The following is a 134,238-nucleotide window of genomic DNA, read 5'->3' on the forward strand; positions in this document are numbered from 1 at the left end:
TAAATTTTGACAATTCTAGACCTTCCAAGTTCGCTACAATCTAAATCAAAGATTTGTAGATATTTCTGTGTCTCGGGATGCCATTCGTCGGTATGTCAATATCCAGTAGAATAATCCACTTGACATATAGAAATTCTATGAGAGGTTTTAGTGTGTAGTTTTTTATTCTAGCAATTTAAAAATAACTATAAATTTTGGTTAACTTAAAATATCTCAAAAACCAAAAACGCTAGAAAATTTCAATTCAATTCGGTTTCAACCGTAAATAAAACACACATACAATATTTGTTTTCATGATATTTCTTTATCATTATAAAGTTTGAAAGTTGGCATTTTGTGTGCAACACTACATCATTTAAATAACCACCACGCAAATTGTAGCAAGCTTTGACTCTTTTGGGGTAATTTTCGACCACTTTTTGACACATATTGGGCGGTTATCACTAACTTGACAAATGTTGGTTTTTAAGTGCTTAAGAGTTAAAGGTTTAGCTCCATAAAAAAAAGTGCAGCGGTGTCAAATTCCAGTTGATATCGCCAGGACGAGAAATTAAGCTGCCACGAAATTGCCTTGCAGTAAAACTAAATTTGTAGGAGTTGTGGGGAATGTGGCATCGTCTTCTTGAAATCATGTTCATAAGAATTCCATTTTCATAAATGTCAGGCTTTCAAGTGAAAAAAAATTTGTTCAACAACATAGTTTGACAGATATCGATTTCCAACCCTTTACTTTTGAATACAAAAATTGATAACACGTTAATTTCGAAGAGTAAAGTTAAACACATATCCTTAATTTTAAAATATTTTCAACTCCGTAAACAAATTATTTTATCAAATGTCTTACAATCGTACGAACTTAAAACTTACAAAATTACCAGAAACATAATTCTAAGGCGAAATTTAAAGCTGGCAGATGTCGTTGTTTATGATTTCTGACAAAACACTGATATTGCCTAGCCACTTACAAAATACAACTCTCGTTTATTCTTCCTCAGGGATGAGGGGGACCTCCGGATTTATATGTAAAGTGGTAAAAATATATTTTAATTCTCCAAAAGAAGAAATACACGTGAAAAAAAACTTTTAGGTAGCACTGGCAACGATTGAACCCAGATCCCTACCATGACAATCGTTTGCTGAGCATTTAAGTGGTGGCTACTTCTTCTAAACTGATTTATGACCCTTGTAGGCCTTTACTATAAGAGTAAGGTTTGAGTAATTTCAGCTCTCTAGCTAAATTGTAGCTGTTTAAGTATAGCTTTTCGATCGTTATTACTATTATAACGTTAACATGTTAAAATAAATTTCCCACATGTCCTTTCTATCTTCAAAATTAACATAGGGAATTGGGATTTTACTATATCCCTAAATCAAATTCTTGCAAACATATTTTGTTGTTTTGCTGTGATGCTTGATGTGCTTTTATTTATAGGATCTATTCTAGTACCTACGTCTATGAAATGTCCCCCACCCACCCACAAAAGATTCGAATCTTTCAGCATCATTGGTCACTTTTGTTATGAAAATTAATGGAAAAATTGTGTGTCTAGGCAAGAACTTGACTTGATGAAACAAGATGCACGTTAGCAATATAATCATTTGGATTCACATAAATTGCTTTAACTCTATGCGAAATCAAAGAAACAGTAGCCGAGTGATGAGAGAAGGGGCTAGAGGAAGAAGAAGTCAGGACAATATAATTTCCCTAGATCCCAAAACAAATCAAAAAATATATACTAGGTTCTTTTTTTGCTCATCTAAAATTGCGTCTTATTCCTTTCCTATACTTCATTTGTTTGCCTTTGAAAAGATGAAGAGGAAAAAAAATATCTTAGAGATACAAAAATACACCTTTTGCAATATCAGTTCATTAAGTGAACTCGAAGAACTCAGCCTAGCCTACAAGCAAATATCGATTGCTTTCCTTTGATCTCAAAAGAAATTATTATCCATTTCTCTATCCCGAAGTCAACTTTCTTTTATATATATTTATACGTAAAAAGAAATGAAGAAGAAATCAAGAAGAACACAAAAATCAAGCCAAAAAAAATATGTCCCTTAATTATTCTGACAGGACTGTCATCCTGTATCCATAGGCGGAAGATGATGTTGAATCAAAATCACCATTGTGAGTGTTTAAAGTTTTAAAGAAACAACCTCTTCTTCATTTTCCTTCAGATGGTTCTGGTTGTTCTGAGTGAATGTGATTTATTTCGGTAGCTCTGGTCTGGAACACACACAATACCCATCCAGAGATTCCAGACGCCCAGACTCAAGGGACGATAGTAATTAAAATAAAATTACAAGGAATACCAAGGGCAAATATTCATAGAACCTAAGAAAAAAAAAGAACATAACCAAGGGAATTCTTCCAGACCGTGTCGCGGTCGATCGTCCTGCACCTTCTCCTCCTCCACATCCGCGCATAAGGAGAGCACTCGCACAGATTTTAATGGTTAATTGGAAACAAGATTTTTTCTGAAACTTCGGTATTTTATTGCAGTGAATCTGTGAAATATTCCCGTGTGCGCGTTTCTTCGACTTTGCGCCATATGTTCACACTTTGTTGCGTTTGATGTTTTCGTTGTCGGAATTAAAATACGAAATCTTCATCAGCTTCTTCATCATGTGTCTTCGTTTTCTTCGTCGTCGGAGTTGGTCGGCGGCTAAGTAGTTGAGTTGAGTCATTGGTCTGGGCGGACGGACTTGATATTTTCTGCTTCTACTTCTGCTGATGATGATGATGGATCAGGGTGTGAGAAAAATTTTGGGACAAGGCGTCGAGTAATGATTATGCTTTGTGTCTGAGACTGAGCTACATATATTTGTATAAAGATGGCGCAGAGTAATTGGAGGGAAAAAAGGTGTTAATAGATTTCATTTCCTTGTCGGGTCATTTGATTTTAAATTTGTGCTTCGTTATTCTGAATCTTTTGTGGATATGACTTTATGAGAGGCTAATGTAATCAAGCACATCCGGTTGAATTGTTATTGTTTTAGAGGCTAAAGGGTGTGTTATTATTACGACCAGTTATTTATTGCATTTATAATTAGATGAAAGATTGATTTGGATGGCGTAAGGTCAATGTTTCTAGGCCTCGTACTCGTTTGGAAGAATTAACGAGCCCCAATTCGGTATTGGTTATAAAAGTTGGTTCCTAATTGTCCACCGAAAACAATATTCAATTTTTGAATTAATTTATCCAATTTGCGGAAACCCCTTATTTATGCAGCTTAATAATTCTGGTTAACTTAAAAGCTGTATGTTCAAATATGTATTCGATATTATAAGATACAGTGTATAGTTGCAAATATGGTTTCAAAGATAAAGGTTGAAAAATTAAAAGGTTGAATTAATTTCTTAGTAGGGGTCATGAACCTCCCCTGGGAGATAATTTGTTTGTATTTTCGTAGGAATTTCTTTCAATTCAAAACTACTTGTATTGCGTTAATGGATACGACCTCCATCATATTTAGAATTATTTATTTCAAATCAAATGGGGTGGCGCAACAGTCCGTTGTGAACCAGGGCCTAGTGACTTACAACTCTCAACCATTCCTGTGTGCGAGTACTGTTGTCAGGAATGGAAGGGACCTACAATTTAAGGCCGAATCCGAACGGCTAGTTTGAGAAAGCACTTTTTCATGACAAGAATCACTTTTTCATGACAAGAATTACTCTTGAAGGAATTGTCAATTCCTCGCAAGAGGCAGTACCCGCGAAAATTATTTTTTTAAATTATGGTGGCACAGGCAGGGATTGAACCCAAGACCTCTTGCATGACAGTCCAACGCACTAACCATCATGCTACGGAATTATTTATTTGTTTTATATAAAAACAAAATTTTTAAAAACATAATATGAATCGAAAATTAAGCCCTTTTCCACAAATTCAGCACAAATCCATCAACTTTTGACCAATGGACGATCCAGGGAGGGCGTCATATGAGCCATAAAGCTAATAAAGTTAAGTTGTATAAGTTAACATTTCATCTAAAGATTTGTTAGTAATTTAGAATTTGGAAATACTTTAGTAATGCTTGAGATTCGTTTCATAAAATTTGTTTCTCAGAAAAAGAGCAAATATTCAGGTTCTTAAAAAGAAACCTTTTTGACGCACTAAATAGTGAACATTATAGTGATTTTTGCTTGCAACATATAGAAACTCGAAAAAGGGTAGTAGCAAAGTCGAAAAAAGTTGGTCCCTCGATTGAAAAAATGGTTTGAGCTGATTAGTGTAAGGCGCTTTTTTAATTTGTTCAATACGAAAATTACAAAATGTTTGCTTTAATATCGAAAATTCAATTTTCAAAAATGAACCGATTGATGTTTTAAAGACTTTCTCTAAATTTATTGTTCCTAATTTAGCTTCTTTTTTATGGATAAAATATTTTGGTATTGCTCCAGAAGGGTGCTTTTCATAAAACCGTTGTTTTATTTTTAAGATTTCTGTAGAACTAATGAACCGTTTTTAATAATCTTGTCTTTCTGTGGAAGCTCTTCTCGGTAAGTCAAATCATCAAATTGATCTTTAAAATATAAGTTAATCTAGGTCTTTTCATAATAGCAATACATTTTTTGAGAAAAACTTATTTTGCAGGTACATTTTCACATCTTAAAATATATTTAATAATTTGAAACCGACTTTTTTTAAGAAATTAGTAAGTTCTAGCAAACCAGTCGTGCATTTTATTTCTTTCAAAATGGATGTTCTGTTGAAAACAAACACTTTTCAAATCTTAAAAAATTAAAGAAATCTAATTTTTAAAGTGCATTTGCATGTTCTAGGACTGTGATTTAAACACGAATTTCAAGAATATAAATGTCCCAAAAACAGCAAAAGTGACACTTTTGTTAAACTAATGACTAATTGAAAAATAGGTGAAATTAACTGAAGTGATTGCAATTTGTGAGAGCCACACACCTTTCCGGATAAATATGTGTTCCAATTCCAAATCGAATTAGCTTAACTCTTGTAGCCGAAAAGGGTGTCAGAATCACTAAAAAAATGATAGCTTTTTTGTTGAAAATTTTAGGTATGAGCGTTATTTTGAATATTGTTTTTGGAAAGGTGAACACGTATAAAAATTATTAGTGGTTGTGTGCTCTAAATTTCATGATGATACATATTATTATGAAGAATGGGTTCTTGTGTGGTATGGATCAAAACATTTTGGATAAATTGGGATCTTACACTTCTTGCAACAAAAAATTGTTTGACTGGAACAATTTTGACATCGAAGACGCCTTTCCATTTTTATTATTGTATGTTTTTTGTCATCAAATCGAACCATTTCGCTGGGATTTCCTTCCCTTTGATGTCTTGGCGAGATATTTGATGTTCGCAGTAAGGAGCCTACAACATACATATGTCCTCAATTCAAGTTGTGACATTGGTGTTTCCTTTGAAAACTTTTTGAAAATGCCATGCATTAGCCAATGCTGCATCTAATGCCTTTGATAAAAGTAGTCAGTACCACTTCTTTCTTCGAATCATTATGCGGTAATTGCTGATAGCATTATCAAACAAGTCCAATCTTCCCATCATGGAATTATATTCATGGATTGCATTGGGCATGGGAATGCTGACGTGTTTCCTTTTTCTCGATCAAACTATTTTGCTTAGGTGATTGGTTGGTCTATCAAATGATTTGAAAGAACTGTTCCAACAAACAGCGGCAATTCCATTTTCCTTGACGAATGCAAAATCCATAGTTCCTCTATTTTGTTTCTTCATTTGTTTGGGTTCTTTCAACTTTGCTTTATCAGTTCTTTTTTCCCGAACAATGCCTGTAGATTTGTATATAAGAAATTAATGGGTTAGTATAAATAAATGGTATGTTAAAATACCTGTTGCGAAGTAACCCAATTCTGAGAGACGGCAAATCAGTTAGTGTGAAAAAAATTGTCAAAAGAAACTATGTGTTGGTCTGGAACATTGATATTAGAAAGAAGTCTCAGAACAACATTTTCCTCTAAGCCAAATCTACGGGAATTAACAGCACTTACACCACCATACGGAATATATTGATAAAATATCCATCGTGAGAACACAGGTCCCAATATTTGTATCCAAAACGAATTGGCTTCCCTCTAATAAAAATTTTTGCAGAATGACGTCCATAGTAGGGTATTATTTGTTATCTATTGAAATGTGATGGGGAAATACTCCGAACTGCATAAAATTCTTATTGAGCATGTTGTTTAGAGTTGAGACTTTAGCAAACTTTGATCAATTTTACTGCTATAACAGGCATGTAAGAACGATTTGATAAGTTTGAAGCGATCTCAGCTCATGGCTTCTTTTATTATATTCGAGCAAAAGACTGGTTGATTGGTTCAATATAAATCCAACTGTGGAACTGTATGTAATCCAGAAAAATATTATTCCAATAAATGAAATTTTTCTTTAAGTTAAATTATTTCTATCCGCATTGGTGCTTTGAACAATGAAATTGATAATCTCATTATCAAGAAATAATTCGAATATTTGAAAAGGATTGAAACTGCTTACAAGAAAGAAGGATTGGATTCAACTTAGGAAGTTCTGAGTGATTTTTATTTTAAACTTACTTATTTTGTTATAGATCGCTTGAATCTTTTCACTTGATACGTCTTTTGAAGTATTTGAAAAGCCAACTTGGTGGCTCTTTGATCACTTTGGTAAATTATATTGAAAAGACGTCGATTACCTTTTAGAAGTTGAAGCAGTATTTTGTAATGTTGATACATTTTCTGAATCATTTGGCTCACATTGTAGATCGTCTAATATGCATTCCAGCTCTAATTCACCGACTAGTTCATTTGGCAATATGTTCACTTCTTCCAATAATTGGATGTTATCATCACTTTCTTCATGGTCACTCAAAGCATCATTTTTTGGAGGCATAATAATCACCTTTGCTTCAATAGCTTTATCTAATTTCTGGTTCAATTAATCATCTTCGTCTGAACTAGGATTCATTAACAAATCTTCTAGTTCTTTAGCCGACAAGAACCTCTGGAGATACATAATAGTTGTTTTTAAACTTTAAAACACAGATATTTTTATAAAAGCACTTGTTTGCACAACTGACGATTTTTACGTAATAAGTGAAATTTAGAACGAGTCACACGTACTTATATACCCGAAATATTTATTTTCAAAATTATGTATTTTTTAATATGTAGCCCGTTTTTATACCTGGTAATAATGTAAATAGAAAAGTGTGCTAAATCTAAGGAAATGGGAAAAGGGTTTTCCGATAAATATACCTGGAATTGTTGAAAGATTGTTTTTAGATAAAAATGCACACTACATCTTAAAAAAAGGAATCACTTTTTACTACTCTATATTCATTTCTAAGAATTATCTCGCGCGGATGGGTTAAACGGTTTTTCCATAGGGTTTACCTATTTGGTGAATGAAATTTTGTATGGCACTAACATGTATGTGATTGCTTTACACACACACCAATTTTTAATATTATAAAAAAAATCATTTTGGCTATCTAATAATATCAAAAAAATATATATTATTTCTTTGCTTTGTACTTTTGCTACTGCATTTGACTAATGTTGCGAAAACGCAACGCAGAGGTTTAATCTCACCTGCGAGGCAAATTACCAATACAAATTAATTCAATTTTATTTTAGAATATAATTTCAACATTTGTTAAATGGTTGTAAAGTTTTTTTTTTAATTTTTAAAAAAAAAATTTAAGTTTGAAAATATTACCTTAAAATTTTCAAAATTGCAAGCTCCAGAGATATTTTTTTTAAATCCAAAAACAAATCGATTAGATAATTAAATTAACGTCCAATATTAGTTTTAAAACGTTATACAAAATGTACCAATAAAGTCCCTGGAGACCAAACTTGAGACGTTGAGTTTTCGCAACATTAGCCGGAAATGCGATGAGACCAAAATATTTTCTAGCATCAGCTATAATCTACGAGTAAGCAGACTGATTGCGATAGTAATAATGAACTCAAGAAAATTGGATCCGAAAAAAAACTGAGTCAAAAAAGCGAGAAAATTCTTGATGTCAGATTTTTTCTCGTTTTTACATTTCTGCGTGAAAACAACAAACATCCTCTAAACTATTATGTTTTAGCTCTTAAACATGGCATATTTAGAAAACTGTTGGAATTTGGGAATGCTTTCATATGTAAGGAGTCGTTTAAATTAAAAGTAAGACTAAAAGTAAGTTCAAAAATATTTATTATATTTTAAGATTTAAAAATGTGCATGCAATAAAAGTTTTTTATTGAAAAACTTAAATGCCATTTAAAATCTCAAATAAGAAAAATTTGTTTTTCAAAATTTTCTATTCACAGATTTATATACGTTATTAAGTAAAGGTTAAAGAACCTAAGTCCATCAGGGCAATGCCTTTAGTCCAGTAGATATTATGTATGTATTTTAATAGATTCACAAAATTATGATGGCGCCACTTTTAACCTATTTTAAAAATTAATTCAACTCATCAAAATGTATAATCTAAGTCTAAACATATTATTCCACCATCATGGTTTTCTAAAATAAATGTTCCATTTATTATATAGACTAATTTTGTAATTGAGTTAATGAAAAAAGAAGACAGGTTCAAGTCCAAAACAATAGGGGAACTTTATAAACTAATTTCTTAAACATACATACATTTTTCAAGTTTCCTCTTAGAGTCTAGACCGCAATTGTATACCTACGCGCCATTTGCAGTCGTGCGTTTTCGACGGTACCCTACACATTACCATAATTGCCAATTATGTCATAATTAGTCCGCATTCCTATCTAGAGTGCATTGTGCATGCATACTATTTATTTATATTAAAAAAACAAGAAGGGTTGTCGCAGTGCAATAGGAAAACTTATCAAGAGTGTCATCATTTCCTTTTTGAAGACATCATCATCAGAGTGCTAGTACTACTTGAAATAAGAGTTGTGTCTTGTCTCCCTATACGTATTTATTTTATCCAGCACCTGCGGTCTTATCGTTCCCCAGAAGTGATCATAATATGCTCATAGTATAAAACGTCGATGCGTTGCGTCGCCTACGAAGTCAAAATATTGATCAACTTTACAGCCAGAAGTATGAATGCGTATAAGTATCTCCGAACCTATACCATCCTTAATTATTCCTCCCCTAACACAACTCTATTCAAATTCAATTGCAATGCATTTTCGTCTCCAAGTCGTCGTCTTCGTTGTCGTTGTCGCAAAAGAAGACTAATTGAACTATCATCATATCCTCCCTTTAACTGAGTTGCACAATTGACTGATGATGGTGTGCTCCTCTCCGTTTATCTGTCTCTTATAGACTCTTACCGGTCTTCCTTGGTAGAGCTCTGATGATATCCGAGGAAAACAATTGAAATCGCTTCTCTGAATAACTGCATGTCTGTCCTTAAGTGACACTACTCATAAATTTCATCGTCCCCGATTTCTGTTCGTACGCGGACGCCTTGTCCCGTATCTTTTCCCCGACTCTGGGCATCTTTTTTTTTAAGATCTGATGGGCTAATCTCATCGATCGATCGCGTTTAATGTTTTCAAAACATTTCTCAATTTAGTCCTAAAGGTATACCGTATACGAAACCAGCAGAAGCGGCAGCAGGACGCTCCTTGTCACACATTTTGTCAGCTTAGGACAATTGTGTGCACTTGACAAACAGAGTTTTCTTCCCAGACACAAATATTTATCGATTGCATCACCCAGCAGAAGGATCAGTGGAAGTAGAGAGAGGATCACTGATCGCAATCTTGCACTTGGCTCCTATAAAACGATCAAACTGCAGAAACAAATATACCAATCGTTCTTCCTCGCTGCGCTGCCTCTGAGCTGTCGTCATCAAGGGAGGAAAAGGAGAAGCTGGAGGTCAAGATAGAGAGAAATAAAATTTATGATCCTCTCGATCCCGATCTGTGATCTTGATCATCATCATCATCATCATCATCGCCATCGACATCATGCGATCGTTGAGTCTCCAAGTGCATGCCGTGGCCGTGTGTCTCTTGATTTTCATAGGAATCAATTTAATTGGATTCGTTTATGGCTGCTGGAGTAGTTGATTACCTACACTCTCCTCTTGACCTTTCTCTCTTTGTATCTTGATATGATTTCGGGAATTTCTTTTACCAGGACTTCTTGAAGGAACATAAAACTACTTCATCGTCAGTGTCCTTCGCATATCAAGATTCAATATAGAGACAGACTGACAAGATACAATGGAGAGAGAATGAGAGAGAGAGAGAGTTAACAGTTCGAACGGACTTTTGACGCAGAATGACATTTGATTAGACATCTCTGTGTGGATATTTTTCGTGGAAAACATTCTTGACATTGACATTCGAATGGCGCGACACAACACATTTAGAATACACAATCATTACCTTCTATCTCATCATCATCATCGACATCAGAAATAGAAGGAGTCGTTGGTATAATATTTATAGCCCAACAATGGATAATTTATTGGGAATTTGACGTTTTGGGCTAAGATCACATCAGTGACCCACATCTTATGTCATTTTACTTGTCTTTTTTTGTGTGTTATTCTCGCTTGTTTTCATAGGAAGAAGTGACCTTTATTTTTATGGTTCTCTTCTTTTTATGGAAGTACATATCAAAGGGCCAATTAGATAGAGTGTTCTTCTTAATTCAGTTTTTTCTTCTTCTCGTTCTTCCTTTTTTTATTTTGTTGATTGGTTGGCATCACACGTTAATTGCTGACGATGACAGAGAGGAACAGAAATTATAAAAAATAAAAAAAAAACAACGACAAAAACTCAAATGAAAAATAAACGATGAAGAAGTGCAAATTAAAGTTAATTGAGACATTTGCTTAATTTGCGCTAAAAAGTTCTGAGAAGGACGGCAAATAACACCACCATTTCATTTTTATTATATATGAGTGTTGGTATATGTAAATGTATTCGCTCTGATGGTTGATATAATTTGTCATATGTTTATATGTATGCTTTTGACATAATGACAAGAGTTTTTCTTTAATTATTGGATATGATTTTCTTCTTCGTTTTATTTTTGCAACGAAAAATTAAATGAGGCAATATTATTTGTGACTTCTGGCAATGTCATCTCGCTTCTCTTCTTTCGAACTCGAAGACAACAATTTAAAATGACAAATGAGTTTTGACAGTTTCCGTTTGGCGGCATTTAACTTTGAATTGATTTTAATGATGCATATTATGCATGTATGTAGATACATTTGGGGACATAAGTTCATATTTTTGGGGGACATCATGCCCCTTAACGTAATGTTAAAGATAAAATTGGAAACATTAATATTTTGATTTCTTTGATGACCAAAATGATGAATAGCAGTAGAATGTTAATTGAGAAATAAGATTAGGTTTTCAATCAATCATTTTGTTCAACTTTAAAGTGCAGGATACAAGATGCCAAATTATAATATTTTAAGGATTAGGGTAAACTTTACCCTTATATTTAACTAGAATAATTCATAGACAGTGGTAAACACACATTACAGACTGGGGATATTATTTTGTATAACGCAGTGGTTTTATTATTTGAACATTAAAAAAGAGTCAGTAAAGCGACCTTGATCAACAATCCGATTGATGCCTTTACAATTTTTAAAACCGAAGCTGTTTAAGCTATTTTTTGTCGAAATTTCGATACGTAAAACCAATTTTGTAGCATTTTCGATATGACTTTCATTTTTTTAGAAAAATCTGTCAATTAGAGTTGATAAGAGGTTTCCGTATTCTCAGAAATATAAACAAAAATTTTATCATGCAAATTTCTTACTTTTACTGCAAAAATCTGAGAATGGAATTTTAATCATTTAATTTCTCAAGAATTCTCCCTCGCACAATTCAAAAAGAAAAAAAGAAATGCAAAGCCAATTCAATTTGATTTCTAGGTGAGAATGAATAGTGGATTGTGTTTATATTTGATTCTTCTGCTTTGTCAATTTCGTCTGAGAAAATTCCAAGAAATTTTTGAAGTAAAAATTGGATAAAAATCTTTATTTGTTCTGAAGATATTTGAGTTGAAAATTTCCAGAAGAAATGTATTATTTTTTGAGATTCTGAGGAAAACTGTCAAACTGGTAGAAATGAAGTTGTGTTAAAGACAAAAAACTGTCTTTATTGGTTTTCAAGATATTCAAGACAACAAATATTTTTACAATTTTTCATAAACAACTTTTATACATTTAACAGGATTTTATACTGTAAAATGGGATATTTTGGTTTCACCTAACGTTTTTAAAGTAAACAAGCTTTTAAACACCTTTTAAAACTAAATGCCTATTTTTGGATCATACAATTTTAAAGGTCTCATTAAACAACGAATTTGACAGATTCACAGCTCATGTTTTGTTTTGTAAAATTTGTATTCTCAATATTTGGAGATACCGAATGAATAGGTAAACAAAGTCAACATTGCACTACTATTTTAATTCTTAATTAAAATATAAGATTGGTCATCTTCATAGTGACGAAGAAAAACAACATAAATTTGTTCGCCGTTCAAAAGTATTCCACGTTTTCAAGAATCCATTTTCAGACTATGCTGATATTGACTTCAAAATCAGGTTTCCACTTTCAAAAGGATCTACAGATCAGTTGTTGAGTTTATTTGGTCATCATTTGCAGCAGAACCAACATTCTCATCAGGTAGATAGCCAAACGGAATTTAAATCAATAAGCTCCTATTCCATCAACTCTAAATGGAAATGCTTAAGCAGACTAATAATAAGCAGGGCAATAAGAATAAAGCCTCACTTCATTTGATTATGGGGCACCTAGCATTTAAAGGTAGTGAAGAAGCAGATTCCTAACAGGTGCAATGGTGCCTTTGACTGGAACCCAATATGGTAAAGGATAATATGTAACCAAAAGTGGAGGGGATAACCTAATCTTCTATGTATCATTCTAATTTTAGTATAGAATTACTAAGAGATAGAGAGCCATATGAGGCCAGTAAGTTATGGGCTAGTTTAATGAATGTTTGTCTAGCTTTGAGATAGTTTTAAAAATGATTAATAAAAAAGGATTTAAGGAACAACGCAATCAAAATCAAAATAAAATCCAAAGCGGAGGTGATATTGACAAAACTTTGAAAACTCACAAGACTAAAAACTACTCACTGGGAACTTACGATTTGTAGCTTGTATCACTGTTAGGAGAAATAATCTAAGACTTATAATATGTCTCTGCAATCTGAAATGAAACCACAGCTTCTAAGGATCACAAAGGGATGCTATCTGTAAAGATTTTACAATAAGTAAGAAGTGAGACCGGGCTATATGAAGCGCGTATTTTTAGAGATATAGCACTCTAAAACATTTTGGAATAATGTGAGAGAATTAGAAGGGTGTAAACATACTCCTTTAAATAATAATGCTCTCGGAGTTGAGGTTTTGGTAGATTGCTTCAAAGGATTGTTATCAGCAGATGAGTCACTGTTATCGTTTAGTTCCGCCATGCCAAACAACCATATTCCTGAACTTGATGAACCTATATCCTTTATTGAACTAGAAAGTGTTTTGAAAACAATGAAGAACAACAAAGCACCGGATGCTGATGGAATCCCAAAGGAGTTTTACAAATATTCTACTGATGCTTACTTCAAAAAATACTTAGTGGACTGGCTCAACCAACTTTATAATGGTGATTGCATACTCATTTGCTTTAACACAGCCATTAATTACGCTATTTTCAAGAGAGGTGAAAGGAGTCTTGCAGAAAACTATAGAGGCATATCTATTTTCAACTCTTTAAAGCAAATCTTGAATTCTTTTTTTTTAAAGGGAGACTTACGAGATAGATAGAGACAAACAATCGCTTAAGTATCTTCCAAGCTGGGTTTCGATCCGATGTCTCAACGGTAGACCAACATTTTTGCACTAACAAGCATAGCAAGACAACATTTGGAATAAATAAAAAAGCGTTACAGCTGCTTCATTGACTTCAAAGCTGTAGTGATTTACAAACTATCTTCTCGAAAAAATGTTTACTTTTTTTTCAGTTCAACGAAAGCCTCAGTATGGGATGGCAACAACTTATCCGAAAGTTTTGAGACAGCGGAGGGAGTTCCCCAAGGATGTATTCTAAGTCCCATTTTGTTTGCACTTTATATTGATGCGGTTTGTGAAATCCTACCAGAAGGTGAAATATTTGGCATATCTTTGATTAAAGTTTTTTTTCGGATAACCCATTTTCTTTACAACTGCAAACCAATAGACTTAAAGAATATTGCGAAACTTGGGGCTTACGGATCAATTCTAGAAAAACCAAGGTTATGATATTTGAATCTAGGCGGCATGCACGACGTGTTGAAGAATTATGGAACATCAACAACGAGCGTATTGAAATTGTGAGTGAGTTTAAATATCTAAGAGTATTGCTGACCTATAACCTAAACATGCGAAACAGAAAACCAGGGAGGCCAAACTGGCCCTAAACCTGATGTATCCCAATTTTTTAGCAAGCAACCTATTGAACTCTCATCAAAATACAGAGTCTTCAATGCAACAATAAATACTTGATAATGTTAAGGTGTCAAACCCTTAGGATACGCTCAAATAGAGGAATTTGAGACTTTAAAAAGAAACTTTTTTAAAAGACTTTCTAAACTGCCTAACGCTATATTTCCAAGAGAGTTCTTTGGCTATGGACCAACTTATTGACATTCTTAACGGGCTGAGATCTGTTTAAATTTTGGAAACATGTTTAGCTTAAAGAAGTAGCTTTTAAGCGGTCATGTATCATGTTATGGCGATTGAGAATTTAGTAATTTGTTGTGTTTCAAATCACGGCAAAATTTAACTTGTTTTAATCTTTTTTTTGTTTTTAAAACGGGAAAGTTTATTTTAAAGATTTTGTGTTTCAATTCACGGCAAAATTGATGTTTTGAAGTCTCGAATCACTGAGAATGTAAAAAGAAAAAAAAAGAAAAAAAGGAGTACAATTTGTGTACATATCTTTAAGGATTATGAAATCATTCAAAATTGTTTTATTTATCTTCTTTTTTATAAATATTCAAGTCGATAAATTATTCATCTGTTATATTTGTAAAATTGTTAAGAAAAATTACTAAAAAATATAGCTTTTATTTTCTTATACAAAAAAAGAAAAACAAAAAAAAAACTTTCGTAGTGTTAAACTATTTTTAACTGAAATATCTATCACGCAGACGGCAACAACGCCATGTCCTTATACTCTTAGCTTTAAATTAATTTATTTTTATTATCGAAATAAAGTATTTAATCTAATCTGTAGAACTTTGAAATGGAATAAAACAAAGATGATTTTTTGTTTAAATTAACATGAAATTCACTTTTTTCGAAAGATAGTTTCTGACATTACATATTAAAAAAAAATTCAGGATAATGACAGAAAGACCTAGGTTGGGCATAGTCTACTCGGGAGGTCAATTTTTCAGCAATAACACTTTGAATGTCTTACTCCAAGAAACCAATCTTTTCAGGCTTTTTGGGTCTCAATAGTTACTTCACGCACCCCCACAAAAAATAGCCGAGAGGCGTCAAACCTCACGGTCTTGTAGGCCAGCTCATGAGTCCGTAACATGAAACTATATGCGGTTACCAAACATGTCCTTTAATAATTAAATTGTGGTACAGGCTGTGCAATATGTTGTGCCGCGCCAAAACAAAAAACAAGATGGCTTCCAATCAAAATAGTGTTGATAGCTTCAAGTAAACAAAATCCCAGACATCCGACGAGTTAATTTCGGATGCATACTGTTGAATAAGTATTATCATCCAAACCCTTAGAAACGACACAAGACATTTCTAGTTCTCAGTGCATCACTAAGCTATTAATTATTTTCATTCATTCTCAATAATTTCCCGAGAGAAACAGGTACGTTAGTTAAAATAAGACTTTAAGTGAAATATGTTTTGTAGCTCAAATAGAAATTCATCTTAAAGCTCAAGCTCAATTAAAACACCACGTTTTTTATAAGTGATAAAGTTAAAAAAAAACTATTGCGAATTTTATGCTTTACATTTTTAAAGGTTCTCTCAGACTGATAACTGACTTAAATTACAGTTTTCACTCCAGATTTAATCAAATCAAAGTTCGAAATATTTCTTAACTCTTTCTCTCATATACAAAGAGATTCCAAGCTTATAGCGTTCGATATAAAATATATCATGTGTTTTGGCCTTCAAGAAGGTTCGTATTTTAAAGTCTATATGTGACCCAAACAATGAACAATCAGTCGAAAGAAATAACAAATTGCTCCAAATACTTCAAATATTCAATTTGTTCCATGAAAAATTTTGTTCAAATATAGAAAAACACTACTACTACAGTTTTCTTGACAGCAAATATATGATGCAATGAACCGCTAATAAATCTCTTTATCAATATTGTTAGAACTATCACGCTAAAGCCTTTGTAATTGGATTAAATGATAACCGAGTCATTCCCCCATTTATTCGAAAACATTTCTACACAAACACATAAAGTAGCGAGTTCAGATACGACGATAAAACTTTCTACCTTTTTTTTCATCCGATTATAACTTGTATATATAGCGCACAGAGATTCAAAGATAAAATGAGGCCACGTCAAAGTATAGTACGGTTAGCCTTACTGCTTCACCTCACTTCGCGTTATGTTCGATTTATTGTTTACACTTCTTCTGCAATACCCTTGACGATGGATAAGAGCTGCTTCAATACCAACTTATTTGCCCCTTTAGTCCCCCTGTCCCTCCTTATATTTTGTCTTGTTAACCCTCTCTGAAAAAATATTCAGTAGCACAATTGACAGTTATCCATGTTGAAGCAGCAGGGCTAATGCTTAAGTCAATAATAAAAATTATTATTATTAGATTTCATTGCAGCATTATCATCGTCAGACTAATGCCCCCCCCCCCACCCCCTCACTCACTTTTTCACTATATCTCCAGTAGAGACGAGTGAGGAAAAAGATTGTTGAATATTCAATTTGTTGACGTCTATTCTCGATGACATTTACATTTTGTGCCACGAAAGCGACAGCCCACCCTGAGCTTGAGGCAGGCAAAACAAAAAACTGTTGCCGCCACTACTCGTATAACGTCATCGAATCGAACCGAGCAATCAAATTCATGTCAAAACTGTCATTCCAGAGTATGGTAATCGTGATGGTGGAGCATGGAATTAGACACCGCCGCCGACGCCGCGCCGCACCGATTGAATATACATATATTTTTGTGTTTGGAAAAGGGGCTGATGGGTAATTCCAGTAAAAAGGATTGTTTTGAATTGTGGGTAGTTTATGTAGGTTTGTATATTTTGTATACCTTTATGAATATGACAAAATAAAAAATATCCTAACGGTAGCTTAATATGGTAGCTGATTGTTGTACCTAATACCTAAAACGTTATGTTGTTATGTCAAAAATGACATGAAATATCCGGTGTTAGAATTTGTTTGTTTTTGTTTATTGAGGATGAGGAGTGATTGGCTTATTTTTGTGACTTCTCTAAGCCTTCGAATTGGTCAAAAAGTTGAGGCAAACAAAATTGAAGCTGTCAAAAAAATTAACATAAATCTATCTAAGCCTGTATAGAAAATATTGGACATTGGTACTGAAGTAGGTTTTAAATTTTATCCGAATCTTAATTTTTTAGCAGAATATTATGAATTGAAAGAAAACTAATTCGAATCAGATTGTACGATGCTGATATCTGTTTTCGAGTTTGAAAAGGTTTTAAACTTTTGCAACCTTTTATGTAAGATTTCATTAATACTTGATTTAACCTTGGATTAAAATAAAAGAGTCGAAGCACTTATGTTCTCTTTTAGCCACATCAAACGAACTCTACTTACTACTAACATTTCATAACACGTTTTAGTAACGCCCTGCATACGTCAAATATTTTCTTTTGTGCGAGTATTTTTTGGTGTCAGTAATGGATGGGACCTACAGTTTCAAGCCGAATTTGAATGACTAATTTCAGAACTTTTCATGGTCAGAATTACTCTTGGAGAACTTGTCAATTTCTCGCAAGAGGCAGTACAGGATTGAATCCAAGACCTTTGGCATGACAGCCCAACGCAACTAACCACCACGTCGCGGGTACAACTCATTTAGAAAGTGTGCTGAGCTATATTATTAATTGGCAAGTTTTTTCTAAGTTTATTTCAAAAACATTTATTTCAAACTGGAATATTTATCCTTCATTGTCATTGGACTGCTTTATTGAAATCATTTGAATTAAAGCAACCATGTTTTCTCAAAATTGTGAAATCGATTCTTTAACACTCATTATTGAAATGTCAAAATGTCCTGTCTATAATACTCGAGTATTTTTCAATATAAATAAGCTTTTCAGTATTAAAGGCGTCGTTATGTCTCAATAACTTTTCGGCCATAGATATTACGTGTTAATAAATAAGGCTTTTGAAGTTTTAATAAATAAATAAATAAATTGGGTTGCGCAACAGTCCGTTAAGAACTAGGGCCTAGTGACTTAAAACTCTCAACCATTCCTGTGTGCGAGTAATGTTGTCAGGAATGGAGGGGACCTACAGTTTATATGCCTAATCCGAACGGCTAATTTGAGAAAGCACTTTTTCATGACAAGAGTTACCCTTGGAGAAGTTGCCAATTTCTCAATTCGCAAGAGGCAGTACCCGTGAAAAGACTTAAGATGGCATAGGCAGGGATCGAACCTAAGACCTCTGGCATGACAGTCCAACGCACTAACCATCATGCTATTTAAAAAAAATCGTACCTATCTGTCGATATTTTAAAAAGATTTATAAAATATTAATCACAGCATTTTTTGTGAGATAAAGGAAGTACGAATATTTCTTTGTTCTCAAAACAATCGATACTAAATTCATTTTATATCAGTTTTTTAATTGCTTTTTGTAGTTGTCAATAGGATTTCAAAAAGTAAGCTTGATTTCAATGTCCCTTTTTTTTCTCGAGGTAATCGAGTTGAAAATCTATTTTTGTAGATTTTAAATTCTTGCAAAAACTGTCAATTGGATTTTTGAAAAAAAATTCTTTGATGCGTATAATTGTTTTGGGGCAATACCATTTTTTGTTTGTAAAATATTCGAGGTGCTAAATATTTTTTGAATCTTTTGATTTCATTACCTGTAAGACCAAATTTTGTAGAATTCGAATATATCTGGCTGTAATTAAGATATGGCGGACGAAAAAAGGTATCCCCAACGTACGGACGGTAAACCGAACGCACGAACGGATTTTTTTTTTTTCAATTTGACAATAACTTTCTCTGCGAGTATTTCCTCATCTGCCTTAACTTACAGATGGCCTTATTTGACGTCGAAATTGAAATGTAACTTTAAAATCTTGTTTTAGAAGTAATTTAAGATCAAGCTAATATAAAGGTTAAATATATTCTAAAATTTAACGATGCTTAAATTAGACTTTTTTCACTAAAGAAATAAGATTAAATTCCAGAATTAATCTAAGGCGCTTATAAATTAATACTGTAGCGGCCTAACCTTTCGATAATTTTTTTATTTTCTAGCTCCCCAAGATGCGTATGTTTAAAACAATTATTTTTAATTATAGAAAAACACTTTTAAAACAATGAATTAGCTACATTAACAAATTTCATTAGTATTCAATAAGGTCTAAGGTCCCGATCTCTCTCAATTAAATGGAATTATGTTTTTCGTCAACACTTTAATACCTTATTATGTTTTTTAAAAACCTCCTAATTTGTGCATCAAAATTTTCAATTATGGTACAACCTTAAAAATAATAAGCAAACGCAAGGTCATATCAATATAAAGGGAATTTCGTCAAAGTGGATCCACCACCAAGGTTAACCAAGTCAATTACCTGACGGATAAATTCATTACCATGCAATTGATAGAGTTTCGCTGAGAACCACAAAAACCGTAGTGATAACAGTAAGACAATTAAAAGAAAAATTCAAAAGAACAAAAGCATATCTATAGTATATTTTTAAAAACCATATCCTTAATGCACTCACTGCGCATTGTCATGTCTCCTTTGTCCTGGTTGAAACAGTAGAAACCTACTTAAGTTAATTCAACAAATTTTCAACTTGGCACCCTGTGGCCCTGATAATGCATAATACCTTACCTACCTATCTTCACCCAATGCGGAAAGTCATAAATAATATGTCTCCAGAGTGAAAGAAAACACAGAGACAGAAAGACAAAAAAGGACTTTTTTTGCAAAAAGTAAAAATTCGTCGCGTTAATAATTAGTGCATTAGTGGACCAGACCAAAGCATCCAGTTTTTGTTCTCGCCTCTTTACTCTTTTCTGCTTCATGTGATTCTGGTGGTGGAGTTTTTTGTCCAGGATACTATCCAGAAAATGCAAGAAGTACTAGGGACATACCTCTATACACAGACAAAAACACAAAAATGGTGTGAAGAATTTCATTTACTTGATTTATGATGAAGCACTACGGGATACCTCTGTATAGCATAGCGACAGGACACCTACATATGTGCGAATTTGTTCAACTCACTATAACAACTCTAAGGTAGGTACCTATAGCAACTGCAAGGAATTCAATTCCAGATAATGGTAATTTGTAAAACAACAAAATGGGAAAAAGGATACCAAAAATGCTTTGAAGATTCCAATAGAACAAGTGACCAAAAATTTCGTATAGCTCAACCTATCTCTTCCTCCGCAGGTGGTGGTGGTGTTGGTTGGTGATGGTTTTGGTTTTGCTTTGAAATCTTCAAACGAAAATCAAAAAATTCATATAACAAAAACCCGATGATAATGCGTTTACTGCGCTTTTTGTTCCGACATTTACACGTCCTTTAACCCATCAAGGACATTTGAAGGAATTTCTCTTTTGAATATTATGGTTGTTGTTGTTTTTGCAGGTATTTATGACATTTTTGTGTGAATCAGAATTAAATTCATCAAAATCAAAATACACAGCACCGACCGTGTTGAAAATTTCCAACAACCACATCATACAGCAGATCTACAAAGAGCTCATCAGCAGAGCAGCCTCAGAGAGAAAGAACAAAAAACTGTAAAGGATGATTTTATGACAGGACATTATAGCATGACATTTATCCTCTAATGTCCTTGTATTAACCGTCAATAATCACACAAATTTAAAGGCAAAATACCAAACATTTAAATACAAAACTCAGCTTGGGATTCTTTCGGTTTATCACATACAAATATTCGTTCATGGGGCCAAATGCATCATCACAGAGTGAGGGCAATAAATTTGTTACGGTCATCCGAATTTTTGGTTTACGATGTAACCATATAGCTGTCAGTTGGACAATACACCACATTAGTGATGCAGCACACCATCACAGTTTGAATCAGAACGGAGTTCGGAGAGTTAGAGTGTAGGAAGGTATAGCATAATAATATAATCTGTGTGTGTGATGTGCATTTCCATGGAATTTTGATTGACAGTTGTTGTTGATCTCGTTGTTCAGCGTTCATCGTCCCGGGAGAGCTCTAGAGGATTTTCCATCAGGGTTAATACGCGGTTGAGAAGGAAGCAAGAGGATGGAAAAAATTTCCATTTTTAACGAGTTAAATTTTCTCGAAAAAAAGAACAGAAAAATAGCGCATTAAAATAATGTTTAGGTTATTTTTTGGAATTTTATTTTTTATTGCTTATATTTGTATATCAGTCATTCAATCAGTCAGTCGGTCTTGTGAAGTGAGTGTTGTTATGACATATTTGTGAAACTGGAGAGCGAGAAAGACAGAGTGATCTCAAGAACGATGATGATGACGCCACCACTTACTACACTCGTATTTACCAACAAAGAGGAGTGCACTTAAGCAACAACAACAACAACAATAAAATATGATTATTCCAAACAATCCCTTGATATGATGTTTAATATTCAGTTAACTCACTTGGGGATGTAAACAAAAGAGTTTTCCATACAAATTTGTTGGAGTTTAAATTTTTTGAGTATCATTTTTTTATTGAATTTTATGTTTTCTGTTAAACTTTATGGACCCGACAAAAATTTGACTTGTACATGTTTGAGGGTGTATTGTTTAAATAAGCATTGTCAGTTGGGAGATGAATGATAGCAGATGAACTGTTTGACAGTTTTGACAAATGTCAGAAGATATAAATTGTGATTCTTATATAAAAAAAAAGAAAACAGAGATTAAAAATTAGGCTGTAAAGATTAAAGAGCTTCATGTTCACATGATTCCTTTAGATAGCAGCAAATATGTTTTAAGATAAGATTGTAACAATTAAACGAGTTTATAGCAACTGATATACCCTACCATCTTATCAGACTATTGAAGTTTATTGTCAAATCTTTTCTGAAATAATATAAATATTTTCTTCCGTAAGCAACTACAGCACAAACTAACTGATGATTGAATATGCTAGAGACTGAGCTACAGAAATCGGATGGAACTTCAGGTTTAAAAATTTTTAAGCCACTTCAAGTATTTGCATCATCATTTCTGTCAAGTCTATCGCGTATACGAATTTAAGTGGAGCAATAATTAATTGAATGCTTTAGAATATCTTTTTTTCCATCTAAGTTAAATAGGAGTCAAAACAAACTTAAGAAGTAATTTCAGATAGGTATTGATGGTAATAACAAACCCTATTTATTTCGACAGAAAAATTTCCAAGATATACGTTGTGTTCACAAAGTACCCGGAATTTTTAAATTTCGCTTGTCTGAAGAGTCCGAAGGTCAATTTTGTTTATTGTGTTGGTTGACATTCCCCTAAAGTATGATGAAATTTTCAGCTATATTCACTGGTTACTTTGTCTGTGGTATTTGCTAAAGTTCGACGTGTTTTTATGAGCTCGTCGATTTTTTCGAAACTGCTGAATTTTGACCAAAAAACAATCGCATCAACATATTCAGGAGCTGACAAATGACGTCAACCACGATCAAAATTTGCTTGAAATGGTCATATCTAGTGATGAAGCATTCGGGTGTATATCAAAGTACAATCGGTCACCTGGAAGCATCCAACGTCACCAAGAGCGAAAAAATACGTCAAGTTCGATCAAATGTGAAGGTTGGGCTTACTGTTTTCTTCGATTATAAAGGCATAGTGTATCAAGAGTTCTTACCACAAGGTCGTACGGTTAATAAGGAGTATTACCTTATACAACGTTTGCGTGAAAAAATCCGAAAAAAAGCTCAGATGTATGGAAAAACAATTCATGGCTTTTGCACCACGATAAAGCACCTTCTTACTCGTCGTTGCTTGTTTGTAGTCATGTCCTAACCCCATTATTCACCAGAGATGGCTCCGTGTGACTTTTTCCTGTTTCCAAAGTTGAAGAGACCCATGAAAGAACGGCGTTTTTCCTCGATTGAAGAAATAAAGGCCAAATCGCTGAGAATGCTCAAGGAAAAAGTGAATATCAAGAGTGCTTCGAAGATTAGAAAAAACGCTAATATAAGAGGATTACAACCGGGGAGACTACTTTGAAGGGAATCACATTGATGTAAACGAATAAATAAATATTGTTTTGAAAAAAAAAAACGAAAATACCGGGTATTTTTTGAACGCACCTCGTATTAAAAATGTCATGTCAATTGATAGAAAATTATTTGAGTTATGAGTCGAGCAAATTTAAAAAAGGCAATAAAAAGATAATGAAGTTTTGAGAATTATAAAATCATTAGTAGTATTGCTATTAATTTAATACTAAAATTGTATCTTTTATCTTTTGATACAACATTTTTAAGATCATAAAGAATAATTTAAGATTAAAAAAAAACGATTTTTCGAAAATAGAATTTATTTCTTAAAAACTCCTTTTTGTCCTAAAATCTTGCTGTAAATGTCAATATTTCTGTTAGAAATCTGCAGTTTTGTTCATGTACAGGGTCAGCTATTGATGTTTTTCTTTTAAATCAAATGTTATTTCGAGCTGTTTCCCATTTGAAATTTGGTAGAGTGTTTCAAAACGAAATGAGTTTTTTTGCTCTTAAACATTTAGGGAAATATTTAAAATTTATAAACGGCCACAAAACTAAGAAAAAAAAGCTTTCGCTGGACTGATGTTAGAATTGTCATTACATCTTCAACACCAGTTTATGGAGAGAGTTTAAGATACAATCAAGATCAACAGTTGAACGGGAAGAGAATTCTGCAATATAAGATCTCGCATTATATCTTAACAGATGCAATTCCGTCAACAATTTAGGCCTCAGATCAGATTGAATTAGACTAACCAATCTTGGACAAAAATCAATGTAACAATTGATCTTTTTCACACTTTATTCAAAAATCGATTGTACATCTCGTATTTACCAATAACCTAGAAATGATATACACTTAAGGCCAATTTCATACAAATTTTTAACTACAGCCCGAAGCCATCAACGATGTATTGCAAAATTGGAGTGACAAAATGCTCTGTTTCAAAGAAAGTCGAGGCAAACACTTGAATGGTGTAAAGGTCTACAATTAATGGAAATAGGATGGTCTTACTCCCTTTTACTACCTAAATTAAGTAAAATTAAATAGCAATTTTTTATTTAAATCTTTTAAAATAAAAAATAAGAAAAAAATAAAGCAAAATCTTTAAATTCCTCAAAGCGCCATAGAAAGAAGTGTTGTAAGTGAAAATATGGATCTCAATAAAAACATAAGATGTCATAAGTCATTACCTGAAGGAATACTTTTCAATATATGACCACCTCAAACACTGTTTCGATTTGTATAAACTCGTCAAAAAATGTTTAATTTGTTACATTTTAAGGAGGTTATAATTTGAACGTTTTTGTGACTGTCCTTAAAACATCAGACTTGTAATTATTATTAACTTCCCATAGGAAGTTATTGTAATGGGTCCGATTTTTCAAATTGAAAATTTGGAAATTTCTCGACTTTTCAAGGTCCATAAAGGTCAAAAAATGTCGATTAAAAATAAATGTATCTCCAAAACAATTTTGTGCAACGAAAAATAACGTTTTTAACATCTGGTAAAAGTTTGAGTAAAATCGAATTGACAGTTTTTTGTATAGAAAAAAAAACCTAAAAAAACATTACTCAAAGTTGTTAAAATTTGAATTTCGACTCAAATATCTTTTTAAAAATTTTAGATTATGGCATAAGACTTATTTAATTTTATAAGAAATATTATTTTGAACAATTGGTGAAATTTAAAGAAAAATCGAATTGACAATTCTTTTACAAAAAATAAAAACCTAAACAAAAATTAATAATAGTAAACAAACATTCACTTTCGACTCAAATAACTTTTCAAAACTTTAAGACTAATTTCAAACTAATTTTATTTTTTTTTAAATATTGATGTCAAAATTAAATATAATTTTGAGAAAAATCGAATTGACTGTTTTTTTACAAAATCTTAAAAACCTAAACAATTATAAACAAAAGTACCTTAAAATTGATTTTTGACTTAAATATCTTTCAAAACTTGGAGATTTTGGCTTAAATCTAATTTTATGTTATGAGAACTATTGTTTTGATCATTCGAGAAAATTTTTTGAAAATCGAATTGAAAGTTTTTTAACAAAAAATAAAAACCTAAAAAAAGTATTTCTAAAATTTTAAAAATTGTTTTTCGACTCCAATTTCTTTTCAAAAATTAAAAATATTGGTTTAAAACTTATTTTTTTTTTCCAAAGAAAATATTGTTTTCGACATTCAGTGAATTTTTGACAAAAAGCCAACAGTCCGTTTTTTCATAAAGAAATAAAATCTCCAAAAAACAGTATGAACATTTGGTCCTTGATATCACGTGAACAATACAATTAATTTTACTCATCCAATTATTTTAGTAAAATATTTGTTTATATAAGAAATAAAAACTTTTAAAAAATGCTGTAAAATTTGGTTAACGACTAAAAAATCTTGTTAACAAAAATAGGTTTTGAAATCAAACCATTTCATCATATGGAAAACATTGTTATTAATTTTTAAAAATTTTAGAATAATTCAATTCCACATTTTTTTTAATAAAACACGAAAACCTACAAACATTTTTATTAAGACAAATCGAGAGACAGGATGGGAAGTTATCAGTGTGGGTCGCATCTCAGGCTCTTTTTTATTCATCTTTTGATCATGTGATTAATGAGTTCCATTGATTTTCGCTTGCAGGTGCAAGGCCCTCGTGAAATAATATTTTCTGCAAGCATAAACGATCCTCGTCTGAAGAATTACTCAAACGAGAATTGTATACTGGCATTTGATCTCCATGAGTCAGAATAAAAAAAATAATGCAAACCGTAAAAATATAACAATTTCTTAAAAAAATAACAATTACACGTATTGAATGACAAAAGTATTATCAAAGGAAAACGGAAAACCTCTAAATAAATGATGAAAAACAAATTTTGAATCCTTTTTATTTTGAATAGACGATTAATCCCTGATTATTTATTGAAATAAAAAAAATTAAATGTTATCGTTTCTTGGTGGTTGGAAATGTCCATTTTTAAAATCCGTATAATCACATCAGCTTCAAGGACATTACTTATTGGCTAAAGCTAAACCAGTCCCCATATTTTCAGTTAATATAGTTTTCTAATTTGAAACAAATGTTAAAATAAGAAAAAGTACCTGAGATGTGAAGTAGATAGTTGAACTGCTTTATGGTCGTCGAATTCAACGAGAACTATTCAGCATTTCAAGTCAATAATTTAATGGCTATACATGCACCGGGTTAAAATGAGCAAAATAAAAGTTCAAAGTCAATGATTTGATTGTATATTCTACATAAATAGTTATACTGATACACAAGAAATATAAATTCGACCTAGGTCGTCATAAGTTACACTATAAATAAATTTTCAATTTACTAATTTAATAAAACTTTCATAGGTATACTTTTTTTTACTAAATAAATACCCAACTATAAATATAGGGCGAGTATTTTTCCCAATGCCACAACTTTCTATATGATGTAAATTCTCCCCTTACAACAAAATACTATAACCTAAACATTTCCATCGTCGTATCCTACCACAGATTATACCACAAACACGCTTGAACAACAAGAGTTTACATATACCTCCCGACCTACCTTCTTGTACCTACATACATATATACATTCGAAAAGCTTAAGCCTTTAAAAATATTCAATTTGCATTTGCATTGCCACAATGCAGATATATATCTACTCGTACTATCTCTAGCATTTTACCTACAAAAAGGACCTATATTCTCGAACATGGGTTTCCTTCCTTCCTTCCTTGTATTCTTATGTCCTGTATACTTATACATGTGTACATATATTCTATACTATTTGCCATAATATTTGCATTCGAATTCCTGTAACGGTACACGAAAAATAAAATTGAAAACAAACAAACAAAAAAACATTCATATTCTTTTTTATTTATGTGCCACAAAACTACCTTTAAACTAGGTCAATTGAATGTTGTAGCATTGCATTGGGGTCTCATTTGTTTGTTGTCGTCGTACCGAAGGATATACCTTCACCTACCAAACTAGTCGTATAACCCATCTAGCTTCCTATTTGCGTGTATACAAGCGAACTAACTGCACCTAACCTATATATCTGAAACGATTTAGCTTTGCACTTCTAAGGCTAATCCCAATGCTCAGCCATAAAAATTATTCTTCTGTTTTTTTTTTGTTCGTCCTTTAACTCTATAACATTATCTACATTATACGTTTGTATATGTATATGAATGTGCATTTGTGCATTGTGTTTAGTGTGTATATCCTTGTAATAATAGTCCCGCACCACACCGCACCGCACACACCTACTCCTTCTCTCTCGTCCTGTCTAATTGTAGGTGTTAATGTTGTGATAATTATTGCGGTATACCGTCCTATTATGTTGCTATATCTAACTCCATATCGCTAGTTACGTGTATATACATATGTATATATGCTCTCATATCCTTATGCAAATTGCATCCTAAGCACCATCATCAAAAAGGATATGTTGTATATGCGATGCCTGAGTTTATACCTACCAATGTATCTATACATGTGGATGGTGTACATTCTGTATGGGTGTTATGTGGGTCCTTTGTGTTTAAGTAACATTTTATTGCAGCGGGTTATTATTATTATTATTGTCGTCATATTCGAGGATTTAATTTCATATACCTACTCGTACTCCAAAAAAAAAGAAACAAAACGAAACTAAACCAACACATATTATAATATCCTTATGTGAATCTGATTAAAATCCTTTTTGGTTTCTCGTATTTAACATTATTTAACCTGCATTTTTGTGTTAAAATATTTATGCACATTTGTAGGTAGATATCTCTCTGTGTCTGAATACAAAGTTAAATATAAAAATGGGAACAAAATCCTTAAAATAAAATAAACAAAAAAAATAAAGGATGTGGGTTGGTTTGAATAGGTGAGGTGGTACATTTTATATACTCTTGATGTAGGCGCTTCATACGACAACCGACAACCCACGAATACGACGACAAACGACACGGAATCGAGAGGAAGCTCATGTTCCAAGGATATGTATCGCTTTACTCTTTTTTTGTTAAGTTTTAAGTTGTTCCCATTTTTGTATGTTTTTGTTATCCTTTTGTTTTATTTGGTTGTCATTATTCGTATAGTAATTTCATTCACGACGACGACAACGAGTGCGGCGCATACACAAGAATGCGGTGATGATAAGAATATAATTATTGCACACACAATCCTTATTGTGCGAACATCATCGAAAAACATAAGGGGGTGGTAAGTGTATATGTGATATGGTAATGTAAATGTAATTCTTCTCCTATCCTGATTTCTGCCATATTATCATACAACCACTAACTCTCTTTCTCTCACATCCACATCCCATATACCACTTTCCACCACACCGCACCGCACCACAATACAATATTCTTTTGTTCTTGTAGTCTCCTGCTCTTTAAAAACTATATTTGCATATCCTGGTTGATTGTCGTTTATGTGTGTTTGCGTGAACAAGATGAACATAATACTATTTATATTTATGTATGTGTGTTTTGTTGTGTGTTCGCTGATGGTGCTGTGCATGGATTCTAGATTTGCATGCATTTCCGCAGTTTATTCGGCAAGGATTACAATCAGGATAAAGCCGGAGGACTTTTTGAGTTAGTAGGTAAAATATATACGTACCTAGTTATAGGTATATAGTAGACACGTATGTGAGGTGGATGATTACTGAAGTTATACTTTCCTATTGTTGTCACAAACAAACGGTGCGGTGTTGGTTTGGTGGGTGAGTAGAGTACCTCGATGAATATAAATACACTCCGCGTCATGCAAAATTAATCTGGAGCTGAAATGCTCTTTTTGGACAATGTTTTAAAACATAATTTTGTAAGTTACGTTTAATGTTAATGGATTTTGGGTCGGGTTCTACATTATGACCGGTGTTGGGATGAGATAAACCAGAGAGGGCTGAAAAGTGCATAGCGTTTTTATAGGGGATTTGAACGCTGTCCATATTAGCCTATACTTCAGGGACATCTCATACCAGAAACAACAACTCATCCCACCAAAAATGTATCATTGATGCATTGGTCGGGAGATTTTCTTTCTGGCAATAAAATGAGTTTTCATGGTCTTCATTGGAATCCGACTTCAGGTTTTTGAGATATTACTTTTTAAAATTAAAAAGCACAAATATAAGGTCTTATAGTACCCGTGGAGTGAAAGTTAGTGCGTGGGACTGTCATGCCAGAGGTTTTGGGTCCAATCCCCACCTATGCCATCTAAAGTTTTTTCACGGGTAGGTACTGCCTTTTCCGAGGAATTTCAAATTCTCCAAGAGTAATTCTGGTCATGAAAAGTTTTTTCTCAAATTAGCCGTTCGGATTCGGCTTAAGACTGTTGGTCCCCTCCATTCCTGACAACATTACTCGCACACAGGAAAGGTTGAGTGTCGTAAGTGACAAGGCCCTAGTTCTCAACGAACTGTTCTGCCACCTAATTTATTTATATAAGACGTTTTGCAGCTATCTAAAATTATAAACTATGTAGCTTTTTTAACTTCCCATAGGAAGTTATTGCAAGGGTCCAATTTGTCAAATTGAAAATTTTGACATTTCTCGACGTTTCAACGTCCCTAGAGTCGGAATAAAAGATTTTTAGAAAGATGTCTGTGCGTGCGTGTGTACGTACACGTTCGTACGTCCGTACGTTCGCGACGTTTTTTTGGTCCTCCATAGCTCAAGAACCAGAAGAGATATCGATTTCAAAGAAATTTTGTTATACAGATAATAAGGCAGAAAGATACAGAAAGGGCTCTCGAGAAAATTGCGTAGGTGGTTTTTTTTACCATAGCAGTTAGATAAAAAAAAAATTTGTCACCTCCAAAATTTTACGACTGAAGTATGATTTTATCTCTAAAACAATTTTGTGCAAGAAAGAATAATTTTTTTTGACACCTGGTAAAATTTGAGAAAAATCTAATTGACAGTTTTTTTTATAAAAAATAAAAATCTAAAAAAACCATTACTCAAAGTTCGTAAAAATTGAATATCGATTCAAATATCTTTTCAAAAACTTGTAATTTAGGCTTTAAGCTTATTTTATCTTATAAGAAATATTGTTTCCAAGATTTTGAAAAATGTTGAGAAAAATCGAATTGACAGTTTTTTTTACAAAAAATAAAAACCTAAACAAAAATGTATAAAAGTTGGTAAAAATTGATTTTGACTCAAATATCTTTTCAAAACTTTGAGATATTGGCTTTAATTTACGTTTATCTTTCAAAAAATCTTGTCAACATTCAGTTTAAGTTTGAAAAAAATCGAATTGACAGTTTTTTTTACAAAAAATTAAAAACAGAAAAAAAATAACAAAAGTTGGTAAAAAATGATTTTCGACTCAAATATCTTTTTAAAACTTTGAGATAATAGCTTTTAACTAGTTTTTTTCTTATAAGAAATACTGTTTTCAACATTAGGACAAATTTTGTGGAAATCGAATAAAAGTATAAAAGTTGGTAAAAATTCATTTTCGACTCAAATATCTCTTCAAAAATTGAAGATATTGAAAGAAGAGAAAAAACTGTGTTTTTGCAAAATCGTCATACAATTTATTGTCAAGATTATTATGAGTTTTGTTTAGCCTTAATAACACCGCTTTTGGTGTTTTTATATCATATTTTAAAAAACTCATGTGATTAAAAAAAATGTCAAGGCTAAATTCGAACCAAGGACATGCTAATCTTTTAAAGAAGTATATTATTTTGTTTGCGGAACAGGAAAAAAACCTAATTTTGTCAACCCAGTGCTATCAAAGATCAGTGGTTGTATCTTTCCTATTCCCCCTACGGCAAATATAAATTTAAATAATAATCTTGTGATACGGAGTGTATATTTGAGTTTTTGCTCTTACCACTTATATGAGTATACATATGAGGTAAGTGTGATTGAGCGTGGAATGGAATACATTGAAATTTTCATGTTATTCGCGAATAACTCTGTTTCACATATGGAAATGAAAAGTAAGAGTTCATATTTGCGGCGGAGGCGGCGGCGGCGATGAAGGCTCATATTAATCGGAGACTTAAAGTAATGGCAGCAGATTTTGCCCGACACTCTATTCATAATCCATACCATACAGTTGTTTAAGTTTGGGAATTATCAAATTGGGTTTATTCTGAAAATGGACAAAATATTTCAATCTGATTTTAATTTAAAGATTTTTTTTTGTTTACCAATCAAATGAACTTTGAATGAGTAGAATTTTTGTTCATATTTTTCAACAAGTGTCCTTGAACCAAATTAAATGATTATTAAATGAAAGAGATATTAAGTCGGTCAAAAATTCTCAAGATTTGTTGACATAAATGACTTCTTGTTTAAAATTAATTTAAACACATTTTTCGGATTTTTGCCTGAAGATCCTACTTCGTCTAAAAAGCCCAAAAGTAGGTAATGGTGATATCTTTTTATATCTTAAGATATTTTGATACTGAAGTCTGAATTCCTTTTGAAATCTTGAAAGAAAGTCAGTGTCATACTTCCCTGCAACGAAGTAAATCGCTTATTGGTTGAGGAATATTGAAAACTTATTTTCAAAATAATTGTTTTGTAGCCCAAAAGGAGCTTGAATTAGACAATTGTTCTTAGCGCAAAACCATCAAGACATGGGATGAACACTTAAGTGAACGGAGGGCGTTAAAAAAACCACGTTTACCAAGATGTTCAAATGCTTGTTCCTCACCAATTTCACTAAATATATTTTTTAATTAAATTTCTTACTGAGAATATTTTATGTTTTTTAAGTTTTGAGATCAAATTGTGCAAGAGAAAAAATTTCACTAAAATATTTTAAAAAATCAAAATATTGAAAACATAGAAATATTTTGGTAAATTAGAAAACTGATAAAGGACGTTTTACAGTTTTATTACATTTGTATACAAATATTTGCGCCTTAACACTTTTAACGAAAGAATTTTCTCTCAAAAGTTTTCTTGAAAAAAATATCTTTATTTCTTAGAAGAATGTGCCAAGTAGCTGCATAATAACTATGAACTTTATGCCACTTTATTTTTGGCTTCAATCCAAATAATCCATATATATGTATAAGCAATTCACAATCAGTACGAAATTCCAAGACCAGAAGCATAGCAATATACTTATAGGTTTATTTTTGTCCTTAAATGCGAACATTTTCATACAAAATATGTACATATCTACAACAACCGTTAAAATAAAGTTGAAATTTATTTATTATTTCTTCACTTTACACCCTTATAGAGGTGAGTAAGTCTAGCTACAGCAGAAAATGTTTCACCCCGAAAAACCCTATCAAAAGTAGCCATACCAAAACCAACCTTCAAGCTAAAGGAAAAGGACTTGAAATTAAGAAAAAGAAAATTTAATTATAAATCCACAACAAAAACAAAAATAAAAGAAACACACAAAACTGAAAAGAAGACTGGGTAAAAATTCGTTACACTGTCGTGTTTGTTTAATTAAATTTTCATCCGATTTCCATGGATATATACGACCGTAAGCGTGTATAATTTCAATTTTTTGGAAGGAAATCAAATCGGGCTTACACGCTACGCTATATAGAGCTATCCCTTTTCTGTCAATTGTATAATTTGCGCTTCATTTTTGATGCTCTTTCTGAGAAAGGAGTGTCCTTTTTAACGCCATTATCAGCACCATCTTATCTTCCACATCGCTTCACCATCTAAGGCCAACCGTATTTCTTATTCACTGCGGGAGATGGGAAAAGAACTTGTCTAATATTTCTATACTCAAAAGGTACAAGTGGAATCAAAATTGTAGTAAAAATTACACCCACAGGATAATTTCGTTATACGTTTTTGTATTCAAAATGAAATAAACGTCTGTTCCTCCTCGTCATCGTCATATTCACAAACGTTTGCCACATCATTGTCGGTAAAACATCACAAATATGTCAAAGAAGGCAAAACATTTTGCCAACACAATAAAACTCGATGACTTCAATTCAAGGATATTGTTATTAATAATATCATTACAATTATTGTTTTGTTGTTTTGCAAAAAAAAAACAAAAATGAAATAAAAACTTTCAGCAAAAAGACCGCAAAAACTTGTGTTTCTCGTCGAAGATCAAAACCATTCCTTCCGCAAAAGGACATTATATGAGACACAAAAAAAAAAACAGACCGACAAACAACACACCACAATAGCAACAGGATAACAATATATGGATGTCACATAATTGTTGCCAAATCTTTTACAATTTTTTACCCAAATCGTACAGAAACAGAAGACGAAAGTCCTTTTGCCTTTGATCTTTGATTTTTTATTCTCCCCAAGGGAGATTTGTATGTTTCTTTTCTTCGTTGTATGAAGGTTGTAATACTTTGTGTTACAATAAAATAAGAGAAAAAGGATCATTAAGCCGATGATATACCTGTCAAATTTTTCTATAAAATGCATGTCGGCTCGATTTGACTTAGGCTTAAACAATAAATGACACCTGAATTGATTTCTATTGAGTGTGACACCGACTTTGATCGTTTTTTGATTTTTAAATCAATTGATTTCGGGACCGCAAAGGGATTGAGAATATGACAATTTATGTGGTACACACGACGACGACGCTCAGTGAGAAGACTCAAGAGAATTTCGTGTGAAATTCATTTTGATTTCTGGATAAAGCGCGGGAGTTTTACACTTCTGTAGAAATCTTAAAAAAAAAAAACGCAATAAGGAAGAAGAAATTCGATAAGGTTGGTTAGGAAGATGGTATTTTAGATTGATGATGATAATTAAGTTTTTGGTTTGAAATTTGAAAATTGTTCTTGCTTTGCAATTGAAATCAATCTCGTACTTATTGTATCAATTGGAATATTTCAAGATGAGTTCCGTTTTTATATAAGATTTATGTAAATTATGAAAATTCCCAAAATTTATCGCAAAAAATATTTAAAAAAAACTTGCAGATGGCACTATTTTTCTTAGAAACGTTTCAAGGCAATAGATTTGGCCCATTTCTGCACAACCATTATTTATTCGAAATTAGAAAAATACTTTCATTTATATACTCAAACTTTCAATTTGTTTGTCAGAAACTGTAACAGTGATGCACCTTGCTGAACATTATTCAATGTTTAAGAGTCCCAATAGTCTTGTCCTCAAAAATAATTATCAGTTTTTAAACCTTTTTCCATATAACTACAATTCCAACAAGTTTTTAAATAAATAAGTTCCTATGTCCAAATAATTATTCGATAAGCTTTGTTATAAATGGCGACACTTTAGTCCAATATCTTAATCACACTAAAAATATTAGAACTTTCTCCTTAGCTATAACTTTATGCTTACCTAAACATAAACTTCCAACAACACTCTCGTCTAGAGTCCCCCCAAAAAAAAAAACTCAACTGTCCAACCCAACAAATGACCTTTGCTTCCTATTTATCACTCCTGATGGTCCCCAACCACACCGCATATGGCCAGAGCTGGAATGAGCCACCCTATACATATCTATGCAGATGTATATGAAGATCCTGCACCAGTGTGTGCAATAAATTTCAATTCAACCTCAAATAATTGCACAAATGGCTTTTCGTAGTTATCACTTTGTACACATACCTATGTATGTACCTACCTTCCTATCCTAATAGGAGGAAACAAGCTTCGAAACAAACATATACAAAACGTTGGTCGATACGGGAACTAGTCCTTGTTGTGTGTAAAAAGCGATTTTCGGAGAGGCAAGTAGGTATGCTGTTCTTCGTTTAGTCAATTGCGATGCGATACAAACGAATCCAGCCTCCCTTTTAACAACGCCATCTCACTGGTGCTGTTGCCGTCGTCGTCGCCACCGCCACCGCCGGCCGCCGCCAAGCCGCCAAGGTCCAACTGGCAACTACAAGAAAAACAACGTCGAGTGAAGTGTATAGCAGAGCAGTAGTAGCCCCTTTCATTGATTCCATATACGAAACATCCATTAAATTAACCATCCTCCTTGGCAATTACACAAACACTATTATCGCGTATCCTTAGAGAGATTGCAAGGACTTTTTCCGGAAAGCCCAGACACTATGTTTTCTAGAATTGGCCAACAGAAATGGACAAAAACAACAACAACTCTAAAAAAAAAACTATTCCAATCCAATTCGACAAAGGACTCGTTTCGTTTGTTGAAACGTTTGCATCTGAACATATATGTGTATACCTTACCGCCACTTCATCGTCGGTCGTCGTCATCGTTCTAGAGTCAGCAGCCCCGCTAGTTCACGATTCATCTATAAGTGAGGTTGTGGTGAATGAATGTGTGAAAGGCCATAAGGATATTGAATTGTTTCTCTATATTTGTTTTTATTTTAACTTTTTTCATCTTCGCCTGCAGACCGCAAGGAGGCGTCATCGCGTATATGAAAAGGAAAACAAAATTCTTCCACCCCATGCATCATTCGCGCAATTTTGGTATTGGGATGTTGGATATTTCGATTTCGAAATAGAAACAAAAAATACCTAGAATTGAAAACAGTGTCCTTAGGGCGCTGTATATTCATTCATTCGCATTTTATGCAATGTATAACCTAAACATTTCGAATCCCCCAGGACCAGGACCCAGGGACTACCTACACTGAACGAGGATGTGAAAAAAGGCCAAATGTTTTCTATAATGCAGACAAATTCTATAAACACCCCAACAAATTCTGACTCTTCCTACTTAGCATGTTGCTGCAGTGTGGGTCGATATCTAGGGTGATGGTTGGTTAGGTTGGACTGGAAGTGGAGATTGAGTTTGAGGAGAAAGAGACAGGGAACAGATCCATATACCTATTCTAGTTATTTGGCTATTTTCATTAATTTCCCGGATTTGACTTCTCTTCTTTCAGACACTTTCAGACACCCTAATCAATTTTACTTTGTTTAGGCCGAAAATTACCAGGGGCTTAACTATATATTACCTCCTCATATATTTATCTGGGGTTCGAGCGGGTGTTATCGTTACTAACTGAGCGTAATGGAGAAAAATGTGTTAAAATCTTTTTGATACGTTGATTACAGAGGCAAGACTTTATATGAGTCATTGTGAAATTTAAAAGAAATATTCAAGAAGAGTGGCCTAAAAAATACTCATGTTTTGAACAGAAGCCCAAGTTTTTCTGTTCTGAAATTTCATCGGTGAATTATTGTCGGTGGTCTGATACTCTTGTCTAGCTGCATTTTTTTTGTACACCCAGCTTCATATGGAGTTCTATTTAACTTGATTAAGTCTTTCATCATGAGCTCTCTCTAATATTGAAGATGTAAAAGGTCAAATCATATCCAGGTCGGCGCGGTGTCTAATTACTTAATAGGTCATCATACTATAATACGTCAGGTTTTTGAAATTCAACATTTTTTATTAAAAAAAAATCTAATATTAGGCTTTTTGAGGCAATACCTAACTTCATGAAGTAGATTTTTTTTCAATACAATCCGTGACGATTTTTCAGACCTACATTTCTTTACTTCAAAAATCAGTTTTTAAATTATCATAAGCCTTCACTTGACATACATTAAGGGTATAACATCAAGATTTTTAAATATTTAAAAATAAACTTGCAAATGATTTCCGAATTTGGGCAGATGTTTAGCTGAAATCGGAGATTGTATTTGGACTCAGGTTTAAAAGTAAACGTAAAAAGGAACTGTTCAAAAACATAAAGGAGTTACATTGAAAGTTTTTCAAAACTAAGATGGAGTCAAATGAAGACCTTTGTATATAAGTCCATCCCCATAGCTAATGAGAAATTATGTAAACTAAGTGATATACATAAACTGAAAATAAAGATAGTTTGTAAAAACATCATAGAAAGTTTGTTTTAACAACTACATAGCTTATTATGTTTGAATCTTCAGAATTATATTTAAAAAAGTATTGTGGCTTACGCAACTTTATTAACCAGTGTAATTTTTCATATTTTTTTTAATGAGTTTAAGTAAAATAACTTTTAAAGTGCAATAAAATCTAAAAAAAAATATTAATTTAGTCCAGTATTCAAAGAATTCAATTTTGTAAATTTGGTATGTCTTCAAATTGAGCTCGGATATAACAATTTGTCTGATATTGCAACATCAAAGACATTGGATTCTAGTCATGTACATGTACTATAGGTAATTGTAGGAATTTGTTGTTTCACAAGTTTTATACATTAAAATTGTAGTATATTTAAATATTTATAATTGTACTAAAATTAAATCAATTGTATGGTAATGCCTTTTTATTTATTTAAGTTGGTACAACTTAGAAATTATTCCAAATACTTAGATTTCCGAGGGACATCCATTTTGATATAGATCAGACTGGGTCTTCTCCTTCAACCTCAGCTTAGAGTAAGACGTATTTTTAATTAATAAAGAAAACTTGAATTATTATAGAATTGTAACCAGAGTTTTATTTCCTCAACATTAAACATAAAAGTGGCGACGAGGATTAAAAGACAAAACAGAAAATAATAATTTTTTTTTGTGTCAAATTGTGTCAAAGTACGGAAAAATCAAACACGTGCATAATGTCATCTCAGTCATTGGGAAAATTAGAGGAATATGAACCTGGTGAAGACTTCGAATCGTATGAAGATCGATTACGAATATATTTTCAACTAAATGAAATAAAAGAGGAAAGAAAGGCACTTATTCTCTTAAGTCTAATAGGAAAAAATACGTATGCAATTCTAAAAAATTTAGTCCAACCAAAAAAGCCAAATGATATTTCATTTGATAAATTGGTAAGTGCATTGCGAGACCACTTCGCACCAAGAGTCAACATACGAGCTGAGCGTTATAAGTTTAACAAAGCATTTCAACGTGAAGGAGAGAGCATCACAGAATTTATCATTCGTCTTAAATCTCTGGCTTCGACATGTGGTTTTGGCAATTTTTTGGAGGATTTGCCTTTAGTAGTAAAAACATCGACAAAGTGCTGTAAAGATTTCCAAGAGCCCGAAATCATGTCTCCGGTTCAACTTAAGTCAAGAGCTTTGGACGATGCTCTTACCGATCGTTTTATTGCTGGAATCATGTCTGAAGATATTCAGCGGCAATTATTAAATAATTCAAAGTTAAATTTCGAAGAGTGTTGTGAACTTGGGCTCAATATGGAAATGTCAAGAAAAGAAGCACATGCTATTCGTCCAAATCAGTCGGCAGAAGGTTGTCACAGAGTCTTTCAGCAGTCATCATCGTCAGGTTCCACCAAAAAAGACTCAAACAAAAAGGAAAAGCGCATGGATCATCAGGCAAAGTATACCCACAAAAAAGTAAATTGTCATCGCTGTGGACGGCAGCATAATCCAAGTACTTGCCCTGCAATCAATTGGAAATGTTTTACATGTAATCGATTGGGGCACACGTCAATTGTATGCAGGAATAAAACAACAAAAGCGCAGTCCAAAATAAATGTGGTTGATCAGATCATTGATGTGGACCAGATCAATTCAGTAAAGTCAGCTGAGCACGCTTTATTTTCGATAAAGGTAGAGAACCAGCTGCTGTGTATGGAGGTGGATACTGGAGCTTGTTCTTCATTAATCGGATTAGGAGAGTATAATAATTTGTTCTCAAAAATTAAATTAGAACCATGTATTGTAGATTTATGTTCTGTTACAGGTCAGAAATTAACATGCAAAGGGAAAATCAAAGTCCAAGTGGAGTGTCACGATAAAATGTATGAATTGGAGTTAATTGTCATTGAAGCTAATCGAGAATTTAAACCGCTGTTAGGCAGAAGTTGGTTGGATGTTTTGGTGCCCGACTGGAGAACAAAATTATTTGGAAATCTGGATATCAGTGAGTTAAAAGTTGTTAAAAAAGTGTCAAATGATAAATATCTAGATGTCATTAGAAAAGATTTTAAGAACATAATTGATCCTCAGCCGAAACAGTCAATTAAGGGGTTCGAAATGGACATTATTCTTAAAGAAAATGTGGTCCCAGTATTTCACAAGCCGTACGAGGTGCCTTTTCGTATTAAAGACAAAGTCAGAGAAGAGTTAAATCGATTAATCAGTATAGGAGCCCTGGAGCCAGTAAAGTATAGTTTATGGGCTAGTCCAATCGTTTGTGTTCCAAAATCGTCTGGAGAGGTTAGAATATGTGTTGATTTTAGGTTAACTTTGAACAAAAATATAGTCACGCAACATTATCCTCTTCCAAAAATTGAAGATATCTTTGCATCTCTGTCTGAATGCAGAGTTTTTTGCATAATAGATCTTTCTGGAGCGTACCAACAATTAGTTGTATCAAAGGCTTGTGTAGAATTGCTTACAATAAATACTTTTATGGGTCTTTTAAGATTTGTGCGTTGTCCAGCAGGGCTAAAGAATGCTCCATCAGCTTTCCAATCCGTCATGGATCGAATTTTGAAAGGTTTACCGAATGTTTTTTGTTTTATAGATGACATTTTAGTAGGAGGTGTAGATCAGGAGGATTGCCACGCAAATTTGTTAAGAGTATTAAATAAACTCAGTGAACATAATGTTCAAATTAATCCAAAAAAGTGTAAATTTTTTGTCGAAACAGTGGATTATTTAGGTCACAGTCTCTCTAATGGCTCGATTTCTCCAAATAACGAAAAAATAAAAGCAGTTGTTGATGCTCCAGCACCGAAAAACGTGCAACAGCTGCAGTCATATCTTGGTATGTTAAATTATTATAGCAAGTTTATACCAAACTTATCAAGTCAATTGAAAGAATTATATGGTTTGCTTAAGAAAGGAAGCGAGTTTATATGGTCCCCAGAATGTCAGAACGCATTTCAAAAGTCAAAATACCTTTTGTCAAGTAACAAAAATTTAGAATTGTATGATCCGAAAAAACCTATTGTGGTAGCGACAGATGCTAGCCCCTATGGAGTGGGTGCAGTGATGTCACATATATGTGATGGAGTAGAAAAACCGGTGATGTTTATTTCAAGTACTTTATCTTCTGCGGAAAAAAACTACTCCCAACTCCATAAGGAGGCGTTGGCAATAGTGTTTGCTGTCAAAAAATTTCATAAATATCTTTACGGTAAAGAATTTTTAATTGTGTCGGATCATCAAGCTCTAAGAGAAATTTTTAATCCAAAGAAGGGTATGTCAGGTGTTGCTGCTGCAAGGCTACAAAGGTGGGCAATTATACTTTCAATGTATGATTACAGAGTAGAATACAGGAAAGGTTCCTTGATGGCAAATGCCGATGCATGTTCAAGGCTACCATTAGAAGGTACAACTGGTATAGAGGAAGTAAAAATGGTAAATATGATAAAAAATTGCTCAGAAGAATTGAATATTAATAGCCAGGAAGTAGCAAAGAAAACGCAAGCAGATCCAATTCTTAAAAAAGTCTTTGAATATGTATTTCATCATGATTGGCCAAAAAGTATAAGCGATGATATTGCACCATATTTTCGAAAGCGAAATAGTTTATCGACAGAAAATCAAAGTATATTTTATGGCAACCGAGTAGTAATACCTTTACAACTTCAAAAATCTGTTCTTAACATGATACATGGAATGAATCATGCTGGTGTTGTTAAAATGAAGTGTTTAGCTCGGGGATATGTGTGGTGGCATATGATCGATGAAGATATTGCTAAGGTAGTACAGCAATGCCCACAATGTCAGTCAACTGCAAATGTTCCAAGGGGAAGTTTTAGTCCATGGCCAAAGTCAGAGTATCCATTTCAAAGGATTCATTTAGACTTCTTTCAGTTTTTAAAATTTAAATTTTTAATTGTTGTTGACTCATTTTCAAAATTCGTAGATGTAGTTCTGATGAAAAATACGAATGCATCAAATTTAATAAGTAGGTTAGAGAAGATGTTTGCAATTTTTGGATTGCCGTGTGAAATTGTGTCTGATAATGGGCCTCCTTTTGGGGCATATGAATTTATAAAATTTTGTAGGGTAAATGACATAAAGGTAACGAAATCTCCACCTTATCACCCTCAGAGTAATGGTTCTGCTGAGAGAAATGTACAAACGGTTAAGAAGGCTTTGAAAAAATTTTACTTGGAAAATGAAAAATTAGATATTTCCACGATGATTTCCAAGTTTTTGTTCAACCAAAGGAATACACCAACATCACCGACAAATAGAACTCCTGCGGAATTGATTTTCTCTTACAAAACTAAAACTAAGTTGGATATTGTGAATGACAAAAAACAAAATAATTTTGTTGATAAAAATTGTAATTTAAAAAAGGAGAATAAGTGTAAGATTAATGAGTCAAATGCTTTACTTAAAAATGAGAATCAAAAGTCAAAAAATTGTTATAAAATAGGAGATAAAATTTTATTTCTGAATCATTTCCGTAATAATTTTATTAAATGGATTCCTGGAATTATAATGAAAATATTAAGTAATAAAACCATGTTAATTAAAGTCAATGATGTTATCAAACTTGTTCATACAAATCAAATAAGAAAATCAAATTTGAATGATAAGCATCACCCAAGGGTGGATCCATTGCCAAGGGTTGTTGACCCCTTAGGTAAAGAAGAACAATTGTGTAAAGAAAATAATACAAATGTAAAAAGTTCTCTTTCAACAAATTACAAACAAAGAGACCGTACTAGATGGAAGTGGCCATCGCGGCTTAGAAGATGTGAACGATTAAAATCCATCAATAATTGAATGTAATTTTTTGGGAGAAAACTTTTGTTAAAAGAAGGGAAATATTGTAGTATATTTAAATATTTATAATTGTACTAAAATTAAATCAATTGTATGGTAATGCCTTTTTATTTATTTAAGTTGGTACAACTTAGAAATTATTCCAAATACTTAGATTTCCGAGGGACATCCATTTTGATATAGATCAGACTGGGTCTTCTCCTTCAACCTCAGCTTAGAGTAAGACGTATTTTTAATTAATAAAGAAAACTTGAATTATTATAGAATTGTAACCAGAGTTTTATTTCCTCAACATTAAACATAAAAAAAATGTTGAGTGCATTCAGGGTGGACTTTAGTAACATTCGTGGTTTAAGAAAGAATTGCTATGCCACATGTGTCCACAATGCATCAAACAGGCCAGCTGTTTTGGCATTGAGTGAAACTCAGATAGGTGAAGATTCCGATCATTCGGAATTCAATCTAAATGGGTATAACTTAATGAAATTATTTTTTCCTCATCATGGATTAGCCGTATATATAAGAAATGATGTTGCATACCAACTTCAGCCACAATATGGTTTGTGCTCTAACACAAACTTTATCCTCACACTGAAATCGTCATTGCGGGCGATTTCAATGTACACAATTTTCCTTGGCTTCGTTATTCTGGCCAGTCAACACCGGAAGGAAGGTATGTTGACATCTTTGCTGAGTTAAATCAATTAACTCATGCTTGTCGATGAGCCAACTCAAATCCCTGACGTTGCAGGTCAATCCGCCAACACCCTAGACTTGTTTCTTACCTCTGACCCTAATAAAAACACAATCAGTGTATTACCGCCTCTAGGTACATCAGACCATTGTATCGTATCTTCAAAATTCTCATGTCTAAAAAACTCAGTTAAAGAAAAAACTCCTATAGGAACCGTTTGGCAATATGAGAAAGCCAACTGTCACAATGAATTCTTCAGGAACTTTAACTGGTCACTATGCTTCCTCGATAGTGACGTGGATTCCAGCGCAGATATGGTTACAAATTTAATTCTTTGTGAAATGAGAAATTTTATCGGGAACAGGGTAAAATCTATCAAACCCAAAGAGAACTCATGGTTTGATTCGAGCTGTAAAGAGGTTATAAGGATCAGAGATGTAAGTTTCCGTTGTTACAAAGCCAATCCGACTGAGGAAAACCGGAATAAGTTCAAACAAGCTAGAAAGACATATAATGGTCATATTCGTCGAACCAAATTTTTGCATGATCAGAAAAAATACAAAAAATACTACAATGTCCCAAAGGTAGTAAAAAATGTTGGTCAAAACGTACGAAACACCACGTTCCAACGCTCGTCTACAATGACACTCCCTATGTAAGCTCGATTGATAAAGCCAATTTGCTTGCAGAACAGTTTGCTGTTAATTCGACGCTACGGGAAAGTGTCATGAGTGCTCCTGTTCTTGAGAGAGTAAATGATTCTATGGGACGAATCTTCTTTCGCACTCGTGCAGTTGCAAGAGTACTGAAAGATCTTGACATACACAAATCCACTGGCCCGGATAGTATCTCCCTAATTATTCTGAAGAGGTGTTCTTCTTCGCTGGCAAAACCATTGCGTAAACTTTTCCATCTTTCCTACTTTACAGGTCTCTTTCCGAGCGATGGAAAATAGCATTTGTCCAGCCTGTCCCTAAAAAAGGCGAATCCTCCTCTCCCTCTAAGTATCGTCCAATAGCGCAGATTAATTATCAGCTCAAGAAATATCTCGAAGAACGGAAGCTTCTTAATAACCGACAGTAAGGTTTTCGTAGCAATAGGTCCACTGGTTACTTCATGGTTCATCTCACCGAACAGTGGAACAAATCTTTTCATCGTTTTGGAGAAAGTAATATTATTGCACTTGATATTTCAAAAGCATTTGATAGAGTTTGGCACCAATCTCTCGTATCGTAAATGCGTGCTTTTGGTATTGATGAATCTCTTCTTCGTCGGATCAGAAATTCCCTTTCTAACCGTTCAATACAAGTTGTATTGGATGGTTACAAATTTGAAATTCATAAAATAAATGCTGGTGTTCCCCAGGGCTCCGGTTTGTCTCCGACATTCTTTCTTATATTCATAAATGATCTAATGTCTGCCACTTCTAATCCATTAATCTGTTTCGCCAACGACAGTACCCTCAGCTTCTCATATTCGTTTATAGATTCACATTCTTGTCCTTCGGATGTGGAACTTCAACAGCAGCGTATGATAAGCTCATTAAATTCTGATCTTGATAGCATTGTACAATGGTGAATCAAAAACCGTCTCCTGTAGCGTAACACACCCCCGATGCCACTATCTATGAGTGGCACTTGCATCCAAGAAACTAATCAACTGTCAGTACTTGGTATGTGTATCACTGAATACCTTTTATGGAACGATCATATATTTGATATTGCCAAAAATTCTGCCAGATGCCACCCCTCCTGATCTGGCTGTAATATACAAAGCCTTCATCCGTCCAAAGCTTGAATATAATTTGCATATCTTGGCAGGCGCCCCTAAAACAAGTTCAAATCTCTTGGATAGAATACAAAAAAGGGCTTTAAAAATGATAGGTGATAGAACTATGGTCAAAACATTTACATCGCTACAACACCGCTGCAATGTTTCGTGCCTTTCGTTGTTTATTGATATTTTTACAAACAATGTTCTGTTGAACTAGCCAGTTGCATTCCACCCCTTAAACGATTCAGCCGTAATACTCGCACTTCCAGGAATGCTCATCAGTTTACCCTTGAGCTCAATTTCGGGCGTACTGTCAAGTAAAGAGATTCATTCTTAAATCGCACATCGAGAATGTGGAATGCTTTAGCCAACTCTGTTTTTCCCTCCCATTTTGATGTTCAGAACTTTAAGACTAATGTGCACCGGTATCTCCTTTTAAATCCTTCCCTATTTTCCTAATGCTCACAATGTGTTTAAATATAAACATATAAAGGGTACTAATAACCCCTTGAGTGGCTGTAAATTATAAAAAAAATTAAACCAAGTCCTAACAGATTATTCAACATAGTCTTATGACAAACCGTGTTTTGTTCATACAACATTTTTATATAAAGTATTCTAAATTGACAGTGTTTTAAAACATAGAATTTAAGACACACAGTATTATGATCAAATAGTATCATACAGAATTTAATTGTACACAGTTGGTTCTGAAGACCAGGGGGGTCATTTCGTAAAACTATCGCTTGACTAAAGTCGCACCTCAAGTAAGACGATAATCGTCAAAGTGATATCGCCAAAGCGGTTGCACGATAGCTAAATAAGTATCCTCTGTCATTGATTTCCAAATACTTTCTAAGCAAATTGAAATACAAATATTTCAGCGTAAATGAGTTTTGTTACAAAGTGAAAATGAAAACACGGAAAAAAATAAAATCAAAATGGTTATGGAGACAATTATGAGATAAATCAAACCCTCTATCTCTTCCAACCTATATTTGAGCATTTTTGTTTTTTCTTTCTCACTTGTAAAATAATCTTAACCATTATAGTTTTGTTCTTAAAAAAAAAATTGGGTGGCGCGACAGTCCGTTGAGAACCAAGGCCTAGTGACTTACAACTCTCAATCATTCCTGTGTGCGAGTAATGTTGTCAGGAAGACCAGGGGGGTCTTCCTGACAGTTTATATGCCGACTCCGAACGGCTAATTTTGAGAAAGCACTTTTTCATGACAATAGTTACTCTTGGAGAATTTGTCAATTCCTCGCAAGAGGCAGTACCCGTGAAAAGACTTTAGATGGCATAGGCAGGGATCGAACCCAAGACCTCTAGCATGACAGTCCAACGCACTAACCATCATGCCACGGGTACCACCAGTTTTGTTCTTAGCTTTTCAAAAAAATGCCTTTATAATTTCAATAATATCAGGCATAAATAACATCGTCGGTGGCAAACAATAAAAACAGTAACAGTTACAATAACAATAAACCCCACAAAATAGTTTGTAAGTTTGGTAAAAAGCAATTTGTTGCAAATAACCACAACATCTTATAGAAAAAACTTAAGTTTAATAACATTTTCAAGGTTTCGAATAAGCATTATGTTTTGTTAAGGTTATTTTGACATTTCAGTTAACTGAAAACGATAGACGAGATGATAGTGACAAAGTTACGTTTTGACGATTATCGTTCCAAAAATTACGGAATGACTCCCCAGTATTTCTTTCACTTAAATATTTCGAAATACTGATAACTCTAAATTGAGTTTAACTCTATACTCCATTAAAAACTGCATTTGCTAATATAGCAAGTCTTTTATATGTTTGGCCGTTTAGTTATTGTTGATGGCAAAGTTTTTAAAAAGTTTATTATAGAAGATGCAGTTAGAACAACTAAATACCACTTCTAGTTTGCCAACAACTAATTAAGTTTTATTAAAGAATTTACGTAACGACCCATAAACTCCAAAGAATGTTAATAAAATCATTAAAAATGCATAAATAAGTTAATTCATGAATTGATATTTAATTACATTATTATAATTTCTTCCTTGTTAGCATTCCTCTTGAAATTTGTAAAAGTTCATTTAATCGGAATTAAAATTCACTCTAGTTTTTTCTTTGTTGTCTTTATAATGTTGAGTAGGAGTGAGAAGACCATAATTTAACGACTTTATAATTAGATTTCAAACAGAATACCAAAAACCTACCTAAACACAAAACCTCTGCTGTCTGTTCGAACTCATAATAATAACATTTCAAGTGTATGCCTTATTCTAATATATCCACGTGCATTCATGGTGCAATAAACAAAGAATGCACCTAATTACATCGATGACATTGTTTCTCAATTATCATAGTCATCAATTTAGGGGCCCACACAAATACCAAAGAAAAACAAAGCAAATGATATCAAAAAGAACGTATGTATTCCATAACATTCAAGTACGGAAACTCCCGGTTTTCCGTATCTACGGATAAATTACTGTTTAATGTCAGACTAAGGCCATCCGGAGTTTTTTTTTGTATAATAAACGAATCCAATCTTCTATCGAATCCGAGAAAAACCTGAATGTAAACAATGTTGCTGGTTCTCAAAACAAATCTAAATAAAAACTGTAGAAAAATAAACAAACATACAGTAAAAACATGTTGGGAATTTTGTGTGTATGTGTTTATTTTGAAAGAATTTTCTAATTGAAATGGTGTTGAAAGAGAATTATTCCCTAAACATGTAGCTCAAGGCCTAGCAGCTGTATTCAAGTTGCCGGGATTGATATTATGATGCTGAAACATTTCTCTCAATTTTCCTTTCTTCTCTGAGAAATCAAATAATTGTTGCAAGAGAATATCGGTGAGGAAAATACCAGGGAGGAATAATGTTGCATACAGCTTCAGTTGAGGCAACATTTGTATCTTAAGAAACGAAATCAAAATAATGCAATCGTCTTTTTGAAATCTAGACTTGAACTTATGTAAGTCTCACAACCACAAACTAAACTAAACCGTTTCTTCGTCTCAAGGTCCACAAACAAAGAACTTCTGAAACAAACATAAGGAAAAATCATCAACTATGTAACTTTATTTCTTGTAACGTAGAACAATCTGGTGAAATTCACCTTAAAAGGGAAATTTCTTGATAACCACGAATCAACCGATTTTGATCCTTATTTCCTCTGAAATATAATCCACTTTGCTCTCTGTTATCAAGTGAAAATGTATGCGTGAACTATATTATGCTCTTTAGAGTAATTTCCTTATGAGTAAATTTTATCCAGAGTTGGAGTTGTTGTCATCATAAAATTGCAACCAATAAATAAATTAAGAATGTTTAGATTCATGAAATATTGCAATGCAATCGAAAAAGACATTGACCTTGATTTTAATCATCATCTTTTCTTAACCACCGAAGAGAGAAAAGCAATCATATACAATTTTTTGATTTATTATTGTTTTTCTTATTATTATATGCATATGAAATATAAGCATCAGTGCCATGACAATAGTTCCTATATGTTGTTGCAAGAGAACAGAATACCGAACGATTAGATTATAAAACATGCTATGTTTCGATGGCGCCACGATATGTTGAGAACTAAAGCCGAACTCCTAACCATTCCATGTTTGTGAATCATTTTAGGGAAGGAAGGGACCTACAATTATATGTCAAATCCAAACGGATAGTTGGAGAAAGAAATGACTCTTTTTGAGGATTTGTCAATTCTTCGCAAGAGACAGTACCTATGAAATTAACCTTTATAGGGGGCACAGGCAGGCATTGAAGTCAAAACCTCTAGGATGACTGTCCAATGCACTAACTATCAAAACGCGATTACTAAGTGGTGGAACTTAAAAGTCCAATTCAATTGTAATTTTGTTTTTTAAAATGTAGCTTTCTCGACAACTGTTGGGCGCCATTTATTTCGCTATTTTTTTCTCATATTTACAAATGAAGCTTTTAATTTGTTTTCATACTTTTTTTAAAGGGCCTATTTTAGCAGTAGTCAAAAGTTTAAAACAATATAATTGTATGAAGTGAACACAAACCTGCAGGAGGTATAAAAACAGTGAATAGTATTTTAAATGTATAACTGATTACATGGTTTCTTAATTCGTTTAAATCTAAGCTTTTGAAATTGGAGTAGATCCTGGCATTGAGTGCCAATTGGGGAATTGCCACCCTTATTTAGCCTTAAGGTGCTGCTTCGATAAAAATGTTACGTCTTCCAGGGACAAGATTGTATGGAATGAACACAACTTCCATTAATTCAGTTTAAACTAAACTCTAGGATAGGCTGATAGGATATATTCTTCGCAACATTTAAATTATACATGTTGCATGAGTCCGGTTTTGTATGCCTTTTATAAAAAAATGCATTTCGGGAAATATGTTTTCGAAGTGTTGCAATCATTTCACGTTTGGAAACATTGTGGAATGTAGGTTTCAAACACAAAAACATGTCGCATTTAGAAATGTTACAACAACATGTTGCTAAATTTCGTATAGTTTATAAAATCTAACAAAATATCATAAGAATTATGAAGTTTTATTTATAAGTAGTATATCTAGGAGTATAGCCTTGTTATTCAACAGAGAAGCTTGAAAGTGAGAAAAAGACTGAAACTTATCTTAATACAAAAAAGCTGATGCAATTAAATGAACAAGATGTACAGTTAGTAAGATAGTAATTTTGTGGGTGTAATAAATAAAGTAACGAAATATCATGAGATATATCCTAAAATATCTTCAAAAACCATTCCTATAACCACAGTGAAAAAATATATTATTTTTGAAACTTCAAAATCTATTCATCGAACCAAGTGTGAGAAACATAATCTATATTTCAATCTGTCATGAGTATGCCTAATCCTCCCACATTGAAAAACGATAAATCTCAAAATCAATGCATTTGAAATTCCTACACTTAAAAAACAAATTGCTAAAAATAAGTAATCTAATTGCATAAAGATTTCCTCTCATCAATCTCACTAGTTCTCAATTATTACCTTAAATTTACCCGGCATTTTTCAATCCCTCCAAAGCGCAGGTTCCTCATACAGATAGACACCAAAACAACAAAATGTTGCCAGAAACCTACCATCAAATTTTCTCTCTAAGTAAATATCTAATTTAATACCTATCTACAAATCAAAGGACATTCTCAAAAATAACCAACAAAAATCCCATACTCCTGCTTTTTTCTACCTGCAAATTTTTGAATCCTGTCGCCTGATTGAAAAACAAAAGGCATATCATCAGCAAACAACATTTTTGAAAAACACAATAAATAAAATGTTGCAAACATCTATTCCATATAATAAAAACACGCACCAATACAAAGAAGAAATTGCCGACAAATACATAGAACCGACCGGATCTGGTTTGCTGGTTTTTGGTCGTTCGTTCGTTTCGTTGTTCGTTGATATTTTTTCAGAGATACATTCTCCCTGGCAAAACAACGAATAGTATCTGACTGAAAGTCGCCGAAGAAAGGTGTGTTATAAATGTGCATCCTTAACGTCGGGATTTTTGCTATTTTTTTTCTTTTGGTTGGAATGAAATAAAATAAGAAAATTTTTATCAAATCCTAAAAATTTATCAAGTTAAATCTGAATTTTGATCCTTAGTTTTATCTGTCCCTCTATTTTTAAATCCTCAAAAATACCAAGTGTGGTTTAAGAAAAAATTCAAGTTAAACAAAATATAAATTGGATTGATTTTTAAGTTTAAAACCAAATATCGAAAAAAAAGTATCTTCGAGTGCGTGACGAAAGTATCTATGGTACTTATCAACGAGTGAAAAATAAAAGAAAAAATAAATAAATTGGAAAATCAAAATAAGGAAAAAATTGAGTGAATCTAAAAAGGAAAAGTGAAAAAGTGATTTAGAATTAAATCAGAAAAAAAAAGAATTAAAAATACATTATGGATTAAAATTACATTCGACAACTTCTAACCGGTCTATGGATAATTTATGTGAGTACCATCAACCTTACCTACGTTTTGCACTTGATGATGCATACCTCTACATACATAAATTAAAAATTTACAAATTACCCGCACATAAAGGTATACAAAGTTAGGCACCAACAACACACGATGTACTGTACTTCTGCAATTAATATTTAAGTAACCACCTCTTCTCTTTCGTTCGCCGTGTCGTATGTGTGTCTTTATGGTAGATACCCCGTCTAAATCCGCATCTCTCCCACCTATATCTACCACTATGCATACATATGTATCTCCTCTTGAATCACTATTTAAACTTTCATCATTAAGACTAAAACAATGTGCAAACATCCTCACACTCATTATTGTGTACTTAACCCCAAAAAAAGTACACTTAAGTCGTTTAAATAATACGAAAGATACGCAAAGTATCTAAGAGCTCCTCTGTTGGCTGTTGGATGTATACGTATAGTGTATGCTAGGTTTTGATGGGGAGATTGAGGCGGCGAAAGGGAGGCTATGTATCCAAAGCAAGTAAATTCGAGATAAAATTAAAGACAAGGGTCTTTCTGGATGATGTTTTCAACTTCAAGCTTTCGCCGCCCTTTTAACACGCACATAATAAACGTCATATAACTCGCAGATACCGTTTTATTTTGTTTGTCCTTGTGATGACTGTATAAATTTACCTAACATATTAAAAGATACAAACAACAATAACATAAATAAAAGGGATGAGTCTTTGTAGCTTTGTGCTGCTGGTGCATTCATCTTCATCATCATCTTGGTTTTATTTTGTTGTTTGTATTTTTTTTTAAGTTCATAATTATAATTACACAAAAACAAACAAACATTTTATTTAAAAGTATCTTTGTATCTTTAAACCGTTTTCTTATTTTGCTTTCGAGTTTAAACTTTAGAGTTTTGATAATGATGCTTGACGGAGTGAGGAACATACAAGTTGGTCTCAGGACGAGGTTTTTCAGTGACAACAAAAAAAACTTAATTCTGTAAAGGTGAAAGCATCTTAGGTTTTTATAAATGAGATGTTTAACGAAAGTAAGATAAATAGTAAATCTCTGATGCAGAGTTTCATGGGAAGGTATATTATTTAAGAAGAGGATTTTCCTTATAAATATGACCAAAGCAAAGCAAGCATAACAGAGGCCTCTGTGATATGCCTTGATATAATTTCTTATCTTTTCAAGATGAAAAATCGGTCAGTTTTGTATTTTTTTGTTGTTGTTTTTTGAAAATCAAAATGATTTATAGTCCTCAATATAATAATGTAGTCCATTTCATAATCTTGTTTTGGTTGTTTCTTTTTTCTTCTTATCATGCCTTGGGAAAAGATTTTGGACCATTAACAACATAAAACTATATAAGACATGAAGATGGAGAAGAGACGTTAGGAAAAAGAGAGATGCTTTAGGGTATTTTGTCGTGATGTTTTATTTTTCTTAATATTTTTTTTTTTTGGAAAGATACTAATTGATTGAGAGATAGTTATAATAAATAGTATAAACGACTAGGAGATAGAGTCTATTAGTTTTTATTGCTTATCAGAAGAGGTGTCTTATAGTTTGGGATGAGTGATGGAGGTTCTCCCCTTTTTTCGAAGCAGATGAATTTTTTCTAATCTGATCGAGTTATGTTGTCAATTTATTTTAAGGAAGGCGGTTAGGTTAACAAAAGTGCTGTTTGATAATGTTGTATCTAATTTAATTTAAATCGGTTCTTAAGAGAGAAAGATATTTTCAGCAGTGAATTATGAAGATATGTGCGGCATAAAAACATGTGCGAAGTGAATAAATTGGTGTACCAAGCAAGTGTGATCTTTTTTTCTTGAGATTGCTTATCAGCAGAAATAATTGATTCAGTTTTTGTGGACTTTAAATATTTCAGTGAATTTCAAAAGTCTTAAATTTGTAAACGATAACAAATAGGTATTTGATGTGAATTCTTAAATTGTTTCTATAACCATCTTCAAAACTATAAAAAATAATGTTTTATATATCAGTGTTTTTAAAGCTTCAAATTGAATGAGAATTAAGTTCAACAGGTTCCAATTGAAGATTTTGAGTTCTTAATTTTTGAAGTGTTAATTAATTTTTTGAAGAAATTATCGATTTGAAAATACTTGCATGTTTTTGGAATGTTGTCAGTTAAATATTCACCACTTTTCAGACTTCACTTTGACATTTAATTTACAGTATGAAAATCTTAACTTAAATTTACCAACGTCTATTTTGTTCGACTTGTACTTTGTTTTTCTTGATTTTTATAGTTTCTTGATATTCGAAAAAAAACTATATTTTTGTGTTGATCATTTGCAACTCTTAAGAAGCTCTATTGAACTTTATATTTTGAACTCCATGCAACAAAACAAAAAGTAAAGTCAAACATTTTTAGTGATATTACTTAATTTAATGAAAACTCAAATATTTTTTTTAGAAGGAGATAAAAATGAAACAAATTGTGTAGAAATATAAATAGTAGCAACATGTTACAGCGACTTTTGCAAAGCCTTCGATCGACTTAGCCATGCAAAAAACAAGACAGTTTAGGTTTTTATTCTAATCTTTTAAATTGGCTTCAATCGTATTTACGTTATCGTGTCGAATAAGTCCCACTAAATTCACACTCAATCCGGTGTTCCTTAAGGGAGCCACCTGGGACCGCTTTTATTTCTTTTTTTTATAAATGATATTTCACTTCAAATTTTCTCATAAATAACTATTTGCCGATGGACTTCATGAACGGTGCAAGATTAAATATTTATTTTTGAGTATCTCATAATTCAAATTAAGATTTTTTTCGGCTCCAGTCCCTTGTATTTCATTCTTTTAAAAAATGATGACCTCCTTACAGAATAGCTGAAAAAGACCATGGCGTTTCATTTTATCAAAAACTCAATTTTATTTGACCATTGATTTCATGGTGAATAAACATGAGATTTATTTCAAAGAATTCTAAAGAATTTTTGTACTCTTACACTCTTAAATTTCTCCAAATATTTAACCTAAGGAATGTACATGTATTTAGAATATCTATTTTATGAAATAAAGTGAAATAAAAAATTAAAACCAACATCTTTTGTATCCTCCTTCCAAATCTATATCTAATTTCAACAAAGCCAATTTACACAAACCTTGAATAATTAAATTAAATAAAGAGTATCAACCAAAGACATACAAATATAAATTTCATAAAATTCCTTTAAAATTAAAGGTAAAAGACAAATCTAATAAATATTAAATAAAAATCAATGTTTCTGTCTTTATAAACCTATACATTATTATGTAGACCATCATCAATCGAATTAGCTTGTGGCTATGCATAGGAATATTAAATACATTCTCACATCTTCATTGTGGTATATAAATTGGTTAGGTTAGGTCTTCTTAAACATAATAAATTAAAATAAATTAATCATCATCACCTTTTTTCTTTCTATCTTTTCCTACCTTTCTACATAATTCCTAACTTAGCAATTTAAATTTCAATAAAGTCCTTGAAGAAGAAAAATTAATAATCACAAAACCCTAAAGGAAAAAACAATAAGAACATTCCCACAAAACCATTGAACTTAAGAAAGATAGGTATAGAAAGTTACCTTTAAATTTTCTACCTATGTATATACCTACACAGTGTATATTGACTACATAGGTACTCATACATAACTTCCCTTTAGATAATTTCATCAATTTCCGTTTTACCTAACTTAACCTTTAGGGACAAAATATTATTTTCGTACCTTTTTCCAATATCTTGGGATATGTTCTGTTCTTTTGTTTTTGTCATTCATTGTGCGTATAGGATAGGTTTGTTTCCTTTCATTTTAAATGTCAAACCATTTAAATTGATATCCTTTTTTTCTCTTTTTTTTTTGAGGTACCTACGTACATATACACATAAACGTTTCTTACATTTTTAATTGACAAAACAGTTAAATATCAATATGAAGTGGTTAAAATAATTTTATCAAGACACAAATCCCCACAAGACAAGAAAATTATAGAGGGACAGATGTTTAATTTATTCGTTAGATAGAATTTTTCCGATTGGAATTTTAAATGAATACAAATTGAGAATGAAAATCAATATTTTAAAAATGTATTTTTATAAAACGCCTTTAACCCTTTTTTGTAGTGAATATTTAAATTTCAAAGGTTCAGCAAAATAATGATAGTTTTCATATGAAAATTGTATTTAAATTTCTATTGAAAGTTGTGGTTTAAGGATTTTAACTTTAAAAGTGAAATAAGTTTTAAATGTTTACAATTAAACAGATTTAAGATTTTGTTTTTAAATTTTAAAATAATTGAACACCTATCGGAATACTGAACTTAAAACAAAATCATTTTAAATACTTTTCGTTCCCTTTAGTGTGGTCCTCCTAAGGAACCAAGTTCATGAATTTTAACAGAAACCAGCAGTTTAAATTCCAAACAAAAATATTTTTAAATACTAAAAAACAATACTGGCCCAACAATTCAACATTCTAGCATCCCACTTTCTAGACCAAACTTTGCCATTGAAAACGTTTTTCATTTTAATTTTCCCAACACAACGTTGACCCATTAAAAAGAAAACAAAACACACACTCCCACACAAAAAAAAAATCATTCAAATAACTATTTAAATACCACTGAAAGTTTCTTCTTAAGCATTTATTTTTCGTTTTCTCAACTGAAAATTTATCCTTAAAGTTTGGTCCTGCACAACTAATTAGAGACAAAGACCGAGTGAGAGAAAAAGCGAGAGATAGAGAGTGAGACTTAACAAATTCACCGTGTTCTTAGTGCAGCAAAATTTAAAAATTCAAAGCCGAAGAAGAACAAATTGAAAGTAAAAAAAAATATGGAAAAAAAGGAAAAAAGGACCTGTAAGAAATGAGGTGGTTAGGTCTCTAACACATTCTTTTACACTCTACCACTTCAGTTTTTCAATGCATTTATCCTTTAATTTTTTTGTTTTTTATCTTAAATTTTTCTTCTATGTGTTCTCTCTGTATTTTGTGGTGCACCTCGTTTAAAATCGTGCAAAATGAACACAATCAAAAAAAAAAAAAGAAGAAGCTAAGAACGAAGCAACAAAGTTGTGGTAGAAGCAACTTAAAAAAAAAAAGTTAGTTAAAAAAATCGTATTAAATGAACGAGTTATCCTGCGAACATTGTTCCAGCGCGAAAATTAGTTTCAGCCACTACATAGACTTTCTTTTTCTCCTTTCGGCAGAAGGTAGGTTATAGGAATACGTACCTAGGTATACTACCTCGAGGTATACCTACTAAGCATTTTTTGTTTCTTGCTGCAGGATAGAAAAACCCTGTCCGTTGCATAATATCCTTTCATCCTTTTAATTTTTGTTCACCATAACGTTTCTCAGGTTTCATTTATGTATCTGTATTGGTGTATATGTATGTGAACCATAATATAAGCAAAGCTAGGTGATGGAGAATAAGCACTTTTCCATTTAACTTGTGAATAATTTTAAGGATTTTTCTTGTTTTGGTTATTTTTTTTCTTTGTTGTATTAATGGAAGTTATGCTGAAAGTTTTTCGTGTATCCATCAAGATTATCCTTGAGATAAGGATATTTTGAAGTTTTCTCTTTTTTTTTTAATACTGGATGGTTTTGCAGTATTCTTTTTCATGATTCTAGTTAAATAGAGAAAGTGAAGAAATCATAGTGAAAGGACGAAACTTTACTTCGTTTAGTTTTTATTTTTTTTTTCGTTAACGTCACTAAAGTTTGTTGCCTCATTTCTTAGTGTCCATGTCATAATATTATAAGGAAAAAATACAAAAGTGTATCCTCCTTCATCTTTCTTCCTCTGATGGTTCTTGATGCTTGTGCATCATATCTGAGATTTTGAGCAAGGATATTTTTTTAGTTAGTTGTTACTTTTCTATCACCATCACCACCGCGCTATGTTATGAAAGATGATGCCAGATTATTTTTTTTCTCTATAGGTAGTTACATTTTCTTTAGATATACAAAGGATATAACAACAACAAAACAAAATATTAATAAAATCAGAATATCGTTCTTTTTTCTTGTGATGTCCTATCAGAAATTATGCTTATTTTTTTGATGATGATGATGGAAATTTTTTACCAAAGAAATATCTACAAACTTATGACTTTTGTGACGATTTTACTTTCTAAGGACTTTTTACTATTTTTGTGTGTCTTTATACTTCTTCTGTCATAATTTACATTAAGAACTGATGGTTTTTCATAAGGATTTGTGTGAGAAATTTTAGTAATAGAAAGAACTTTTTTTTAGTATCTTTGAGCAAATATTAAAAGAAGCAAAAACTAAAAAGGATAATAAATCTCTAGGAAATTGGAAACAAAAAAAAATAAAAAGTTAAGATTGTTAGTTTTTAAGCAAAAGAAAAATTGTACAAAATTACCAACTTTTAATTGTTATAAGTTCTGCTAACAGCAACATTACAATAAATTTATTTTCTTATTTTTAAGCTTTAAATCTAAGAACGAAATACCAAATGACAGTTATAAATTTTTTGGAATTACAATCAAACTTTTTGCTTAAATTATGCAAATTCATTTTGACATCTTGTCACCTGTCAAACGCATGACAGACAACAAAAATATCTGTTAATTTTGTTCTTTGAAGTGTCAAAGTTATGAAACATTATTTCATATTCTCCTAATGACTTTTGGTAATTAATTCATAGAACTTACATAAATATGTTTTTCATTTTAGCCTAAATGTCATGTTCTTGTCTTTGTCAATAATAATTTTGATTGTGGGATGTCAAAATATTTGTGTTTCAAATGATGTATATGAGAACATTTGTTTATAATTTATATTTCTTTGAAACCAATTTACTAAAACGATAATATATCACACAAGATGCAAAATTCAGGACACAGAAGGAGATGGTGTCCTTAATTTACCATTATTCTCACTTCTTGTTGGCCGTATACTATACATGTCCTTTATAGGTACCATACCCATCTGTCTTTATAAATATGTGGAAAAAGTAAATTTTTCTTCCTTCAGAGTGCGCATATATTAAAACACAAACATGTTCTTCTATATTTTTTCTTATGTGACTTGACTTGGCTTGGCTTAGTTTAGCATGTCCTAGTCTGGATGGTGCACCATAAGGAACAAAATGAAAAGCATATACATATATGTATAACTAAATAAAGCCTTTAGGGTGTAAAAATATATACTTATATATGTACCTATGCACATTCACCTAGTTGGACTTGAGCCAGGAAAAAAAATATCCTTAACACATATACTATACATACTATACAAAGAAACTAGAATGGACTTAGAAAAGGACACTAACCATTAAAATTAAATGGAATTTTCATGTGTTGGGTAAAGAGAGGATTGCAAGGAAAAAGAGTATGGTATTTTATTTCTTGTGGACATCGAGTTATAAAACATCATCATCATAAGTGGTCCAGCTATGAATATTTAACTGAAATCACTTCCACTTAAAAAAAAGTGGATTAAGTGATGAGTTTGGACATGGAAGTCTTTGGCAATTTATGAGAATTTATTCACAATCTTAAAGATTGTTCATGTTTTGAAAGAAATGTATTTTGAGCTGCCAAACTTTTGTATTAAACGTCACTTAATTAATGACAGAACTAAACAATTAAAATATGTTTGACAAACTGTCATTTTTTTTAAACAATTTGGAAATCGAGTACGGGAAAAAACTGACTATACAAAATTTCATAAACTGTAATGATTTACTGTCAACATGACACTCTTGTTGTCATTAAATGACTTAAAACTACTTAAATTCCTAACTTTTGGGTTCAATTAATTTTAATAAACAGCAAATACTCAATTTTTCAAACACTTCAAGTCTGTTCTTCTGACAAAAACCCTTAAATTCTCTCGCTGTTAAATAATATGAATCCTTTTTAAATCTTCATCATTATAGAGCATACTTCACTTATAAATATATAGACTAGACATGGAAAAGATGTTGCTGACACTATAAGACATTTACCCTTCATTTTCTCCACACTCAACCCCATTAGTCAACTTCAAGTAATTTCTTCAACATACTTCTTCTTCTTTTGCCTTTCTGACTTTACTACTTTTACTTGTTCTTTCAATGTTCTCTTAATTAACTTCAATGTTTGGTTTCCATCTATCTATGGCGGATTAAACAAATATGACCCCTCTTCTTCTTTGGTTTGTCATTTTGTTGAATGCAAATTAATTAAATGTAAACATTTCATTTAATGTACATAAAGTCTTTACATATATTCATCCTGACTTCTTGTTGTTTAACCAAATTTAGATTCTGTGTTTTAGGAGGTCAAATTAATTTAACCAAAAGCATAAAGAATTTATAACACACACACATCTTTATTATATTTAATCAAAAAAAATGATTTCTTCATTTTAATCAGAACATAATACAACGACACAAATAAATCTCCTTTTGCATATCTAATAACTCTAAAAAGTTATACACAAAAACCTTTTCGTTTTGATAGGTACATCTTTACAAAAAGACATAAGAATTTTGTTGATATTAAAAGCAAAAGAGCGAAGAAATAAGACTTTCCAAGTGAAGACGAAGTGTAACAATTTTTACATTTACATTTAAATAATCCTGTGAGGATTAAAATAAGGATTTATATAGAGTATAACATTTTTTCGGAATGATGATTTCGTTGGAAAAATGACACATACTTTTTATTATAAAAAATTAAAACAGGAAATTGTGTGTTTGAGGAACCTCAGAAGGGACTTAAGCTAGTTATCATTTCTGAGGCTAGGTGTTTTTACTGTGAAATACAATAAAACAAAATTAAATAAAATAACAAAATTGAAATAAGCCTTAATAGAAATATATGTTAGATTTAATTAATACCAAATACTTTAGAAATATCCGAAATGTCTAAATTTTTGAAGTTCAATCAAAATTAATTTAAAAACAAAATGTTTTTTTTTTTCAAATTATTTTCGTTCTTATTTTTTTTAAATTTCAAATAAATTTCCTACGATGTTGTAAAAAAGAGACTGACTTGCAGCTTGTTGACTTTTTCCTAATTTCCAAATTATCCAACCTTATCTCTAATTGACTTCTTTTTGTTTCTTTTAGAAAACTAAAACATTTACCTGTCATTTGAATCACCAACAGGTGCCAGTTCATAATTACTTTTATACCTCTCCTATATCTCAAACCAATTAGCTAAGGAATATGTTTTTCCCAAACTAGATAGGCTTGGTAGGTAAGATTGATTTCAAAAACTGCCCACACACTAAGCAAATCAATTAGGCGTAGGTATATACACACATCCTTAAGTTTAACCACAAACAAAAAGAAGCCTCAATTCGGCTACTGATTAATCACATTCCAATTATAGCAACAAATTATATGTCGTTGTTCTATGTACATATAAAATATCGATTCCGCCAATTGTCAATTATATAAGATAAAACTAATAAAGGTAAGACCAGGTATATAGTTTTTCTTTACACCAAATCGTGATTCGTGACTTTAAATTGAAACGAACAACAAATACAAAAAAATCTCAACTTTTTAAAGTAGGAATCCATGTCTGTCCTGTCCAATTGTATGCTCAGTCAAGGCACACCAACAAAAACTAAAATGATTTGAAACTTAGATAGGGAATAATTTTTAGAAAAAAGAATCTACTATAGAAAAAGCAAACGAACAAATGACAAAGAATGAGAGGAAAAAGAGCAAAAGTGTGTGTAGACTTAGATACAGCATATTGAAAAGGAAAATCCCTAGAGATTTTGGGGATTGAAGTTTTTTGTTGGTCTATTGATGATAAAAATCGATCTATCCAATCCAAATCAAATCCACCCACCTTAACACGCGTTAAGTCAGACGACAATAAATATATATAGAGATGATGATGATGACAATGATAAAAACCAAAAGACGACGTTTCGAACTGTGGTTTTTTGTTTTTTGAAAAAGGTGAAAAAGAGTAAAGATTAGGAATACTATACTCCTTAGTAAAAATGTATCTTTTTTATTTGTCTTCATTTTTATTTTATATTCAACCTCGGATAGGTATCTGATGGGTAAAGATTGTCATAGTTTATGATATTTTTAAATATTAACTATGAATACTCAATGAAAAGGAATGCAAAATGAATAATCTGAAGGTTTACAAGAAAAAAAACTTCTCCCTTGATTTTAACCTACACAACCAAATAATGGAATCCAAAAAGAGTATAGGAATACAATCATGAAGCATCGAATACGTATTAGAATAAAAATATTGGTCCCACCAAGTTTCCCTGAGGAACATCTTTCTGAAAATTTAAAAAACAATTAAACTATATCTGTAGTTAAAATACTTATTTTAAGATGATGACCTAAAAGACCCAAACATTTTGTTAAAATTGTTAAAATAGTCTAAAAATGAACTTCAAAAGCTTGATTGTTCTTAAATACAAAATGGAATAATTTATTTATACAATAATTATTAGTAAGAAACAAAAGATACAAATCTTTAACCAAAATATCTAATATCTAAATCTAATGCCAAAAATTACCTACTACACCCAAATCTCATAACAAAAGTATATCTTAACCCATTTATCTTATTTCCATAGAAGGCACATATCTCAAAGATATATATATACTATACTCTTAAGTATTCAAAAAAGTATCTAGCTATCTATAGATAGGTACTTCTTCGCCTATATCATTCATTCAAAATACTATACAAATCTATACTACCTCTTTAAAGTGTATCTTCTTTTGTATAACTGCCATCAACCAATCTATTCTACTTTCGTATCTATAGCTAGCTGAGCTATGTGTATCTTTTCAATCTCAAAACATCAGGTAAATGTTTAAAATGAATTGTCATCAATTGAATTATCGTTTTGTGCTTTTGAAATGAAAAGAGTCAATTAACTTTTAGACGATATAGAAATTCAAAATACACAAAATAAAAACAACATTACATCACGTCGTTTGCTGTCATTGTCGTCAAGTTGTTCAGTCGTATCGTATCGTATCGTATCGTTTTGTCGTTGTATCTGTCTGTAGATAGTCTTCGTCGTTGTCTCCGTCGTCGTCGTCGTCGTCGTCATCGTCATCGTCGCGCAAAATGTCTATTCACACAAATCCTCTTTCACAGTAGAAGAGACATTCTGCTTGACTTTTCGATCCGATTAAATACAAAAAAAGCTGAAAAAAAAAACAAATTAAAGGTAGCTCAACATCATCAAGCTTCTTCTCTTCAATATCTATCTTTTCGAAGAAAATAAAAATAAAAACAAGATACATTCAATCGATTGAATGGATGCGATTAGGATTCATTAAAGTGAAAAGCGAATAAAGATTCGAACAAAAATAAAACAACAAACGATACAAATCACACAGAACATGACACTGAATTGAAAAAGATACATTCAATTGAAAATGACACACAAACAGACAAAAAAAGGATTCAAATGGGGAAATAATTTTAATTACACACACATTCGTCAATTAGATGCTTGAATTGCTATGAAAACAATTAACAAAAATAAATATAATCATATCTCTGCAGGAGTAGATATAGGTACAAAAGCGGATGCAACAAAAAAAAAAGATAACTATCCTATCAAGCTTTACCTATATGAGGATTAATAATGTATCTAGATAGAAAATTTACTGTTTTAATGCAATCTAATTGTATGAATAATCCATGGGTGACATGAAATTCCATACATGTACCTACACAGGGAAGGAATGGGACATATGGCCATCAGAGCAAGAGGTCATAAAAATGTGTGCGTTATCTATATTTGAAATGGCAAAAGTCAGCAAAAATGGACCACGACACGACAACTCCAAAGGCAACGGAAGGACCAAATCCCAACGTATGTTATGCATTTTTATATCCCAAAAAACGCAATCACAAAAATGACAATAATAACAGTTGACATTGTTATATAATAACAATATGAGAGGAGGGTGAAGAAGTTAAGTCCTTTCTGTTATTCTTCGTATTGTCTATGAAGGGTGAATAAACGAGTAGCTGTATAGCTACATATGGACTTCAATAGGTTTATATTTCCGAATTCACATTGAAATGAATATTAGTTTTTATTTCTATTTCTTTTTTGTTGTTCGTGTGGCTCTGTCTATCCTTGAAATTGAAATCATAATTCTTCCAATTGAATGAGTCGGATTTAAAAAAAAACCAGAAGTCCTCTGAAACCATGCCCCATCCTTGTCCTCATCACCTGATCTGATAAATAAGCATGCGCCGGATTTTGTATAAATTGTCTTTATCATTATTCTGCATCTTTATGTCATCCGTTTATAATCACTAAGTTTGAAATGTCCTTATGGTATTTCTTTTTTGTTTCTTGTATTTGAGAAGGAGAATCTTTTCGCCGACAAATACGACAAAAAGAAATACAGAACAGACAAAAAATAAAACGTGACAGGAATTTTAATTTTGAGATAATTACTTTCGCCACACTTTGTCAACATGTGTGTTTCTGTGCTAAGCTGTGAGTTGAGCTGTTCATGTTTAAGAATACATAATTTTTTTTTTCTTGAATTTGTATCTTCTTTGAATAGATGGTGTATATTTTGTTAAAGCAAAAATGAGATACCTTAGATTTTGGGAGATTTGTCAAGGAAATGCGTATAAAATATACATTTCGCAGATGTTCTATAGTTTTTGGCCATGTCGAATTTTATATTTGGCAATTGCCTGTGAGAGGGAAGACCCTGCATTAAGGATTTCTTTTATATTTAAGGAGAACAAAAGCCAAATAAATAATAGCGGCCCTTAATGGCATCCTTTTGGGACCCCAATGAAATACCATTTTCTACTATATATTTTCTGTTTGAACACTTAAATTATATTTAATTTTTGAAATTGTGTGTTTAAGAAACAAAGTCTAATTTTTTCTTTCTCTAATTTCAGATACCATTTCGGGCTGACCACCAAATAAAATTAGCGATTTTATTGTCTGCATATCAAATTCAAATTAATACCAAAAACAAAACACACATAAAATCATAAAAGATGTCTAAAATTTGACACGAAATTGTAGTTTCTTAATTTTTATAATTTTTTTATTTTTCATTTTATAATTTTTAAACTTTAATTTAAATAATCGTATATTGACACGCGATAATACTTAATTATATTCATTACAAAAAATTAATACATCTAAGAAAAAATAAAACAAAGTTAAGTTTTTTTTTTTTAAATCACATTCAAATTTAAATGTGGGAAATGTATGAAGATCATATTGAATGTGATGAGTGCGGTGGTCCAGGACCCCCACCAAAATTTATGATACCACCACCACCAAGGCCACCATCATTGGATTATGGCATTATAAATACAAATTGTAATGAAGAAGAGATGGCGCTTAAAGCAGCATCAGCACAAAGCTGGGATAGTGATATGTGTGAAGCAATACCGGTAAGTTTTGTCCTTAATACTTAATGTTATAATTAAGTTAAGATATTTTTAAGAAATTCTTCTAACAAATCAAATGGTGTGGCGCAACAGTCCGTTGTGAACCAGGGCCTAGTGACTTACAACTCTCAACCATTCCTGTGTGCGAGTACTGTTGTCAGGAATGGAAGGGACCTACAATTTTAGGCCGAATCCGAACGGCTAGTTTGAGAAAGCACTTTTTCATGACAAGAGTTACTCTTGAAGGATTTGTCAATTCCTCGCAAGAGGCAGTACCCGCGAAAATTATTATTATTTTTTAATTAAGGTGGCACAGGCAGGGATTGAACCCAAGACCTCTTGCATGACAGTCCAACGCACTAACCATCATACCACGGGTACTACAAATAATTCTTCTTCTAACACAAAATTTAAAAATAAACAATACTGGTCCATGAACTGAACCTTAAGGAACTTTTAGGTAGTAGCTAGTTTAATAATTTAAAATACTTAAAAGTATTGGCCCATGTTCAGAACCATGAGGAACATCATATTAATTTCTTTAATGCGAATCCATTTAAAATAAACTGTCCGATTCAGAATTTAATGATCCTCTGTCAATCAATATTAATGCATGTTCTTTACCTATGTATGTATGCACATGCCCTCTTGAAATTTTAATTTTCCATAACTGTCAGCATCGTGAAAGTCATCTCAATTACAAAAACACCATGTGTACATTTTGATTTTTACAAAGGCATCCTAATCACTTTCGGTTGCATTATTCATTATACCCAAAAAGAAGAAGAAGATGAAGTGTGAATATTTTTTCTTTTTGAAATGTCATTTCAATTTTTAGGGGTGTTAACTGTAGGCACAACCCATATCATTATGACTATTGCATATGGTGACATATTTCGCACCCTCAAAAGAAAAAACATTAATATTTTTATTTGTATTCAATAGCATGCAAATTGTACGGTATAGGTATGTAAATTAAGAGAAGTTTTTCAGTGTATGTTTATTTTTCACAAAGTATACGGTAAAGAAAAAATATCCTCAAGTACTTTCATACTGTGAGTGGAAATAAAAATGGTAGATTTTATGTATTTTTGGTGCAGAATAACTCATTGACCTAGAGATACAAATGCAAACAAAACAAAAACGATCAGACTCAAAGCGAAAATTCTTTGAATTTTAATTAAAATACGATTTTAAATTAATGTTTATGTCTGTCATCATTGACATTTCAAACTAAACGTGCGATTTTAACGAGGTTTTTTAAACGTTTTATAGCGTGAGGAAGATTTTTAGTCTATTCTAATTTTTCTTCAGGGGCTTAGCACAACATGTCATATCTATTTGTTATGTTCTCTATCATATTAAAAAACGAAGAATTTTTGGATATAATTATCCTGAGTTTTCAAATGACTGGAAATAATAAAGCTCAATTTAAATTCATTGATATTTCATTATTGATGTCATTCCGACTTAAACCTACTTCTGAACATGAATGTTTTCCATTTATGATAATTATCTGTCAAACAACTACCTCACACCTATTAAGCCTTTTCCAATTTAGATGTCATTTATCATCTCAAAACTTCTATTATTTTTTTAATCTTACCCCAAACATAAACCCATTTCTAGCAATCTTACTGTTTTCCTTTTGCTTTAAAAAAAAAAAAACATCCAAAAGTCATCATCTCCCACAGATGCCACCTTAAGTTACAAATAAGGATTTCAAAAAGCCAAAAACGCAACAGAGGGTAAAAGAGAAAATAAAAGAGACAGAAAAATTGTAATGTGACGCAACATATGGCAGTTTTGTTGTTATGTTACAAAAACCTCCAGTACTATTTTCTTGAGTTGGTTTTTCATATTTCTTTCAATTTTTTCTTCTGTATAAATCTTCATCCCTTTATCCCGCTATTAGCTTCACACACCTAAAATAAATCTCTTAGGGATGAAGTGGTTGATAAGACCAAACAACAACGCAACACCCAAAATGACGGATGATGAGTGATGATCTAATATTTCGCTGTTGTGTCGTGCAAGAAAGATACAAAGATACTTTCGAAATATATACCCTTTTGTAAGTTTTTCCTTTTTCTTGTTCTTTTTTTTTTCATTTTTTTTTTTTAATAGGATTGCAATCTGTGCAAAATTAAAATTATGATTATTTGATATCATTTTTTCATGATCGTGATTCTATTTCCCGTTTTATCATCTCATTATAACAACTACGTATATCAACTACTTTCATATGACTTGGGGAGAGAAAAAGTACTTTTTCTTGACAGCTCTCCGTTTTTTTACTTACACTTAAAGATGATAGTGATGAATAGTTTCGACATTATATTTCTGTAAGGGTGGTGGCATTGAAGCATAACGAAAAGTAAAACAAAATACACTTGAAAGATATTATATCTATCTTTACAAAAAAAAAAAAAAGATGATGAAAATTTATTCATGGTCACTTAAGTACTCTTGAGTTCCTAGACCAACAAAACAACAAAAAAAGAGCAAAAATAAAAGAAGATACTCAAAACAAAATGAGAGATGGCTTGGGGTTTTGGTAAAGTTTTGAAGATGACTATAATAATGAGGCAAGAGATACAACACGAAAAGTTTATATCTAATTCCAAAAGTTAAATCGAACTTTTTGTTTTGTTTCACTTTGATATTAAGTAAATGATTTGACATAAGAGATTTTTCTCACTTAATCAGTGAATACCTACATTGCCAACAACAAATAGTAAGAAACAATACTTCAAGATATCTTGTGCACATTCTTATTGAGGTTTTTTGAAAGTTGTCTTGCCTTAAGACGAACTTACGTACAAAAATAAAATTGGGGGTTCAACCCGGATGTTGAAGATGTCTGCAAAAAAATGTAAATTCTTTTCCTTAAGGAGCTATTTAGACTAAACATCAATTAGTAAGCTACTTAACTTCAGAATCATCAAACCCAATTATTTATTTCATAGATTTATAGGTACTTACTTAAATGTCTTACTAAAAATAAAATGTAAGATACAAAAACAAGTTTACCTAAGGGTTCTACCTGGACAGTGAATTCTCCAATATTTAGATAGGTACAACCAAATCAAAGGACCTTTAGTGGTTTTATTCAGATTTAAATGTCTTCAAGTAAAAGTAGGTCTTTATATAAACCAAAAGCATGAATAGAAAGAAAAGGACCTCCGTCTACGAAAACGGATATTATTGGAGAGAGAGAGAGGGAGTCTTAAACATAACAGAATGCGGCATAGCTTGTTATTCAGTCTGTTCCCTCTCTTGATATAAAAAACAAACAGGAAAAAGTTTTTCTTCGTTTTTACCCAATAACTGAGATGAATGGATGAAGAATGAATAGGAAAGGATACGCTTGATTTGGTACTTTTTGCTTCCCCGCATTGGGCGCCATCTACTAACAATCATCTATTTCAATTCTAATTCAAGATTTAAATTCAATTTACCACCCTCAAACTTCAATCGATATACATATATATGTATATACAGATATACATGAACACAAAGGTGCGCTGCAGCTTTTATTCGTATAAGCTCGTTTATGTTGTTCGCAATCATCTTTCCACATCGAAGGTAAACCATAGAAATCTTTTGGTTCATTGTTCGATTTATACACAAACATTCTTCTTGTATATCTATGGTGTATAAAATTATATAGAATACTTTGAGTTTGAATTTTATTTTTCAGTTTTGAGCGGGAGACAGTTTTAGCAGTAAACGAAACATATAGGACATGAGTTGAGTATCCTGTATAAGTGTATAGGTGATAAATCTCTGTTTTTTGTGTATAAATATATGCATACAAAATTGTGTCTCCCCTTTTTAAATCCTTTTGTGGTATGCCTATCTATATCTAGTCTGTTCCATATTTTGTTCTATCGATTTTTTTCCCTTGATTACTGTCGAGGGCTTATGTAGGTTCTCTTGACAGGATTTCAAATATCCACTTTTTTTAAATTTTATAAATTTTTTGTGTGCCTCAAAATTGTCGTCAGTGTGAGTTTGAGATATGCCGGAAAAAAAAGTTAATAAAATGATAAAACCATAATAACATGGGTGAATGAATAAGTCTATTATATGGATTGAGACTTAGATTTGATGAGATTTTAAAAGTTTTTTATCAGGAAGAAAAAAAAACTTGGGCATGGAAATTGGGGTGATATGACAAAGTCAAAATCAATGAAGTCATATAAAAATAGGCATATATAGATGATACGTGCAGAACGTTTTGAAGATTGTTGTCACAAAGAACCAATCAGAGTTTATGGCTCTCCTTTTTTTTCTCAAACATAAAAATAAAAATTTAAGGAGATTCCATATTTTCCAAGGTTTTGCAAGACCTGAGAACTAGAACGAATGAGTTTTTAAAAATAAATTCAAAAAATTCGTTTAGGGTAGGTACTCTTTATTCCAGGAATATTATTTTGCTTTGAGAAACTTGATAGAACTTCTAGCTTAAAGATAACTAGGCTTTAAGAGAAATAACATATCATAAGAAACTCGAGTTGAATTATTCTATACGTGAATGGGAATTCATTGAAAAAATTAGAAAACATAAAGATTTTGGGGGCTCAACCTGGATGCTTCTGATTTTTTTGTCTAATTTTCAAAAATGTATCTTTTTGTTACTACATGAATGCTTTTCGTGTGAAAAACAAGTCAAGTCAATATCGAATTTTAGAAAAACATCTTGACTTCATTTTGAGATCATATTCGTTTTCTATATCATTCTTTAGTGAATAAACAAAAGCAAGGAAAAAGAAACAAAACTCAGTCATAGTTATTCGAATTCATCTTAAAATCTATTCATTCACTTTGGCAATATGTCAACAACTTCAAATATATTCAACCATCAGCTACTGTTTTTTTTTTTGAGGATAACAAGAAAACTTCTTCTACTTGAAACAACTAAAAACTGAAAAAAAATGCAATTCAACTGCATAAACTCTTAAACAAAAACAAAATAAATAAGGAAACTTTCAGTCAAAGAATACAGAAAAAGTACAGGATATTTCCTTCTTTTAGTCGAATATAGGTATATATAGATACAAAAAAATCTAAATCTTTTATTTGTCCTTTCTGTCACTCACTCGATGTGCTGTCTGCTCCTGCTGCTAGATGGTTTCTGGTTGGCATCACATTTGAATAAGTTATTCAGTAGAATTTTTAGAATGTTTTTGCCATTTTTTTGTTTGTTTTGTTAGTCTTGGTCCTGAAGGATAAAAGGATCTGGCTGTATTAGACTATCTCTCTTAGAGGAGTTTATTATGATGAGTGTGTGCACATATTTAAGGACTAAAACAAAAAACCAAAAAAATATAAAAATTTTGAAGCAAAAAAAAGAATCCTCTCTATATTGACTTTCTGCATACCAAAATACCTACTTAGGTATATCCCCCTAGAGAAACACTTCCTACACACTTTTCGTCTTCTTCTTCTACATCAATAACTCCAGAAACAACAACAAATGAAAAATATTAAGAAAAGTAAAAATGTGTGTAATCAAGTCAAGAAATTTTTATATACGACTCCCATGAGAGATTAGAGCGAGAGTGTCTTGCTCGGAAAACAGGACTAAAAAGCTAGTTCGACAAGGAAATGGAAAATGGTTTTATTCTTATTCTTCTGCTTCTTCGATATTGTTAGAAATAAAATGAATAGGTATATGAGTCTGGGGGGAGTTTTGTGTGTGTTATTTTGTTTTCCATTCCATTGCCTTAAAGTGTAAATAACGCAACACTCGATATGGAGAGATATAGAGGACGGAACGATTTTTCTATGGAAGAAATGTAACTTTTTCCATTTTATTTTTGTCTATTTGATGAATAGAACTTTTTGAAGAGTGAATAATAAGAATGGAAAACATTTTATTTGGTTGGTTGAGTTATGCTGATTTGAATTTTGCTTTTTTTTTTGTTGGCTTTTTGTATTATTGTTGCAAGTGAATTTTATTTACAAAAGGAAGTTGGTATGTTGAAGACATTTAAGATTACAAAAGAATCATATGATTTTATTTTGTTCGTTTTGCTTTACATAAGATGAAGTTATTTTTGAACAAAGATTCACACACAAAAATGACAGCGCGTCTATGATGTTAAATTGACTGAAAAAGGAATTTACATTTCATAGATAAAAATATCTATTTTTGAAAACAATTTAAAAAGTAACTGAACAACAAAGAAGGCTCTTAACTTTATTTGTATCAATTTTCTTGTACTACAAATTCAGAAACAAATAATATTGAAAAAAGTTTGTCTTTCAATCCTTTGAAAAGCACGAAATTTATATTTTTTGTTTGTTATTTTGATAAAAACACTAATTTATAAACGACACAAATAAATCAAAAGATAAACCAACCACATTTCATATACACTACACTAGACATATATGAATTTCAACAACAAAAAAAATGCTTCATTTACAAATTTTAAAATAAATATAATAAATTTAAATTATTTTTCGATGTGAATGGCTTGGCATAAATAAATTTTCCCATTCACATCAAATTTCTTATCTTTTGACATATTTCCACGTGGTAAGCAATTTGAGTTTCTATATTATATAAAAATAAATTCAAACAAATAAACCAATAGGTTCCTGAACCAGAGAGAAAAAAAAATCATTAAACAAATATTTTTCAAAAAGTAATAAATATAAATTCATGTTCCTTTTTTTCCGATCCGATCACCATCGTCATCAGCAAACATAGTAGTTTTTCCAAATACCAAAACTCAAACTGATAAGAAAGGTTTATGGCTGTGAATCGGTCATTTACCTACCGCTGCAGAAGCGAAATTAATAAAAATAAAATAAAAATCATTTCATAAGTTATCACTTACACGCGCATAGTAAGTTTATGGTATAATGCGCCACCCAGGAATTACTGCACACACCCTATATGCAGCGAGTTCAAGTGGAGAAGTACTCTGTACGGGTATATTTCGATTCGACCGCATATGTTTTCAATCTTTTTGATTCTACTCGTATGCTTGCTGTGTGCTGCCGCGATGCGTAATCTACTTGATCCTTATGTTTAATTAAGATTAGGGTCATAGTCGAACACAAGTCACATAGATCATAAGCACACATAAATCCAGTCAAAGCTAAGGCTGTTTTTGTTTATGGAGGCAGGGGTGGAGTGGGGTGAAAAGGAAGCAGTAACATATTTTCTAAACCATTTTTTTTGAAGACTACTATTTTAAGAAAAGTGATAAATTTAGAACTATTTGAATTTGTAAGAAAAAAGCTTGATAAGTATAAAAAAAACACTAGGCCCTTAAGAATACGCGCCCTTTTCTGGTTCTGGGTCACTTTATATGAGTTTCAACTAATCCGCTGCTGTATACAAAGTCAAGAGCATGACGCGTTATGATTTTTAAATTCTTAGTAAAATCGTCAATAAAGAACAAACAAAAAAATGAAAATAGAAAATTAGAAAGACAAAAAAAAATTAAAATAATTCGGTGATTAATGTTTTGGGTTTTTCTGTTTTGTGTACTCGATGTGACATAGTTTTTACACTTATCTCGAATATTTATGTACTTTAAAGATATTCATTTAAAGCTATAAGATACTTTTTATCGCCAGCTATGTACACAATTTTTCTTTTGTTTATCGGTATACAGTGACGCCAACGTGTGTATATGTAATTGGGATCGACAAAACCCGGACAAATTGTATCTTATTGGACAAAAAATAAAAAGAATGCAACTGCACACACACAAGCATATTAATATATACAATTAGTTTGCTGTTTAGCTGGCTACTGAAAATAAAGATACAATATCTATTATCGTCATCATCATCAATGTGCGTTTCTATGTTTACGCAATTGGAATATAAAGGTATCCCATCATCAACAAACAAATATAATAATATATCTATACCTTCTGCTTTAAGTAAACATGATCCAAATTCCATAAAACAGATATCGAAATAAACAAAACAAAGCACAAAAAAATTATCATAATTCAAATAATGCCAGAAGCAGAAGGTAAGATACATATACTATACGAGTATTTGGTAATAATAAGGTAAACAAGTGATCAAGAAAAATCTATTTGATGGATTTATGGTTTCGTTGATTAAGCCAAAAGCTACACGAACAGAGGGAGCAGGAAAATACAAAAGTAAAGGTACATTATCTATACAACAAGGAGAATATGTGTACAGAAAATTATTTGGTTAGGAATTGTGGAAGAATTAATAAATGTCCATGTGTTTTGTCAGGGCAATCGTAAAAAAGGTGGGGTACCACAAGGCTGACTCTTAACACAGAATCTATTTTCAATTTTTTTTTTTGTGGATTATTGTGATGACTTGGATACATTTTACATCTGTTGTTTGATTATAATGGTGTAGTTGACAAGACTTGCTGCAGTGAATACACAACTTTTAATAACAAATGTTTACCTTCAACAACAAAAACAAACACAGACATATTTGATGAAACATTCGTCATTGTTATAGAATATCATTTGTGAGATCACATTTTTTTTCTGTAATTGTTTAATAAATTTTCTTATAAAATTGATGATTCAACTAAATTTGTATTCAAAGTTTTTCAATCACAGATCAAAGAATTATTTGAGAATAAAATCAATAAATCTATTTTAAGGAATAATCTATCTTTTTCTTTTTTCACTTGAATTGGAAGTAATTGGTATTTATCAACTTCTATCCAAGAAATAATAAAGAATTATTCCATTCTGTCGATATACCTTTACATAACTTTTCTTGCATTTTCAACAAAAAAAAATGTCTTTCAATTTTGTAACAACCCCTCCTCCGGGAGTTAGTGGGAGTGAGTCAAGAGGTGAAGAAAGACTAAAATAACTTTTGTGTTTTCTTCTGCGTCATTTCACTGTAACCATATAGGATATTCATCTATGATGTGTGTGTCTTTTCCAACGTACCCTCTTTATCCCCCTTTCCAACACACATTCGTCCTTTTCAGTTCCGTTTTATCTCAAGTCTAAATATCTTCAACTTCAGACACTAAAGATTATCTCCAGAAGAAGAGAAGTTTTTTTTGTCGTGTTTTTCTTTTCTTTTTCATTTTCAATCTGAACTTTCTTCCTTGGTTCGGTTACACACATGTCAGTCTGACTCTGTGTGTGTGTGAATGTGTCAAGGATGTTGGATACCATGTGAACTTTATGTCCTTTGAACTTTTTTTTTGTCATGTGTGTAGTATTCTTTTGTTTTCTTTAAGTGAAAAGATAGAGTGGGTGATACAAGCAGAAAGGACCAAGGACATACACAAACACATTTAAAAGAACAGAATAAAAAAATTAATGAAAAGTGTTTCCAAACAATTTCACCAAAAAGTGGTAACAATTTTTTCCCTTCGTTAGATTTGTTAGATCATTGTCTATAAATGATGATAACGACGTACGATAGTAAAGATGATATCTACCTAAAGAGTCATCTTCAAGACACACACACAAAAAAAAAGAAGCTTTCTCAAAGTGGTTAAACTTGTCGGTTAGAATGTTATACTTTCTCTTTCGTCGAAGATGAAAAACAAGAGAACAGGAAAAAAAAACTTTTCGTTTACTTTATATGATAGCGCGCGGTCTGTAGTGCGGTGGTGGTAACGGCATGTGTTGAAATGTCCTTTTCTATTTTTTTTTTTTTTTGATATTGTTGTCGTTGTTTGTGTCGTCCTCCATATCTTATATCACATTTTGTGTGTAAGTTAAATATTTGATCTGTGCCATTAGCAATTTTGTTATTCGTCGTCGTCGTTGTGTGGTTTGAAGAGAAGGAAGAAAAAAAAATAAAAATAAAAATGTCCTCAAAGACAACGTATCACGTTTTCAGGGGAATTATTTTGTTTGTTGTGTGATATTATCCTGTATTTTCTATTTTTTTATATTATTTTCTAAGTCCTTGAGAATTATGTTTTTCTTTTATATTTCTTATGCCCAATATAGGAGAGTGAGAAGAAGGGGGGGGGTGGAACAAATATACCTATAGGAAGAAATTGATTTGTTTATCTTGACAAACATTTTGTTTTGATGTTTGAATTATGCTGATTTTTTTCTTCTCCTTATTGATATCTATTTTGTTGTCTGTGGTTCTTTTTGTTATATGGGGGGGGGAGGGGTTTTTGTTTTTGCCTAGCATATTCTTAAGAAAGTTGTTTTTTTTGTTCTCGAAAATGAATTGATATGGGAACAAATTTGAAGAAAACAATTTAAATATAAGAAAGGTTGTTGTTTATTTTTTCGTTTAGATAAAAGTAAATTATCACTGAATCATAAAAGCTATAAGTTTAAAAAAAATGAACTTTTTGGTTTTTGGAACTTTTGTCAAATTTTTACTTTTTGTTTTTTGTTACAGAACATCAAACTTTTTTCGAAGAACTTTAAGTTTATTTTCATGTTCAAAAAATATGTAAATTTTTTGAAACTGCGTATTTTCAACGTATTTCTTGAGCAGGTAATCAATTTTGATAAATTGGGAAGATAATCCTTTTTAAACTCTCCAAATTTCTTTGATATTTGAATGTTTTCCTGGATAAAAACTACTCAATGAATTAAATGAATATTAGAATTATGAGTTTGAAAAAAAAAACAAAAAACTTTGTATTCACTCCTCCAAAAGTCATGAACCTACATGTAGCTACCTATAGAGAATTATTTTTCTTTCTAACATCAAAAACTTTATACATATTACATTTTATTAAGTTGCCAATAAACTTTATTGCCCTTGGGCTTAATACAATTTATTAGCCACTCAAAGTTAATTTTCTATCTAAATGAGAACCACTTCAATGTCAAGTCTTGCAAAAACACAAAAACACCAAAAATAAAATAACAAAAAAATAAAACTAAATAATCTCTTATACTCAAAATACACAGTAAAGAACAGAAACAGGAGAGCTAAGGTATAAGGTAGGTATACAAGCTCTTTTCGAAATTAAAATTTCCTTGTGTACGTAGTAGGTTAGGTATGTAGATTGTAGATGGTAGATGATGATGAAAATAACCTTTTTGCAAGATGAAAGCCCACAAATTAATATTTGCATTTTTTATGAAAAAAAAGAAAGAAATTAAATGTTCCTTTTAGATTAATTCACTTTTCTCTCTCTCTCTCTCCCTCAACCTTCTGCTATCTTTCTTTCTCTTTTTTTTTCTTTTTATGTCAAGCATCATAAGAATACTTCAAAAGTAAACCCAATAAAAGTCGAGTGGCAAAAAGCATCATCTTTAGTCTATATAATAGCTATGCTATATAGTACTCGTAGGAGAATATCATACAACCCTCCAAGTGCGACCACGACCATCACGACCCACTTTTCTCTAACATCTTTCAATTGTATTACAATGAAAGAGTAACCATCTCGTTGTTTCTTCTCTATGTACTATGTAGGTATTCCGTCCGGTGCGGTGCGCTTGGGCCTGGGAAGCGTTTCTATATCTACTTCCTGTGAGTCTGCGAGAACATTATTTCTAACCCAATTACTTGTATATTCTCTTTCGGTGTCTGTGTACATTAAATGCATGCCATGCTATGCCAAAAGGACTTTACTCAGTCCTTAAACTCCCTACAGAACAAAGAAAATAATAGAAAAAAAGGATATTTCTTGTTTTCTTTAATATTCCTATTCACCTCCACTAAAAAGCATCCCCCAACTGTGAGGGTCATTATATGCATTCTTTAACCAAAAACAAACCAAAAGAACAGAAAAGACAAAGTAACACAAACAAAAATGAGAAAAATAATAATAATAAGTCTGAAAGTCTGAAAGACTGAAAGACTTATTAAAGAAAAATCTACAATAAGTTTTGCGATTGAGGGAGCAAATGAGAAAAGAAAAATATAGACTAAGGGTAATAATTCGTCCTTTAACTGCAATTTTTCTTCATTCTCCGAGGACTCTTTTCTTGGTTCAACTGGCTTTTGCCTCACATTATAAGGAGATTCAAAAAGAGAAACATAGAAGAAAGAAACAACAACGAAATTGCAACAGATTGTTTTTTTTTTTCGTTAGTAATGTTATCCTTTTTAGTTATAGTCGTCCTCGCCGTCGTTGTCGTTATCGTTATCGTCATCACCATCATCGTCATCATTTCGAACTTTTTCTTTTGAGATTTTTTTTTTTTTTTGAAGTTTTTTTTTTTTTTTTTTTGAAGTTGGTTTTTCTTTAATTTTTTTTGGTCATTCTTTGTTTTAATTTAAAAACTATTGTAGTTGTGACCTAGTGTAAAGGGGACTTACAAAAACAAAACAGAAAATTAAAAGCAAAGCACTGTTCGTTTCAAAACTTAAGAATTGAATTGAATTTCAATTAAGAAAATGACTTTAAGTTAGAATGCCATGGCCATCATAACAATGGAATTTTCAGCGTGTGTTGGTTTAAGTAATTGAGAAAAGGGATTTTGTGATAAATTATTGTGAATGAAACTTGAAACCTTAAAATAAAGGGAATTAGATTCTTCAACGACCACGACCATTAAAATAAATAAGGAATTGCCATATTGTTAGTTATTAAATTAAAAAATAAATAATTACAATTTTTAAAATTCAATTTACATTTTTAAAAACATCAACAATAAGAAAATAAACATGAAAATAAAACAAAACCTTAAAGCTTTTAAATTTGGCCTTTAGAAATCGTAGTTGGAAAATTACCAAAAACATACAAACAGTCAATATCCCAGATTTCTTTCTTTGTTGAATTGTGCAAATAATTGAAATAAATACATAAAGCAATTCATTTTTATTTCGAAATAAAAAACTTTACACTATTATTTAAAAAAAAAGAAGTAAAATAAAATACATTTACTTTTGTTAAAAATTAAATGAAAATTGTTTGGGAAACTTTTTTCATTCTGCGATTTATTTTTTGTATTGATTGCTGCATTTATTTATACGAAAATGCGCAATTTTTTATTTTTACTTTCATTTAAACTCAAAAAAAAAAAATTATATCAACTATGTTTTAACTCCAAATAGCTATAGGAAAAAATACAGGAAAACATTTTACAAAGTTCAAATTTGCATTCATGAAGTTTACATTGCAGAGGGAAAAAATGTACAGACAAAAATGGAGTCTGGTATAACTACTATTGATGATGGAGATGGTCATGCTGAAGTATCTGCTTTCAGACATTGATGATGATGTTTATAGGCAGGCATTGATTTTTTGAACTATTCCAGGATTTTATGCATACATAGCTACAACTACGACTATATAAAAGATAAATATTGGTATCCTTGAAGGAAAAGGTGGCTTTAATCTAAAAGTAGAATATATGTATATACAAATTCATGTTCCCATAAACTCTTCTTGTTTTGGGTTTTTTGAACTTTGATGGATGCACACAAGCATTCAATATACCTACATAATCTCAACGTCCTTTTCGTCCTTGTAAAGCAATTTGTTTGTATTTTACTTTGTATGGAAACATGATGAATCGATAGGCTTCAAACTTTTCTATATAACACACATCATATACCTTTGCACAAAAAAGATAGATGACTTTTTGCATGAAGTATAAATATTAAAGTTAGATCCTCAAGTCCGAAGGATATAAATTCAATTTTTTGTATAGCTCTAAACAAAAATTAATCAATTTTATTTTTCAATTTCAGATTCTGGATGCTAGTCTATACAGCAGTCAATCATTACAGACATCGGCGATAATTGCTGTATTTTCATTATTATTAGTTCTAGTCGTACTTATATCATCCCTTTTTGTGTGGAAGTAAGTATAAATTGTTATAATTTTAAAATAAAATAAATTGAACATGCCATAGGAAAATATTCATCAAATAAATATTTTGAAAAAATGTGATTCTACGACGATTCTTCAAGTTATTTTTATAGATATATATGAATATACAAAGGTATTTCCTTAATTATCATTACTCTCTAAAGATAAATCAATCTAAATACCAAAGCTTCAAAAAAGGAAAAATAATTAAATACAAAGAAGTATAAGCAAAAAGTACTGGTCTATAATGTGAACCTGCTGGCACTCCAATTCACTAATTCACTCTCACTTTATGTATACCCCTATAAATGTACATACATGAAAAGATTGATGACTACATTTTCGCATTTAGCAATTTGCCTTCGAAACACCATCCTTTTCACATCTATCTTATTGCCTATGGCAACTCTCTGGGCCAATCTATATATGTTGTGCTGTGAACTTAAAACTGCTATACACATATATCTACTATATTTTAGCCTCAACGCGTCTGTCAAATAAGACAAATTGCCCGTTGCCATCAAATGTCACAATTTTGCGTAAAGATGCAATTAAAACACCGCACAGAGCTACATCAAGAAATATAAAACAACAACAACAAAAAATAAAACCTATAGATATTTTTTTCTTTTTTCACGAAGCCTATTTAAGCATCCAGAGAATATAAGCCAGTATAAAGAGATAATGAATTGCAGCTCCACACATTGAATATGTTAAACATGTGTGAAGACTATGAAGAATACCACATCTTGGGTTATAACTTCTTCTTCGTCTTCGTAGTCTTTTCATCTTGTTTTTTTTTGTAAGTCTTTATCTTCCAGTGCCCAGCACCGTTTAGTCTTTTTTGTTTATTTTTTTTATCTATATCTGCAGAAATAGCAATTATTTAGTCCCCCTTTTTCGATCCGCACGCAGGGCAGAGCAACTCAGTCAGTCAGTTTTCAGAGATAACTTCATCGTGTATCGTATCTTTGCTTTTAGGTATACGAAATGACTCAATTAGATGCCGCCAAAAAATATCTGATGATGCAGCGCACATAGCCTGCTCTGCCTCTGATGCTCTGCTCTACACACAATCTTCAAAAGCTGATTGAGTTTTCGCTTTGCGAAACTTACTCTGCACTGCAAAAGAGTTAAAAAAGACTAAAAATAATTGTGTGCTCAGAAGGAGGCGTTTCACAATCATCAAAAGGACAAAAAAAAACAACAAAAAACTAAAATAAATGTTTTCGCGGATATCAAGATATTTGTGTGTGGTTGGATGGGTAAAGAAAATGGAGGCGTGGCACGTCGCACACTCTTGGCGATCGTTTTGATGAAGATACACTCAGAAAAAAAACTTTGTTTCTAAAAAAAAAATCAAGAAGTAAAATTAGTATATTTACACTTTTTTGTATAAATTTTGTAGATTTAAACAGATTTTTCTAGTAAAATTAACAACGGCATTTAGTTGAAATTTAGTAAATATTAAAATCTCTAGGTTCAAAAATCAAAAACAGACGAATACCAGAGGTATTAATATTACTCAGATCTAATATTAAACACTTTAAACTAAAGGTTTTTGTTCAGTGTTTATTGAACTCATGCATAATGCCAGAGAAGTTCAAACATAGAGACCTATACGGACACCAGGGGTTAAAACAAAAATTATGTCCAAAGGCGTGCACTTTAATTTGTGTGTGTTGGTTTATAATTTTTCCCGTTGTAGGACCGAAAATACGTAGGTTACCACCATACACAACCGATCCTCGTCGATGGCTTTCAACATGATAGATTTATTATTTACTGCCTCTTTGCCATATGTCAGGGCGGCAAAATAATCTATTCACAACAAGTTTATTAAAGAAAAAAAAAATACCATAGTCAATTTGAAAAGATTAATGCTAGAAGGGAGAATCAAACACGAGTTTTTACAAGGGGGGTACAATTAGAAACGCCTTTTCTCTCATACAGAAGACCAACAAACATAGATTTGAAATTTCATAATTTAAACAGAAAGTCACCATTTGAAGGAAAACAAAATCCATTTAATGTCTTACCAATGCCCCACATACATTTCTATATGAAAAGATTGCTTGTCAAGACATATTTTTGTGTTTACTTATCTATTCTATATATTCGACCCTGATCTCTTTCTATATAAGCCCTTTTCATCTCAACTCAAAACCTACCTACCTCATTATGAATTTTTAGACATAAACAAACAACCCATCCAATCAAGCAGAGAGTATAACATTAACATCTTTCTGTTTATGTAGAGAGCTTTCAAGGAAGTTGAAACAATAAAATGGCACCCACTTGCAGTAATTAAAAATTGTTGCTTTTAAAGCGCAACAGTGTTCTCGCACTGTATGTACACAACTCACTTACTTATTCATTATGTAGTGTAGGTACAGCAATATGTACTCAACCGGATAATTATGCATAGTGCTTTACACAATATATGCAAACATATACCTACTGACTACCCTTCTAGCAGTAGTACAATACACTTGACAGTAGAAGACAATGACATAAAACTAGGTCAACTTATTTGTTTTCCATACGCAGATATACACACACCGACCAACACACACATAAACATGTGCTGCCCCCACGAGTCCTTGTAACAAAAAAAAAACGTTTTTCATTCATTTAACGCCAATACGAGTATCATCTCTGTGCTATAACTCAGTAGAGGTTTTTTATAGAACACATAACTCAAGACCCATCTTTTTCATCATCACCATGATAGTCGTTATCCTCCTAAACAACAACAACAAAAAAGGAGTAGCTAGAAGTGTAGTAGTATAAATAGATCATTCCGGCGACCATTTTTCCCGTTTTATTTAGTTTTTTTGTCTTCTTTTGGTTTAACTTTATTTTATAACTCAACGTACGTCCTAGTCTTCGTATAGTTGTCGACGACGTTACGCACGCATTCGCTTCAAGGATGAATTACTATTATAGTGTTAGAACCATATAGAAGACCAAGAATCCTCTACTGCATCATCATCATCATCAAACAAAGCAGACACGTATACACCTATTTATTCATCTTGCAAGGATCTAGGACTTTACGTCAAAAAAAAAAGAAGAAGAAAAAAAAACGAACCAAGAAGCACAAAACCATGCAGAAGTAAAAATATCCTTTCCCAACATCACATAACCGACACCACCACCACCACCACCACCGACTACAACAACCTCACCGCACGTTTGCTATCCTTACTATTTTCTCGTCTAGATATTGATTTCTTTTTTATTTTTTGTATTAAAGCTGACTTTAGTTGTTGTTTTGTTCGCATGATATGGTTTTTTGGTCTTGAAAAATTGATTCAGGATATTCGCAGAGAAATATCCTTTCTTTTATCGGTTCTGTTTTATTTGGATTTTATTTTTACCCTCTCACTTAAATTTTTTTTTTCTTCTTCCAAACCAACTTTTCTTTAATACAAAATCCACACAAAATAAGACTCAAGACGGAGGAATAAAGAGGTACACCATGGCGTATACACATGATGGGTTCTTGAGTTGAAGTTTTTTGGCAGATTGATAGAGAGAAAGGAATTTCTCGTTCGTTTTCAAATTGAATGATAGGAAAATAGCATGAAGTTCTTCATATTTTCGATTCGCACGGTACCCACGACGATGCTTCAAACAGAATACCATTCTACCTACAAAAGGTGGCAGGTAAATATGTAGGTATGCTTGACAAAATTGAAGAAACACAGAAGGAAAACATATACACATGTATGTATAAAAATAATAGAAATAATAGAAATAAATGTCGAAAGGAGACGATTTCCATAACAAAAAAATTCCTTTTGTATGAAACTCTATTTTATTGTACTTTACCTCCTCATAATACAGTCTATGTGAATAAGGTCGAGTACGCAGTTTTTGTAGAAGAACTTATATAAATAAATTGATTTTTTTATTTATCGAATTATTGTTCTTGAAAACATCAAGTCTATATCCATCTCGTTGGTATAACTATGCATGTGTGTTCTTCTGATTCATATACCCAATTATCCTGAAAGATTGAAGTGGATGTGGCCTTTGATGCTTTGAGTAGACTAAATACATAAAAAAATATATTTTCTCTTGAAACACTATTAAGCTTTAATATGAAATACTCGATCTCGAATATTGGACAATCGGCTCTTTGATAGTAATGTGGCAGAAGTGCTTTTCCTTTATGCAAAAAATATTTCACAGAACTTCAATTCAAAGGTATTTCAACCTTTATCATGTGTCCATGAATGATAGTTATTTAATTCTTTTTAATAAATATTATAAACAAAACAAATAATATATTATATAATAATAGTGGTACCCGTGGCATGATGGTTAGTGCGTTGGACTGTCATGCTAGAGGTCTTGAGTTCGATCCCTGCCTATGCCATCTAAAGTCTTTTCACGGGTACTGCCTCTTGCGAGGAATTGACAAATTCTCCAAGAGTAACTATTGTCATGAAAAAGTGCTTTCTCAAAATTAGCCGTTCGGAGTCGGCATATAAACTGTAGGTCCCCTCCATTCCTGACAACATTACTCGCACACAGGAATGGTTGAGAGTTGTAAGTCACTAGGCCTTGGTTCTCAACGGACTGTCGCGCCACCCAATTTATTTATTTTATAATAATATTTTCCTGATTAAATGCGTATGCTTCTATGAATTCATGCAAAAACAGATTAACGTTTATACTGCACCAAGAATAAAAATGTGCTATGTTGAAAAAATTGGGACTTTTTAGAATAATAATAAAATTCCTTAAAAAACTGTAATCTTTAAAAATATGCTTCGTATTACTGAGAATATTTTGGATAGTGTTTTCAATTGTTTTTTTTTTTTTAAATTTCTAATTTAAAAAACAAATGCACTTTAATCTAAAAGCTAAAGTTTCAAGTATTTGGAATTATTGAAATGTGCTTTGAATTATTGAAATGTGCTTCGTGATTCATTTAATTGCTAAGGAAAAATCATAATAAATTTAAATTTAATCAGAATAACATTGATGTAAGACGCAAGACAGCATTCTTAGCATTTCAAAACTAGAGTTACTTTTAATTGTTAGGAAAATGTGCTTCATATAGTTTTTCGAGTTTTTTTCTAAATCTCTTCATTATGACTCTTTAATGATAAATTCGAATATAAAACAAAAAGTTAATATGTACCCTTTACATATCACATGTTTTAAAGCAAATTGTATTATAAACACTCAAAAGCTGTTAAAAATGTTTTCAAAAGTTGAAGCACATTTCATTCGAATTAATAATTATTATTGAATGTATCCTGTTTAAAATATTACTTGTAAATCTTATATCTATTGCTTTTCGATTTCAATTCCCCATAACACTGACATTCGTACATCTAAATTAAAAAGAATACCTGCTGTTTTCTTCTTTTTTATTCGTTTGATTTATTTATACTTATTTTTTTAGCTCTCGCCTGTTTTTTTCCCTTCAATTTTTGGTATGGCTTCCAATTTAAACCTACTTATGTATTTATGAAAAAAAATAAGCAATATGAAACACAAAATTTTATTACTATTTCGCCATTTAATCTCATCACTCAGTTTAAACCTCAAAACAAAAACCAGAAAAAAACAACAACAACAAAAAAGTAATATCAAAATTGAAGTGTATATCCGATGAAATCATCACACAGGATTTCGCATGTTTTTTTTTTTGTTTTGTTTTTGATGAAACATCATTGAATTTGTGCGAAGGGAGAGAAAAAGATACATGTTTGTTTTTTTTTCCAATGAATTTGATATAATTTTATTAAATTTTAATTTAATATCAAAATGTTTTCGTTTTTGTGTGGTAAATTAAAATTATTTGTGAAAATATATTAAATTCAATTAAATTGATCAAAAACCAAAAAGAAGAAAAAAGTGCTCAAAAGAGCCCCATTATCTGTACCATTGGATGCTTTTTGTGTATGTTTCCTTTACAAATTAAAGGATACAATATAGGGGTAATATACTATAGGTATATTGAAACACTTGTTACACATTTTTAGAAAAACCTTCCTTTTTTTTGGCTTTGTTTTCGGATGAGATTTCCTTTGTTTTTCTATCCTTTATTTTGGTTGTTTGGTAGAGAAAGGATGGCAGAAAAGTATCTGAATAATTGTATTTTTATTTGTATTTGATACATTGAAATGTTTCCGAAAACAGGATTTGAAGTATTTCATTTTCATTTTCACAATGTTGATTGGCATTTTTATGGAAAAGAATAACATTTGTTTTATATATTATAAGGCCTTTCTTGTGTATGGAAATGTGTCATTAGGGTGTGAAATGTGAATAAAGTTGTAATTTAACTGGCGCCCAACGTGGATTTTTAGGAAAAAGTTAGTCATTCGTATATTATGACACTCATTTTGCGTTGTTTATGAAATACGAATATTCAATGCAACTATAAATTTGAAATTAAAGAAATGAAAATTTAACCTAAAATGGCGCCCAATGTGAGGTATGTTATTTTAAATTGGAATTAATCAATTTTATAACAATTCTCATAAATAAAAAACATCCTCACTCAACTTAAACTGAACAACAAAAAATGAAAGATAAAATATGTGTTAGTGTATTTTTATTATATCACTTATTAATTCAAACCATTATTATTATTATGAAAAGGCTACTTTAATAAACTGCTATTTTTTAAAAATATAAAATTGAGGCCTACAATCACAATCATAATAAGTATTTCGATATGTATTCATACAAACTGTCTTCAATTATATTTTAAAAACAAATTAAAAATACATCAAAAAAGTGTGAAATATTATTTGGTTTAATCACTTTCTACCACCTTCGAACAGATGGTTATTGCGGTAAAGAATATGATTACATAGTTTTTTATTTTATTTTTAATATTTTGTTTTTATTTTTGCAATGAATTTATAATTGCCAACTTTATTTACATAATTTTATTTTAATTTGAAAATAATTTCCATAACATCAGGACATCGTTGAATCCCTTAAAATAATAAAAAAAGTTTCAGCTTATAACAGAAATTTGAAGTGAAATTTAAAGTAAATGCATGGAAGGTGATACATATGGAGGATGTACAAGTATCACTGTATTTTTTTTATTTTTGTTGGTTGTGTATTTTACCTGTGGTTAATATCGATTTAAATCGAGACACACTGTTGTAAATTAACCAGATTATTATTTTTTTTACTATAATGTATTATGAAAACCATTTTTTCGCTCTGTTTATTAATTATACTATTTAGTGTTGTGTTTTTTTTTGTATGGAAACAATATACCAATTGTGTTCTACAGAAAGTTTTAAAAAATATAATGGAATTTTTGTTGCAATAATGTAAAATCATAAAAAAAATATCTTCATTATGTGGTAAGGTTGTATGAACATTTTTGGAAAATATGAGTTTATTAATAGGTTTTAAAATTTTGTTTTGAAGTAATAAAAAATATTTGTAATTATGAAAATAACTTTGATTAACCAGTAAATACACTCAATTCTTGTTGTACAAAAAAATGTTGGAGTTATTAACAAAATAAAATCATATACTATAATGTAAAAGTATTTAATTCAAGGAATTTAAATTGATGAAAACCAAATAAGGTTTAAATGCAAGAAATTCCCATGAATCTAGGGGCTCAACCCGGATGAAAAAGTATGTATGAGTGTGTTCCTAATAAGAAACAATTTAACAATCTTTCATTTTAATTTATTTTGACATAACACTCTGAACCAAAATTCAAACTATATTTTAAAGCCTTTTAGCTAAGATTTAAACATAAAAGCTCAATTTTTCTGACTCATTAAATTACTTTCTTTGAACTATTTTCTATAAATATTTGTACTTCCTGTTACGATACATTTTTCAATCTTTAGAAATTTAAAGTTGAGAAACTTTGTATTATTCTTTTAACTTAAATTTGCTTTCATAGACTCAAGAGATGAGATTGGCAAAAAAATATAAATTACCGATTTAATTGACTCTTAAAAACACCTTCAATTTTAAAGAACTTCCAAGACGCACGTAATTACCTTAAAGTTAAAAAAATATCCCTTCTTAAAACTCTTACCTTTCACCAAACTTACTTTCCACTCAAATAATTTTTCATTAAGTTCTTGAGTAGTTAATCGCCTTTGAACTGAATTTAATTTTTTCTTCTTCCTCTTTCACTTCGAACTTAGGTAAGAACTTTTTCAACGAAATTCACACTTTTTACCTTAAAATAAAAATCAATCATTTAAGGATATTTAGAAAGGTGTGTTTGGAATGAAAATCAAGGATAAAAACCAATAGAAATGCTTAAAAAAAAGTAATGTCTAGACAGCGGATCATCATAACAATCCTTTACCAAAACCTTATATGTCCCATGTGGTAATAGAAACAAAAACAAAACAAGGCGAAACAAAATTAAACTCATATCCAATTGTCGGAATAAAAACAAAACAAAAATGAAATAATTCCCAATCTGCATAAGTCCTGTAAATGGAGTTTCCTTAAAAAACAAAAAAAAAAAAAAAACGACCAGAGCTTGATTCCAAAATTAAATTTTCTCAACCATGTATGTGTTATATAAATGTCCTGTGTCATTCCTGCAATTGGATCAATATTTCCATGCACATATACTATGGAGCTACACTCATACACTTTCACACATACACACATGAAAATAACCCAGAACAAAAGGACGAGAAATACAGTTGGAATGTACGTATGCAGGAAGCATTGTGCCACCCATCTACATACAACAATCATCATCATATCTGACTGTTTTTTGTTTGCGAAATTGAAAGAGAACAAGGAGTCAGTCATTCACTCCAAAATGTGACCCACATTGCTACTGAATTCTATCCAACAACAGAGCTCACAATTCCCTGGAAAAATACAAAAAGAAGAAAAAAATAAAGAACACTCCACACAAAACTGAATAATAAAATGATTTATTCATATTTTTCCGTCTCGACGATATGAGGATATTAAATTTTCGTTTTTGTTTTTATGAAAACTTAATCCTTTAATAGAAATTGTTGGTGTAAAATATGTGTGATTGCAATGCCCTAAAGACCTACTTGGAACACAAGGATTGTGTGTGATTATGATGACTGCATTTTTTTTGGTTTCTTTTTATTTTTGGAAGGATATGCAGCAGGATATGAACCATCATAGCACTCTGTACTTTCTGTCTTCCTTGCTGTATCCTTTCGAGTATCTTGTGTCATTATTATGATGCTTTTGTCTTTATGTGTATTTATAAAACAAAAAATTATAATGTTGTCTTGTGAATAAAAATCTCATTTCATGTTATCGTCATTTTTTTTTCTCTTTCGTTTAAAATTGTATTTTTTTTTCTTTACGTGAAGAAACTTAATCCAGGACGAAAAAGTTTTATCTATTTTTTCATTGCAAAAGTTTTTCATTTTGAAAATAAAATCAAAATAAATAAAGACAAGATGAGAAAAGTGAGAGATGCATATTTTGTTTTGTTGTCAATGACATTTCCTTTTGAATCATAACAATATATGAGTAATGCGTTTCTAATAAAGTCTTCCCTCAAAAACGTTGCATCATATGAAGATTCTTAAATTGTGCTTTTGTGGTAAAGATTAATTTTATGATAAAGCATTCAAATAATTTGTTTATATCAAAAAATTTTCTAAAAACTAAATAAGAATTATGTATTTTGTATTGAGAAAAAATGATTACTTAGTAGTTCAATTACAATTAATCGTAATTGAAATCTCCATACACTTTTTCAATTACTTTAAAATGTAATTAAAACATTTCAAGTACTAATTACATTTAATTGAAAAGCGTCAATTACATGCAATTTAATTCTATAAGTGTATTGAAAACAAAAGTAAAAATAAATAATTAGTATACTTTTTCAGTTAATCATTACAGAAAAATGTAAATATGTAAACATTACATTTGACATTTTACAGTTGAATACTTTGTGATACAAAAATTTGTTTATAAATATGATATCGTTTATGTTATAAATCACTGACCTAAAACACACCCATCTCAAAGTCTTTAACCAAACCCTACATTTAACAACAAACTTTAAGCTTTCCATTATTTCAACAGTTTTATTATATAGGTAGGTGAAGATCCCCAAAACACGTGTCTAATTTCTTTTATTTAGTTAAACAACCATATAGCATGTCACTCTTTTCCTACATATAGTAGGCTTAATCAACGATTGGAAATATTAAAAAAAAAGTAAGATAAACTTTGATTTTATGCAATTTTTGTTTTTTTTTTATTGTTTCATATTTCATTTTCGATTTTAATTTGCATCTAGTTTGGTCTAAAATTTATCAACTTGTGGGGTCTTCATTTCTTATCTCTGTTTTTTTTTTTATTTTTAATTTGTATGTAAATCAACAACAAATAAAAAAGAGGAAACTCTGCATGAAATAGCTTTAAATTATGTTCGATGAAAGGTTTTTTATGATCGGTATTATTATTTTTTATTTTTACGAGTTTACACTAAATCATCGCGGGAACATGATAGTTTTAAATTTTTAATTAGTATAAACCTTTAAAACGATACCCTCCTTATACCTAAGCTTGATATAGCTTAACTTCTTTAGTAAACAAGTGAATGAATGAATTTGAGAACATAGAATAATAATGGTTATGTTGATGTAGAATTATTAATCGATGAAAGTATCTTTTCCTCTATGACGTATCTATCTTCTACCGACAAAAAAAAATAAAACTGTGTTAATCGATCTCTTGCAAATGCCCCTTACTATTTTGTTGTCTAAAAGAAGCTTATAACTTTCGCTTTTCGATTTGAGAGTTTGTCTCTTTATAAAGATTAAAGAGACGACTTGTTAACAAGATAAATAGGCGTTTGTTCAAATTCAATTATGAGGGCTCTCGAGATGTAAATACAAATTTTGTCTTTTTTTTAATGTTTCAACAAAACATTATTTATTTAAGTACATCACCACTTTATGCCATTTTTACATGATGAGTCCATATATAGATTTATTGCATTGTCATGTTGATTTTATGATTTTTATATCCCGACTTATGTATTTGTTTTTGTGGTAAATAAAACAAAATGATATTCAATTTAAAAACAAATCCGCGGGTTTATTAAAAACAAATAACAAATTTATGTAAGTGGTACATATTTTTTTGTTATAATGTAGTATTTTCAAAGACATTAAAGCCTATGCCCTGCCCAGCCCACACTATTAAGTATAATGTGCTAGAGCTTAACAACATGAAACAAATTAACATATCACATGGGTTAACCCTTTTTTTCTAGTCGAGTGAAACAAGTTGTGAAACATTTTAATTTTGTCTTCATTCTTTAAGGTTTAAGCTTTTAATAAGATTAAAATAAATCTAAAGCTACAAAACTATATACACAAAGTATTGCATTTGCATTTGTATCCGATTAAAATTACTTCAGATACATATGTATATAGATACATGACATCACGAATGAATTGATAGAGAATTAGATACAGATACTTAAATACATTTGAGTTTTATATAAAATTACATGCAAAGTGTTAATTAATTTTTTGATGGGACAATTAATATTTTACATGTTCTATTTTACATTACAACGCTAAGGGAAATAAAAATACAAATAAAATGAAATCAAACGAAAATGAAAATGAAAACGATTAATTGAGAGATTTTAACCGATTTACTAATTGAAATTCATTGATAAATAATTATCGAGATAAATGTTGGTAGATTGTATAGAAACCTATTCATATCAGTGATTATGTGTTTTTTTATTTATTTTTTAACTAAATAAATATTTTAATTTTGTTTGTGTGTTAATTTATATGGATCTTAAATTTATTTAAATTAAATTGTTTGAGTATGTTTGTTAAAAAATCATTTAATTAGTTATGCAAAGCTATATATGAATAATAATTATAATATAACATTTTGTTGTTGTTGTTGAAGTTAATCGATTCATCATGACTTAGTGGCAATTTAAACATTTTGTTTTTTAATTAAGTATAGTTTAAGGCCTGGGGTTAAAGGTTTATTTGTTGACAATTTGAATAATCAATATTGCAACAATTTGATCTTGTTATAATTATGATTAAGCAATTTTTATTTATGGTGAATTAGAAAGTTCAATTTGAAATGAGTATGGTTTGGAGGACATACAGTTCCTATAATTGATTTTCTATTAAATTAAGTTAAAACAAATAAAAATTGATCAAAGCTCAAATTAAGATCCCTTAAGTTGTATTCCCCCAAAAATTCACATAAGTACATTCCTTCAATATTTTCTATAGAAAACAAATATTAATTTAAATACACAAGAAAAAATAACAAAAGTTATTGAGGTTTCCTTGAATTCAGCAATCAAATTAGTCCTCATCACATGTTTTTTTTTTTGTCAACTGAAAATTTTACTAAAAAATAAATAAAAAATGTACTTCAATCAAATCAGGAGTGAAGAGATAAGAAAAACAAAAAACAAGAATCTTCAAGAAATTGTCGACCCAAAATTAATTGAAGTGGAATTCCTCTTTACTCTCGCTGATGCTGGTTCAATTTAACTCCCACAAACATTGTCTTTCTCTGAAACAAAACAATTTTTCTTCCTAAAGTGTAGGTAGATAGGAACTTCGTTTTTTAATATTGAGGACAAACAAAAAAAGCTAAAAATACACCAAAACAATGTTGAAGTAAACAATTGTTTGAGGGATAACGAGCAAAAGCCAATGGCACAATAAATATTATTTTGGAACTTAATGGATAGATATAGACTTAAAAAATTCCTAATATTTACACACATACATTAACAAGTACATCTACGTACTTTTAGATACAGATGCTGTGAGAGTATTTTGTTATTTAATAATAAGGATCTTTATTGCTTATTTTCTTCCAAATCCTTTTTTTGGCTTTATTGTTTTTGTAAATTATCCTTCTTTTTTATCATTTTTACTTCTCACAGTTTGTTGTGAAGGAGAGTTGATTCATTATTGCTTTCGTAGATATCCACAAAAAGTTAATTTCCAAAAGTCATTTTATCGGTTTTTGAAATATGTACTAACGCTCCCGTCCAGGACATTTCGAATCAGGCAGTGAAAAAAAACACACACATAAAAATGAACAAAAAAAAAATGAAAACTTTGAAGTAGGTATACGATGACGATAAGCAAAAAGTTTCTTTCATGTTGACATGGTGTTAGAAAAACTTTTGCATCATGGTTTACTATTGCTCTCGAACCAAACTATACTGGAACGAATGAAAAAACAGAAAACAAATGTTCTAAACTTATTTGGATGAGGTTTCAAACGAAAAAAAGTGCTGGAAATAACCAGAGAAAAAAAACAAATGAAACATCTGTAGATTGGTTTGTGCTTCATAATTTTTAATTTCTCATAATGAAATCAAATGTAAAAGTGAAAATCTAAGCGGTTTTGTGATGATTCAAGTGCAATACTATTAACACTTACTCATAGTTAAAATGTGCTACTCACTTTGAAAACTGTCTGATTAAAGTATATCACTGGTAACATTTATTAGAATATTACTATAGCATAAATCAAAAGTATTGTTATAATTTTTCAAGGAGTAAAACTAGGAAAATATATAATTTGCTTAGAAATAAGGCAGTTTTTAAAAAAAATTTACTTGGAATTTAAAAAAAAAATGTGCTTCATATCTCTGAAGATTTTTTTTTAAGAATTGACTTTAACTCAAATGAATGTGTCTGATAAAATGACATCAAGAAAATCTATATGTCACTTTACTAAACAACAATATCCACACCTTCTCTGTTCTTCGCAATCCATAAACCTATACACCTAAATCATAATATACCCAAAGGAATTCAATGTTCACTATCAGTTTTCGCATTAAATTTACAAAAATAAACAAAAATCAATTCCCCTTCGTCAAACATCAATCACAAGTGATAACATCTCTTTACATATCAATAATGTTATGTGCTTCTGAGTGTTATAGGTATACAAACTTTTTTTTTTCTATTTCTTAAAGTTTGTTACACCCTCAGGCATCAGGCTAGCAACAAAAATAAAGATAAAAAACTTCCCATATAACAATCTGAGGATAAATGAAAAAAAAGGCTATAAGAAGCATCATCTTTGAAACCGATTATACCGACTTTATTATGTAGATGGAGGAGGTATAGACGAGCGACGACCTAGCCGAGCGAGCCGAGAGAGGAGTTACAACAACAAGTTTGGGAAAACTAACAGCACAAATGAGTAAATGCTTCCTTTTCTTCTTTCCGAAGCTTTAACTCATACACCTTCCGTCTGATATGTTTTATGCACGTATATGTAGGTTGTATGTGTTTTTATGCCCTTTAGGGGAATATCCTTCCTGCCTTCAATAAAGCATAAAAAAAGGGATTTTCTGCTTTGCATTATTTGTTTTTTTTTTTTTGTATTCTTATACTTCTCTGCACAAGCTACTTTTTCTATATAGGCATAATACCACTCTACTCTGTAAGCATCTTCCCTCTGTGAAAGCTATTCTTTTGTGTTGCCACTTTTATCGAATTAAGGACATTTTCTCCGCACACTCCTGTGCTGCCAGTCATCATCGAAGAAAAAAAAAAAAGAAGAAGCAAAAGAAGAATATACCTACCCTTTAGGGCTTGAACATTGCTTTCAAAGGATTAAATTGTGCAAATATACGCAAAAGAATCATATCAAAAAAAGGCACATTCTAACATTCACATTTACACAATCGAAAGAAAACATCAAAATTTAGCTGATTCTTGAGATGATAATGATGATGGTGATGGAAAATAAATCGATTTACGAGTGTATTGTAGATTTCTCATTTTTTTTTCTTTCTTTTGCAACATAATCGTCTTGAAATCGTCTTGAAATCTCTCGATTTCGTCGTGCGAAATAGCAAAAAGATATCCTTTTAAATATTTGATATTGATAAAACGATGGGATTTTGTCGATCATTAATTTTTTTGTTTTCTTAATTTTATTTTTATTTCAAAAATCGTCCTTTTTTTAAGGATAAGAGAGGGCTGCTCTCGGGATTTGTTTAAGTGCATACCTACCTCTTTTTGGCTTCTGTTGAAAAGTTCAAAGATTAACTTAATAAAAAATTCTATAACGTTAACAATAATTCTGGAAATTAAAGTCCAGTCGATAAAAAGAAAAAACAATTCATCGAAATGACCTCTGAATATCCTGCGGGATGTCATAAAAATGAATTTTATTTTTATTGTATAACCTTTTTTGATGTTTTAAGTTGTCGAATACAACTTGACACGTCCTGAATCGATTATAGAAAGAAGGCAAATATATTTTTTATAGGCGCACAATGAAAATGAAAAAAATAAAATAAACCAGAGTATCACATAACATTCAAGTCGCATGTACGTAAGTATGGATCGAGTATATGCGAGTGAGTGTCCTTTGACTTATGTTTGAGAGAGAGTTCATGTCCTTAACCCGTTTTATTGTTGAACAATTTCTAACACAAATACAAAAATGTTTACAACCGGAAATGCTTCCCTCGCCTGTCTCGTATGTAGAGTCGTTGTCGTCATCAGTGATGATGTCGTTCTTATTGTTGTTGTTTTTTTTTGTTAGTGGTTGACGCCTTTTGAATTCTTGAGCAGAATGGAGCCTTTTAGAAAAACCACCGCCAACTAACATGGTATACCACATAATAGCTTTTTGGCTTCTTTTAGCAAAGCTCGGGGGCTATAGACGAGTCTGTGGGTAGGTATACGTAAAGAAAGAAGTAGGAGAATGGGTGCCTTTTATAATGATGGTGGCAGTGGCGGCGATGGTAGCAGCATTGAATGCCTCTAGGACTATGTTCCCTACACACACACACACACGCAAAAACAAAAACATACACATACCCATAGCCATTCATTGTCTTAAACAATTTATGAATAATGTTGTCATAATTTTTCATACTTTCGTCTCTTGAAACCATTTAAACTTATGTACGGCAAAAAGCGAGCCTTTCAAAGGCACAAGCACAACACACAACATAAAGGCTATATAAGGCAAGATAAGGCGAGGTGACTATGTGTGGTGTTGTTGTTTTTGTTGTTGGTTTTGCTCCATTGCAGAGTGGAGTTGGCGATAGTGGCAGCGGCGTATAGAATCGCTTCCTACAGCTATTAAGTAACGTTCAATTATTGTCTTTGTATCTTAATATTTTGTAACGCGAGCAATGGCAAAAGGAAGTTACAAAATAGATTGTATATTATAGAGGCAAAAAGGCTGTTATATTCAGCATGCCATCAACATATACCTTCGACTTATACTATGCGAGGAGAACGACTTGAGGGCTGGCTGAGATATAATGAAAAATTTTGCACTTCTTTAAGTAAAAAAAAAAATAAAACCAAAATGAAAATAAAACTGCGGGATGGTGAAGTGAAGTGATGTGGAGTGAAGTGGAAAAACAAGGACGAAGATGTTTGCTTAAATTCTCATTCATGTTAAAAGAAGTGCTTTTATTTTTTTCTTCTGTTTGAAAATAAAAGAACTCTCGACATATGCCCTTTAATAGGTTTTATTTTTTAAGAGAGAGAGAGAGAGAGACAGTGATAAGGAATATAGAGGGGTAGAGTTCGTCAGCAGGAAAAAGAGTCTTCAAGAACTGCGATGAGGTTCCACTTGTCGTTTATTTTTTCTTGGTTGTAAGTGTAATGTAATGTTATGAAGTGTAATACGCTTTGTTATGATTAAAACGATGGTTGAGGGTTGATGGTTTTTTTTGGAGGCAATTTATTACTTTTTGCGTGTTTTTTTTGGAGATGGGAAATTAATATGGGGATTTTTTTTTTTGTTATAAGCTGATTTGGTCTACCGCAACAGACAGGTATCTAAAGATACTATAAGTATACTTTGTGAAGAGTGATGGTAAAAAAGGAATTATGAAGTTTTGTTGTTTAAGTAGTTGTAAGCAATTAATTGTGGGTGTTAGGGTAAGTGGTTGAAAGTCCAACACAAGTCGACTTTTCTATACAATTTTCTTTATCTGACCATACCACCAAAGATGACTTTTGAACCAGCCTCTGTCCATATTTTAGTAATTAAATATTAAAGCTAAGTTACTTAGTATCTAAATATGGTCCACACATTTGGAGATAAATTATTTAGATCGTAGTGAATGTGGAATTGGAACTAACTCTTGTCATGTAATTTTTAACATGTATTTTAAATAAAATCTTGTTGTGGATTTCATATATATTGCTGCGGAATGATAAACGAATACGTTCCACTTTCTTAAATTAGGCTGCAATTGAAATTTCCAAATGAAAAATAATTGAAAATCGATTACTTCTCATAAAAATACTGTGGATTATAAAAAAATTATATTTCTGTTTGTGTTAACTTCTGCTGAATTAAAAATAAATACGTTCCACAAAGTAAAATAAGTACTTTAAAGTTAATTTCAATAGAAAAAAAAATAAAGGATGACAACCAATTTTTTAAACTTCATGGGAAATGTTGTGGAACGTAAGTAAGTAAGTAGTTAAATTGTTTTGAATGTTTAAAAACATAAGAAAGACCCTTCTCAAAAACTGTCTCGCTTTAAATCAATATACATTCTCATTTCTCTGAATTCCATCATAATTCAAAATCCAAAAACATTAAAGACAAGTACCTAGCGGAAGATAAGATTTTTTTTTCAATCTTAAACGTTTTCCTTTGTATTCAATCTCATTTAACCAAATTTGCATCATTATATTATTATGTATAATGTATGTTACCTATTTAAGAAATGAAAACCTCTTGTGTAAAATGTTATTTTAAACAAAAACAAAACTCAAAAGTGTTCTTTGTCAAAAGTTTTCTTAACCAATTACTTATACCATCAACAATTTATCATCGTTATTTCGCAATGCGTAAGTAAGCTTTATCTTTAAATAAAAAAAAAATAATAACAACAAAAACAAAACCAAAACCAAAAAAAATCCTTTTCCTCTTTTCAAAAAGTCGTTAAACTTCCATGTACATTATTATAAATTGTTAAGGTAGTTCTAGAGGTAGATGTAGTCATTCTTATGTATTTTATCGCGCTCCAAAGAGTTCCTTAATTTAATAATTCATCCCACATGAATGCAAAATATTCAAATTCACTTATAATAAAACCTTCCGCAGTCTCTGCTCTACGAACTTTTGTGCTCCTCTGTATGATACACCTCTTCTTCTTGTCTGGTTCTGTTCACAATGCTTTACTCTTACTCACACCATCGCTGCCAAAAAGTATCTCAAGCATTTTTAATTAAATACACACTCGAAAATGTGTCCTCACAAAGTAAAAAAAAAAAAACTTAGAAGAACCTGCCATATTCATATATGAAAGGGATAACTTTTCTTGTACATTCTTTATTCTATACATGCCCCCTCGATCTCTCTTCTCTAACCTCATCAGGGAATATAAGAATAACGAACAGAGTTTCAGGATTCGAACGGTTTTCAAGGGGTATTCTATATATGGCATGGGCGAGAGTAAAGTGAACTCTCTATACCTATAGGTACAAGGAGTCATGCAGCATTCTATGTGTTAAATATTCTCTGACACATTTTAGCCCGATGCTCGCGTCGCGTCGCGTCGTCCTTACAGACACCGTTTCTTAGGAAATATAGCAAAATCTTCAACTTTCAACATGCATACATATATTCGCCATGCTTATGAGGACTTTGGAAATATTATGTGAAAACATGAACACGCGAGTAGGAGACTTATTTTTTTTTGTGTTCCTGGAAAATTTCTTGTTATAGCTTAATACAATTTAAAATTGTCTTATACTCCTTCAAAAAATACAATACAGAATAGACCCTCCCTTCACTCCCACACCCATATCTCCATACACACCGGTGAGTAAAGATGTCAAAAAGGATACATATACTTCGAAAAAAAGGATAATAAATTGCAAGAAGAACGCGAACAACGACGAAGGAGATGGAGAGAAGACACGATGAGCGTCTAAAAAGTGAACAATTTCACTTACGAGTTAATTTTATATTCCATCGTCTATTATTATTTAATTTTGTTTCCAATGCTCCTGGTGCTGCTCCTGATGTTATACACCTAACCTTTATCTACTATATCCTTGGCATCCCATCCTATCACACAAGGGTGTATATGTAGTCACAAAATTGAAAATTAAGAATAACACTTGTTTGCTTTTCTTTTTTTACTTTTATGGGTGATTTATGGCCAAACATGGAATTAAAATGTTCTGATTTCAGATTCCCTCTTCTACAAAAAAAAAAGTTAGCCAAGTAGCCAAGGATACACATGAATGTATAGGTACTTTGAGAGGGGGTGGAAATGAAGTTATGTTATACAGTAGAGAAGATGATGTATCTCTATGGTGCCATTCGATAACGATTAATCTTACTTAGAGTATTCGATAGAGAGATTTAGAAGGCATCAGAGAGTTGTCCATTTGAAATGAAGAGGAACAAAAGTCCATATCCAGTGGCTTTTGATTTATTAAAATAAATGAGGTTTTTGCTTAACACAACAGCATTGACATTAATATCTTAGGAAAATCACAGAGGTTGTGTTAATTTGTATCACTTAAGACAGTTTCTTTAGCTTGTCTATTTGTTTCTTTTTACTAATTTGTGATACATAAATTACAATCCACATACAATCCACAGCTTAAAAAACTTCTAAAAGTGAGATAAAAGATGATTTTTTTAAAAATACAAGTAAGATCATTGATTAATTTTCTGTAAAGTAGCTTTTTATCTGGACTTTGGACCAGTCTTCCAGCAAAATATTGGAGTTTACAAAAAGTGAAAAACATTAATATTTAATAAAATTGATTTAAGTCTTATTTTGAGTCGGTTTATTATTTAAAATTGAAGAAATCCTTCATTTATTGCAATATGAGTAATACCATGATTGCATACAAATATAAAAATGTTAAGATCCACATACGTTCCACAAGCGATATAATTTCTAATTACCGACATAACAATCATCTTCCGACAGTTAACGAAACCTCATTATTGAAGCTAATAAAGGGTTATATCTGCACACAATTTTCTCAAGACAACAAAGGTTAAAAGTTTTAAAGAAATACACGCAAATTATTCTCGATTTTTTTTTTCTTTTAATTTGTCTTCCTTCATAGCATTTGTCAAATTAATTAAAATATTTTCCTATTTCCTCTTCAACACATTTTTTTATTCCATCTTTTTTATGTATTTCATTCTCGAGGTTGGTTGGCACTTTTTGAAAAGTTCTGTACGAGACAGGAGTTTTATTATTTGAGATTAAACTTTTATTGAAGAGGGTTGTGTGATTTTCACTGCTGCTGATGTTGTTTTTGTTGTCAATATTCAACTGCTGTTGCTAATTTAAATATTTATTCACATTAAAAGATTGAATTTTAGATATTCGTTTTTTGTTGTATGCAAAATATCACACTCACACCCGCAACTTTTTATTCTGTCTACAAGTTTTAATATATGTATTCCATAGGGTAGTACATATTTTCATTTCGAATGCCAAACAATGACATGCAAATTAAAATTATGTAGCTGTGTATATCAACTGACAATTTTCAAAGTGCGAAAATTAAATACATACAAATGTACGTACATGTGTATAATGAATACGGTGCTAAATCTACATAAATCAAAATAGTATGTGTATAAAAATGACACATGCGAAAGTTTTCTGAAATTAAATTTTATATAACTAACAAAAATTTGTTATTTGATTTTTGTCAGGACAATAACAATAAAAATATCATTCTACATAGAGTCACACTTATTAAATATTTTTGATACATGAAATCATGCATTTAATTTCGATTTTAATTTGATTTCTCTTTCTTTTTTTTTAGAAATAAAAGAAAAGTTCAAAACTTTTTACCCTGCAAGACACCAACACGTGGTCCACATATGAATGGACTACCGGGTGGACATTCGGTGACATATGAAGATCCAGATGCACATTTAGGACATCGACCGTTGGTTATGAGACATCATCATCATAACGTTGAGGTAAGATTGAAACTTGAATTTGTGGATTTTAAAATGTGGATTGGTTTGTTTATTGTGAAAAAATAAAATAAACTCTTGTGATACTTTTCATATACTATGTGATATTTGGTTGATTATAATTCAAAATATTCAACAAGATTTATTATCAATCCGTGGTATATTTTTGTGATACTAAAACTAACCCTTTTCATGAATCAGATTAATTTAAACAAAATTGGTTCTATCGCTCATCGTTGATTTCTTTAAGTTGTGATAATTTATTGAACATTAAAATTCTTGTTTTCATACAAATGTAGAGAATACCTATGTACATATATAAAGTAATATCAAAATATATTGCAATTCAAACCACACTTGTTTTGAAAATTGTAATACACAAGACAATAATTAGAAGTCTAATCAAAATTGATGATATATATCTTTTTGTCTATTATACATATGTATATGTAAACTACCTCAACTTTGTAAGATAGAAATCCTTGAAAAAGACAATAACATCCTTGAAAACAGAGATAGAGAAACAGACAGAGAGACATAGACACTCAATTAACAAAATACGTATCGGTATCACAAACATTATAATAAATACGTAGATAGCTTTTGTGTACATATTTAAGTAGAAAATAGAAATCTATCTGGTCAATCATGAATTGAAGACACAATTGTACATCTTCATATTCCAATACCTTGCTGCATTGTATATACATACACATATTTCCTCTTCAAGATTCAAAGTTTAAAGATTGTAATGAACCCCCTTCCACATCTCTAACCCTTTTTGTCCTTACAACACAGCCTGTTCCTAAATTTCTCAGTGATTTTGAATAAAACCCTTGGCCCCAAAACAAAAAAAAAATAAAAACACACACACACATTATAAATTTCACAATGGAAATTGCATACCACAAGAGAACACCACAAGGATTTAATTGCAATTGTAATTATTAATCGAGTGGGTAGATACTATATTCGTATATAGGGTTTGATATATGCATATAACCTTTATGGATGTTTGTTCCAATGGAAATAAGGAAAATGACAATGGGTTGAGGTTGGTTGGTTATAGTTGAACATTTCTCAGAAAGGATAACTGGGTGAATGGGTTATCTGTGATTGTTAGAAAGTAGCTACAGGGATAATATCATCATCCAAGGAAACTGTGTGGTTAGTACGAATATGCATAAAGATACTATATCTATAGAGTTTTCTCCAAACAATAACAATATAATATATCAAAAGCTTTTTGATCTGTAAGAGGGTTGCTCTATTTTTGTGTGTAATGGGATGTTTGTAGATATGTAGATATAAGAAAATATCCTTGTAATATTATTTTTGTCTTTTTGAAAAATGAGCACAAATATCCGGTGAGTTCTTTTTAATTCAATTTTAATTGTTTAAATCAATCAATCTCGTTCTGTGATAATATTTTCATCAGAAATCTATAAAGCTATAGGTATAATGTTGGTACAATAGAAATCAAAACATTTAGGCAGGTCCTGTCAAAATAATATCCTTGATGGTTGTAGGTTGTAGCTAAGGTATGTCATTGTCAGAAAAGGAGTGAAATTTGATATTTTACAAAATATTCATCAGAATTCATGAGAATGAAGAATAATATACAATCATTGAAAAGGAGATTGAATATAAAGAAAAGAATATTTCTTCTAGCATCGCACTTCTTTATCTATAAAAAGGTATATACATGATATTATATCTTTAACTCATCATCGCACGGTTGAGTATCTTTTATTATTATTTATATTTTTTTCTTTATTGTTATGAATATTTTTGTGTCCTGGCTCATTTCTTTTGATTTAATTTTTTTGCAAATACACAAGGAATCACATTTCAATATCGTTTTATCATATAATAATCATTATCACCAACATTATGTACCTATTATTGTATATTTTTGTATTATGCTGTTGATTTTTATGAGGACTTGTATTTTTTTTATTTTTATTTTTATTTATATTTGTTATTTGTCAATGACTTTTTACGCGAATTTCTTTTCATAAAGACATTATATGGGCATCCTTTATCATATAGGTTAGGTATACTCCTTTTGCTTTATGCCAAGAGTGTAAATATCACATTACATTGACATTTATAGTGAAAACAAACAAAATAAAAAAAATAAAATGGAAAAGGAGATTGAGGTAAATAATAAATAAATAAAAGGAAGCATTATACTCTTTGAAAATTGATTTTTTTCATTTTTTTTAAATTTTTTTTATTTGTTTGTCATTTAATTTTGCTTGTTTCTTGTTTTGTTTATTTTTATTTCGTTTTGATGTTGATGGTGTGGAAATGTGATATGAAATAAGAGAATTTCAGGATTTAAGGATCAAAAATTATTATTGTCAAAATGTGACGTATTTTTCTCCAACTCTCTTTTTCTAACGCCTTCTTTCTATCTACTTTGATAATGAAGTGTGATTGTGTGTTTTGTTTGTAATGCGAGAGGGATTTAATTTGACAGGATATGGTGGCAGGTGAGGTGATGTGGAAATTAAAAAATAAATATATTTTATCTTCCGGTTAAACCAGATTGACATTTATGAAATAAGTGACGTCTTCAAATTGAAAAAAGAAAAGAATATTTTTGTTACTAACATTGTTCCCTTATTTAACATTGATAAATGAAATATTTGAATTTTTAGGACCTATAGCTCGCATTTTTTTAGTTTCATCTTAAAAAAGTTTACGAATATCTGTAAAAGAAAAACTTGAATAAAGGCATCTCTGAATGTTCATAATTCCAAATAACCCTAAGTATTTGAATGAACCCCTTAAAAAATACGACATATCTCAAAAACTTGTTTCCATCTTCTTACGCTTCTTCAATCTAATTCAGTTATCTTCAGATTGCACAAATTTCGTGAACTGAAAAAATAGAAAACCACTTGATCCTTGGAGTAAAATGTAAAAAAAAACTAAAAATGTCATTCCTCAAAATTTTAGCTGTCGATTGATGAAACTTAAAAAACAGAAAAGGACTTTTTTCGAGAAAGAAATTCCATATATACCAAATCTCTTCCTTGCTTGTCATTATGTCAATTGCATATTTTAACACATATTCGATTTAATAAGTGTCAAATCATGCACACAGATTTCTACAATCCCTTATATGCAATTATTTATCAGATTTTTTGTGTGTTCTTTATTCTTTCTGTCGATTCGATTCGACTTGACATACATTTTCCAAATATAAATCGACATTAATTGTGCTGTCGAAGTTTCACAAGAGAAAATGAAAAAACAAAAACAAAATTACACTGACAACTAAGAAGAAAAATAAAATCAATTAAATTGAATTTGACAACATTCACAGGATTTGTTGAATGAATTTAAATAATTTCTTTCGTTTTTTTTTCATACAGGATGTGTACTGTGCAATGTATAGATGTACAGATGATGTACAGTGCACCCCCTTCTGGTATATAAAATTAAATTAAATTTAAAAAAAGGAAAGCAGGATAGCAAAACAAACAAATATGTATGTATGTGTAGAGGAAAAAGGATAAGAGCGTTCTCGTTAATCATCCTTAATCACAAGCGTCATCGTGAGCTCCTGTTGTACTATACACATCAGTACCTATATCGAAAGGACATTGTCGATTAATGCAATCGCAGGATTAATTTTTTTTTCCAACAACAGTTTGTTTTGATTTTTTTTTTACTATCGTGAAAAAAAGGGAAAAGAAACAGGATGTAAGGGGTTGATAAATAAATGTCAACCCTTACTTTTTTAAAATTACAAAAACCTACCTACACATAAACTACTTGGCAGTTAAAAAGAAAAACAACAACAACTTTAAATTGACCTTTTTTTACTTATTTAATTACATTGCGTGAATTCCGCGTGTGTTTTTGTTTTTGTAATATGGTTTTTAGTTTAAAATGTGCTTAAACTCAATATGCAAATATATACACACGATTTTTAGTGTCAATATCCTGTCAATATTGACGATATTATCCGCAAACCATCATCGAGTTGTTGAGTTTAATTTTTGTCTTGTTGTTCTGTGTTGTGTTGATTGATTTATTTTCAATTCAAAAAATGCGTTGTATATTTTATTTTAAATTAAATTTTAATTTTGTGTAAATTAATTTTTTTTTTTTGTATAAGTAGATTATTGAATATTCAAATAGAAAAATTAATGACACGTCAATATTAATTTAATTAAAACAGAAAATAAAGGAAGATAAAATTTACATCCTGATTTTAATCCTGAATATTCAAATAAATACATTTACATCCCTTAGATATAAAAAAAAACGTTTGCTTCTTTTTTGAATTAAAATTGTTTACAATAATAATAATTGTTAAACTTAATAAATTCTATTTTCCTTATTTCATCGTCAACTTGAAATAAAATTCCAGTTTAATTTTGTATATTTCAATATTTATTAAATAAGTGATGCGGCAAACAACAAAGACAAAGGATAAACTTAACCAACAAAAATTTATAAAAAAAAAGAAAATTTATTAAAATCTTCCCACCCACACTCTGTCTCTCTCTCTCTTTCTCTTTCTGTGATGGTTTTTGCATAAAATGGGATCCTCATTAATATTCAAAAGGCTATTCGTTCCAAATAAATAAAACAACAAAAAACAAACAGGACGAACGACAAAAAGAACGTTAAAGCAAAACAAGAACAAAAAATATATTTATAAACGTTGGCATTCACATTATTTTCCATTGAACAAAGAACATAACAATGCAAATAAAGTGCGTCCTTTATTTCGTTTTTTGTTTTGTTTCCTCATTTTTTATTTCTTGTTTCCAATTTTTTTTTTTTGTTAGCCATGTTATCTCAAAAGGACATTTTTGTTTCTACATAAATATACATAAATCTAATCCAGCCAAGGGTACCTACAAAAATAGACAGATAGCTAAAGGAAGAAAAAGAGAGAAAAAAGTATAAATATTTTTAACAATTAAAAATAAATAACGATGTCCTTTTTTTCATTTGTCACTGGATTCTGTGAAGGATAAAAGCTTTTTTCTTAAATTCGTCTTCCTGTTTTTTTTTTTTGTGTGTTATGCTTAGGAAAAAGAATTACATCATTCATCTCTACTCATGCAGATAGGCGACTCGGCCTTATGTTAATACTTAACAGACACAGAAAACGAAAGAGTAGGTAAAAAGGATTAACAGGACTCTAAAAAAAACAAGTACCAGGTCTTCATTTAGGAAAGTCGAGGAAATCCCATTCATTTGCATAGGGATAAATAAACTGGTTGAAAAAAAGGATAAGGACTTTTCCTCTTTTTTAACACGTGTATAACTGTATAATGAACGACGGTGTATGCTAAACACTAAACACACAACACACAGACGAGCAGGAAACAAAAGGCCATGGCCATTAAAGATAAAAATAGAATTAAAGAAAAAAATAAAACTATGTATGTGTATCATGAATCCTTTGAGAATGCATAAGGCGATAACTTTTTTCTATTTTGTTGAAAAGCGACAGTAATTGAGTATGAAATGTGAGGTTTTATGTGTCATCATTACTCTCTCTCTTTTTCTAGCTGCGTTAGAACTCTCCGTGTAGAAAACTGTGCTAGATGCGTGATGCATGTCTTATTCATTTTTCACAAAGGACATTTCTAGGCTATGCGATGACAGTCGACCACCACCGCACCGACGATGATGATACCAACGCATTTCTGTGATAATGACTTAAATCCTTTTAAAGGGTGAATTTTAGTATAAAATAAATGGTCTTGTCCTTCTTTCGTGTAAATTTGATTTAAATAAGCTTGAAAACAGATTCACACGTGCGGAATCGTTAATCTTGATGATTTTGGTTATTTATTTGCTTTGAGTTTTCTCGAATTCATTTAAATATACCAGCGGCAATGCAAGGTTTATGAGCTGTTGAAAACCATATCCAAATCGAAAGAGTTTTTATGAAGATAACATTTTTAAGTACACGTGCTGCATTTTTTTAACTATCTCAAGTTTTAAATGTCAGTCCATGTTGCTTTGGATTTAAAAAATTTAAAGTTCATTTAATGAGTAGGTGTTGAGATAAAAGGGGGCAAACATCAGAAAAGTCGTAGGTATTTACAAATACTTTGAAAACAATTTCTAAATTAATTAGGTCATTTTCGTAACAATTCAGTAACGAACTAAGAGTACCTTAAAACCTTCACAATACCATACAATAAAATCCAATCTTTATACACCTACATATTTAAATTCTCGAGATATTTACTAAATCAGAAAACTAATTTCCCCGTTGTTTGTCTATTTCCATTTCTAGATGTTACACCATTCAAAAGGAATTCACTATCCCAGCGGCTATCCGATGACGAGGTCACCACCATTTTTAGTCTCCTCATCTCCGGGACCCGATCCGTATCGTTCGAATGACAATGTCTATGAAGAACTCGGTCCGGGACGCGATTCAGACGCTGAATCCGAACCGCCACTACATTCCGATGATGATTTTGCCGAAGATGAACTCTCATTGCCTGGCGAGAGATCATTTAACAAATCCATTTCGGACACAGCCTCCACAATACCCGTTTCGACTATCTATCATGAACGAATCACTGCGTCCTTGCAACCATGCAACAGTAGCAGCAGCAATAATAATAATAACAACAACAACGGCCATGAGCGGAATTCACTGCTGTCGTCTTCGTCTTCATCGAATGCACAGCATGATGCAACAACAGTGACATCTGCTGCCACATCAACTTCGGCCTCATCGACAAATAATAATGCACCAAGTAGAACGGCTGGAATTCTGTCAGGAGTCTTGCGGCACACAACCGGACGTCAGAATAATAATCGCAAAAACCGCCATAAGCCACCAGCGGCCAGTTCGAGCATGGACGAGTTCAATACTTCGGCGGGGTCAGAACAGTTGGTCGGCGATATGATGGCTGGTGTGCCAATGGCCCAGAATCATCTATACGACAATAGAAATCACAATCTTATGTCATTGGCCTACAATAACAATACCTTCCACCATCACAGTCTGAACAATAACCTAAACACCAACACTAACAACAACAATCGTGCCCAATACTACAACACGCTGGAGAATGAAGTCGAAAGACGTAATCGCATCAACAACCAGCTCCACCATCCAGCTTCGGCGGTGGCGACAATCTTCCGCGAACGAAACATTGTCAATCACCCGAATCGCTATCCCCAGCCGTACTATGCTGCCAGTAACTTGTTGAGCTCGATGCGTTCCAGGACGAATCCACGAAGCATTGACCGTCGACGAATAGTTCCTCCAATGGATCCCATTGAGCCGACCTACGGCTATGCGGAGCCCATATTCCATGAAGGATACCTCTACGACTCGTGTGGCCGACAGCAGCAACAGCAGTCGAATACAGTCGGTCGCAATGCGACGGCACTAGTCGGTGGTCCACTATCATATCCGGAATATATTGCTCCGGACTATACGAGCTCTGCAGGGATCATGGGCTCTTATCGACCGAGCACACATCAGCATCATCATCATCATCATACGACTACTGGTGCACTAGGACACCATCATCACCAGCACAACCATCAATTGTACTCAAGGGGAAGTTCCGGAGGCGGCGGGGGTGACTCCAGTTTTGGCTCGGATTCGGGATACAGTCATCATCACAGCAGCACACCGGCCTCATCAATCGGCCGGGGTGTGGGCGGTGGCATCCGAGGAAGTGGTAGCAGTGGCAACGGCAGTGGTCAGAACAGACTAACGGCTGCCTTAAATTTTGGCTGGAATCGACGACAGCCAAAGCAACAGCAGCAGCAAAAGCAACAACCATCATCAGCAGCCCAACTCCCTGCCCCACAAACATCCACATCCACATCATCATCATCAACATCATCGTCTGCATGTCCAAAGGACATGAATGTTGATCGAAGTCCGAATAATAACTCGGACTCCACCCAACAGCCATCCCTAGCGACTACACAAACAGCAACAACAACAACACCACTAACACCAACAACAACTGGCTGCAATAGCACAGACGTAGTCAACTGTAATACACCAGCCAAGGCGTGAGAGTCGAGAGTCGATCCCAATTGTAAATAAAAAACAAATTCAAAAAACCCATAGACTTAAGGAAGGATTTCTTTTTTTTAATTTTTGTTCGTTCAACAAGGACATTGTACATATTGTGATCCAGTAAATACTACAACAACACAAACATAAATAAGTAAAAAAATGGCAAAAGTAAGCAAAGCCTCAAAACAAAAATGCAAAAAATAAAAAAGAAAACAGTCAAGAGTTCCTTCTTCGAATATTTAATGAGGAAACAATGAAATAAATTAAAATTCCTCCGTCATTTTGTAAATATCCTTTTTTTGGTTCACGTTCTTTCTTCATTCTTCATTCTTTCCTATGTGTGTAAATAAATATTAAAAAGAAAAATTAAATTTTGTGAATATGAGTAGGTGTGTGTAATAAAACAAAAAAAAAAAAAAAAACAAATTGAAGAAGAATTCAGAGAAAGAAAGAGAGAGAGAGAGCTTATGTAGTAATATCCTTTCCAAAAAATTGAAAATATAAAAAATAAAATATTATTTATTTCTCGTACCTTATTAATTTATTGTTTTTATTTTTTTGTAAATAATATAATTTTATCTGTAAATTTCCTTTAAGACTATCTTAAATAATTTTTTAGTTGTGAAAACATGTGATGTATTAAAATTTAAGAAAATTTAACTAAATACGAAAACCATAAAACATTAAATAACTAAACAATAAAAATTATTACAATTTCTTACTATGGAAAAAAAGACTTTTTGAGTTTAAGTTATTTCTATTTAATTTTAAGTTTGTAAATTACGAGTACTTTAAAAATTTAAAAAATTGTTTTGAAATTAAGTCGAAGGAAAATATTATATTATTTAATTATTTTTTTTTCATTTGTTAATTTAGTTTTTTAAGCGAAAATAATATCAATTTGAAAAAACGAAAACAAAAATAAAACGAAATCAATCCTAAAATATAATTTTATGTTTTTTTTGTATATGTTTTTGGTTCAAGGCTTTGAGTTTTCCGTGATTCTTGAGTTTCTGATGAGTTTGATGAACGCAATTCTCTTGCCTCAATACGAAATTTGGCTACATCGAGTGGATTTCCGTTTATTGGAGAATACCCCCAGAAAAGATATCTATTGAAAAATCATAACTGATGGTTAAAATCTGCACTACAATTTGTGTTTCAAATATTTCGAATCGAAGTTAAATAAAAATGGCACAGTATTGAAAAAAGAAAAGAGATATTAAAGAATAATCTTCAAAAAAATTGGAAGTTTCTCAAAAAAATTTATTGGAAATTAGGACAAGACTTTGAAAATAATGACTTCTTAAAAATTCAATTACAATTACTTGAATATTTTAATCTCATACTCTTTTTTAATCACTTGAAAATGTGAATTTCAATTACAATTAAAGTTCTTTTATGTTTGTTGCTTTTAATAAAATAACAAGTAAACAAGGAAATCAATTTCCTAAACTTGTATTTAAAAGTGTTTTTAATCAAGAAGTTAAATAAACAATTTGCAATTTCCAATTACATGTGCATTAGTAAGCACATTATTCAATTACAATAACAAGTAATTTAAATGTATATTCTTTCAATTACAATTACAAGTAATTAAAATGTTTTTTTTTCAATTACGAGTACGTGTAATAATACGTAACGAATAATAGGGAAAACCTATACAAAATTTTAACCTAACTTTAAACAACTATAAACGATTACTGTAGTTACCAAAAGTTCATTAAGTAATTGAACTAAGCGAAAAATATTCTACAACTTACATGAATATTTTGAAAAATGAAAAAAACACTCTTTCAAAAATTTGATCCACAAAGAATGACAACTTTTTAAAAGTTGATTCTTCTAAGCTTGAAAATTAATTGGACAAAAAGAGTTCAATCTACTTTTTCAATGTTCAAAACTGGTTGAAGGTCTTGGGTTATACTTACAGTAGGCAATGATTGCTCTGTGAAACGGGTAGCTTAATAACATTGCATACTTTTAGTTAACATTACATACTATTTTAGGACTCAAGTCGTGATATTGCCAACACACCTCGAAGTATGCATTGAAACATAAATTCAAAAAAATTTTAAAATCCTTAAAATATGCTATTTCATATGGCACAAGCAAACGAGATTGAATTATTTAAAGGGTGTTTCTTTTTTTCCAAACCCTTGATTTAGAAAGCATAGATCTGTTTACCTCGGCTTTGTTAAACTGCAAAGGTTTTACAATTTTAAGTCGTTATTTTAAAAAATTGCTATTTACATTTCAAAAATAATAACTCCTAACATAAGCAGAATCCTAACAAATCATCAGAAACTAAGGAGCATACTTGTGAATTGTGCGTTTATAATTTGATTTTTCAAGAATTTTTTAAACCTTTTCTGTTTTAAACTTAAAAATGAAAACTATATCAATATTTAACATATCAATTATGAATAAAATCCATATAAACTTTGTTAAACGTTCCTTTCTCCTAGTTCCCAAATATAATTCCTAACAATTCTTCTAAAAAATCTTTTGATTGTAAATAAACAAAAAATACAAAAATATAAAATTAATATATTGTTGAAGGCTTATTAAAGACTGTTTTTTTATAGTTTAGAAATTGAAAAACGTTAAAAAAGAAAAAAAAACACGCGCATAACATTAAAATAACCCAAATAAAAAGCAAACAATTTAACCTCTATAAAACTTTCTCAAATTCATTGCAAACAAACAAATACTAAATCAGATCCCATTTTTCATTAAATTACAAAAAAAATGATAAATCATCATACATTTTATAATGTAAGTACCTAATTCCAAGAAAATTTTATTTCTTATTGTTTTGAAAATAATGGTATTGTATAAAAAAAAATATTTAACAAATGGAATTTAATGCCCAAACTAAATCCTGACCACTTTTAGGTTGTGTACTATGTAAATACAAACAATTAATTATTAAAACAAAATAAATTAAATTGTAAAGTGAAAACAAATTTAGTAAACCAAAAAAAGCTTAGATAAGAAAAAGAAAACCAAAAAGAAAATTAATTGATATTTTAAATGAGCACAAAAATGTATCCTACTCTTTATCAGAGCGAAAGAAAAGAAGTTCGATTTGTTAAAAATAGTGAAAAAGACTTAAGTTATATATGATTTAATTTAATTGTGGTTATTTTAAAACTTTCTCAGAAATTGGTTCTTCCCTAAACAAATTCATTAAAGAAAAAACACTATAATATGAAAGCCCCTTGCAGTTTATCAATTACCTAACATTAACATTAATAAATAAAAAAAAAAGCAAAAAATATTCTAATAAATTGTCCGACAGCAGAACAATCATAAGAGTGCAGATATTAACAAACAAAAGAAAAACAATTAAATAAAATAACAAAAGCAAAAACACAAATAATTATTATATACATAAAATATTAATAAAAAAAAAAACAGGAAAAATAATTAAGTGTCTATGATTAAAACAAAAAGTAGGAAAAAATATATGTAACCTATTTTCTCAGCCTTCGTTTTAAAACCAAAAAAATAAATAGATATTTAACAAACTGTGCAAATAAAATTTAAAACCAAAAAATATAAAGCTTACAACAACAAAAAATAACACAAAACTTTGAAGAAAACCATATCAGTTCAGAAGTGTATTTGTTTAAATTATTTTTAAAATTTAAAATAGATTTTGAGTTTAAAACTATACTAAAACAAAAAATTATAAAATATGTAAAAAAAAACTTTGATTTAATCGAACTACGTATTTATATAAATAAATAATATTTTAGTAAACTAATTAATTTTAGTTTTTGTGTTATTAAGTTTAAGAAAAAAATTATTTCTTTTTTAATAGGAACATAAGCAATCTTAATTATAGGAACTATGAGTATGAAAAAAAAAGTAAAAAGAGGTGAAAAATTTAGAAAATATATTAAAGAATTTTATTAAAAAAAATATATTGTTTTATTTTAATTTTTGGGAAAAGTGGTTCATCTCTTTTTGGATGAAAAAACTGCAAGTATTTAGCACGATATCAAAAAGGTGGAGAATGTAATGTGAACTTTTTACGTTTTTTCACAAACTATAACTTCGCTTGAGTTCGGCGGAATGCAACACAAGTGAAAAGGTTGGAAACTGAAGTAAATGTTATTTCGTTTGAAAATGTCCTTTATCGGAATTTTTCCATCCATCACTTATCCTAATAAGTTAAAATTTGTCTTGTTGAATGGAAATCCAAAGCATATTAAGGTACCTGAACCAAATTAGGTCCAGCTCCTTATAAGGCGCAGGAATGAGAAAACAATAAAATCAACAGTTAACGGTACTTTTTTGTCTTTGCATGTGTAACCCTTCGCATTTCATTGCATAATTTTATAAACAAAAGTCTACCGTGTTTCTAATAGGGACCATCAAAGCCTTGAGTGGGCTTTATTAAGGTTCCATTTTTTCCATTCCATTATTTTGCACTAATTGTCAGCAAAAATGGCACAGCGAAATAAATGGGCAAGCTGGAGCGAAACCGAAATGGAAAATGTAATACAATCTGTAAGAAGAGGGTTATTGTCACAAAGTGAAGGCTCGGCGCGCCTTATTGTTCCTAGAAGGGCTCTCAGGAACCACATACAGAGCGATTCAATAAAAAAAAATTGGGTCGGCCACCCACATTTACTACCGAACAATAAAAGGATTTGTGAAACAGAGTTGTGAGATTGGCTCAAGTTGGTAAGCCGCTTACACAAAAAGTAGTAAGGCATCAAGTCGCAGTATTTTGTGCCAATAGTTTCAGTAGGCCGGGAAATCTGGCAGGATGTTGGATGAACTTGTTTATGAAGCGAAACCCAGATCTGTCGATTAGAAACCCTCAATTCATGAACCCCGTTAGGTCCCAAAAACTAAAAAACCAAATCGTGCCTGACAACTTCACAAAACTAGAGGTCCTGCTACATACATTAGGCATAAAGCGGACCCCTAAATGCATCTACAACATGAATGAAAGAGCCTTTAGAATAAAGCATCATCAAAAAAACTTAGCTCTTAAAGGGTCAAAAAGAGTGTACCAATAAACATTCGAAAAGTGTCACCGTTGTAGGCTGCGTTAACACCGTAGGACCTGCAATTTTACCCATCGTCATCTTCAAAGGCATTAGGCAAAAACCGGAGTTTTTGGATAATCTTCCACTCGGGTCCGTAGTGAAGATGACCGCAAAAGGCTATATGAACCCCTCAATTTTTGTGGATTTTATAACTCATTTGAACAAGTTCGAAGCTGATAGCCTTTCAGATTTCGACAGAGCTGCTTGTCACTTGGATTCCAGTATTGTGGAGGAAGCAGAAAAACATGAAATAAAGCTCTATTATCTTCCATCAAACACCACACACGAGCTCCAACCTCTAGATAAAGCCGTGTACCGATCTTTCGACCATCACTGGGATCAAAAAGTATTGAAGTTTACTTCGAAGTTTCCAGAAAGGAAACTTAATAAAACAAGCTTCAATGTCAATTGTCAAGTGTTTGGTCCAAATGCATGACATATGAAAACATTACTTCTGGATTTCGAGCGACAGGATTGTATCCTTTTGAGCACTCTCCGAGTTACAATGCCCGCTAAATTTGGAAAACAGTGTTACAAGTGCATCTGGTACACAAACGCAGCAGCCTTACATTATACCAGACCTCTACAACTCAGATGATGACTTTGACAATGCTGCACTCTCAGCATTAGTAGCTCAAGCGTCGAGTTTAAATTCTGCACCAAAACTTACAGGACTAGCTTCAATGCTTCAAGCAGTGGATCAATTAGAGAAAGTGGAGCGTAAGAAATCAAATGAAAAATTTCAAAAACTAAAACTAAAGTCAGTCGAATGAAAAATCAAAAAAACGCCTATAAGTCCAAAGGCAAGGAAGTTACAAACAAAAGGAACTGGAAACCATCAACATCCAAACAAGAACCTGAACGAAAGAAAGGGACAGGATCGTGGTATTGTCACGCCTTTAAAGTAGATAGGATGGAAGACATGAGGAAATGCCAGGCCTGCGGCGCTTGGTATCATGAATTATGCGTCGGGTTGACAGAAGAGGCCAAGGCTTTTGAATATCCAGGTGGATATTAAGTTTTTATTTTTAATTTTATTACAAAATGAACTGATTTTTCAAAATGACTTTCTATTTTGTTCATTTTTAATTTTAAGTTTTTTTTAAGTTCCATTTTGTCAAGAAGACAATTTAAAACTCTTCTTAAAATATATATGTCATAAAAGTTGTCGATTTTACTTAAATTTTACTTTTTTCGGGAAGAAATTCATCATTTTCTAAAAAAAAAGTATGCGCCTTTTTTGGAGCAGAGGTTCCTAATAGGCCCAACGGAAGGGTTTTTTTTTAAATATGGGAACAAATATATTGGGCTGCTTTTTTGAACTTAAGTTCTCGTCTTATTTTATATAATTAAACTAATATTTATAATCAATTTAGTTTTCTTTATATCTAATACGATAAGAAAGTTATTAGGGAATACATATTAGGTGGGCCTTATTTGGTACAGGTACCTTAATTCCCAAAATAAATGGAAGTGAGCATTTTTGACATAAGCTATTCCAAGTGAAATTTCATTTTGAATAAGTACATGCATTTAATTTCATATGACCAAGTGAACAAAAATCACCCCAAATTACGAGAATATGTAAACATTTTCAAGATAAATACTTAAATTGACAAATGGCAGTGAAGAAGTTTTGAATGCCTATATAAAATGTATATTATTTGACTTTATTGCACTCTCATTTCACTTCATATTGGTTACGTGAAATGTTAAAAAAAATCCACAATCCTTCAACAAATGTACATGAACTTTTCAAATTTAAAATTGCAAACAGGACCCATTCAAGTAAAGCTGTAAACAAATTTGATTAGTCAAAACTTGTTAAAAAGGGCATTCCCCTAGAAATTTTATTAGCTGCACCAAGTTCAAGAGTGGAAAAATAAATGATTGTCAAGCTCCTAAAAAAAGAAGATCCGATAAAGAGCAAAAATCTGTAGTTACGAAAATAGTATTGAAGATTGTTTTAGAATACATCATAAGAGAGCATCTCGAAGCAACACTTTACGAATGAGGAGGATTCTTCTGAATTTATCTTGCTGATCATCGAGTAAGTTTAATATTGATCAATACTTTACCTGCTGTTCATTAATTTTCATAACGATATTGACACCGTCAAAAATAGGATAATGAATATCAATCAAATGAACACAAAAGTGGAGAGAGAAACAGAAATCGTGCAGTTGAAACCAATACCCAAAAAACTAAGTTGTGCAGCCTCGGAGCCTCCCAGTGTCCAAGTCATCCTCTCAGATAAAAGTTGCTCAAGTGTAGAATGTTTCCAGTATCTTCGAAGTATTGTCTCTACGGAGCATAACAAGCTATCGATTACCGTAACAGAATCTAAAGCTGGGTTCGAGATGTTGTCCAAAGTTTAAAGGAACAAGTGGGCAAGGAGTGGGAAAACCTAAAGAAACTGGGAGAAAAACAGTCGAGGTCGAACTTTCGATTTTAATAAGAGTCTAGATTGAAAAACAAAGTATTACAACTCTTTCAAATGATAAAAGGCACCAATGTTCACAAAAGATTTTAAAAATTAGTTAAAAAATTCAAAATTATCTTCATTTCCTTTAAAATAGTACCTTTCTTATTTGTCCCCGGGTCGAATGCACTTGCAGCAAGTTTATAAAAACATGTTGCATATTCCTCATCCGGTGTAGCCTTCTTCTTTTCGGTTTCTATTTTTCCTGTCGATTAATTCGATAAAGCGATATTTTTTGAAAATAGGTAAAAGTTACATGGTGGTGTGCCTGGGTTCTGTCGGACCCGCGTCTAAGAAAGTCTGTAATTTCTAGGGCTGCCAATCGACAATTTCGAGCATCATTTTAGTAGTATTTCTTAAATTTTTACAATTTGGATGAATGAAATTAATTTGAGAGATATCAAGAACCGAACATCAATTTTTACCAAATTTGCGTACTATTTTTTGTAGATTTTATTTTTTATGAAAAAACGGACGGTTTGGATTTTTATAAAAAAAGGCTACTGGATATCGAAAACAATATTTTCTGTGAAATAAAAAGAGTTTGAAGACAATATGTTGAATTTTTGAAAAGCTATTTGAGTCGAAAGTAAATTTTTACCAACTTTTGTTAAATTTTTTTAGGTTTTTATTTTTTGTCAAAAAACTGTCAATTCGAGTTTTCGAGATGTTAAGAACTTTATTTTTCGTTGCACAAAATTGTTTTGAAGATAAAATTATTTTGTATTTGTAAGATTTTCGAGGTGACAATTTTTTTGGATTCGTTTCAAAAATATACTTGTTTGGTATCACGTGACAATATATTATATACAATTTAATTCAAGTCTCTGGCGGTTTAGGTTCGTAAGATATTAAGAGTTAACCAAAATGTTCACCTTTTTTTTAAACTACTATGGTAAAAAATCGACCACGCAATATTCTTAGAGCCCTTTCTGCATTTATAACAAAATTTATTTGAAGTCGATATCTTTACTGGTTCTTGAGTTATGGACATCGAAAAAAACGTCGCGGACCTTCGAACGTACGTACAGACATCTTTCTAAAAATCTTTTATTTCAACTGTACGGACCTTGAAACGTCGAGAAACGTCAAAACTTTCAATTTGGAAAATACAATAAGTTAATATGGGAAGTTAAAATACAAAATACCACCAGAAACAAGGATTCCAAATCTAATGTAAAATACAACATACTCGTAAGTACAAACCTTTGTTTTCTGAATACTGTTTAAATCATTCTAGTATTTTACTCTGGTTTTGAAATTTCTCATTAGTTATGAGTCTGTAGGTGACTCCAAATGAAGCTTTGAGAAAACCTTGAATTTAATTCATTCATGAGATTTTGAAAAAAAAAAAAAGTTTTGGAATACATTTTTAGTACTGAATTGGAATTCAATTAAACTGTCTGCTCAAATATTCCTCATTTGAAATTAATTTTAACTTATCTTCTTCTTATTCAACAATATTTACTACGTATTAATTAACCCTCATTATATAATGAATCCAGCCTCTTTTTAAAGCCTCATCACTATAAAATATCCCCTTCTTACCTGCAAACGTATTTTTTTTTGTTTTTGGTTAAATCGCATCTGCCTATTAATTGAAGCTAACGAAACTTTAAAAGAAAACCTAAGGCAGGCTGCCGGTGCTCTACACCTACACCTACGTATTGCTTCTGTATACCCTGTCTAATTTAATCCCCAAAAACTAATTGCCTCTTAGCATACAAATTTATTCCAACATCTTATGGTTTTACTGTAAAGATGGCCCCGGCCCCAGCCCCGGCCTCATCAACTCTACTTACTCAAAAAAAAAAAAACTTATTGGCAGCATTTAACTGAAGAAAATGAAAAGTTTTCTTCCTTGCTCGTTCACAAGTGCGTTGAGTTTATAGTATAAGGAGTAGGAAAGTAGGATTCCCTAAAACCCAAGACAACACAGTGCTGTGCTCTCTCACAGTTCGACGTAACTTTTCCACTTGACTTAACTATCCAATTAGTTGAATTCCATTTCTCTCGACAGCAAAACAAAAATAAAGAATATGTATAAACCTTCAATTAAATGCTCGAAAATGGTATTCTTCTTGAAAATTAATATAATATCACCCTGATGATAGTTGGGAGCAGTTTTTGTGTCTTCTGTATTGTGTTGAAGACGCTCTGTCCCGCCCCAAGAAGAATAGAACTAGGCTCATTAGAAAACAATTGAAAGGACTTTCAGCTAAATGCCTGTCTGTGTATATTTTTTGTATCTCTATGGGAATTGGAACTTTTTTCAAGTGTTCCTCTTTCATTGTAATCATCATCGCTAGCAACCATCATTTAAGGAAGGGAAGAGACGCCCGCTGGCCACAGTCACACCAATACTAATAACTTTGGTGCAACAGCTGCTCCAATCGTTACGATTGTTTACCACACACAGCACACTTCAACAATCAAGACTAGTCGAGTGAAACACCAACAAAATATTAAAAAATAGATGTGAGATCTTCTCCTTTTACCCCATTCTCCCCTTTCAGACTTTTCCATGCAACCAGAACAGGAACAGAAGGAGAATAGAGCAGAGAAAAGACGAAAACTCCTTGAGAAAACTTTCAAACTATTTTAATCTGAAACTATGCTTGTCATTCGAGCAAAGGATGCGTTCTTATTCTTCAACAAAAAGCTCCTCCGCTCCGCAGTCCGCACACAATCCACATGAGGTTAGGTATGAATAGAATAGGGAGCACAGGGATAAAAAAGGAATTGTTCCCCGCATACAATATTTTTGTTCTGTGATGTGCAACGAACGAGAAGTATTCCTTACAAAGAATTTTAGAAAAGGATTCAAGGCCTTACAAAGGACTATCACTACACGGACCCTTTTCTTTTCTTTATACTTCTTTCCTCTTAAGTCTGCACAGTGCACAGCACAAGAATACTGGAGTATATGTGCCCAAGAAACGGATGTACATTGTACCAGTTTTGGGGCTCTTATATGAGGGGAAACAGTGGTAAGTAGGCGTCCGTCGCTCGTGTATAACAATACACCTGATCCCCATCAGATGCATATTCACAAAATGTTAGGGATTATAAATGGCAGGATAAACAGGATATGTAGAGCGTGTTCTTGCAATGAAAAAAAGGAAGAATGAATATGTATACATTTAGAGTTAGGTGCATGGGTGTGTATGTGTGAATATGTTTGAGGAAAAGCTGAAGGAAATCCTTTTTCAAGGAAATAAAGCCTTCGGGAAAGACATACACATTACACATTGTTGTGTCTGGGCAGGCGGGATAGATTTTTTTTGTATACATCTATACATATTTTAGGCAACTTGTGTCCTTGTGTGTTTGTGTTCATTCAATCGGATATGTTTTGTATTCAAGTGGAAGGACAAAAGTTTTTCTTCAACAAAATACAAAAAAAAAAACAGAAAGAAGAAGAGGAATATTGCTTTGCCTTTACACTGTATGCAAATGTGGTATTTTTATTTATACATTTATTTTTTTGGTTTCTGTTTCCTAGTGGGATTGAATAGGTTAGCGTTAGCTATTTGGAATGTATTTTAAAGGAAGCTTTAACTCTTTGTTGGCTTAGATGTTCCATATTTATTTTGAATAATGATGGCACTGTGAGCTTCTTCTTTTTCCTTTTTGAAGCTTTAAAAAATTGTATAACTTTAAAATAGGAAACAAAATTAATACGGTAAGAGTATTTAATTTCAAAGTGCAAAATATTTTCTTTTTTTTTGCAAGTTAATAATAAACATTATTTAGGCAGATCATTTCAACTGTGTATAAGGTTCAAAACCTGCACAATGCAACCAAAAAGGTAGAAAGTTATTTTAACTGACGAAATTAGAATTTTTAAATTTCTTGACATTTGGTTTATTTTTTAGAAAAGTCCAATTGCCAACCTTTTTTTACGCATCGCTATAGATATGAGCCTAACATATTTAAACGCAAAAAAAATAGTCTAGGGGCGTTAAATCGCACGATCTACGTGCCAATTGACCGGCCCCAAACGAGAATTTAATTATTCACCGAACCTGCTTATGAATTGGTCCTTTATTATGCGTGGTTTTTGGAACGTGGCAATGGTGGTTCTAGTAAAGCTTTTGGTTTCTCTTCACACTAAATATGGATTTATTTTCAAATTATCCATACGCAACCATTCTTCTTCTTTGCTGAACAAAGTTTTTCGATAAAAAAGCGGATCTCCGACCAAAATTTCAGGAGCCCATTCACCGAAAAATTTCGCGTTGTGGTAGGTCATTCGGCTCCAATTCTTATACCAACTGTGTTTTAAAAGGCTTCACACTTAAATTCATCCGCAAGTGTTTCCACGTAGTTGAGTAAAAGAAGCCCAATCACAGTCATCACTAACATTAGCCGATACAGCTGCGATATTTTCCCCAGTTCGCACTCTACTAAGCGTTTTGGAGGTTTAATGTAAAGGTTGATTCAAATCAAATGGGGTGGCGCAACAGTCTGTTGTGAACCAGGGCCTAGTGACTTTCAACTCTCAACCATTCCTGTGTGCGAGTACTGTTGTCAGGAATGAACAATTGTAGGTCCCAATTGTGGGCCGAATCCGAACGGCTAATTTGAGAAAGCACTTTTTCATGACAAGAATTACTCTTGAAGGATTTGTCAATTCCTCGCAAGAGGCAGTACCCGCGAAAATTATTTTTTTAAATTAAGGTGGCACAGGCAGGGATTGAACCCAAGACCCCTTGCATGACAGTCCAACGCACTAACCATCATGCTACGGGTACTACAAAAGGTTGATTAAGCTACCATTCTAGCTTCTGTTTTGATAATAATTTCAAAACACTTCCTTTGCATTTCCGAACCTGTTTTGAAATCTCCAGACTTTTCCTGAAATCTCCAGGCCTGCCTTGAAGTCTCCTGATCTGTCTTAAAATTTTCAGAACTGTCTTAAAATCTCCAGATCTTCCTTAATATTTCAAGTTCTCCTTTGACATTTCAAGACCACTCTTGATATTTGGCGATCTCCGGACTTCTTTTGAAATCTCCAGGCCTACATTGCAATTTAAGAACATCTCTTGGAATTTTAAGACCGCCATTCAAACATTTAGACAACCCTTGGAGTTTCAGGACCTAATTTGGTATTTCAAAATCTCTCTTGATATTTCAGGTCTTGGAATTTCGGGACCGCCTTTGATATTTCAGAATCTCCTTGATATTTCAAAACATGACTTAAAATTTCTGGACCTCTTGTGATATTTTAGGGCGTCCCTTGATATTTTGAAGCCTATCTTGAAATCTTTTTGAACTTTTCATTGTTAATTTTTGAATTGTTTTCATTTAACTAAGAAATTCAATTTTGATTCGTATCGGAATGGGCGAGAATGGTAAATTATACAAACTGTGAAGAGGGTGAAAGTGTTGTGATTCCACATAAGTTGACCAAAAGATCGGTGTTTGAACTTCTCCTTCCGGATCTGGTAATTAGACGATTCATGGTTAAATTATAGCCTAAACTCAAGATGTTTGACTGGGAAACAAAACAAGAAACGTGTGTGAGCCGTCAAAACCAGTGTTCCAATAAAGAAAATAGCAAACAAATCAAGCATTTTGTAATGAAACTTTTGTTCAAATATCAATCGACGATTCGGAAGTTATCAGTGTGTACAGCATTCCAGCTACTTTTTTTTTAAATTTGAGTGTATCTTACGTTTTTTATTTTAAAGTCATCGATGTTAAGTTACAGAGTATCTTAAGCTCGATTAATCTTTACTAAAAAAAATCGTGTTTTTAAGCAACATTTTTTCATTATTTTCTTACAAATTGAATTCCAATTCTAATTTTAAAATCTGTATTCGAATTTAGAATATTTCAAAAATATTTTTAATCGCACATTTATCCGACCAGAGGCTTATGAAGTCTGTTTTCAAATCAATAAAACCGCTAAATACATAAGTCGCTACTCCACACATGACCAGACCAGAACTGCTTCAGTTTGATAAAGCGTTATTTTAAAAATACATGGCTACGTCTACTTTCTGCGTGGGTACTATCTACCAACACCCTATGAATATGAGTTTGTATATCCTATTGCAGTGAGATTAAGTCTATAACTTTCACTAGGATTCAATGTGGAACCAAAAGCTCAGTTCAAAAGTCCGCAAGTGATCAAATCCCAGCATCACTTTGCCATATGCATTATTCCTTCACACCATTTGAGCGTTTAAATGCAAATCGATTTTGGCACTGACTATACATGGTTAGATATTGAAAAACCGGTAAATTGAAGTTCAAAAAGGTACCTATGTATACTAGGTGGGTTTTTTTCGACAGCATCTCTCTCTTCCATCCAGACCCTTATTTAAGTAAAAATTCAGTGGACGTTAACACGTTCAAAAACCCCGTTGACTTTCCCAAAATAAAACTTTTATTTTCCATCATACCGAGGAAAACCTGAATATGGATGGTGCTGCTGGAAATCTGTTACTTGTATGTAATAGTATAGGGGTAGAGCTTTGAGGGAGTTTTGTGTTGAGGCTTGGGTGCATTCAATATTCAAAAGGATGCGCGCCGATACGATGACAGGCACAATATCTACATATTTGCTGCTCTTGCTCTGTTGCGGATAACTTGGAAATGTTAAGCTGTTTCATACACACTAGTTTCATTAAGGTTGCTTATGGGATTTATGAAAAATCTTTTAAATCCAAGAACCGTTCTAATGAAATTTTCCAGATCAACCGAATTCCTGAATTCCCAAATTATATCAATTCAATTCAATTTAATTCAATATCACTTATTTAAAAGTGCACTTTAATTTAATACAATTAAATTCGATTCAATTTAATTCAGTTCAATTAAATTCAATTCAATTTAGTTTAATTCAATTTAATTCAATACCATTCAATTCAATTTCTATTTAAAATTCAATGCGATTCAATTGAATTATATTCCTATTTCTGCATTTATTTCAAATTCAATGTGATTCAATTGGATTCAATTTCATCATCAACTTGTTGCAACCTTAAGAGTCCCTAAAATTTGTGTTGATAATTCACCTTATCAGTATAACGTTCTCATGCCATGTTCATACATACATCGTGTATACCTTTCTAGTGCCAAGTCGGCCACATACCTCATTCCACATTTCACATCAGACAGTGTTGTTCCAGAACAGGCAGAAGGGTAGTCGGGTTGAAAAACGAGAAACAATTCAAAGGCGCACACATAACGAATTGGAATCTAATCTCTGAGCGTTTGTTGTTCCATTTACGGAACCACCCGAAGGATTTTTCCTCGTACATATACTCGTATGATCGGTATCCCATCTCGGAGCTTTTTTTCTCTGTGATGATGAAGGGTGGTTTGGTATAGGTTATATAGTTAAAGGATTCCCCGAAATAAGAAGAAAAATACACACAATTTCCCACTACCGACCATCCGACCGACCGACCGTTTCGAATGAATGTTTACTTGAACAAGGTATAAGTTTACATTGGGCGAATCCTTCTGTTACTTTTTTGTCGCCCCCAAAAAGGTTTTTGTTTATTCTTTCGTTTTTTTTTTTGTAACTGTCTCGAGGAATGAGAGAGTTGGTTTTTTGGTCCTTCAAAGGACATGAATATATGAAGTGAATGTGTGTTTTTTGTGCGAGCGATACAAGATACAAATCGAAATTGTAGTAGGTACCGAACATCAAAGTTGAACAAGGATTCTTACATAACAAAAACAAAAAGTGGAGCCTGGAAACGGGAGAGAAAAAGAGATGGATTCAAAGCAAACAAAAAAATGAAACAGTCAGAAGGATTCGATTGCCAAAGAAGAACCACTGAAAGGATAATCGAATTTTTTTCAAGTGGTTCGCAACTTTGTTAACCATCATCGTCAACATCATGGTCTGTTGTATAGGTTTCAGAAGGGCTTCAACTATTTGAAGGAGCGAGAGGGTGATCCGCCTGCCGCCGCCCCGGAATCATCAGTTCAGAGGAACCAGTAGTCTGGTCTAGTTCGGTAGTCCTGTAAATCACCTATACACCGAAAATAATCTATGTCCTCCTCCTTGCTATTTCTCGTCACATGTTCTTTTGTTATTTTCAATTGCAAACTTAAGATTCATTTTTGATGATAGTCGGTGCGCTCTGATGATTGTCCAAGGGCGTATTTTTGATGAAACAAAACATATTTCCTGTAGGGCCCAGGAAAATTTCAAGGACAAATTTTGTCCATACAAAAACAGGGCTCTTGTATCAGAATCTGAAACGAATTGAATCTGTTTGAAATGAAACCATTTTAAATAATTTATTCCATTAAACTTAAAGATTGCATTCATTGACTTAAACTAAATATTGGGACTTCAAATTTTGATATCATTGATCATTGACCTTAAAAAGATTGCAATCATGTTTTACTCATTTCAATGCAATTAATTTGTTGAAATCATCGAAATTCATGCATTCAGGAGGAAAAATGATCGCATTCTTTTTAAGGTAAAATGAAAATAGATTGCTTTAAAGTCACAATCTTTAGGTGAAGTAGTTTTGATGCCATAAAACAAGACATGCTTTTAAAAGAATGCAATCTTTTGGGAATGCAATCTTGTTCATTTTGTTTGTAAAAGAATACAATCTTTTGGGAATGCAATCTTGGTCATTTTGCTTGTAAAAGAATGCAATCTTTAGGGAATGCAATCTTTTTATTGCCAAAAGATTGCATTCTTTTACAAATATGCCTTGTATTTTGGGGCTTTTATAAACATTCAAGGTGTCTACAAACAGAGAGTTATGCCTTTGTGAAATCTTATAAATAAATTCGTGTATTTCAATTGAATTACGATTGATTTGTAACAGAGGTGGGGAACAGGATTTTATAAGGGCATACTATTTTTCTATTGAAGCGCTAGACTTATGAACTAACTTAACAGCCTTCTTATTTTTATCAGATATTCTTGTACCGATGATAAACGAAAAAGAAAATACATGGAACAAGGAGTTTCATTAACATTTTTAAGACCCTATTCCATAAAAGATGACTATTTAATCCAGTCCTGATGATGACGATGATGATACAAGGCTGGGCAGCGTTACTACTGTTATGCATTGTGCCTGAACGATCCTTGTTCAGTTGGTGTTGCTTTTCTTTAGTATAAAATGCTACTGAACGGAGGATAAAAGATTGAAGATGGAGGCTGGCCTGGCAGAGTGTTGTTTCTCATCATCATCATCATCATCATGATGGGTGGATACTTTAAGGGTGGACGCAAACATAAAAGATGAAAATGGTAAGGGAATGTCTGGGTTGATTTTTCTGGAATTCTTAACAGTTTTTAAGTCTAAAGTTGACTTATGATGAGTATGGAAGAAGAGTATAACTAAGGGAGAGGACTTTGTTAGGTGGATTTTGATTTGTGTGGGTGTTTTTTTTGTTTCTTTTTTTTTTTAAAGACACGATTTCATGGTCAGTGAACATAAGAAGAGGATCTGTTTGAAGAACATTTAAATTTAATTGAATGTTTGCTTTAGTTGGGTGAAAATGGAAGGGGAAGGTGTTCGGTGGAGAACGTAAATGTTTGTTTTTAGTTATTTTGTTAGATTTTAGGTTTTTTTTTGTTTTGATTTGAAAGTTTTCTAGTAAAAAATTGAGTATGTGTTATTTAACTTTTAAAAGAGGACAATGAAATTTGATTAAATGAACTTTTCGGAAAAACACATAAATACATTTGTTGGTCTGGGGAACATGCTTCCATTAAATAATATACAATATTTTTTGTCCGAATTTCAGGCAAAAGAAATTGTTTTTCCTACGATATTTGTACTTGAAGATATTTTTTGTAGCAATTTGTTAGTATGGCCAATTTTGTTTTTCTGGAGCAAATGGCTTAAATGCCGAGTCTTAAAAACAGCAGAAGATAATAATGGTAGACATGTGCATTCAAAAGGACACAAGCGTCCACAGGTTTTTCTCAAAACTCACCACTGTCTATCAACTCCTACTCTCACCTCCCTGTGGTGAACATCGGATGCCTAGTACCTCAACTGGAGATTGGGCTCCAACCCCAGTGGAAAGTTGTTGGGGGCAGCAAACGAGAGAGGGGGGGAGTAGTGTTTCCACTAAGGCACCTCTCCTTATCCAGATGGCAGCGGGGGAATTCCCGAGATGGAATCAACGCTTTCGTCTACAGTTCCAGTAAGGTTGAACTACTTAGTTAACACTTTATAGGGCTTTTACGACTTATTTGGAGCCCAGGCCTATACCGAAAGGTTTATAGGGCTCCCCGTCCTTGGAGTTATACTAAGGATCTGGCCCTCCAGGTTGGGGGTTGCACCGTCGGGATGACTTCTTGGTCACGTACAAATATCCGAGTTTCGAAGCACCAACAAGCTTCGGATATACGGACGGATTTACTATTGACAACCCACACGAACGAATTAAGGACAACGAACTTCGGATATGCACCTTGATTGTTAGGTCCCTTAACTGCTATAAAGCAGACATCACAGCCATCCAGGTAAAACGATGGGATCGGCCGGGCAAAAAAAGGATGCAAAATTGCGATATTTACTATGGTGCCTGCTACCGAGAAAACCAACGGCGCTAATTTGGATGCAGCTTTGTCATTGGAGCCAAACTTAGCATAGAAGGAGCGCACACCCCCACAGAAGAGAAGGATGACAAGACCAAGGATATGTTCTTCAAGCCCTGGGACAAAACATATAGGCAGTACCCTAGCTACTATATTAAAACTGTCCTGGGGCATTTTAATGCCAAGCTAGGAAGGGAAGATATCTTTGCTGGAATAATGAGGAAAAAAAGACTGCCCGACAACACTTCTGACAACGGATTCCGACTCATCGATTTTGTGCGGGGCGGAACGTCATAGTAGCCAGTAAGCGTTTTCCACACCTCAGTATCCACAAAGGAACTTGGAGTTTTTTAGATCAATCTACCGTCAACTAGATTGATCATATTGCGATTGACGCCAGACACGCTTTCACCATCATAGATGTTCGAACTTTCCGAGGAGCTAACATCGACTCGGACCACTACCTCGTTGTAGCCAAGCTAGCACTACGGGTTTACAGACCCAAGGCAAAACAGAGAAATGCTGCGAGAAGATACAACGTCGAACGACTACAATCGCATGAGATAGCCAAATCCTTCTCCGACGAGTTACAAGTAATCTGTCTCGAATTTCTCTACCGCCAACACAATGTATCGAAAACCAGTGGCAATATTGCCAACATGCAATCAGAGAAGCCACCTCTGACGTGCTGGGTTTCAAGCAACCACCAACAAGGAACCCCTGGTTTGAGGAGGAATATCGGCAGGCAAATGCAGCCAAACAACAGGAACGCAAAGCGCAGCTCCATACAAGGACGAGAACTGCTCATGAACTCTATGAGTACAAGAAGCGAGAGGAACACCGACTTTTCAGGAGGAAAAAGAGAGATCATGGGATGTGTGTGGTCGAAGATGTTGAGAATTTCAAAAACAGGAATAAACCTAGAACCGAAGGATACAAAGACAAAAGTGGAAACATCATAGTAAAATCGCAGTCAATGCTGAGAATATGGAATAACGCCAACGACGAAACGAATTCCGCTGTCGGGCCAGATGATCTATTCAACTTAGACGACGAAAGCCAACAATCCTATCCTCCCGACTTACATAAAGTAAAGATTTAAATATCTAAGCTGAAGTCTAACAAAGCCGAACATGCTCCAACTGATCTGTAAAATTTGGCTGGAAGACAGCATGCCCGATAATCGGAAACTCAGTATTGTTTGCTTAATACTGAAAATATAACGTATAGAAGTCTTGTAGTTAACAGCTGGAGCAGAGGGGGAGAAAAACTTCTTGCATGGTCTTAGAAAACCCAAACACCTTGCGACACTTTTGGCGACATCGCGTATGTGATCGTTCCACAAAGGTGAATGGAAAATATCGAGATGTTCAGTCTCCTCGATGCAAGTGCCACCTTGAAACGAATACTAAAAGCTAAGAGTACCACCTATCATCATCGAAACAATGTATTGGATTAGAAGTTGCAGACAGGAGATCATTAATAAAAATGAGAAAGAGTGTTGGAGATAGAACAGAGCCCTAGGGCACACCACCATTTATTTTGTGGTTTTCAGACTTGAATCCATCCAATTCAACTTTTATTGAACGATTCAAAAGGTAATTACTAATCCAATGAAGAAGGGATTCATGAATACGGAAAGCACGCATTTTCGATAAGAGAACCTGGTGACAAACCCTATCAAGGGTGAGGAATAATTGCCTTTTTTGGGAATGGGCTGGACAAATGCAGGTTTCCATCCTCTCGCAACAAGACCTGAGGAGTAAGACCGATAAAAGCTTACGCAGTTTTTCCAGCGTTGAAAAACACCTCCTTAGAACAATAGCGGGATATCATCCGGACCAGCAGATTTATGTGTGTTTAGATCTCCAAGGACTCTTTCCACAGTAAGAGTGCGAAAAAAGATTGGTCCTATAGAATCACTTACTCGCTCAAGTACAGACAGAGTCATAACACTCACTGGCAGCGAACTGCCTAGCAAAGAGATTTGCTTTCTCTAAAGAGCTAACAAAAGGAGTGTCATTGACAACGAACGTAGAAGAGGAAGAATTCTTCATGTTTTTTACAAATGACCAAACATTTGTACTGCCTTTGGGACTTGTTGTATATTTTGCCGTAATTTTTGGTCATATAAAAATTTGGTCCGTCAAAAATGGGCGTTGCAGGCCTGCCTGGCTTGTCTGAACTTTTTCCGGCTTTCGTCAGTACGGTTGGCTTTATAGCAACCGAAACTTACTTCTTTGGCTGTTAACCTCTTTACAGCTCGTAGTAAACCATGCCCTTTCCTTAGGTCTGATGCTTTTAACCCTTTATTCAAATGAGCACTGGCGTCAACGTCACTATCGAGTAAGCATAATGACCAGTTAAAATGGTTCTCTTCGGAGCTCTTTCTTTAGCTGAACAGTTTTGACACGATAAATTTGCTGATATAACATAATGGTCTGATGTGCTTAGAGGAGATAGAACACTAATAGTGTACTTACCAGGGTCAGAAGTAAGAAACAAGTCAAGAGTGTTTTCTGCTCGACCTACCTCGTCCGATATTGGAGTGGGTATGTTGACCAGCTGAGTTAGGTGGTTCAACTCAGCGAAGATTTCAGCACACACTCCATCGGGTGTTGTCTGGCCTAAATGTAGAAGCCATGAAGAATTGTGTAGATTGAAATCGGCCGTAACACCAATTTCATGGCAAGGATAGGACGAAACAATTCTTTCGATGGAATCAGACAAAGCATCAAATTCACGAGAAGTTGATACTGTGTCTAGATTGGGGCTTCGAAAAAGGAAGCAGTATTGAATGATTTGCTTATTTACGGAACATTTTAACTACATATAACTAAAAAAGGAATTGGTGCAAAGACCTTACTGTGGTAAAAGCTGATAAGCAATATCGTTCCTAATGTATATGGCGAGGCCATGTTGGGAAGAGAATAAAGGCACCAATATATACACATGAATAACAAATTCAGCAGGATGGGAATCCTCACCTATTTGGGTTTCACTTAGAACCAAAACAGCTGGCCTTTATGAAATAGTATATGCCCACAAAAAATGTGTCCTAAGCCCACGAATATTACAATAATCTACTCTGAATTGTCCAATAAATAAAAAAATGTCTAAAACCAATACAGATAGAATGAGAAATAAACACTAGAGAAACTATCTTCCCAAAATCTGTTCAATACTAGCATATGCTGGTGACATTATCATAATCGAAAGAACTCAGTCTGATTTCAATGGGGATTTTGTGAGCAATAAGACAGAGGTAGCTAAAATGGAGTGTGCTTCGCTATGAATGCAGATAGCAACACCAGTGCTACGATAATCAACGAAGAATTATACTCTTGCTAAACTATTGAAGATCATTCTTTTTTTTTTGTAATTTTCAATGAAATATTCCTGAAGTTGTATACTCTCATCAAAATTGGACCTTTAACTTTTTTTAACTGAGACAAGCCATTATGACTTTTTAGTTTCTATTTCTTCAAAAAGCTATCAGGTACAATTGTCAGGCTTCTACATAAAGTCATATATGTAGAATTTTGGAAAAAAGAATTGGGTTGTTTAATTTAAAATTCACTTACCCATTTTGAAAAATTAAATTTAAGAAGTCCTTTCCAATCCAATAATTATGCAATATTGTGCCTTGACTAGAAAATATCATGGATCGAAACCATTGCACACTATGTTACCGACGACGAGCGACTCACGCCGACCGACACGCCTCGAGGCAATAATATAACGGAAAAAATAAATTAAAATTAAATTTAAGAATCACACTAACTTTTTTATTTATTGTGAAATGTACTTTCTTTAAAATTTAATACAAATTAAACAAATCACTCACTTAAAACTACAAATGCGACGCGGACGCGGACATAAAATTCACATCATAAACGAATGCGCCGCGGATAAATCAAACAAAACACTTTCAGCACGATTTCACGACGACGACGAGCGACGCGACGACTGCGCCCTGTCTGCTTTTTAAACACTTTAACTGTTTCTTTGCATTTAAAACATTAAAGCACAAACCCCAGAGCAGCTTATATGACGACTGATCAGTGAAAACTGAAGAGAAAGGAAAACTGAAAAGCTAAATTAAGGAGATTGGGTAGTGGAGTGGGGGAGTATTGAGTGAGAGATTGAGTGCTTTTTAGTTGTTGTTTTTGCTTTGCTTGTTGTGTTGTATTTGTATTGCAATTTTAAATTTAAGTTCAAAATCAAATGGCTGTTTTTTAACTGTTATAGAGAGAAATAGTTTTTACTGATAAGTAGCAGTGTTCCCATAACAGCTTTTTAAGTAGAAGTTTAAGAATTCTAGAAAAGGTGCATTATACAATTAATGGTGTGTGTATGGCATTTTCGATTTATCATTTTCCATTGAATGCCAAACATGATTTTCACCAGTAAATTGAACTTTTAAACATTGTTAAATTATAAAACAAAATTGATAATGTATTTTCAAAGAATACATTCTCTTTTTTTCATTCTACAACTTACAAATTTCGTGTTATGAGAACATTTTTTTTTAAAGAATAGTTTTTTTCACTAAAACTGACCAATATCAAAAAATTAAATAAATAATTCGGAAATAAACAAGTGTGATTTATAAAAGTTATAAAACTATGAAATCGAATTTCGAAGTAAAACCAATTTAGAATTATTGTCATTTCTTATTATTATGATAATATTGCTATGGTATAATTTTTAATGGACAAAATACCGTCCTCCATCATATGATCCATATTTTCGATGACTCCGAGGCATAATTGAGTTTCTATCCCGTTAATGTGCCGAATTTTCTCATCCTTAAGCTTTTGAATATGTTGCTGGCTTATTGACGTACACCTCTTCTTTCAAATAATCCCAAGATAAAATTCCAACGGTGTCAAATAACATGATATTGGCAGCCACCACGGCCATTGAATTTGTAGTACAAAAACCCAATTTGTTCGTTAGCTGTGTGGCAAGAGGCACCGTCCTGTTGAAACTACATATCATCGACATGTAACAGTTTTCATTTGGGCCATAAAAAGTACCTTATTATTTGACGAAACTATTCAAGGTAACTGCATGACCGGCCTCATTTTGGAAATAACACTGCCTGTTGATGCTGCCAGATCATAAATCGCATTGGTGCATTGGTTTTTAGAAAATCGCTTTTGGATTTTTATCTTAGTAAAAATGTGTTTCATCACTGAAGATGATTTTCTTCGAAAATTGATCATCCATTGTTTCCATTTCTTAGCACAATTCTGACCATTGTAGTCGGTTGAAATTGTCAAAGGACTTTTAATCTTGAGCTTGTAATTTTAAGCGTGTAAATACGAGTTCTTATGCAATAACGGATTGAGGCGGACGGCTCTCCAGCCACCTATCGCAATATTTTCTGCAGTACGAATTTCAAGAGCACGCACTGGTGTTTTCACACCTCCTATCGATTCGGTTTGCTCAATTTTTTGCACGATTTTTCCGAATGTACGAGCATTTGGATTTGACCCAAAAAATCAAGAAGTGCACTATGCTTTTTGATTTGAACTCCTATTTTCATAATAAGTCTGAACAACTTTAACTTGTTGCTCTTTTATGTAACTTTCCATGGTTGAAATAAAGGTAATCTGAAACAACATCGGCCCTTAAAACGTTATCACCCTTTATAAGTGGTGAAAAAATTGGTGTCTTTTTTACAATACCACAATAGGAAAAGTAATTCTGCTTTAACTAACAAAGTCACTTTATCTGTATTCCCCCGAACCGCTCTAGAACAGGATGTGATAAAAGTGTCTCACAACGGAAACAAAACACTCTACAAGTAGACATCATTCTGGCTACCCGTGAAAAAAGCAAAAGCGTCCGACGCTATATACAAAATCCTACATGAAGAACTTATAGCAAACATGGGAGCGGACATAATCTTTTACACCGACGCGACGGTTAACAAAAAGAAAATCATTGGTGGTATAATGCTCAATTCTTCAATCTTCACCGGGATCAACTTCCAGAATATGCGAGCAGTGACAAAGCCGAGCTAGCTGCAATTTACAAAGCGATATCTGCAAATCAACTAAATTCTGAACGTTTCTTAATTCTCACCGACAATCCGACAATCTTGGTATACTCAAGGGGTAAGCAATGTTAATGACAAATATCCATCTCTCCAAACCTTAAGAAACTACTTGTACTACAACACGAATATCCTTTAGCTTGGATACCTGGACACTGCGGAATAGAAGGTAATGATGCCGCTGACCTTGCATCAAAACACGCTACACCAGCTTTTAAAAACAACTTTCACACATTTTCAAAAGTTAAAGCTTTCAGAAAAGTGACGAAGCGCTCAAACCTTTCTTCGAAAACATTAACCCTGCAACACACGTGTCCAATATAACCAATCTTTTAGCAGAAAAGAATGTATAAAAGTATTAAGAGTTGGAATATAAAAAAAACTGTGTACAAGCAAACACTTCTATATTCATGAAGCTCCAGAGGAATGCTCACATTGTGAAACACCTCTTACAATCTGGAATATTTCTGTAGAGTGTCCTGTTTTTCGACAAAAAGATACTGAAAAAGTCTAATACATTTTTGATAAGTAAAAAAATGTCACAATTAATAACCTTGAGATTGTTTTTAAAACTCGTTATTGATTTTTGAAATTAACTGTTTTTCATTGTGAAAATAAGAATTGAATGCTGCTAAATGAAATATCGATTTTTTAAATCACTTTTCTGAATATGTATATTGAATTTAATAATCTTATTAATAAACATTAAGTATGCATTTTGATTTTCTAATACCTCTAAATAATTCCGAAATGGTTATTGTTTGAATTAGCCTTATTCTCACAGACAAAATTAAAGCTCTTAGCTGGGATGGGGTGATTCATGCGCAAAATTTATCATTTTTAGATTCATTTTGCGATCCCCTATCCAGACGACTTAATGTCAGCTGTAATCCTTACAATTTGGGAGACATATTCCTTAATATATCCGTCTTCAAAATAATAAAACTATTCATTCCATTACAATACCCTCCATATCCATCTCCCTAAAACCAGAATTTACATTTAAATTATATTGAGCACAATACGAGAAACTCATACCATAACCATATATATAGTATAGGTTAGATAGAAAGGTATCTATGATATATCTCTATATCCCATATTTAAACCATTTTATAATAGCGATGGTATACCTTAAGTCTTGAGACGTATAAACATTCCACACATCCGTCAATTAGTTGGGTTAATTGTGATACGAAGTACTATTAATTAACTAGAATATACCCTCTAGTTCTCAAGATGACACGAACATTATACTTATGCTTTTACCTACAACAACAGTACTTCAAAACCTGTATACTTATATATATTTTATTATTGTATCTTATGCTATACGTACAGCTTAAGATACAGGACACTTTCAAGATTCAACTAACTTCATCTCACGAGAGATTCTATAATAATGAATCTTTAAGAACATTTTGTGCTGTTCAAGAAGATGTGAGAACTAGACACAGGGTGTTTTGTATGTAACTGACAGTAAAGTTTGACAAACTCTTTTCACAAACAATCCAACGAAAGACACGTTTATATTTCCCAACAAATCTTCTCAATAAATCTATCCACGATAGAAACAAGTATCTTGTCCGATTGAAGATAAAAGAGCGTTAAGAAATTTTGGAAATACAAACGTCATGCAACCAAAACGAAAATCACATCATTATAGAAACATCCTGTATTAGCCGGGATCGTGGTAAAGGTCCTTTCCGCGGAGATGAATCTATCATGGTTTAAGCTTATAAATATACATATATGGTTAAATTTTGCGTACGTAAGTACGTTATATATGTGTACACACGATGTTGGTACAGTTCTATGATGTTCGCGTTCAGATTACTTAACCCTGGAGGGTTATTCAATTTGAATGGAGAGGACTTTGATGAATCACCTGTGAGTGTGTGTATGTGTGTTTTCGCGAAAATACAATGCACACACGCAATCCATCTTATCAAACAAAGGAATTTAATATTAACTCGAGTCCTTATGAAGGAGTTCCATCCATTTCCATACACACAATACTATAAAGACTACAGGGGAACCAAACGGAGAGAGAGGAATGAATATTCAACTTTTTCTGCGCTCCTGATGCCGCCTGCTGCCTGCTTGTTGACGTTTTGTGCAAATAAGATTCCTTCAGGATTTTCCTCAAAATATATACGACAAGTTCGTGAGCTTATTAATTTTGCAATATAAAATGAAAAGGAAGTGAAATAACTTTTCGGAGGCGACTTTGACTTTTTATATTATATTTTTCGAATTTTTCTTTTATTATTTATTTTTTCAAACGCCATCTGTTGTGATGTTTGTGCTAGAATGTTGATGGCATCCCCTCGATTTCATTTCGATTGCCGGAAACTAGAGAAAAATTACATTATCCTTGCAGCGCAGACAGAGTAATTTGATTCGAGCGCATCATTTCTATCGCATGTCAGGCCAAACGAACGACAAAAGGATCACATTTGTGTTCGTATATAGTAGTTGTATATTGGCGACAGCAATGGAGGTGGTTTATAGACAAATAACAAAAACATTCTGAAAAAAAAATAAAAACAAGAAAAGAATCCTAGAGTGGTAGCTACCTACCTATACATATAAAATAAAATGCAAATTTAAATTGAATCGGAAACATCGGAAAAAGAATGATATGCCACTCCAACTATGACTTTGGTTATAGACAACTGCGAGACTGTGGTTGCCTCTACGCCGCGCCGCCGCTATATTCCCTTCCTTTACCTTGTCATTTTGATATAAAGATGAAGCAAGCCAAATTCCTATGGCGCTGTCATAAGATTCCTGGACAAATACCAATATCATTTTGCACGAGTCCTTGAGACAGTACCTACTTAGGTTACTATTTTGTTTGCTTGTTTTTTTTTTAAAGGAAACTCAAAATGAAATCTAAATTAAAATTTTGACATTTTTTTGCTATCAGAACCGGATTACCGTATTCACCAATTTTTCTTCTTCAAAAAGATAAACAATATTTTACTGAGCCAAATTTGTATTATATGAAAAATTTATATTTTGACTATAGCAAATTTTTCCACATCCAAGAGTAACCCTGAAACTCTATACTTAAAAAATTCATATAATATTTAAAAGAAATGTTCATCAAGTATGGATATTATAGACCACAGTTTAGAGCCCACAACACAATGTATAGCGAGATATCAGACAGTAAACTATTTAGGCAGTGGCAACACTGCCCAATAACTACTCAAACAACCAATGAGCTAGAGACATTGAGTCCAAGCATATTCAAAATTAAAATACTCATACGGATCATTTTACCCAGGGCTGCTAATGTACTAAAATTGCAGTTTATATTCAAGATTGTTTTTGAGAAATATATCATCTGCTTTCAAGGAATTGGTTTAATCAGTTTTCATTAGTCGACAGCAATTTAAACAAAAGACAAAAACTAATGTATACATCCGATCTT

At 32.0% G+C, this 134,238-nt stretch overlaps 2 protein-coding genes across 2 annotated transcripts; both read left to right on the forward strand.

Annotated features, from left to right (window-relative positions):
- Window positions 1-37,914: 37,914 nt before the first annotated feature.
- Window positions 37,915-41,192, forward strand: LOC129948397 (uncharacterized protein K02A2.6-like). Its single transcript, XM_056059391.1, has 2 exons — window positions 37,915-41,051; window positions 41,147-41,192. Exons 1-2 carry the CDS (start codon window positions 37,915-37,917, stop codon window positions 41,190-41,192), a joined length of 3,183 nt encoding a protein of 1,060 aa, XP_055915366.1.
- Window positions 41,193-49,943: 8,751 nt separating this feature from the next.
- Window positions 49,944-107,561, forward strand: LOC129940824 (nuclear transcription factor Y subunit alpha). The gene is made up of 5 exons (XM_056049320.1): window positions 49,944-50,460; window positions 63,367-63,873; window positions 77,491-77,603; window positions 98,429-98,588; window positions 104,869-107,561. The coding sequence occupies exons 2-5, from the start codon at window positions 63,673-63,675 to the stop codon at window positions 106,624-106,626; spliced, it is 2,232 nt and encodes a 743-aa protein (XP_055905295.1). The 5' UTR covers window positions 49,944-50,460; window positions 63,367-63,672; the 3' UTR covers window positions 106,627-107,561.
- The last annotated feature ends 26,677 nt before the right edge of the window (window positions 107,562-134,238 follow it).

Source organism: Eupeodes corollae, chromosome 1, assembly GCF_945859685.1.
Source record: "Eupeodes corollae chromosome 1, idEupCoro1.1, whole genome shotgun sequence".
Classification (NCBI taxonomy): Eukaryota; Metazoa; Arthropoda; class Insecta; order Diptera; family Syrphidae; genus Eupeodes; species Eupeodes corollae.

What these genes read in the sequence shown, in the direction of transcription:
- LOC129948397 (XM_056059391.1), top strand. Translation starts at nt 37,915, where the DNA reads ATGTCATCTCAGTCATTGGGAAAATTAGAGGAATATGAACCTGGTGAA. An exon ending in AGTTTTAGTCCATGGCCAAA is followed by an intron (nt 41,052 to 41,146) that starts GTCAGAGTATCC and finishes CAAAATTCGTAG; the next exon opens with ATGTAGTTCTGATGAAAAAT.
- LOC129940824 (XM_056049320.1), top strand. Translation starts at nt 63,673, where the DNA reads ATGTGGGAAATGTATGAAGATCATATTGAATGTGATGAGTGCGGTGGT. An exon ending in TCATCCCTTTTTGTGTGGAA is followed by an intron (nt 77,604 to 98,428) that starts GTAAGTATAAAT and finishes CTTTTTTTTTAG; the next exon opens with AAATAAAAGAAAAGTTCAAA. An exon ending in ATCATCATCATAACGTTGAG is followed by an intron (nt 98,589 to 104,868) that starts GTAAGATTGAAA and finishes TTCCATTTCTAG; the next exon opens with ATGTTACACCATTCAAAAGG.